Below are 135,403 nucleotides of genomic sequence, written 5' to 3'. Positions count from 1 at the left end.
TCTATATTACTATAATCATTTCTAAAGTTTTAGTTAGATGATAGAATAACATTGAATATTAGATATAAAAAAATAATATCCAAAATATTTAGATTTAAAATAAAATAAAAAATTTGTTTCAATGAACAATGATTTGTTAGTTATTGATGAAGACACAAATATATAGAGAGTTCAAAAGATATGACTATTTAAATAGACACACCTATTAGAACGAAAAGTTGTGATGAAAAAATATGAATAAAATATAGTGAAAAGACACAACTCTACAATGAACAAATACAACTGTTTGAGTTTTTTTTTTAAAACAAATAAAACTAATTTTTTACAAAAAAGTACTACGAAAAGTCGCAACTGTTGTTCTCATTTATTCAGATTGTTATTATTATTTTTAAATATTAAAATATTTTTTTAAACAGAAAGTTAAGATAAATAGACACAAATGTAAATTCAATATTAAGTTGTATAAAATTTCTCTATTGCTATAATCATATCTAAAATTTTAGTTAGATTATAAAATATATTCAATTATCTAGACTCAACATTTTATGGAAAATTTGTTTCAACGAACTTGTTAATTAGTGATGAAGAGACAAATATAAAAAGAGTTCAAAAAGCATGATTATGCAAATAGACACACCTATTAGAACAAAAAGTTGTTATGAAAAAATATAAATAAAATATAGTGAAAAGACACAACTCTACAATGAACAGATACAACCGTTTGAATTAAAAAAACAAATAAAAACATTTTTTATGAAAAGGTACTATAAAAAATCGCAATTGTTGTGTCTGCACTTGATTATACCTACAAATTCATATAAACTGCTTTTAAATAGAAGACATCTTTATTACTATATTCAAAAGTCAAATCCAAAAGCTCATTATATAATCCATCTAACTCTTGGAAAAAGATTCTAGGTATAAAATTAACTAAAAGCTGTAAATTAGATTCATCATTCCAAAAATATTTTGTTAAATCAAGAATTGGAGGAATCTCTTCACTTTTAAAAGAATGAATGCTAGAGAATAATTTAAAGAGCTGTAAAGACCGTTGAAATTGAAATTTTATATTATTTGGTGTCATGGCAAAAAAAATGAAAACATTTCAAACAGACAAATATATATATAGATTTCAAAAGATACGAATATTTGAATAGACACAACTCTACAATGAACAATTGCAACTTTACAAAAAACCGTTACAATGAAGAATCGCAACTTTGTGTAAAACACACAATTTAAATTTTCTACAGATTTTTTTGAAAAAAATATCCAAAAAGTACAATTAAAAAAACACAACTTTTGGTGGCATTTATTCGGATTGCTATTATATATAGGTATTTTCATTAAATTTTTTATATATAAAACTAATTAAAAGTTATAAATTAGATTCATCATTGCAAAAATCTTTTGTTAAATCAAGAATTGGAGGAATTTCTTACTTTTAAAAGAATGAATGCTAGAGAATAATTTAGAGAGCTGTAAAAACCGTTGAGATTGAAATTTTATATTATTTTGTGTCATGGCAAAAAAAAAACAGTTCAAAAAGACAAATATATAGATTTCAAAAGATACAAATATTCGAATAGACACAACTCTACAATGAACAGTTGCAATTTTATAAAAAGACCGTTACAATGAACAATCGCAACTTTTTGTAAAACACACAATTTAAATTTTCTACATAATTTTTTGGAAAATTATCCAAAAAGTACGATTGAAAAAACACAACTTTTGGTGGCATTTATTCGAGATAGATAAATCAATAATTAGAGGAATTTCTTGATTTTTAAAAGAATGAATGCTAGAAAATAATTTAGAAAAATGAAAAACAGTTGAGATTGAAATTTTAGTTGATTTTGTGTCATGACAAAAAAAATGAAAACAGTTCAAACATACACACATATATAGATTTCAAAAGATATGAACGTTCCAATCAACACAACTTTACAGTAAACAGTTTTAACATTTCATAAATAACCGTTTTAATGATCCATAACGACATTTCAAAAAATATCCAAAAGGTACGATTGAAAAAACACAATTGTTGCTCGCATTTATTGGGTTTGTTATTATTATATAGCGAGATAGATTCATCATTCCAAAATTTATTTGTTAAATCAATAATTAGAGGAATTTCTTGATTTTAAAAGAATGAATGCTATAAAATAATTTAGAAAAATGAATAAACCGTCGAGATTGAAATTTTAGTTGATTTTGTGTCATGGCAAAAAATCAAACAGACAAATATATATAGATTTCAAAAGATACAAATGTTCCAATCAACACAACTTTACAGTGAACAGTTGTAACTTTTCATAAATAATTGTTTTAATGATTCATCACGACTTTTCAGAAAATATCCAAAATGTACGATTGAAAAAACACAACTGTTGCTCACATTTATTCGGTTTGTTATTATTATATAGCGAGATAGATTCATCATTCCAAAAATCTTTTGTTAAATCAATAATTAGAGGAATTTCTTGATTTTTGATTTTTAAAAGAAGAATGCTATAAAATAATTTAGAAAAATGAATAAACCGTTGAAATTGAAATTTTAGTTGATTTTGTGTCATGGCAAAAAAAATGAAAACAGTTCAAACAGACAAATATATATAGATTTCAAAAGATACGAATGTTCCAATCAACACAATTTTACAGTGAACAGTTGTAACTTTTCATAAATAATTGTTTTAATGATTCATCACGACTTTTCAGAAAATATCCAAAATGTACGATTGAAAAAACACAACTGTTGCTCACATTTATTCGGTTTGTTATTATTATATAGCGAGATAGATTCATCATTCCAAAAATCTTTTGTTAAATCAATAATTAGAGGAATTTCTTGATTTTTGATTTTTAAAAGAATGAATGCTATAAAATAATTTATAAAAATTAATAAACCGTTGAAATTGAAATTTTAGTTGATTTTGTGTCATGGCAAAAAAAATGAAAACAGTTCAAACAGACAAATATATATAGATTTCAAAAGATATGAATGTTCCAATCAACACAATTTTACAGTGAACAGTTGTAACTTTTCATAAATAACCGTTTTAATAATCCATCACGGCTTTTCAGAAAATATCCAAAATGTACGATTGAAAAAACACAATTGTTGCTCACATTTATTCGGTTTGTTATTATTATATAGATTGTCATTCTAGATAATTTCACACATATGAAAGAAAACAATTTAATTTTCTATTTTATTATATTTATTAATATATTATTTTATTTGTTTTAAGTAATTAATAAGGTAAAAATAAAGAATAAAACTGAAACTTTAATTGATAAAGTTATATCGTAACTATAAAATGAAAAATGAAACAAAAATTTAACTCTAGAATAACAAATAAACAAAACTAGAGGAAGTACGATTTTAAAGCTCAGTCTAATCCAAAAATGTATTCATGCTGGTCGGACAATCGGACTCTAAATTGTAGTAATTTGTTGTTATCCACGGTAAACTTTGAGACATTTGGTACTCGTTTCTTAGTTTTGCTGTCTTTATATCAAATGTCATAAAGAAAACGCATAAATCTTGTTATGTTAGTGGTACACATTGACCATTTTACTCTCTTGATATTTTTCCCAAAACCCAATTATTATGTAACTTTAATGTTAAATTCACGTATATATGGAATGAATAACTATATTAATTGATCATAATCTTAATAGGAACTTTATTATATAAAACCGTATGTCGGTATGATATTATACATCATATATAGTTCAAATCCAAATCTTAATAAACAAAGATAGGTCCAAATTTGAACATGTCATAGCATCATTCACATATAGCATATATATATATATATATATATATGTATGAATGTATCCAAGTTTTCACACTTCACAGTTCACTGTTCACTGTTCACACACACTATTACTTAGCTGTAATCAATTGTTCTATAACTTCTATTATAGAATGCTTCCTTATTGATATATCATGGTTTTTAGGTGTTTTTAGTCATGATATAAATCTTATTTATAGAGTCTTTTTGGTATTTTTAGAGTCTTATGAGTCTTTATAGGTTTAGGTACTCATTGACACGGATAGAACACAAATGAGCTAAAATGATAATTTGGAGCATAATCAAAGCATTAAGGATACTGAACGAAGGTGAAAGACGAGTTCAAGAGTATGCATCGACCGGTGCTACCTATGCATCGATCGATACAGCTGCCACAAGCCAATCGGAAGTTTCCTCCACAAGCTTTAGAAGATTTACAAAATTTGCCTAAGTTTCCCTTATTTTCAATTAAGGTCCAAGACGTGTTTTAGAGTATTTATAGGATTTTTATGGTCATTGTTTCAGACCTAAGCTTTATTTTCCTGCAACTTTTGAGAGAGAAAACCCTGAGAGATTTTAGAGAGTTTTTGGAGAGAAGATTCAGAACTCCTTTTCTTCTTCCTTTAATCTCTTAATGCAATCTATTTTATTCATGATTTGTGTTTTTACAATTATGTCTGAGTAGATCTGCTTGTTAGGTTAAGGGTTTCTCATTAAGGATTTCATTGATTGTTAGATTGATTAATTGTTTGGATTCATTATCTTTCTTGTTCTTCACCATAGGTTGTTCTTAATGCTAGATCTTTGATTAGTCATCTGGATTTAGATCTTAGGATTATTGATTGATATGAGAATATAATTGATTTTCCTGACAAAAACCTTTGGTGAGCAAAATTACTTTTTGCAAAGAGATTTGAATTAGTGATTTTGTGAACTTATCTAAACTTGATTTTATTGCTGGTTTTTAACTTGAATTTTGCAAAGAGATTTGGATTTTTGGGTTTTAAAACTTAGATACTATTTGCAGTGAGAACTGATTTATTTTACAATTGTGTTTAGAGTTCAAGAACGGTGCTTAATTATTGAATCTTGTTTGCTTAATTAATTGATCTGATTTTCCATGATTTCATGAGAATTTTCCTAGGCCTAGCGTTTTCGATTCCTGAATTTACAACACTTTTGAATTCTGTTTTTGCATTGTTTTTAAATTGTTTTTGCATTGCTTTTAAATTAATATTTTGGTTTAGCATAACTAAAAGATTATTAAATCTATTGTGTAATCTAGAGTCTTTGTGGATTTGATCCCTAAGTACTACAATTGATCTCTTAATTTGAGAGAGTAGCTCAGGGTTAAATTTGAGCATATCAAATTTTGGCGCCGTTGCCGGGGACTCTTTTGATTCACCATTAGATTAAAGTCTTCGATTTTGTCTAAATTTTTATTTTTCTATTTTACTCACACGCTTTTGTTTCTTTTCTCTTGTGTGTTTCAGGTACATGCCTAAGCCTAGCACCAAGCATCAAGGCCAATGGAGTCACAGAGGACTATCTCTATTGCAAGCTCTTCCCCTATTCTCTTTCTGGGGAAGCTTCTCATTGGCTACGGCAACTCAAACCAGGGTCTCTGAAGACCTGGAATGACATCAAGGTGGCATTCTTGAACTACTTCTATGACGATGCGATGTCTGATGAGCTGAGGATTAAGCTCTCCACCTTTCGACAAGGACTTGCTGACTCTTACAAAGCTGCTTGGGTAAGGTTTAAAGCATACCAGAGAGACTGTCCGCATCATGGGTTCTCAGAGGTGCAGTTGATCAGTATCTTCTTTAGCGGTATTGACTGGAGGTATCAGATGGCTTTGGATGCTGCTAGCGATGGGAACTTCAAGACAAGGTACCCGGATGAAGCTGAACAGTTGATAGAAAGGCTAACATCAAGCAACAGCACTAAGAATGCAGACCTAGAGCGGAAAATAGCACATGAAGGCAATGGTTCAAATCAGTTTGCTGCGGTGAATGCTAAGCTGGACACAATGCACAATCTTCTTGTGGGAAAGAAGTCTGTTCATTTTGCTGAAGATGTTGAGACTTTTGAGCCAAAGCCAAAGACTATAGAAGAAGATGTCAATTATGTGTATGGAGCTGGATATCAGACACAGAAATTTGGCAACCCGCAGGGCAGCAGACCTTATAGTGGGAACTCTTCAAGCTACACTCCTAAGCCGGATTACCAGAAGCAACAACAGAACACCGGTTTTACAAGGACCTATGGTAATTCTTCTTATCAGTCTCCACCTCCACAGACTTCTGAGAGTCGAATGGAGGCCATGCTTGATCAGATTCTTCAAGCACAAAAGCAGTTGACAGTGACATTCAATGGGAAGATTGATAATGTCTATAATGAACTGACTGGGAAATTCGATGCATTAAACACTCATGTCAAGAAACTGGAGAATCAAGTGATTCAAACTGCTGGGTCTGTTAAAAGACAAGAGGAACTTCTATCTAGAAGAACTGAGAACCCCAACCATGCTTGTAATGCGATTTTGGTGAAGGAAGGAGATGAAGATACATTAGTTGAGTCAGCATCGATCGACACTACACAAGAGCATCGATCGACGCAAACTCAATCAAGCATCGATCGACACAACATCAGCATCGATCAATGCATCCCACGAACAGCTTCGGTTTCTCTTCAAGTTCCACCATCTGATTCAGAGCAAGCTTATAAGCCTAAGGTCCCTTTTCCTAAGCCTAGGAGATCCAAACATGAGCTTGAGGAAGCTAGATGCAAGGCTATGATGGACAAGGTGATGATAGAGATGCCTTTGATTGATGCAGTGAAGTTTTCTCCTGGGATTAAGCGGTATGTGAAGAGGCTGATCACCAACGGTTTGATTCTTGAGGAAGGAGCACTACTTACAAAGGATGTCTGCTCAATTATGTTGAAGCAGCCTCCACAGAAGAAGAAGGATAAGAAGCAGGAGTTGTTTGTCTCAGAGGAAGTAAGTGCAGTGATTTAGAGTAGGATGCAGAGAAGTTACCAGATCCTGGAAGTTTTTGTGTTAGATTGCTCTATCTCCACAGGAAGGTTTCCTCATTCTCTTTGTGATCTCTGTTCTAGTATTAACTTGATGCCACATTTGGTTGTTGTGAGACTTGGGATGACAGATTTCAAACCAACTAAGATTTCTCTTATCTTAACTGATCGATCCAGAAGGATTCACGAAGGTGTCTTAGAGGATATTCCAATCAAGATTGGAGATTGCATGATTCCCACTGAATTTGTGGTGTTGAAGTATGACAAAAAGCCTAGTGATCCTCTCATCTTAGGACGCTCTTTCTTGGCTACAGTTGGTGCCATCATAGATGTGAAGAAGGGACACATAGCTCTGAATGTAGATGATTTGGTTATGAACTTTGAGATTGACAACCTGAGAAAGGCTCCAACTATTGATGGTCAAACCTTTTCAGTGGAGATAACTTCTGATGATGGTCCGCTCATAGAGTTTCATGGAGACATTACTACTGGGTATGTCAAAAAGTTGGAACCTATTGAGGAAGTGAGTAAGCAAGCTGTTAAGCTTGAAGATTGGAGTGGAGATCATATAATCACTACTAGAGACCATGATGAGGTTCTGATCTATGACAAGTCGCTGATAGATGATGTTTTTCTAATGGAAACACGGATTGCAGAGGAAAGTTGCAGAATCGTTAAAGAGACACGAGTTGCAGACACAACATCGATTGATGCAGCTGTTGCATCAATCGACACACCTTCCAGAATCGGCTCGGACTTGTCCAACACCGAAGATTCTCGAGTTGATTCTTTAGCTGCAAGTCCTAAACCAGTTGTAAAGCTGAAATCTCACCATTCCACAGTCCATAACCCACAGGTAAGGCCAAGGTATGCATCTCCTTCTTCCAAACCTTCTCCTATCATCAATAAGAATTTCAAAGGTACAAAAACTGTTTTGCAGTTAACCAAGCCACGAGATTATCGTAGAGCGCTTGTTTCTTATGTTGATGATTTTGCAGGACTTAAAAGAAAGCCACCCATTCCTAAGTCCCGCTCTGGTCCGGTTCCTCACATCCTTGGTAGATCTCATGTACGTATTGCCTACACACCCCCTTGGATAAAGAGGCCATTCTCTCGGAAGCATTCATTGCCATGTTTCGATCCACCGGATGCCTGAGATCCGACACAGGCTAGCAAATGACTGAAAACAAGCGCTTAGTGGGAGGCAACCCACTGGTAGGTTTTTCTTTTTCCTTTTTCTTTTGATTTATTTATTTTTTATTTTATTCACCAATCTCTTACTTGATAACACTGTGGACAGTGTTGTTTAAGTCTAGGGAGGGCAGTTACTAACTACATTTTTGTTTATGAAAAAAAAAATCATTGAGTCAAAAATTTTGTTGGGAACTATGATTTTTCTTTTTAGTGTACTGCCTTGGTTGATTAATGCTGCAGATTGAATCCACAAATCCGACTAATAAAAAATCCAATGGCTGACCAGTAAACCAGAGACATCCAAATTTCCAACAGAATCCATAAAAGCCTGAGGTAATTTCTGCACTTTTCTTTTTACTCATCAAGGAGATTGATGTTCATAGAGCTTGACTCCTTGTTCATACCTGACAAGTAAGATTTCAAAAAAGAAAAAAATTGGTACTCCTCTCTCTTATTTAAAGATTGAAATAATTTTCTTGAGAGCTTTGTTTTAAAAAAAAGAGAATAAAAGATGAGATGATTTTGATCAGTTTAGAGAGGTAGGTAAATTACCTGTGACCTCATTATTCTACTCTTGAGTCAGATGATCACACAAAGATTGGAAGTGAGGGATATGTAAATTATCGATGACCCCATTACTCGCCTACAACTTTGAGAAAAAAGAGAAGATAAAAAATAAAAATAAAAGTAAAACAAAGCAAAACTCAAAGGAAGATAAAATAGAATAAGTCTCGGGGAGAGAAAGAGTACCACATGTGGTAAAAAATATGTCTTGCTTGTTATGGTATAGTACGGGAATGAGTCTAGAAGGTTCTTGACATTTATCAAATTGATGAGACCCACCGATGAAGGCTTAATGGAGGAAGTAGTGGAATTTGATTTGAATATGGGATGCTATGAATGTCAACAGAGAAGTACATGGTGGTTCGATTTGGATTTATCTGCTAAGCATATGGATTATGGTTTGGATGATCATGACATTACTTTAAAAAGAAAATGAGTTCCTACCTTTTCAAACCTCTTTCACAGGGCTAAGTTTATGTTTTGCTTGAAGGCAAGCAAAGGCTAAGTCTGGGGGAGTTGATATATCATAGTTTTTAGGTGTTTTTAGCCATGATATAAGTCTTATTTATATAGTCTTTTTGGTATTTTTAGAGTCTTTTGAGTCTTTATAGGTTTAGGTACTCATTGGCATGAATGGAACACAAAGAAGCTAAAAAGGATGATTTTGAGCATAATCAAAGCACTAAGGCCGATGAATGAAGGTGAGAGACGATTTCAAGAGTATGCATCGACCGATGCTACCTATGCATCGATCGATGCAGCTGCCACAAGCCAATCGGAAGTTTCCTCCACAAGCTTTAGAAGATTTACAAAATTTGTCTAAGTTTCTCTTATTTGCAATTAAGGCCCAAGACGTGTTTTAGAGTATTTATAGGATTTTTATGGTCATTGTTTTAGACCTAAGCTTTATTTTCCTGCAACTTTTGAGCGAGAAAACCCTGAGAGATTTTAGAGAGTTTTTGGAGAGAAGAATCAAGATTCCTTCGGAGAAGATTCAGAACTCCTTTTCTTCTTCCTTTAATCTCTTAATGCAATCTATTTTATTCATGATTTGTGTTTTTACAATTATGTCTGAGTAGATTTGCTTGTTAGGTTTAGGGTTTCTCATTAGAAATTTCATGGATTGTTAGATTGATTAATTGTTTGGATTCATTATCCTTCTTGTTCTTCACCATAGGTTGTTCTTAATGCTAGATCTTTGATTAGTCATCTGGATTTAGATCTTAGGATTATTGATTAATATGAGAATATAATTGATTTTCCTGACAAAAACCTTCGGTGAGCAAAATTACTTTTTGCAAAGAGATTTGAATTAGTGATTTTGTGAACTTATCTAAACTTGATTTTATTGCTAGTTTTTAACTTGAATTTTGCAAAGAGATTTGGATTTTCGGAGTTTTAAAACTTAGATAATATTTGCAGTGAGAACTGATTTATTTTACAATTGTGTTTAGAGTTCAAGAACGGTGCTTAATTATTGAATCCTGCTTGCTTAATTAATTGATCTGATATTCCATGATTTTCTGAGAATTTTCCTAGGCCTAACGTTTTTAATTCCTGAATTTACAACTCTTTTGAATTCTGTTTTTGCATTGCTTTTAAATTGTTTTTGCAATGCTTTTAAATTAATATTTTGGTTTAGCATAATTAAAAAATTATTAAATCTATTATGTAATCTAGAATCTTTGTGAATTCTATCACTAAATACTACAATTGATCTCTTAATTTGAGAGAGTAGCTCAAAGTTAAATTTGAACATATCACTTATTAGTAATCTCGAACCTCCATGACAGAGATGGCACTGTTGCTGTTATATATACGTACATATATAGCTAAGTAATAATGTATATATTAAGAAAAAATATATTAAAATCATAAAAATTTAATTTGAAAATAAAACAATTATTCTTAATGCACGACCGACGAGAATTTTATCATCCACTGACGAAGTAGATGTTTTAATTTATCCGTGACAAATATCAAGAACTTAATAACAGGATTGGGACAAAAGAAAACATTATCGGTATATAACCTTTTTTCTTTCTTTCTGATATCTCACAACATGGAGTATAATTTTCTTTCACTTGCATATATGAAAACTTTCGATTGCTTAAGTATTATGGAAGTATATACGAGACATACTTGCATACAAACTCAGACCTGAGGGTCGATTTCAAAGACTACAAAGTTACAAAAAAGTCATTATGATTTGTCCATCAAAGAATACCTAATTCACCATCCTAGGAAGTGTTTTTTTTTCGTCACTATAATCTTTATGATTTCTCTCCATCAAACAGAATTTAAGGAAATAAACTTATTTATAATTGTCTCTATGACTGTTATATCACTGATGATTATCTCCAAGCTGAAAAATCATCGAAGACATATAAGTAAGGCTAAGTGCTCTCTGCCGACTGAATCGCCAAAGCTACATTCACCAACAGTCCAATAATAACAAACGTTTGTGTTCTCAACACCAAACATATTTTACTTTTCGATGATTTTTTTTTCTTTTTGTAATAATAAAAGGTAATTCTCAAAATTTACCACACTTTCAATTTTGTTTGCCAAAAATATCACCAAAAGTTTTGGATTTTCAAAAGCAACAAAACTAATATTATTATTTTAATCGTCAAAACTAAACCGTAAACTCTAGAACACTACCTCTATAAGCTATACATTAAATTTAAAATAGTTATTCTAAACTAAAAAAATCTTAAATTGTTTTTTTGTGTGTTTATGGTATTTTTGGAAAACCAAATTTTTGATGAGTTTTTGGCAATAAAGCTTAAAATTTTACTTTTCTTAAGAATTTGTTATTAATATTCAAATAAGAGTAATTGTTAATTGACCAATTATTACTTTTCTTAAGAGTAATTGTTAATTGACCAATTATTACTCCTTTGTTTTTTTTTTTCTGACATCAATTGACCAATCAATAACAAACAATATTATATTATATATTTTCGGCGTTATGCTATACAATTAATAACATTATAAAATAAAAATAGTGTCAGGATATATTTATATAAAGAAATAACAAAGTAGATTTACGTCTCTCGTCCTCCCAGTAACTCTGTCGTTTTCCTGAGTCAGAGAGAAAGAGAAAGAGAAAGAAGCAGCTCTCATGGCGAAGCAGCTTCTTCCAATGCCTTTTCCCTCTCCACCGTCACTTACACCTCCGTAACGGCGCCGTTTCGTAGCTTCTCCCCTCGGAAAATGCCATAACCACATTCCCACAATTCAAATCTCTCACCGACGCTTTTCTAGGTTCGAACTCAAGAACTCATCTTTCTGTGTTTTTTGTTTTTACGTGTTCTGTAATGTGTAAATCGAGTTAAACAAATATTAGGGTTCTGTAATTATTGCTATAAAGATTTGAGCTTTCAATACGAAAAAGATAAAGAAAAAAAAAAAACCAAAGTCACGATTTTTAATTTCGGTTTTTTTTTTTTTTGTTTAATTGGGCATGAGTTCTCTCTCAGTTTCGAGCTCAAGAACTCATCTTTTTGTGTTTTTGTGTGTTCTGTAATGTGTAATAGACTTTAGGGTTTTCTCATTTTCGCTAAATTTTCCAATAATTGCTAGAAAGATTTGAGCTTTTAACAAGACAGAAAAAAAAAGACAAGACTTTTATTTTAGTTGGGGCATGTGTTAATAGAAAAGAGTGAGATGTGGATACATTTCTTTTCTTAGCTTTACCTCTAAAAAATTTCATTTTCGTGACAAATTGACTTTATTTAGTCTGGTGGGTCGGCAGGGGATTTTCAATCCAAAAAAAAAAAAAAAACGTTGAAGATTCGTGTAGATTTGTTCACTTTATTAGCTTACTAAATGTTTCACTTTTTTAGCTACTTTTTTTTCAACAAATCTTTATATGTCCGGAAAGGTACCGTGAGTGTTTGCTTACAACAACCATGATTTGATTAATTTTTGATCATTGCTGTGTTTCTGTCTCATTTGAGCTTCAGATTTTCATAGAGGAAGAAGATAATAATTTTTAAGAAGGTTGTTTACAATGGAGCATTACGAGGTTCTTGAGCAAATTGGGAAAGGGTCTTTTGGGTCAGCTCTTCTTGTGAGGCATAAGCATGAGAAGAAACTGTAAGAAGTTGTGATTTCTTAAACTGAAAACTGGAAAGAATGTTTTTTTTTTAGTTCTTCAAATGTGATGTTTTTAAGTGATTCTTTGCTATGTTCTGTTTTCTGTGTTTTTGCTTTGTGAAGTTATGTTTTGAAGAAAATTCGGTTAGCTCGGCAGACTGGTAGAACTAGAAGATCTGCTCATCAAGAGGTTAATTCTAAGCTCTTCCCTTACACAATGTCTTACAGATATATATGATGCAAATTCTGTATGTGGAACTTGAAACGAAAAAAACATGATGACTCTTAATTGTGCAAGCAAGTTTTCTAGTATTGAAGTTATAATTTTAAAGTCTTAGAAGGAGGATCTAGGTGTACATGATATCCCATGATGACTCTTAATTGTATGAGATTCGAACTCTTTTTCCAGAGTCATTATGCATAATATTTGTATGCGGTATCAGGTTGACTGTTAATTGAGCTGATCAATCTTTATCGGCCTCCGAAGAAATGCCACGGATTATAGTTTTGTGAACTAACAGTTTTCCTTGTTATCTGATCTCCCCGTAGATGGAATTGATCTCAAAGATAAGGAATCCATTTATCGTAGAATACAAAGATTCTTGGGTTGAAAAGGTACCTTCTTTAAGCCTCTATTTTACAGCAAGCACTAAAGATTTATTTCCATACATATATAAAAGTATGTAATCGGCTCTCTGGTGTGTGTTTTCAGGGATGTTATGTGTGCATTGTTATTGGCTATTGCAAAGGCGGTGACATGTAAAGTCATTGTTTCCTTCTCAGAATTTGTTTTTCCCATTCTTGAGTCTGAAGGGGTTTCTTATACATTGCTTCCTCTGGCATTACAGGGCAGAAGCAATAAAGAAAGCCAACGGTGTAGAATTCTCTGAAGAGGTTTTGTGTTACACACATCTGATTTGAAGTCTGTGTTCCGAACGATTGCATGTACAAAGTTCTGAATCTCTTTTCTTGCTTTGTTATCAGAAACTCTGCAAATGGCTGGTACAACTTTTAATAGCTCTTGAATACTTGCACGCCAGTCACATTCTCCATCGCGATGTCAAGGTTGATTTATGATATCTGTGACTCTAATCATAGCACAACTGTTTGATGATATATCTTTACTAATTCAAAATCGACTTGTTTGATCCAGTGTTCAAACATATTCTTGACAAAGGATCAAGATATACGCCTTGGTAAGATTATTAGCAAGTATGTCAAATTTTTTTTTTTTTTTTCAAGTCTTAAGTGACAAAAATTGAGTTCAATAACTTCTGCAGGTGATTTTGGACTTGCCAAGATCTTGACATCGGACGACCTTGCTTCTTCAGTAAGTATAGACTTTGGACTTTTCGAGTGATTTGTTTCTTGTCTTAGGCTCTACAATGACTTGTTTTAAATCAGGTGGTCGGAACGCCAAGCTACATGTGCCCTGAGCTTCTTGCTGATATTCCCTATGGGTCAAAGTCTGATATTTGGTCCCTGGGTAAGTTTCTCTTCCATGGCTAAGACACTAACTTTTGCTGTAGATAACAAATTATTCATCTGAGTCTATTCTTCTTTTTAACAATTGCGTTCAGGATGTTGTATATATGAGATGACGGCTCTGAAACCGGCATTCAAAGCTTTTGTAAATTCTTCTTCATTCAAACCTTCCAAGTTCATGTTCCTTTGTCTTATCTTCATGATATTCAGATTTTTTTTTTCCTGCATTTTAGGACATGCAAGGGCTGATCAACAGGATAAACAGATCAATCGTTGCTCCACTTCCTGCGCAATATTCGACTGCCTTGTAAGTAGATATTCTTCTTTGTAATGTGAACCTATTAGAGCTTATTGAATTGTGCTATAACTTCCATATGATTTGTGTTCCTGCTTTCTTCAGTCGAAGTCTGGTTAAAAGCATGCTGAGGAAGAATCCAGAACTCAGACCAACCGTATGCACCTTTTTTTTGGCATTTGTGATCATGTCACTTGAACTGTACACACCTGATGAGTAACACTTCTCTTCTTCTGTGTAGGCTTCTGATCTTCTCAGACAGCCACTGCTTCAGCCCTATGTTCAAAAGGTTCTACTCAAGCTGAGCTTCCGGGAACACGATACATTGCCATCTGAATCCGCAAGGAGAAGCAGCTATCCTGAGCAGAGACGGCGTAATGCTGGCAAAAGCGTGAGCTTTGGTCCAAGCAGGTTCGGGGTTGACCAAGAAGATTCTGTTTCTTCTGTTAAACCCATGCACACGTATTTACACCGGAACAGGCCAGGGGGTTTGTCTGCCAATGACACTGGTAGAGTGGTTGTTCGTAGACCCGCTGTCTCGTCAGGGGTTTCTAACAGTTCAAAATATGTGCCAGTGAGATCAAACCAGCCTAAGAGTGGTGGTCTTGTAAGTGATCCGTCCAAAATGCTCCTTATCTTACGTACTAATTGCTGAGTCAGTCTGTTTATATGTTTTGGTCAGATGTGTCAGAAACCAGCGGCAGCAGCTACTCGTAGGGCCTCCTTGCCTATCTCACATAAACCTTCAAAAGGAACAAACGATTCTCTGTACACCCCGAGTATTGATATACTCCATCAACTAAAATCTCCAGATGTGTCCGTAAACTCGCCAAGAATCGACAGGATTAAGTTCCCGCTAGCTTCATATGAAGAAATGCCTTTCATTCCCGTTGTGCGTAAGAAGAAAGGATCGTCCAGAGGATCATACAGCCCGCCTCCAGAGCCACCACTGGACTGCTCAGTCACAAAAGACAAATTCACACTTGAACCAGAACGAGAAGCCAAGAGTGATTTGTCTGATCAGAATGCAACTGCTGGAGCATCAAGCAGAGCTTCCTCAGGTGCATCAAGGAGACAAAGATTCGACCCTAGCTCATATCGGCAACGAGCTGAGGCACTTGAAGGACTGCTTGAATTCAGTGCAAGATTGCTTATAGACGAGAGGTATGATGAGTTGAACGTGTTACTCAAACCGTTTGGTCCAGGAAAAGTGTCTCCCAGAGAAACAGCAATATGGTTGTCCAAGAGCTTCAAAGAAACTTGTCCTAGTAACCTGGAGGAAGATTGAGAAACAGGGTTTAAAGTCCTTTTTAAAATTTTTTTAGAGCATGATGAATGATTCCACGATTCGGTAGAAAATTGTTTGACACTTAGGTTGTGTTCTATGAAGCTAACCCCTGTATCTGATACAATGATACCAAAATATACAGCTTTCATTCTCTATGTAATCCTTATTCCAGTCAGAAAAGAAAAAACATTTATGAACCAACAACATTGTTCAAATAGTTTAAGTACTCACCTAGTTGATGATGCAGCTCTCGCCATTGTTGCATAACAGAAGATGGCCAATCATATTCAAGTTTCTTTGCAACTTATTTAAGTTGGCCAACATCTCTATAAATAGCTTTTTTTTTTTTTTTTGATCATTTTGTTCAGAGAATGAAGAAACAAAATCTCTAAGCAGCATTATGTCGAACACCATAGCTGCAAGCAGCAGACCACAAAGAAGAATCTGTATCAAAAAAATAAAAAAAAATCGGTTTGGTTTACATGGCTTTTACAGTTGATTTACATTCGATTTACATTGGATTTTATTAAAAAAAAAAAGAAAAAAAAAGTCACATAAGATGGGTTTTAGAAAGAAGCGAGTTTGTTTAAAAAAAAGTGATTATGTAAGTTATTGCACAGAAGGTTTTGCACTAGCGCGCGCAAAGCTTTATCACGTGCTGCTGCTATTAGGGAAGCCAATGCTGTAAAAGGCAAGCCCACTTTGATTAAGGTATCATGCATGGTTAGCCATTGACTCATTAAGCAATGTTTGATTGATCACAATGCCTTTGGTGGTAACTGTTTGGTGGCATGGTTAAGGTCATTTGTTATCTTTTAAATAAACATTCTCAAACAAATCCAGAGACTGCGTGATACCTGTAAAGTTAGTGTTATTTTCTTTATGCCCTGTAATGACAGTAGACCTCATTTCCCACTGATCTTCTTTCAAAGTTCTTATTTGAACATCATCTGTTATCAAACCTACTGTCGCTATAGCCTATAGGTGGTCTCACTCCTGCACCAACCAGAGTTTATTATGTATTGAGAAGCTCTCTTTCAACCAGGGTAGTGATCGATTCCAAACTTCCAATTTTGATTAATTTTTTTTGTCGCCCATTAGAAAATAATCTATACTAATAGAAGGTAGGAGCTATAAGCTCGTAAGGCCGTCACATAAGATTTTAAACAATTAATAGAAATTTGACATATCACTTATTAACATAATTTTCTATATTAAGAATTCTTTTAAACAACATATCATGATTTGACATGTCATTCATTAATATTTTTTAAATTTACAGAATTTTTTAGAAAAAAAAAAGAAAATTTTAAATTTATGGAAATCAAAGAACTAAGCACAATATCCCACATTGGCTCGAAATTTTTTAGACAATGGTTCAGAACCAGTATAAATAAGATTAGTATGCTTCCAACAACGAATGAGCAGGAAAACTTGATTTATCAGGCGTTCAAGTTTAAAAGTTTTATTTGGTTTGATCTGGTTTTCTATTTGATCAAATTAAAACTTTAAACAGTTTCAAAAAAATATTATAATATTTAAAAAATTTAAAAGTTTAAATATTATAAATATCGAAACTTTTAAAAGTTCTTAGCTTTTAAAAAGTTTTTAAATATTATAAGTTTTAAATTTTAAAAGTTTAAAATATTATAAATATTGAAAATTTTTAAAAGGTTCAAATTTTATATTTCGAAACCTTTTAAAAGTTTAAAATATTATAAATATTGATGCAAAACATAAATTATCTTATTTATCTACATTTGTGTTTTTTATTTCTTATGAGCTGTAAAACATATTTTTGTGTATGATTTTATAGATGAGTTGATATTCTTTCATTAATTTTTTATTTTTGGGTCTAAGGAAGAAGGATTGACATCGCAAGACCTTAATTTGATGGTTGAGTCAAATTTTGAGGTTTAAAGAAGAAAGATGGACGACAAACACACATGTTTTATTAGCTATACATAGGCATGACCAGGGTTACGGTTGTCACAGTTAAGGTTTATTAACCATCGGTTATGGTAAGAATTTTTTGTAACCTTAACCAAAACCGTTTAACAGTTTGTTAAACGGTTACGTTTAAATACGGTTACAATTATTTGATAATATGATACCGTTGATATTATTTGATGATATAATATAATTGATATTATTTATTTATAATTAATATGTTCTTATAGTGTGCTCATATTTCTATATATCATATGATTCATATTAAATAAATAATTATTAGTATATTTTATTATGTTTTTAAAATATTATAAACCAAGTAAGGATTTTGGTTTGAGAAGTTTCTAAACGCGTAGATCTAAAACCAAATAAGTATATGGATAAAATTGTCAATAATTGGGTGCATGTGTTGACTATGCTGGTAATCATGAATTTCACAAATTTAATGAGAAAAGAAATGATTTTGTTCTGGGAGTTTGATGGGTTAACAAGTTGTGTGGTAGTCTAAAAAAATGTTTTTCAGTGGAAGAATTTGAAGAAGTTGACGAGGAGGAAGAAGAAAAAGAGTATAACGAATAACCAAACGGTAAAAGTTACGATGACAATTAACACAAAATTTGACAATGAAAATGACAAGAAAAAATATGAAGAATAAGAAAACATTGAATAAAAAAACAAGAAAACATAGGTGGTAGCGATCAATTAAATATGAAAACGAGTTAAATTCATGATTATAAAATTGTTTTGTTTTTCTGGTGGTCAAAGAAAATGGTTTAGGATATGTGAGGTCATCAGTTTGATTTGCCTCGCCTGGACGTCAAGTTAAATTTATGATTTTTTTTATCAGATTTGATTTTATAACACAACTGATTTTTTATATTTTAAAAATTTATGTATCTGAAATTTAATTTTTTTCCTTAGTACTAATTTTAGTTTTTTATGAGATAATATTTTATTACCGTAATCAATCATATATAATTTTTATCAAAATATATCAAATAAACCCACGCGTAGCGTGGGTTCAAAACCTATTATAATAGACAATTCTTGGGTTCAACCCTACAGTTGAACCTCTCTCATTCATCTCTTTTAATTAAGGAAAGAAATTATTAATTAAAGAAACAAAATATGTATATAACTCAATTTTAATTAAAAACATTATATTATAGTTTTTAATTATAACATCTAAATCCAAATTACATTTTTATAAAACCGAACCGACATATAATTTTGTTTAATTATGTAATTTAAACCTTAACCACTATTTTATATACCCAAATTGAAATACAATTTTGTTTAATTGTAAAATCTAAACCCTAACCACTATTTTGTAAACTCAAACCGACATAATTTCGTTTAATTGTAAAATCTAAACTCTAATCACTATTTTGTAAACCCAAACCGACATATAATTTTGTTTAATTGTAAAAACTACACTCTGGTCATTCCTTTATAAATCAAACCAACATAATTTCCTTATTAAAAAATCTACAGAATTTGTTTTGTCTTTTTATTTTACTTTTAATTTATTTTATAAATATGATATGACATCAATTTTTGTTGTATTTTGATTAGTTAATTAATACGGGGTATATAAAAGAGATTCACCCCCAAAAATTTTTCATAATATAATCTATCATCACACCAAACTGAATTGTAAACAATTTATTTATTTAGATGAATAAATATTCTTTATTTAAAATTGATTAAAAGTTTTTAACTTTTAATATTAGGATTTATCCATTGAAACCAAGCTTGCATGGTGTCCAGGTAGATAGATTTGTGAGAACAATTGTTTACCTGTCAAGCTAACTAGGTCCAGTTTTCAAAATTAAAACTTTTTTTTGATTATCATTCATTAGGATCAATCCAAATCGGTACAATTACAAACTGAACCGGTCCGATGTTTTCTTCGTCGTTCCATTAACAGATCCACAAGGTTCGTAGGTAAACTACAGTACAAACCATATATTACAAGAGAAAGACTGAAAGAGAGATGGTGACGAAAACAGAGGAGACGGAATTAAACCAGCTCGAGATTCAGGTCGAAAATGGCGGAGGCGGAGCTTGGGAGTATCTTTGCCTCGTTCGTAAGCTCAAACTTCGCCGGTCGGAGAAAGTGTTAAAACACGGTTCCTCGATTTTGAATGATCCGAGGAAACGATCTGCTCTTGGTCCAGATGGTTAGTTCGAATTTTCAAATCCACTGATTCATATTTGGTTTGATCTTACTATGATTGTGTATTTCGTTTGATCTTTGATTGGCTTTGTTAGTCTCTAGATTGATTTTGTGTTTTTGTCCTGACCAGTGAAATTGAAACATGTGTTCTTTTAGGCAGCTTTGTAAGTAAATCAATGTTTCTGACATACTCTACTCTTGTGTAGTTGTGTAAGTGAAGCTTAGTGTTCAAATGTTTCAGAATTACTTATCTTTGATAGATTCTATAAGTAATTCAAAATTGATAAATTATGCACTAAAGTTTGTATTAGTCCTTTGGGCCAATTTAGTGATTAGCATGGTTTGCGATATAATTCTGGTCTTTTTAATGATCCTTACTGTCTTGTTTTCTCTATGGAATGGGTCTTGCTTTTGCACACTACCAGATGAATATATTAAAATCCTAAGATCTCGGTTACTTTAGCTATAACCAAAACTGGATTGAGGAATGTTGCTGTTGTTTTTTTTTTTTTATAAATGTAACTAAATGAATCTCTTACTCTTTTTTTTTTTTTTTTTTGGGATACAGAATGGACTCGAAATGAGCAGGTGGCAATTGCAGCTATGGATTGTCAATGTCTTGATGTTGCACAGGTGTGTATAGTATAGTGGATCATCTTATGTCAAGATCAAATACTGAAGCTGTAGCATTTATACGTTATATATTTCTATGGATGCATTGTGATAGGAGTTAAACGTGGTATAATTTGTTCCCAAAAGAATGAGGGATTGAGAAGCAAACCCTTCAATTTTCCCCAAGTTATCTCATCAGTTTCGTTCCTTATCTCACACTTCTCTCAGATTTTGAGAAATCGATGTTGATATCTAAAAATGAGTCCACCTTTGGATTTTTTTTTTTTGCAGAAATGCATTAAGGTTTTGCAGAAAAAATTTCCAGGGAGCAAAAGGGTTGGTAAGTAAATTTACCAGCAATGATAAATTGAAGAATATCGTCGGCTTGTGCTCGTCTCTGCTTTATTTGCTTTCTAGAACATTCGATTCATGTATTAGATAACTAGTTCTATGAACAAAGAATGCAAACATTGTCTGGATTAAGCAGAATTGATCAAATCTGAAGTTCTCTAATTAAGTCAGTTGTGTTAAGTGTTCACCTTCTTGTTTAAGCTGACTAGTTTTCAACTACTTGGCCATTGTTGGTTTATTTGTAGCATACAGTATCTAGTTATTTTGAAATGGAGATTCTTTTGAGTGTAGTCTACATTGATCCAAGTCTGAGTCTCATTTTGGAATGATAGGCAGGCTGGAGGCGTTACTGCTTGAAGCAAAGAAATTATGGGGAGAAGCTGAGGAAGCATATTCAAGCCTTTTGGAAGATAATCCACTCGACCAAGTAAGTCTTCGTACCTTTTAACCATTCAAAATTTTCTTCTAAATGTATAGTTTTGTAAGTGGAAATTAAAAGGTCTTATACAGGCTATACACAAACGAAGAGTGGCTATATCCAAGGCACTAGGAAAACCTTCCATAGCCATTGAGCTTCTTAACAAATATCTTGAACTGTGAGTGCTTACTTATCCCAATTACCATAAAAAAAGAGAGCCACCAGATCATGATATCACTTAATCGTTTTTGTTGTGTAGATTTATGGCTGATCACGATGCATGGAGAGAACTTGCAGAGCTTTATCTGTCCTTGCAAATGTAAATATTTTTTTCTATCCTCTTTCGTCCCTCCAGGTTATGTTGCAGAAATGAATTAGTATCTATCTAGTAACATCAGACTGTCTTATGGCGTTGGTTCCCACCCAATTTGTGGTTTGTGTCTCGGTTACAGGTACAAACAAGCAGCTTTCTGCTACGAAGAGCTCATACTATCTCAGCCTATTGTTCCACTGTACCACCTAGCATATGCTGATGTAAGAAGTTTTAACTTCGTCAAACATACCACATTTGATCAAATTTTGAGTTTAGTATTTGTTGTTCATTACATTGTTTCCTTTGTGTTCTATGAAACTCATAATCAGGTTCTCTACACAATTGGTGGAATAGAAAACCTTATCTCAGCAAGAAAATATTATGCAGCCACCATAGATTTAACAGGCGGCAAAAACACCAGAGCTCTTCTAGGAATCTGCTTGGTAAAGTCTCTTTCTCCTCTTCTATGGTACTTTTTACAGATCTTCTCTATTTTCAACTGATATATAATTGACGAATTGACGAAAGCCGCGTTTCCTCCTTCAGTGTGCATCTGCCATTGCGCAGCTCTCAAAAGGCAGGAACAAAGAGGACAAAGACGCCACGGCAGCCCCAGAGCTTCATTCTCTGGCTGCAGCTGCAGTAGAGAAAGAGTACAAGCAAAAAGTTCCGGCCAAACTCCAGCTCATCTCTTCCGTGTTAAGAAGCCTGAAAATTTGATCGCAAGCAAACGATCTTCTGTCCCACAAGACGCAAACACTGTTTCTTCAGTGTTAAAGAATGAGCCATTATAGCACACGTAGTAGATAGCCGAAAAAATCGAACTCGAATTTCAAATAACTTCCTTTAAAGTTTAAACTGAAGAGAACTTTGTTTACTGTTACATAACAAAACCAAATTATTTATTTGTTATTTGACTACTACTGTATTCACAAATTGAAACAGAAATGGTTTCTCCAGCTCTTAACCACTCCTTAGAATTTACGGTTTTCCATGCTTACGGCGTTCAGCAGCTTCTTGTGTATCCCTTAGTATGCCCTCAACATACATTGGAAGACGGATAATCTCGTCGATCTCCTTGAGCAAAACCTTCTCTGTGATGTCATCCTTAATGCACTTTTTCACACTACAAGCAGTTCGCATACTGTTTGGTTCAGATTTATCAACTCTGATCCTCAAACAAACCCATACTTTCTTGTGCTTATCCCATGAACACTCTACAATCTTCCCACAGTAACTGGCCAGGTTATTGTCCCAACCATCACCTCTAAATTCAATTAAATCGTCTTTCATTAGCTTCAACTTCCCATGTTCTTGCAAGAAGAGCATCGGACGACCATAATTGTCCATGTCAAAAAGAAAATCAAGTGTTTCCACAAACTTCCATTTCAGTAGACCCTTGTCCTCTCCGAAAACATAAGGATCGTCCCACCCTTGAAATATTACACCGTCTGATTTATGTGGAAGCAATGGAATCAACTCCTGGAAAACCTTCTTCTTCACAGCAGAGAGTACACAAAAAGCCTTGATCCGTACCCCAAAAGGCTCCATCTCGTATCTATACCAATGATTCGCCATCTTTTTCTCATCGTTACGCGGTTTGATCACCTCTCTATTAAGAATATCCCATCTCTCACTGAAAGGCCGCGCCGCCACTGATTCCCCGTTGGCGCTACCAAATCATACACGAGGTACCTCCTCGCCTGTCACTCCCTTCCTGATCCATCGTCAATTGTATCTACAACCATCTCTCCATCAAGCAGTGTTTCATGATGCACATCACTTGGGTCGTGCCTACGAGGGAATCGCATTTGCACCCGTCTAAATCTGAACATCCTGTCTACTAGATAACATCCACCACTAGTCAAGAGCATCATGTACCGCGTTCCATCCGCCTTCCATGTCGCGTAATAGTACTTCTGCCTCAATAGTTGCAAGGCCTCCCTGCCTAACGACACAGGGTGCGAGCCAGGGAACTTCTTAAAACCTTCCAATTTCAGCATCTCTTTAATTAATTTCTGGTAGGAAACCTCTTGAATATACTGTATGTCATCCCCTAGAATGTCATCATTAGACAACTCCATCACATTCTCCTCCTGATTGTTTCCTTGCACTGCAGGGTAAGGGTAAGACAGAGCATCATCATCGTCGTCTCTAACACCACCTTCAAATCTCTTCCATTCAGGAGTTTCTGGACAAATAACACTCCCAGGCTTAACTTCGTGATAAAATCTGTATAGAGCATCAATGTAATCTGCTTTGTAGATCCCAGGCGGGCGAGCATCGGAAAACGTTTTCAGGGCTTGTGTAACACTCATCATCGGTGTAGACCGCTTAAGGTAATGAACAATCATAAACCCTGTACGATTATACCCGTGTGTACAATGGACAAGAACATATTCCTCTGAGGATTTGGCTTCCTTGAACTGATTAATCTCGTTGACGAATGTGTTGACAGACACATTATCCGGCACAGCATCACGACCGCTGCAACTAATCTTAACATACTCGACATGTCCTAACGATTTGGGATGATAGTAACGAGTTGTATTTGTGAGATCAATCACCAGACCAATCTTCTTCGTTTCACTAGTTAACCACCGCTTTAAAGTGTATCTTTTGTCCCGAGGAACACAGCCGTTGTATGATTCACTGAGAGGAACTTTTGAAGGAATGATGAATCCTATTTCTTGACCAAAACGCGGACAATCTAACCAACCTTGAGGGATGCTACTTACGTTCTGGTCACGGAAACTTGTCTTTCTCAATCTTTTCCTTTCTTCTTCACAGTATTGGATTCGGTCTTCGAGATGTCTCTTGGAGGATCTCCATGATTTTTCTTCTGAATGCATCGTAGAAATCATTATCTAACTAAAGGGAATAAGAACAACACCGAGTCTTCTGTTTTGTCTGATTTATCTAAGCAAGAAAAACCCTAGACGTGTGGAGCCATCGGTGTCTCAAACGAACACGTTTCCCGAATCACTCTTAACACCACGAATAAGGCAACGAATCACGATGAAGGGATTCAAGGAAAGAAAAAAAATCAAACGAGAAGATTCGTCAAGGAGACTGAAACTGCGATCTGAGCGTTCGAAACCCTAAATCGTCGACGAGAAGATATATGGGAAACGAAACTAAGAGGCGACGAAGTCGTATTTATAATGGTAACACATTAATTTTTTTTATTATATTCATGAAAACGGCAACCACTAGCACAAAAATTCAATTAAACAAGCATGTATATATATATATATATATTAACATTTTTGAAGTACATTTTGTGTTATGCCTTTTTAGTTTTGCTTATTTAAAAATTTATTTAATACATTAACCATTAAAAAGTTTCCAAAAACAATATTACTTCAGATTTTGTTTCCTAAATATTTTACATATCATTCCAACTAAAAAAATACAGTAGAATAAATATGGAAACATAAACTATGATATATTTAATCACATTTTCTATTGTGTTTAAAGATATTCTATCTATGAATCCTTTGCAAACAAGAACATCAATTTGATTCCTATTTTGTTTTTCAAAACCTGTGAGCTTTAATTCTTAATGTAAAAAAAATTCGATTCACATTTATTTAAATATTATAATTAATATATAAACTTAATAAAATTTTAAAATATTACAAATATGTAAAATTAGTTTTAAAAAAAAATATTATATAATATGGTTATATAGTAGATTAGTTATAAAAAGAACATGTTGAAATTAATTAAATATCATTAAATTTGTGCTAACACGAGTTAAATCCTCATTTTATTATTTGTCAACACTATTAATATTAGAATATTTGACATATAAAAATTAAGTTGATTTAACTAAAGTGTGTAAAATAATTAAATCATTAGGAAAAACGTGAGTTAATCATAGTTTATAAATGACTTACTATGTATTTAGATCCCTTATTTTCTGTTATAATAATTAACAATCAAAATAGAATCTCAAACACTAAAGAAAACAAACTAAATATAACAAACAAATAGATCTGAAGTATTGCGGGTTAAAAAATTAATATAAACATTTAGTCAGAGCATTCTCTGAAAATATTAAGGGCACAAGCCCATTTTTTTGGTGGGGCCAATTATACATTAATAGTTTTTAAAAAAAACTTGAAAAACACAAAGAATAATTGAAAATATTTGAACCATTGACCTTTGGTACTAATATCCTACATTTTTACCAATAGAAGTAATGAAGTTTTTAGAAAAAAAGGGTCGAATATTCACTATCTTATTTGGAGGCCACAAGTATGTGCTTCATCTGCATGTGTCAAGGGCCGGTTATGCATTTAGCCGCACAAACGGTCGGAAAATTTAGTTATTCCTCTATGGAAAACATCTAATATTTAACAAACAAATATAATATAAATATAAATAGTAATAAAAATTATATGCACGCGGTGTACTGCGGGTTAAAATCTAGTACTGAGTTGCTGTGTAAACTGATTTTTTTTTTTTTTTAAACTTGACAATTCAGATCTTATATGCTTTTTTAGTAATATAAGAACGGGAATGTGAAAGCTATGAAACATCTGACTTACTTATTCACTTCATGTACATATATCACTCCAAATGCATCTATTAAAACAATCTTTTTTTTTTTTCTATAAAAACAATCTTAATACCACTCGATCGACTATAAGTTGATATAAAACTTGCTATCAACTTATAGTCGATCGAGTGGTATTAAGATTGTTTTTATAGAAAAAAAAAATTAATTTAATTTAAATACCATGATGTTGACAATCTTAATACCATGTGATGTTGCCAACAATTTAATTTAAGAATAAAAGCAACAAAGCACCAAAGAATTAAAAAAAAAACATGATTATGTTTAATTAAACCCCATTTAGTAGAGTATACATGAAAACGTATGAGCTCGGAACGGTAAGCACGACATTAGCCGACTCAATGTTACCCCAAACTTCCGCAGTAGGGCCACCGATATCACGTTTCTCAAGCGCAATCACCGCACACCAAATATCTTTTTTTTTAAAACGACCATGATGCACTAACTGGTCCCATAAGATTAAGAGTTTCCCATTATAGTTAGCTACTTCAATCATACCACAGCGAAGATTCTTGTTCAACATATCTAAACCTCTGACAACTCTCCGTTTTTTTTCTTTTTTGTCCCACCACCAGCAGCTTTGTTTATCACAATAATACCATACAAAATCTATGCAACAATTCACGGGTGATTTTTTTGCAACATCCCATTTATCTTCTTTTGGGTCGTAAACAGAGTCTTTCTCCTGGTTGCTTCTAACGTAAAGTTTTCCTTGGATATTTTCTATTTTTCTAATAGAAGAAAAGCGGAGCTCAGAGCCAGGGTCAGGTAAAGGTTCCCAAGTCTGAGTCTTAATGTCGAAAACCTCACCCCAATTCGCGGATTCATCAGCACCCCCGGGCCTTCGTTCGAGCTACAGTCATGTTGGGGGATTTACGCCAAACAAGTTCCAAATCGTTACGGACCAACATGTTGGAGGACGGATAATTGCGTTGACAGAGTCCGTATAATTCTGAACCAACCGTAACGAGGCTCATTGGTACATAATAAAAATATGAAGAAGGTATATGTAAATTCTTGAACCATGCCAATACTGGAACCAAAGAGCTAATCATGATCAACGATATCAAAACTAAAAAAAAGGGGTGCAAAGAAAGAGTACGAAGAAATCAAACAAGGAGATTCATCAAGGAGGCAGAAACTGCGATCAATATGTTAAAAACCCTAAAGTCGCGACGCGAGTAATACGATCTGGATTTAATGTTGTTGTTGGGCCTATATTGGACTTCATCGTTAATTGATCATTTAAGTCCATTTTCACACTTTTTTTAATGAAACTTGTAAGTATCATCAAGGACCGAAAATGTTGAGGCTTTACCTAAAGTTTAGACCTATACTTTATAACTACCTTTCCAAAAACACAAAATAAAAAAACAAGAAGGCATAAACAAATGAGAATAAGTGAAATCCTCCTTATAACCAAAGTTGCATCAACTTGGCCAACATCCTGAGATTTCTTCTTGCTGTGATTGAGTTGCGAATTAGATCATCAACTTCCCTGAACACGGTCGAAGAAAGACTTGCTGGTTATAAAGCAGATTGTTCCTTTGTTTCCATATCCCATAACGATAGCGTGAGCTAAAATTTTTCTGAGGAGAGTTGGGGATCTAACAGAGGAACTTTTTGCCCAAGTTATCAAAGCTGTCCAGGAATGAAAATCCGTAGGCTGCATTTGTACTCATCTATCTCTCTATCTATCTTGAAAAAAAACCATGTGAAACTCTGTTCTTGTATGTCCCACGCTTGTAGACCACAGGTTGTCAGGTGGTTTTAACTTCTTCATTGATCTATTTATACATCCGGAAACAGAACCAACTCTTCACGTACATCACCAAGTAGTACCCAAGGCTTGAATATGAGCATTCAACTTGTTATCGTTAATCCATCTTCAGTTTACACTTGCAGAGATTATTAATGGCCTTTATGAGAGGTTTCTTGGGCGCAAAGAAGATTCTGAGCCGCTCTGTAACAGCTACAACACCAAAAGGGTTTCTTGCAGTTTATGTTGGCGATGACCAGGTCCAGAAGAAGATGTTGGAGTAAGCTTGGAATAGCTTGAGAATCAAGCTAAGTATATTTAGGAGATATCTAAATATACATATCTAAAGATTTAGGAGGAATCTAAATTATGTAATGTTTCCTAAAAAGGATGTTAGGAAGAATATTTGCTTCTTCTCAATATAAACGTCAATGCCGAGTTGTGGCATTGTGTGTGAGATTATAAGGTTGAGAGCTTAAGGTTTTTGAGTTAGTTTTCCTTAAGTTAATAAGAGAGTTATTCATAACAAAGTCTTGTTCTTGTTCTTGTTTCTATATTGTGTGTTCTTGTTCTTCTTGATTCTGGATTTGGTATCAGAGCTTCACGGTTTTGTTAAGATATCATGAGTGACACGAAGAAGGAAGATGTCGAGTCTGAAGTTAAGGAGATCGAACCATCCTCTATTAACAAACCATCCTCTATTAAATGTATGATGCTAAACTCCTCTAATTATACCGTCTGGTCCATGCGAATGAAAATTACACTCAAGGTGAACAAGGTATGGGAAACTATCGAAGATGGAGTCAACAACAAAGATAAGAAAAATTTGGCAATTGCGTTATTGTTCCAATCTATCCCAGAAGCTTTGATTCTCCAAGTTGGAGATCTTGAGACGTCAAAAGCGATTTGGGATGCAATCAAGGCTAGGCATGTTGGAGCCGAAAGAGTGAAGGAAGCTAGACTACAAACCTTGATGGCGGAGTTTGATCGACTTAAGATGAAAGACACGAATACAATTGATGTGTTTGTAGGACATCTCTCAGAAATATCATCCAAATCAGCGTCTCTTGGAGAAGCCATTGACGAATCAAAACTTGTCAAGAAATTCTTGAAAATCTTGCCACGAAGGAAATACATCCACATGGTTGCATCTCTTGAACAAGTCCTTGATCTTAACACAACTAGTTTTGAGGATATTGTGGGAAGACTAAAAGCATATGAAGAAAGAATTCGTGAAGAAGAGGAGGAGCAACATGAGGATCGGGACAAATTAATGTACGCTAACACTGATGCGTATCATCAAGGAAACTACGGTGGTGGTAGAGGTTCTTATCATCAAGGTAACTATGGTGGTGGCAGAGGTCCTAATCACGGCGGTAGACGTGGCCGGGGTGGTCGATCAAACTGGAGAGGAAGAGGACGAGGACGTTATGGGAGTTATCCAAACGTCCCATACCAACAAGATCATGATAAGGTCGATGTGATACGGTGGTGGACGAGGACGTTATGGAACAAATTAATGTACGCTAACACTGATGCGTATCATCAAGGAAACTACGGTGGTGGTAGAGGTTCTTATCATCAAGGTAACTACGGTGGTGGCAGAGGTTCTTAACTCAGTAAATTGAAGATTACCTGTTATTGATGTGATAAGGTCGGACATTATGCATCAGATTGTCCCGACAGATTGCTTAAGCTTCAAGAAACTATTGAGAAGAATGAAGAAGAGACACATGAAGCTGATGAATTGATGATGCATGAAGTGGTGTTTCTCAATGAGAAGAAGGTGAAACCAAAAACGTTTGAAACGAATCTAGACACAACAAACGTATGGTATCTTGATAATGGTGCAAGTAATCATATGAGCGGCAATCGTTTGTTCTTCTATGATCTTGATGAAACAGTTACGGGAAAGGTGAGATTTGGAGATGATTCTCGCATTGATATCAAAGGTAAAGGCTCCATTCGTTTTGTGGTTCTAAACGGTGAAAGAAAGGCTCTTAAGGCTTTACATAATGTATATTACATTCTGGAGTTGAAGAGCAACATTATAAGCCTTGGTCAGGCCACCAAAGCAGGGTGTGAAATAAGAATGAAGGATGATCTACTTATGCTCTATGATCGAACATGCCAACTACTGGTGAAGACAAGCAGGTAAAAAAATCGACTGTACAAGGTTTGTTTGGAAGTGGAAAACATACGGTGTTTGCAGTTAACGACATCAACCGAGTCGACCAAGTGGCATGCACGCTTGGGTCATGTTAATGTGGATACGATGAAGATGATGATCACCAAAGAACTAGTAACTGGTATACCAAGTATCGCGATTGAGAGAGAAAAGTGTGTGTCATGTCTATTGGGAAAACAAACAAGACAGCCCTTCCCACAAGCAACTATGTAACGAGCCACAAAACCTCTTGAGCTGATTCACGGAGATTTGTGTGGACCGATCACACCCTCCACACCAGCTCAAAAACGGTATGTATTTATGCTTATAGACGACCATTCTCGTTATGCGTGGACGATTCTGTTAAAAGAAAAAGTGAGGCACTTGAAAGGTTCAAGATTTTCAAGAACCTTGTGGAACAAGAAACAAAGGCTATCATCAAGACATTTCGAACTGATAGTGGTGGAGAATTTGTCTCTAACGAATTTCAAACGTACTGTGATAAGTTTGGCATCCGACGACACTTGACTGCACCGTATTCACCACAGCAAAACGGAGTCGTCGAAAGACGTAATCGAACGCTTCTAGAAATGACAAGAAGTATTCTAAAGCATATGAACATACCGAATGTTTTATGGGGAGAGGCTGTGATTCATGCTACTTATTTGATCAATAGGATTGCAACCAGATCGTTGATTGAAACGACTCCTTATGAGGTGTTTAAAGGGAAGAAACCAAACATTGGTCATCTTAGAGTGTTCGGATGTGTTTGCTATGCAAGAACAGAAGCTGTTGGAAGGAAAAAACTTGATGATAGATCAAGGTTATTGGTACACCTTGGAACCAAGCCTGGTTCGAAAGCATATCGCCTTCTTGACCCTACGACCAAGAAGATATTTGTGAGTAGAGATGTGATATTTGATGAGAGTAAGAGTTGGAGCTGGAAAAATGCAGGAAAAGAATCTCATCCAAACTCAGGAACATTTATTATTGATATCTCAGAATTTGGCAATAATGGTATAAGAGAACTTGAAACACGGGCTGGAACGGATGAACAGTCTTCGGACGTCACTCGAGCTATGAACAGAGACGTTGCAGTAGCTGAAGAAAACAACACATCGGAAAAGGAGAAAAGCGATATTGAAGTTGTGAGCGATGAAGATGATAATGATGAACTGGAAAAATCACCCCCACAATTAAGAAGATCAACGAGACCAAGACAAACTCCAGCTTATCTGAATGATTATGTTCTTATCGCAGAAACAGAGTGTGAACAGATGTTAATGGTGATGAATGAAGAGCCTTGGGATTTTCAAGAAGCAAAAGACAAGAAGGTATGGATAGAGGCATGCAAAGAGGAACTTGCGTCGATAGAGAAGAACAAAACCTGGAATCTTGTTGATCGACCTATTGGTGTCAAACCAATCGGCTTGAAGTGGGTGTTCAAAATTAAACGAAACTCGGATGGTAGTGTTAGCAAGTACAAAGCACGGTTAGTGGCGAAAGGGTATGTACAAAGATATGGCATTGATTTCGATGAGGTGTTTGCTCCAGTGGCACGCATTGAAACGATATGTTTTATAATTGCTCTAGCGGCTTCAAACGATTGGAAGATACATCATCTTGATGTCAAAGCTGCGTTCCTCCACGACGAATTGAAAGAAGAAGTTTACGTCACCCAACCAGAAGGATTTGTAACCTTAGGGAGTGAAGATAAGGTGTACAAGCTGAATAAAGCTCTCTATGGCTTAAAACAAGCTCCTAGAGCATGGAATGAAAAGCTCAATAAGATTCTCAAGGAATTGAAGTTTCTCAGGTGTTCAAAGGAACCGTCGCTATATCACAAGGAAAAGAAAGGTTTTCTACTTATAGTTGCTGTGTATGTGGATGATTTACTTGTTACAGGTTCATCTTTGGAGTCCATATTTGAGTTTAAAAGGGAGATGGCAACCAAATTCGATATGAGTGATCTTGGGTTACTGACTTATTACCTTGGAATCGAAGTGTACCAACATGAAAGAGGCATCAGTCTAAAACAAGAGAGATATGCAAAGAGAATACTAGTAGAAACAGGAATGGACGACTGCAATTCGGTTCATGCCCCTATGGAAATGAACCTACAATTGTCCAAATCTCAGAAGGAGAAAGGAATCGATGAGAAAAAGTTCAGAAGAAACATTGGTTGTCTTCGATACCTGCTACACACATGCCCAGACCTGTCTTATTTTGTTGGAGTGCTGAGCAGATATATGCATGAGCCAAAAGAATCCCATAGAGTAGCTCTCAAGCAAGTCATTCGGTATCTGCGAGGCACCACCGCACTTGGTCTTATGTTCACTCGTGATAACAAAACTCAGTTGATTGGTTATAGCGACAGTAGCTACAATGTTGACAAAGAAATTGGTAAAAGTACGGCTGGTCATATATTTTATCTCGGCAACAGTCCGATCACTTGGAGTACACACAAACAAGATACGGTGACGATGTCCTCATGCGAGGCCGAGTTCATGACAGCTGCCGAAGCTGCAAAACAAGCAATTTGGCTTCAAGATTTGCTTAGTGAGATTACTGGATCCTTGAGTGAGAGAGTCACACTTCTAATGGATAACAAATCAGCAATTGCTCTTACAAAGAATCCAGTGTTTCATGGTAGAAGCAAGCACATACATAGAAGGTACCACTTCATTAGAGAATGTGTCGAGAATGGTTATATAGAAGTGGAACATGTTCCCGGAACGGAACAAAAGGCGAATATTTTAACAAAGTCACTTGGAAGAATCAAGTTTAAAGAAATGAGAAGTTTCATTGGAGTTCAAGATGTGAGAGAAGACAATTCCAAGCTTAAGGGGGAGAATGTTGGAGTAAGATTGGAATAGCTTGAGAATCAAGCTAAGTACATTTAGGAGATATCTAAATATACATATCTAAAAATTTAGGAGGAATCTAAATTATGTAATGTTTCCTAAAAAGGATGTTAGGAAGAATATTTGCTTCTCTATATAAACGTCAATGCCGAGTTGTGGCATTGTGTGTGAGATTATAAGGTTGAGAGCTTAAGGTTTTTGAGTTAGTTTTCCTTAAGTTAATAAGAGAGTTATTCATAACAAAGTCTTGTTCTTGTTCTTGTTTCGATATTGTGTGTTCTTGTTCTTCTTGATTCTAGAGAAGAGATATATGGTGCCACTCTCATACTTGAACCAGCCTTCATTTCAAGCTCTTCTCAGTAAATCCGAGGAAGTGTTTGGGTTTGATCATCCGATGGGTGGCTTAACGATCCCTTGTCCTGAAGATACCTTCATCTCTGTAACTTATGCACAACAGGGAAGATGATCCAAAAAGAAGATAGATCTAACATTTTTTAGCTTGCGTTGGAGATATAATTTATTCAGTGTAAATAGGTCAACCTTTTTCCTCAAAGAAAGAGTTGTGTAAAAAAGGTTAAAATACTCAAATGTGAATGTCAATTTTTTGTGTGAGAGAGAAACAATGGTGTTAATGCGATTTGCAGAAAGTTTTCTACAAATGCTTTATCTTAGCAGCTGTTTTATATACAATGCACAAATATTCTTATTAGTTGACAGTTCCTCGAGTATTTGCGTTATATCTTCATTAAGTTTCTCTTTTTCTGCTAATTTAACTCAATCTTAAGATTATAATGTCAGTGATCTCACTACACAAAACTCCAAAGCTAGTTTGAGATTGTTATATAAATACCTTCGGACAAAATAATTTATGAGCAGAACAGAGAAATCTCAGGTGCAATTTTAAACACATGCAAGAAGGATCCTTGTGGCGCCACCAAGACGTCCAATAATCTTCTTTGCATATATTAGACTTTCCATCTAAGATAATTTCGAAGATTATTGTTCAAGTTTTCGTGGTTTACTTTTCTTGCTTTGCACTGCATGATCAGTTAAATTAATATCATCTTTTTCTTTGTATGATGAGATATTTCAATTGGGAAAGTGGCTAAAATAAGCCATAGATCCGGATTATATATTTAAATAACCTCACTTATTTTATTTTAAAACAGTTATATTAATACATTTATAATAAAGGAATTGTCTTTCTTTCTCAATAATCGATCCAACATGTATTAACATGAATTGTGTGCAACCACTTAAAAAAAAAAAATAGAACAACTCTTTCAAGAAAAAAGAGAAAAAAAAAAAAAAAAAAATCCTCTATTTACAAGGAACAACTCTAATCCAAGAACACTATGTTGGATCATCATCATTGAAGCCTGGATGTTATGGTGATAAAGGTATCTTCAGGACAAGGAATCGTTAAACCACCCATCGGATGATCGAATCCAAACTCTTCCTCGGATTTACTGAGTAGAGCTTGAAATGAAGGCTGGTTTAGGTATATGAGACTGGCACCAAATATCTCTTCTTCTGGCTTTCTCCAACGTACACCGCAAGAAATCCTTTTGGGCCGCCGAGGCTGCTCTGGTGGAGCCGCTTAAAATCTTCTTTGCACGCAATAGACTTCTCACCAAAGCCATTAATGAAATTATTTCACCACAGCAGCCTCGGTGGTGCCAAAAGGTTTTCTTGCAGTGTACGTTGGAGAGAGCCAGAACAATAGATATTTGGTGCCAATTTCATACTTGAACCAGCCTTCATTCCAAGCCTTGCTCAGTAAATCTGAGGAAGAGTTTGGATTCGATCATCCGATGGGTGGCTTAACGATTCCTTATCCTGAAGATACCTTCATCAATGTGACTTCTCGCCTACAATGATGATGATCCTACATTTAGTTCATCCGAGTTAGAAAACTAGACTAATTCATTGTATATAGATTTTTTACTCCTTCTTCTTGAAAGAGTTGTGTTATAAATGTTAAGAGATTGGATGCCATTTCTTTATGGAGCTGACACTATCATTTCAAGACATATTTGAAACGATCTTTGAAATCTAAAGACCACAACATTTGAAGAACCTTTAGTTATAATTAGAAATCATGGTTAGACAAAATATCAGTTACCGTATTTATCATCCGGTCTTTATTATTAGATAAGTGAAATAATAATACTGTATTTAAAAAAGAAAAAAATGTGATATCGGTGTATTTTTTTTATCTAAATCTAATAGATTTTAATTACACGCTCGACTAACTGTTTTTTCCCTTTTTCGTTTTCCTGATGGCCCTTGATATTAACATACACAGTACTATAAATACGAGTCACGACGAGACCACTTTGTTCTATTTGCCTAGATTCAAGTTTCAGGTAAGAGCTTCACAATCTTTAACGCAATTTTTTATTCTTCCTACATCTCTATAACTTATAGATTTAGAGAAAACATTAGAAGTAAAATAGTTTCTCTCATTTTATTCATTAGCCTTTACGCTTATTTATACAAAAGATATAACTTGTCTACCAGGTTCTTTACATATTCAATAATGGTAAATATACTTATATAGCAATAGGAGAATATTATACAAATGTTAACTTTCTATTTAAGTCGATCTCTTAATCTCCAAACCTAATACCCTCCTGCAAGCTCATACATGGTAACACGTATGAGATTGAACAATCATCATATCATCTTAACGGTCTTCATACTCACTATAGAGTCATCAATGGAGTTTAAACCTCGCCATAAGGTCATCAATTCGGTGGAGAATACTGTAGTAGTTGTGTATCTCCATCACCTTGTCACCATGGGAACTGAACTAACTCATCAGTTGGTTCATGCTCAAGTCACAACGACACCATGTCATTACCCCATCGGATATGTATATATCTATTGGAGTTCATCATCTTTGTGGTTACATCGTATTTATAGTATTAGATATAACCACATAAAAACCTGAAAGAGATAGATTAGATAAGTAAATTGAACGAACCATCAACCGTCCATGCTCATAATCCACATCAATATCATCAATCAATGAACGTCTCCTTTGTAGTATAAGACAATCGTTCCTTTTAAAAAAAAAAATCAAAATTCCAAACAAAACAAAGCAAACAGCAAACTTATAACTATAAAAAATTAAGAATATTCCAACAAAGATAGATCCAAGGAAACAAGGTCAAAGAAAATAAGATGAAATCAGTATTTTTTTTTTTAGAATGCGAAAAAATAAAAGAACATAATCCATGGAAATACGATCAAGGTTTTGATACCATGATAGATTTGGAGGAAACTTTAGAAGTAAAATAGTTTCTCTCATTTTATTCATTAGCCTTTAGACTTATTTACACAAAAGATATAACTTGTCTAACAAGTTCTTTACGTATTCAATAATGGTAAATCTACTTATTTAGCATTAGGAGAATATTATACAAATGTTAACTTTCCATTTAAGTTGATCTCGTAATCTCCGAGCCTAATACCCTCCCGCAAGCTCATACGTGGTAACACGTATGAGATTGAACAATCATCATATCATCTTAATGGTCTTCATACTCATTATAGAGTCATCAATGGCGTTTAAACCTCGCCATAAGGTCATCAATTCGGTGGAGAATACTGTAGTAGTTGTGTATCTCCATCACCTTGTCACCATGTGAACTGAACGAACTCATCAATTAGTTCATGCTCAAGTCACAGCGACACCATGTCATTACCCCATCAGATCGCTTCACTGGGTATTTCTGGTAATACTTGAGCATCTCATTGTGTTTGTGGTGAAGGTAATGTGTAGCGTGGAATCATGGCGATGAAGAGGAGGATGATCTTGAGTCTCAATTGTATTATTGGTTATGTTACTTTTGTTGGAACCTGGTTTAAAAGCATGCTAGGTTGCTGGTATATATTAGTTTTAATTGGTATTGTATTTTAATATATTGGAGTTGGTTTGATATGTCTTTTGTTGTGTATGTTGGGTTATTGTTGGTTTATTGGTTGGTTTGTAATTAAATATTATGGGATATTTATTATATTATTATTATTTTTTTTTTTTTTAAACGGGTTGGGTTATTTTAGTTTTGTATCAGAGCCCTTACGGTTTTAGGGCGGTTAAGTGGATTTGTGTTAGAATGGTTTAAGGGAATTTAATTGGTGGAATTATTTTCCTGTTGCTTGGTGCATGATGTTGTGAATGGTTGTATGATGGAAATTGATTATGAGTAGTTAGTCAATTTAAGTGAGTATGGAGTCCTAGAATCATTCTCTTCGAGCCTTCAATGAGATTCCACAGTAAGTTGTTTTGTGTGTTGTTAGTTGTGTAGTGTTTTTTAGCTGATGTGTGGAAAGTGCAGTTGCCTATTGAAAAGTGGTGGATCACGCTGGTATCGGGAAATATCGTTAATGGTGATTCATGGAAGTGGATGTTTTAGGAATGAAGTTTTGAGAATTTAAAATGAAGATATCTTACGGACTTTTGACTTGTGTGTTATGTGGAAAAGGAAATAGCTCGAGATTTCTAAAAACGGAAAGTTTTATGGGAGTTAGAGTTTTGCTATTTTTGAAAAATGTATGAAAACCCTCTTGAGGGGTGGGGTCGTTACGGTGTGGCCTGGTGGAATTCATGGTGTTATTCAGGAAGGAGTATATGGGGGTTAGTATGGCATTATGATGTTTTACGCAGACCACGAGAGGTAATTCTTGTCGGGAAGTGCTTAGAGACGTCAAGACTTGTTTGCTCTAGGGACGGTGGGTTATGAAAAACTTATAAGAAGATGGTGGTTCTTCTGAGGGGATGGTGGTTCCCTTGCATACAAATAGCTTGAGGGGTGGTGGGCCCTGAGAGTGGCAGAGGAGATGGTGGTTCTTTTAAGGGGATGGTGGTTCCCCTTGTACCGAGATATCGAGGGTAACGACCCAAGCATGAGACGATATGGCTCGAGGACGGTGATCCGAGAGTGAGATCGGTATAACTCAAGGTTTTGACCTGAGAGTGGATGAGTTGGGAGCAAATAATGTCTAGGACATGTAAAAAAGCATAATGACTGAATGTGGATGTCGGGGTTGATGGTGGTTCAATCCCAGGTTTAGTGTTGACCAGTGGGGTCTCGACTTTGTTAACCGGTGGGGTCATGATTGTGTGGACCATTGGAGTCAAGATGGTGTTGACTGGTGGGGTCAAGATGGGTTGACCAGTGGGGTCAAGGTGTTGTGGACCGTTGGGTCACGTTGTGGTGCGAATCATTGCGACGGTAGAAATGTTTTGTCAGTAGGACTGTATTGGTTTCAGATTCGCAGACGAATCTATCGTTAGAGGGGAAGAATTGTAACGCTCGTGTCTCGGAAAATAATGAAATATTAGAATTTATATCAGAAATTGGGTAAAATTGGTTTAGTATCAGTTTAGATAAATTCTAACCCTAGATTTCTGTATAACTCACGCCTCTGTACTCTCTTTTGGTGGTTGTTGTCGTTCCTGTAGAGAGAAAAAAGAGAGCTTGTTTATAGATAACAGGTGTGAGGAAGAGGAGGCTTGATTTTGGTGTGTTAGGCAAAGGAGCAGAATCGTTATGGTTTGGGAGGAAACAGTTTCGACTTATCAAATCATCTTCAAAAGTAACAAAATTTGGTAGAGTTATTCCCAAGCCTTTCATAGTCATTCTCCTTTTTATAGAAGTGGATATGGATTTAAACTCGATGAGTTATTGACTGTTTCGTGAGACATGTTTTCTCAGACGTGAGTTAGGATCATCGGTGATTGTAACTAAGATCGTGGTCATGTATGGTTTCTGATCAGCACGAGTTTTTGTGGAAAGTTGTGTCATGTCTAGGGCTATTGTGAATGTGTTATTGAGTGTTCTATTTAATGGCTGGTTTGTTAAGTTTTATCTGTGGTTGTACTCTTGATTTGCTTGTGTGTATAGCTTGTAGATGGAAGGATCGCCTCACTGGGTATTTCTGATAATACTCACGCATCTCATTGCGTTTGTGATGCAGTTAATGTGTAGCGTGAAATCATGACGATGAGGAGGAGGATGATCTAGGGTCTCAGTTGTATTATTGGTTATGTTACTTATGTTAGAAAATGGTTTAGAAGCATGTTAGGTTGCTGGTTTATATTGGTTATAATCGGTATTGTATTTTAATATATTGAAGTTGGTTTGATATGTTTTCCGCTGTGTATGTTGAGTTATTGTTAATTTATTGGTTAGGTTATAATTAAATATTATGAAGTATTTAATTATATTATTATTATTATTAAAAAAAACGGGTCAGATTTTTTAACTATTTCCTTGATTGTTGCTGCTCATTCCAAAATCAAATTCTCTGTCACCTTAGACCATGATTCTGTGTTTTGGTTAATGTCAGTGAAGAGGATGACTTCTACTTTTATTCTATTTTACTTCAATTCTAAGTTTAGTTTGAAAATTCCCGTGTAGTCTTATTTATTTATGAACAACCATTATATTTTAAGGAGGATACCATATGTTTTCTTGTTTATTTAAAGACATAGAGATGATAGATCATTAAAGTTCTTATGAGCTTTCATTTCTTATAAACGGACGAACAGATGGTCTCATCTAATGTATTATGAATAAAGCTTGTATCTAGAGCAAACTAACAGATGCTTTGTACGTCAAAATTTTATTAAAGAGAGGCAGAGCAAACGGTGGAAGAGAGAAACAGAGCAAATCTCAAGAAACAGAACAAAAAAAAGACAAGACAACATGTCATATTATTTATACAAAGGATGTGAGAGCTTAGACATTATACTAATTTCTTCATGATGACTCTGGTGCTATTCTTTGCTACCAGATTGAACATTACTGTTAAACAGTAATTGAACTGAAAATTAATAACCTAAATGAAGAATATTTCTGGCTGATTAAAAGTAAAACGAAAGGTAGAATAGTAATGCTATCATACACTAAATATGAAGTAGAAACCGTTTACTTTTGAGTTTTGAGTATCTCTTTTTCTTATGCTGTTCAGTTTAGCTAAAAATCATTTATTTCCTTGTTAGATGAAATAGTATTTCAATGGATAAGAAATTGGTTAAATTAAGCTAATGGATAAGATTATTCATACTCTCACTTGGTAATCGATCCAAAATGTAATTAACATGAACCATGATCGTGTCTATTGAATAAAAAATGGCATCCATTTCAAAAACAATTTAGAACAATTCTTTCAAGAAGAAAGATAAAAAAGAAAGAATAAAAATCCTCTATTTACAAGTAACAAGTCTATTTCTAACTCAGAAGAACTTAATGTTGGATTATCATAATTGGAGCCGAGAAGTCACATAGATGAAGGTATCTTCAGGACAAGGAATCGTTAAACCGCCCATTGGATGATCGAATCCAAACTCTTCTTCAGATTTACTGAGAAGAGCTTGAAACGAAGGTTGGTTAAATATGAAACTGGCACCAAATATCTCTTCTTCTGGCTTTCTCCTACGTACACTGCAAGAAACCCTTTTGGTGGCCCCAAGGCTGCTCTTTTACTCATCTAAGCAGCTGCGGTGGAGCGGCTTAGAATCTTCTTTGCACCTAGGGGTGTCAAGTTGGGTAAACCAACCCAAACCAACCCATAACCATAGAGATTTAGTATTAAATGGATAATGAGTCAACTCAACTCATTAAGCAAATGGTTTGGATCAACCCACAAACTCATTTAGCTTAATGGATTAATGGGTTAAATGAGTTGATCCATTTTATATCATAATCAGAAATTTAGTCTTTGTGTAATTTTATAAAATCATCAAAGCTTATGTAATTTTATACATAAAATGTTTATCATAAACATGATATATGTCTCCAATACTGCAATACATGTCAATACAAAAAACTATAAAATTTAAAACAAAGTTTCAAGTAAGCTAAATGAGCTAACACCTTGACTGCTCTGGACACCTTGGACTCCTCTGGACACCTTGGACTACTCTGGACACCTTGACTGCTGCACATGCTCCACACGCACATGAATCCTCTTCCTTATGATCCTCATAAAAACATCATAAAAACTAATTTGCGGTTTTATGTAACTTTCACCTCTGAATGATGGCGGTTTTAAGTCTCTGGTCTTGTAGGGCAGGAAGAATCCACAGAATTTGGATCCGATCGAATAATAACAGTCTCGCCATTGTCATCTACAATTTATAAGAGAAAATTTAAGTAATTCAAACTAATCCAAGTAAAGCAAACTGATAAACTATAGTATTTCTTACCTTCTCCATCCACCTTGTAACCATGTATCCAAGAACGAGTGCATAACAAAGCTTGCACATTACTGGGAAGGAGTCGGCTCCTATACTTGTTAATCAAATGAGCTCCAATACTAAAGGAAGACTCAGCAGCTACAGTGGTTATCGGAATACTAAGAATATCCATGGCCATGTATGTTAAAGCACCAAAACGGTGGCTGTTCTCTCTCCAATAATGCAGAACATTAAGATGAGGATGACTTTTCATCTCTAACTTTGGTTCCTCTAAATACATACGCAAAGCTGACTTGCCTTGTTCAATATAATCTGGGACATCATCCAAATCAAACAAATCCTGTATCATTACAATTTAAACACATTAGAAACTTAAACGGTTAAACCATCAAACAAACTTAAACTTACAAGTACAGAAACTTACATCTTGTACGTCTAAGCTTCCTTTACCTCTTTTAGGAGCATAAGACTCTGATCTTGCACAACTCACAACTGGAGTCAAAGGAAATTTTTTTCGATATTCTTCAAAGAGTTTATAAAGCTCACTCTCAAGGTGATCAATTTTTGCTTGTGAACTAAATGGATCAAGTTCATCATAACATCGCTTCAAAAGTCTAAATTTCATCCTAGGATCTAGAACAGCTCCCAAAGCAAGTATAACACTATACTGCTCCCAATATTTATCATATTTCAGCCTCATCTTATGTATCATCTCTCTAATCATGTTGTCATCATGATTCCTATTCACTTCCAACAAACACTGAATCTTCCATACATGCCCAAAGTACAAGTTAGATGTAGAATAACTTCTTCCAGACATCAAAGTAGTAATACTATAGAAGGGCATCAAAATCTCATGAATCAACTTTGCTCTCTTCCAATCTTGAGTTGAGGGACAATGTTTGTAATTTTTGTCAACCACTTTAAACTTATTTAAAGCACGCTCATACTTTAAAACCTTCTCTAGCATTAAGTAAGTTGAATTCCATCTATGCTGAACATCCAAAGACAAAAGAACTTCACCATCACCTTCTACACATTCCCCAAATGCAATACGTCTAGACTTTGAGCCTTTAAGATACTTTACAGTTTCTCTGATCTTAGTCAATGCACCACTAATAACAAATAAACCATCTTGCACAATAAGATTCAATATGTGTGCACAACATCTCACATGGAAAAATTCTCCTTTACACAGCAAATCATTATCTAAATTAAGCATATCCTTTAATATGTCTTGCAATGTTCCATTAGCTGTAGCATTATCCAGAGTCAAACTAAACACCTTTTTCTCTATCCCCCACTCTTTTAAGCATTCATGAATCTTACCAGCTAATGCATCACCAGTGTGAGGAGGAAGTATATCACAAAATGAAAGAATTTTGCTATTCAAAATCCATTTTGCATCAACATAGTGTGCAGTCACCACTATATATCCATCTCCATAAGCAGTAGTCCAACAATCAGAAGTTAAACATACTCTACTATGAATTTTTTCCAACTCAGACCTTAATCTCAGCTTTTCCTTCTCCCAAGTTTTGACCACATCAGCAGCAGCTGTGTTTCTAGTATAGCATTTATAATCTGGGTTTAAATAACTATGAAAATCCCTAAGCTCCTCATATTCAACCACAAGAAAAGGTAGATTATGTCGTATAATCACCCTACTAAACTTCTCCCTAGCAATTTTATCATCAAACTTCACCCTCTTTCTTTCTACATCCACATTTAGTGAGCATTTTTCATAATGTCTTTTCAAATTAGATGTTCCACTAGTAGGCTGCCACAAATAACTCTTTGGACATTTCTTACAATAAGCCCTTTCTTCACCATCATCAGATTTTTCTATTACAAAGTAATTCCGCATTAATGACCTCTTACTTCTTTTTTCAAGATGAGAAGAACTTACTAGTGTTCTAGATTGTGATGCACTTGATGATGATGATTGTCCAACAAGACCACTAGGGGGTTCTTCTTCATCATTCAATTCATCAATCATTTGTTCTGCAAACCAAAACACAAAAAATCGTATTTCATATCAGCCCAAAACGAGACAATATAGCAAATAACTAGCACATAACTGCTAGAACAACAACACCAAGCTAAAACCCTTAAGCCATTAGAGACACCACATCCACTTAAACCACAGCTAGAACAACAACACCAAGCTAAAACCCTTAAACCATTAGAGACAAACACTTAATCGAATCAAGCTAAACACTTAATCGAATCAAGCTAAACATGGAATCAATCGAATCAAATCAAGCTAAACACGGAATCAATCGAATCGAATCAAGCTAAACACTTAATCGAATCAAGCTAAACACGGAATCAATCGAATCCACAAAAGAAACAAATCAAAAAAATATGAAGCATGAGAACATAATTTAAATGGGTTTAAGTGGGAGACAAGATTTAGATCATACCCATGTATCCGAAGTCTGAGTCGATCGAAGAAGACGAAGTGGGAGAGAGAGCGAAATCGAAATCGAAATTATTGATATCTTCGTAAGAAATGAAATAAGAAATATCTTCGTAAGAAATGAAAGATGGGTTTTGTTCAGAAAGAAAAATTGGTTTAATCTGGTATTCAAAATTAATCAAATGGTTTGGTTTTGGTCAACCCATAAACTCATTTTAATCCAATCCATTTCAACCCAATCCACTAAACTCATAAACCAATTTGACTCATTAACCCATTAATACTCAAATTATCAACTCAATAAGTTTTTGGATTGGTTTGGTTTGAGTCAATCCATTAATTTTGACCCATTTTGACATCCCTATTTGCACCCAATAGACTTCTCACCAAAGCCATTTATGTTATTTTTGTATGAAAGGTTTTCAATTCTTTTGAAGCTTATTAAGATGGATGTAAAAAAACTCAAGTTATTTGATATATTGCTTGTTGGTGGTAGGAACAATGGGTTTAAGTGTGTATATATAGAAAGATCAATGAAGGACTTGAAACCTCTCTGAGAAAATCATTGAAACTTGTGGTACTGAAGCGTGTGGGACAGACTGGACAATAGAACAGAACTCACATGGTTCTGTCTTTACCATCTGGAAAAGAAGAAACTAGCTGGTCATTTTTATTGACAATAGCACGTCTTATCTAAAAAAACATTGAGAAAACAGTCCCTTGTGAATTGCAGATGGACTTTGTTTTTAGTTTCTTGTCCCACACTCAATTAATTATCTCATGCATCAAGGCAAGTTGCATTAATGCATCATTTCCAAATGGTAAATACAGAGCCATATTCTGTTCTAGTGTGTCCGATGCTTCAACTTTAGATGCTGTTACGGACTTGATAACTACGGTATATACAGCATCGATGTTTTCCCAAATCATATGGAGAATCCCATGTCTGTAACTCAGCGCCTTCCTCGCTCAATGTTTTCGTTTGTTTTCCTTTTTATTGACTCTTAATCATATATATTGTTTATTTGATTTGTCTAGTGATATTCATACATATATTTAAAGATGCTAGCGACTGTAAAATCTCTTAGAAATAATGGCATGAATTGTTTGATATGGAGAAGAGAAGAAGATAAAACAAACAAACTAAGAATTGGACGTTAGAGAAGGCCTGATAAGAATCTTAGTGAAGGTATGGTTTGTGTCTACCGGATGCAAAAACATATATACGCTCTCACAACTTAATTGCTCGCCAGATGATATTGATATACACAGACTTTGTTTATACAACAGCAAGATGAAGTTATTGTCAAATTACTATCTGTGATACCTGTTGACACCATTGTTTCGTACACAAAATTGGTATTCACATTTGAGTTTTGTGTACTCTTTTTATTTTCACATTTCACAAATAAAGAGGGAAAAAGCTAACTTATATTATACATTAGTTTATCTCTAACCACTGTTACTTTTTACTTCTTTTAAATATCATCATTGAAGCCTGGATGTTACGGTGATGAAGGTATCTTCAGACAAGGAATCGTTAAGCCACCCATCAGATGATCGAATCCAAACTCTTCCTCGGATTTACTGAGCAGAGCTTGAAATGAAGGCTGGTTTAGGTATGAGATTGGCACCAAATATCTCTTCTTCTGGCTCTCTCCTGCGTACACCGTAAGAGAGCCTTTTGGGGTCGCCGAGGCTGCTCTGGTGGAGCAGCTTAGAATCTTCTTTGCTCCCAGTAGACTTCTCACCAAAGCCATTTCTATTTCTTTGTCAGAAAGTTTGAATTCTTGTGAAGCTTCTGAAGATGTACAAGTTGTTGAATTGCTTGTTGTTGGTTGATGATAGAAAGAATGAGTTAAGTCTGTATATATAGAAAGGAGTTGTAACCTCTCTCAAATATCCTTGAAACTTGTGATCTTGAAGCGTCAGACAGACTAGAGCAGAGAACATGGTTCTGTTTTTTAGGTAAGATAGATGACAAGTTGAAAAGCAACGCACGCTAATGAGCCATTATCTTCATTTCACAAGTGACTGTTTTCTCCATGTCTGATAATAAATGAAGTGAAGATATGAGATATTCAGTCTCTCACTTGTAATTTTCATGTGTGGATATCATAAAAGAACAACTTAACCTGTGACAGAGACTTGTTGCTATGTTGTTGAACAACATCAAGTCCCCACTTTTAACTTTCTATTAAATCCATTAAGATTAGAGTACTAAAGGACAAAGAACCAGCCACCTAATCATCACCGACCTTGCTTCTCCTTGTTCTTAAAATTATAGGCCACGTCTTGTCTCAGAAACATTGAGAAAACAAGCCCTTGTGAATTGCATATGGAGATTATCCAAGTAGACAAATTGCATTAATGTATCTTCTCCAGATGGTAAAGACAGAATCATGTAGTACTCAGTTATATAGGCTGTCCCACATTTGTAAACCACCACAAGTTTCAATGACTTTTCAGAGAAGTTTCCCTTCATTGATCTTTCTATATACTATATATACGCACATGAACCATTCTTTATATCATCAACCAACAGTAAGCAATCCAATAACTTAAATCTTTTCATACATCTTCTGAAGCTTAAAACGGAATTCACATTTTTCAGAAAACAAAAATAGACATGGCTTTGGTGAGAAGTATATTGGGAGCAAAGAAGATTCTATGCCGCTCCACCAGAGCAGCCTTAGCGGCACCAAAAGGGTTTCTTGCGGTGTACGTAGGAGAAAGCCAGAGGAAGAGATATTTGGTGCCAATCTCATATTTAAACCAGTCTTCGTTTCAAGCTCTGCTCAGTAAATCCAAGGAAGAGTTTAGATTCGATCATCCGATGGGCGGCTTAACGATTCCATGTCCTGAAGATACCTTCATCAATGTGACTTCTCGGCTCCAATGATGATGATCTACATTTTTTGCTTCTTACTTTAGAAATAGACTTATTCATTGTAAATAGTTGAGCATTTTTACTCTTTCTCTTGAAAGAGTTGTTCTAAAAGTTTAGAGAGTGAATACCATTTTTGTGCGAAAGACATGATTCATGTCAATACATTTTGGATCGATCACTGAAAAAGAAAGACAAAACACCAAAACCAATTGAAGAACTATTATTAGTACAATGATTATGAATAAATAGAACTAAGTTGAATAATTAGCATCCGGATCCGTGGCGCAATGGTAGCGCGTCTGACTCCAGATCAGAAGGTTGCGTGTTCGATTCACGTCGGGTTCAAATCCCCGAACTAATATCTCCGGAATTTTTTTTTTCAATGCCTTCTGCTGCTGCCTTGCTCCTGGTTAAGGATTCTTATTACTCTTAACCGAGAATCTCAGATTCGGTTTTCTTCTCCTATTTATAACCCATAGAAATAATATTTTCCTAACTTAATACTTTTACAATTTCTTAAATTTATAGAGATCAAGATATCGTATACATATACATCTATTTACCTTAATATAAATAGCGAGTATTCAAAGAATTTAAAATTTTAGTATTAATGATTTGCTCAACTTCTAACAAATGTTGATTTTTATTTGCTCTCCAAGTACATTTACAATATATCCGGAGTCTTCTGAACTAGATCGAGACAATTATTACTTATACATATGACCACAACTTACACAAATGTTTCAGTCATTCAGTGGCTGGTTCTTTCTTACGCATAGTATGTGGTCACATTTAGTTGAAGTCTGCAGTGACATTTGATTATAAGTTTTCAAAATATTGTTCAACCAAAAAAAAAAATCTATCATACAACTTTCAACTTCAGTTTCTATTTTTATTCTATCGAAAACATTACTACCTCCTGCTAAATTATAAAGACACGCATTGCCCTAAATGGAAAACTGTAGAGACGCGCAACGTATCTGTTTCGTTGTACATATTTCTTATGGTATTTTAGAGTACTATATAAGGCTATAGTTTTTATTGTTTAGCTAAGTCACTAATTAGCCTAAGTGAACTTTATATCATCTATAAGTTTGTAAATATGTAACATGTTGAAGTTATTAGGGGTATGCGCTGGAGAAAAGTTTACGGACTAGCTTATTATATTTGGGATTGAGAGGCTTTATAATTAACCAACGACCAAAAAAAAAGAGTGAAAATAAAAGAAAATATGACGCTGTCTTTATTCAGAATTCAGTTACTAAGAATAGGAATTTGCTCTGCTTTTTACGTGTCCACGAAGTCACGAGCTTACCCAGAATTACACCTGTTTCTGTGTATTATTATTAATTACGAGATAAAAAAAGAAAGTATAAACGATACATGGGAATTTTTGAAGTTAATGCAGAAAAATAAAATACTTTGAATTTTGGGAGCTTTACCTTTGGCTGTTTTTACAAATAAAAGTTTTTAACAGAGCTCTCGGAGAGAAACCAAAGATGGTGAGAAACAGAGTATTTGGTCAGGTCATGGAAGAAGGAGACAATCCTGCATTCTTCAAGATTCTTCGAAGGGAAGACTTGTCTTCTGAAATCATGGTAGGTCTCTAAATTTCTCATACTTCTTCTTCTTAGCCTTTTCTCTTTTTTTTTTTTTTTAATGAAGACTGAATCTTTTGGTTCTTTAGTATGTCTCTTGTGCTCTCTCATGAACTTTAGAACTGTCTGTTCTTTGGTGATTTTTTGCTCTTATATAAACTAAATTTACTGCCTTTCCGGGTTTCTTGTTGGGTTTTGTGTGTGAAATGATGGGATTAGACCAAACCTTACTAAACCATTAAAAAAAGGTTGAAACTTTGAATGTGGCTTCATTTTATCATTTCTTGACGTTCCTCCTCTTTTGATATATTTCTTGATTTTGTTGTTGTGGCCCTCTGAAGAGAATGATTCCTCATCACTTGATAAGAAGCATCTCCGACAAGTCTCCGTCGTTAAAGATGGTCTTAAAAGTGCCATGGGGAAGCTCATGGCAAGTCAAAATCTCCAAGAACCCAATTTTTCACTCCATGGAACTTTTCACTCCATGGAAGATCGTTGATGGAACCAGTTTGTGAATGACAACGGTTTGGGTGAAAACGAGTATCTTACCTTCACTCATGAAGCAAATAGGTGCTTTAATGTAAACACCTACGAGGAAAATGGTAAGGAGATGCTTAAACCAAGACAATCTTCAACCATTACTTCTAGTTCCGGTAAGTGTTCATCTCTGTGATTGCTTTTTGAATGTTTACAAAGAAGAAGAAGACAGTCCTTCATTCATTGCGTGGTTGATTATAATGAATTCAGGTCGGAGCAAGAGAGAAGAGAGGAATAGCAACTACATAGATGTGAAGAAGGATGAAGAGACAGTCTTGTTCTGAAATAGAGCTATCCTGGTCTCAAAACAGCTGAATCAACAAGTGGGAGTTCGAAGCGGAAACAGGAGCTTAACTTGAGAAAAAAGGAAGCCAAGGAAACCACAAAAATCCAAGAAGAGTAAGAACAGGAAGGTGGATACTGTTTCTAATGATTCTGAAGCCGGCACCTCATCTCTTGTTCCAGAATTCAAGATCACCATCAAGTAATCACACCTCCTGTTCTTGGTAAGATAAGCAAGGCAAAACCAGTTACATATTGTCAAAATGGTTGTATTTATTTATGTGAACTAATCTAACACAACTCCGTCATTTAGGGGATCCCGAAGAAGTTTGTGGACATGCATATGCCAAATCAGACAAAGATGTTCAAGATTCATCATCCGACGGGAAAGAAGTCATGGGAGGTTACGTATGTGGTCACTGATGTGCAGTCAAGATTTTCTGCTGGATGGAGTCGTTTCGCCAAAGAATTAGGCTTAGAGGTCGGAGATGTTTGCACGTTCAAGCTCATCGAACCAACCGAGATCTGTGTCAAAGTCTCCAAAGAATAGACTCCATGATGATTGATGATGATGATGTGTGAGGTGTAGCTGAAGAATGAGTGAAGAACTTGAGTTTAAACAATGCATAGGCCTCTCTGTTCACTAAGATTTCTGAGCTAAGTTCGAGATGTGTATCCATGAATCAAGCGTCTTGATAGCTTTCCCAGACGATTGTACTTCCCGTGCCAAGGTTACTCCTTCAGCTAGTGTTTGAACTCGGTTGCTAACCAGGAGAGCTGCAGCTGCGTTTAGGATCTGAAACAAGATTTTGAAAATGCAGGAAAGTTTTTTCAGAGAGAAAGAGAATGTTGAATCTGCAAGCAAAACAATATTATACCAATGAATCGGCAATTGCTCCACGTTCCCCTGAAAGAACACGTCTTAACACATCCGCATTATAGTCTGGACCTCCACCTCGCAAATCCTCAAGTGTACAACGAGGAATACCAAAATCCACTGTCAAAAGATATCTTTAACTCTCCCGTTTTACCAAGTTGCCTCTGCACTCTTCATTTTAGATAGGGAATAGAAAAGGTAGACAGTTGAGTGAGAAATCATTACATGGATCGAATGAGAATTCTTCGATCTTTTCCGGGGTTACATCATAAACTAGCCCTCCTCCTGTTGTTACGCCATGATTGGTTAATAATAATCGAAGGATAATAATAATAGTCATCAGTTTTGGGAAGAGATAATCGTACCTAATGGACTCATTTCGTCTAGACCATATGAGTGTACCACCAGTGCTCTTTTCATTCCAAATCGTTGCAGCGCCTTTGCCATCTTAACAACCTATAAAAACCACATAGGCAACAGTAACTTTAAATGTCTCTTTTTTTTCTTGGCGAACCCAGTTAATTTCAGCAGGAAGTGAATGTACCAGATTTTTGTGGTATACACCAACGACAGCATAAGACACTCTAGCAGGGTTAAGCATAGGTCCCAATATGTTGAAGACGGTTTTTATTTTAAGCTTTTTCCGGACAGGACCAACAATCTTCATAGCTGGATGATACATAGGGGACATCATAAAGCCAATCCCCGATTCTTCGACACATCTTTTGATGCCCTCTGGTCCCAAATCCAGCATTACTCCTAGTGCCTCTAGTACATCAGCACTTCCACATGCAGAAGAACTCGAACGGTTCCCTTGCTAGCAAAATAAATACCCATAATTACATGACCAAAGAAGAGATGGGATCAATGAAACCCTATCATAATTTCTCACTCGTTACACCTTTGCTACTTTTGCGCCACAAGCTGCAGCAAGTATTGAAGATCCAGTTGATATATTGACTGTGTTTGCTCCATCACCACCTGTTCCAACTATGTCCACAACATCACCTAATCCTTCCACTTTCCTAGCATGTTTTATCATTGCCCTAGCCAACCCCACAACCTAAATGGTAGATGTCTACTAAGTGAAGTGCTGTAATATAGGATTATGTATTATTATATGCCTTAGATTGACTTAATTGATACTTACTTCTTCGTATGTCTCGCCTTTAGCTCTCAGTAGAACTAGAAAGGCGCTAATCAGGACCTCGTCTGCCTCGTTCAGTAAAAACTCAAGAGATGATTCAGCCTCCGATTCAGATAGATCCACCCAATCAATCAAAGTTTCAATCAGCTGAGAAATATAATCATAGAACAGAGAAAACACATAATCTAAATCTCTGTCTTCAAAGCAGTTGGAAGCTCAATCAAAAAAACTACACTTCTTTTAAACCTGTTAAGTAATAAACTTTTTATATCAAGTCCATCAAGCCATTACAAATGAAATTTGAAGAACACACAGACAGGACCAAACATGGTTTAGTCAGCATGAAGCAAATACCTCAATCCGACTGAGAAACCAGATACAAACATTTATAACTAGTCGGATTTATCAAGACCCTGAATTGACAAGACTCGGAAACATTTTGATAGAAGCACAAACTTAAACTGCAAATCGAAATGAAAAAAATCACCTGGTTGAAGGTATTGATGGAAAGGCTTGAATTTTCACAAGCGGTTGGCAGAGCACTTAAACCACCGACCAAACCGAGATCCGGAGAGCAAGCGAAAGAAGAGCTGTAGCAGCCAATTCAATTTAGAATTTCAAGATTCAAATCAAAATGACTGACAAAAAAAAAAAAAAAAAAAAAAAAAAAAACATTTTCAAAGGAAACCAGAAAAATCGAGACACAGCTCACGAATTGAAGAAATGCCCACGAATTGGGGACACAGCTCCGATCGATGAGAATCGTCGGCGACTCAATGCCGAATAAATTCTAACTCCGGTCAGGTTGGTTCTTCCGCAACTACTGGAGGCATCATCTACGGAATTAAAGATCTCTGAAAGTTTGATGCCGGAAACAATGGAGCTCGTAGCCGCCACCGCAATAACCATCTCTCGATCACTTAACAACTAAAACACGATGACGAGATTTCTACAATAGATAAATATAGAAAAAAGGTTTTCCAGTTAGACCACCCTGGTTGCTTAGCCTTAATTAATGGAGGTGTGTTTCTATCTACGTTGGAAAGGAAGCGCGATTCTTAGATTTTGCGGTTGGAAACGTTGTGGGATTCTGAATTGGAAGCGTGATAGTGTTCGTCAAACGGAATCGAGGTCGGATTGTTACTTCTTCCTCGTTCCCGGCCACATCCAAAACGAAGAAGACGACTACTTTCTTCCTCGTGCGTTTTTGGGTTTTTTTTAGTGTCTTATAACTTCCTTTTTTTAGCCCAATAGAGGCCCAACTACGTTTATTTCTTCCATTGTGTCTTTTTTTTTTTCTTTCTTTTAACAATTTGCTTTTTTATTAAGAAGAAACAATGTGATCCTCATGGAGGATGTTTACAAGGCATGAGGAAACATAGTAATAAGATACAAAAGGAATCAAATCATCAAATGGTTGATTTACTAAATCGTAATTACATTTGACAAATCCTCTTTTGGTGGAGACCATTTCTTCCATTGTGTCATCTATTAATATTATCATTGTTTATTTTTTTTTTCTTTTTTGTCAGTCATTATGTATTCTTTTTTTTTTAACAACATGTATTTATTCTGGGGGTGGGCATTTAAACCGAACCGAACATGAAACGATCTAATCCGTTTTTTAATAATAATAAACTAAGATTGTGGTCTCATATCCACTAGCCACCTAACCACAATTAAACCAAACAGCGGAAAATATTCAATATCATTAGACCAATAAATCCAATAACCAACATTAATTCATAATAATTAAACCAATCATCCAAAAAAACCATGAATCAAAGAACCATCAACCTAAACCACATTCTAATGATTCAACTCTAGCAACCTAGCAAAGCCAGACAACAACCCATCGAGTCCCTAGAACATTTTCCTCTTCATTGCCTTGATTCCACGATAACACTTTGTCTTTACCTGCACCACAAACACAAATTGAGATGCATGAGTATTTGATAAACACTTAGTGAGGCAATTCTCTCATCTACTGGACTATACACACAAGCAACTGAGATACCAATGTCCAAAACAATCAACAAATAAAACATACAAACCAGGAAGCAAGTATTGTCTCGCTAGAAGGGAGGTGTCGACCGACACTGGCACTTGGTGTCGAGCGACACTGGCACTTGGTGTCGAGCGACACTACCCCACAGTGTTGATCGATGCTGCTCACTAGTGTCGATCGACACTGCTCACTAGTGTCGATCGACACTGCCTCTGCAGTTGCGATCCGCTCGAAGCCGAGAGTCGAATCTCGCTTCCCATCATGTCCAATCCGTCCAAAACTCATTCCCAAAACTATATGTGTTCGTAGGAACCTATAGCAACCATACCCATCAAGGAAAACACACAAACAACACCAAACAAGCATGACAAAAAGGAAATCTCAAACTTAGATCAGCCATGGTCATGCACTCACCTCTTTGCAGGAAGATTCTGACCAACAGCAACGAATCCAACACTCCTAGCAAGCTTCTAACACCTTCCTAGCCTCAGATCTCTCAAGAACAGCCAAGAAAACTCATCAATCCTCTCAAAAACTCAAGAACACTCAAACATTTCTTTTCTCCTTCTGTTCTCTCTCTCTTTGCTCTGTTAAGCGGCGTAAAACAACCAAAGACACGACCTAGGTCGTTCTCCCACTTAAATATCACGGTTCAATGGTTTTCTTTAAACCAAATTGACCCAAATCGACAATTTAAAACGATTTCGTCGAACCAGAAATTGTTGGTGTCGACTGACACCCTCGTTGGTGTCGATCGACACCCATTGGTTCACGGATGTTATAGAACCCAACCAAACTTAAACCGACCCAAACCAAACCCAATCCTATAGTCCAACCATTTGGTTATGTTTCTTCTCAATCCAAATGGTTCGGTTCGGTTTTAAACTGAACCAAACCAATAACCCAATGTGTTTTTTTAAATTAATTACTAATATCATTAAAATTATAAATATGTGATCTTACCTATTACCACTTGCATTTGATTTCTATTTTATTTTGTTTTAACTTTTCTAATAAAACTAACTAACTATAAATATAGATTTAGTTATATTTAATATCAGGTATTAATTTTATTTTTCAAGCTTTTCTAATTTATTTGATTAATTAACTATTATAAAACAATAATCAATTTTATTTTGTTACATTATTTGATTTTTAAACCAAATTAAAACTGAACCAAACTAAAACCAAACCGAACCGAACCGAACCAAACATAAACTGACCCGAACACAAGCCAAACCAAACTAACTTCGGTTGACTTTGGTTAGAGTTTTACCAAAACCGAATAAACGGAACCGAATCGAACCCAAACCGAACCCGAACTTAAACCGAAATCCCCACCCATAATTTATTCGTTGGACCAAAAGACTTTTCAAGAATTTGCATATTTTTGTTTAAAATTCTTCTAATATATGATTCTTATATTATTTTTGAAGTTACATAAACTGACATCTATATATATATATATATAAATATATATGCTTCTAACATGTACCCACTTTTAATAAAACTAGGAGCTTATAGCTCCTAAAGTTGTCCACCTAGGATTTAAAACAATCAATCGGGATTCGACATGTCACTAATTAACTTTTTTTACATCTCCTTAATTAACAATTTTAAATTTAAATATTTTCTATATAAAGATATTAATAAAAAGGAAAAAAATATATAGAAAAAGAGAAATGTAAAATTTTGAGAAACAATATATGAAATATATGAAACTTACATTTTTATTCTTATTGTTAATCTTTTTATTTTCAAATAAAAAAGAATATCAACAAAAATATATTTGATTAACCCTACATGTTTTAATATAAATAATAATCGGAGGTATACCATTCGATCATATTTTTTATTTGGGTTTATTTTTATTTTCGAGTTTGAAGAAGACGGATCGACATGGCAAAACCTTGATTTGATGTTGTTTCAATTAATGTTTGGGGTTTAAAAAAGAAGGATTGACGACAATCACAAATGTTTATAGGGGTGAAAGTATCAATAAATAATTAAGTGCATGTGGTTGCTCTGCTGGTCTTCATGATTGCAAAATCTTACTAGAAAAGAGGCAATGATTTTAGTCTTGAAGTTTGCTCGAAATGATTAATTGCATGTTTTGAATGATTATTCAGTGGAAAAAAGTGAGGAAGCTGACGAGGAAGAGAAAAAAAGAAGATTATAACAAAAAAGTGGACCGTAAAAGTAACAATGACAACTATGGTACCATACAAAATTGACAATGAAAATGACGAGAACAAATCTTAAGAGTAACGTTCAATTGAATATGAGAAAACAAGATTGATTCATGATTTTTTTGATTAGATATGATTCTTATACACAATCAATTTTTATAAATTTTGAAATTGTGTATGTGATATATTTTTCTTAATAGTAATTTAAAATTATATAAGATAATATTGCATAAATATCATCAGTCAAATATATCTACCCGTAGCATGGGTCCAAAACCTAGTATTTTTCTAAAAATTGGCTTTTACGTTTCCAAATGCTTCCATTTTCGCGTACCTGCTTTTGTTTTCATGCAGCTTAGGTTTCTATAGCCATTTTATATCTAAAAAAAGAATGTTTTTAAGGACAGTTTTTTAATGACGAACAAATTAAAATTTAAGTTATATTTATTTACTATTTTTTAAATTTTATTTAGTGTTTAAAATTATATAATTGTATATTTTGATTATTAATTATAGGATTTAAATACTACATGATGATAATGTTTTTACAGAATCTTAATTTAATCAACTTATTAGATATATCTAATATTTACATATTGATAATGTTACAAAATAATAAAATGATATATTCACGTTGTAACACCAAATTACTAATATTTTAATTTTTTTACTAATATTGTTTAAAATCCGTCTAAGATCGGTAATTTCTCTTATAAGTGTAATATTTAAGCCCGCATAGTTTGGCTAAGGGGAAAGTGAACTGGGCCGGGGAAAAATATTTGGTGTTTGGATGAAGGCCACGTGGGGTGCTTTTATCATTAATACAAAACCGAAAAAGAAAAAAAAAAACAACATGTGATGATGTCATAAAAGAATGTTTGCAGTAACAGAAAGAAGAGAGACTCTATCTCACTTTGAACTTTGAAGTCTCTTCTCATGTGTACTTTCTCCGACGAAAATAAGACAAAAGTATCAAACGGCAAGTAGTTGAGGAGATTCTCAGTTAAACAGCGTGAGGTTCGTTTTTTTTCATATACTGTACTGTATACTATCTAAAGCTGTCTACTCTCTACAGAAAGTTTCCGTGACTTTACTATTCAAAGTTTTTCGAAAGTTGTTATTAATAGAATCTCTCAGACAAAGACAAGTTTTATGCTTTTTACAGTCATATTGCTACTATTCATATTTTAAAAAGCTTTAAAGAGCGCTATGCTTTAAACAAATCTTATGATCAATCAAATAATTCATGTTTAAAAACTTCACGAGAACATTTGTGTACAAATCCGGCGATCTCTATATGAGCAATCTGTTATCATAAAGAAGATACGCAAAAGTTTGCTAAACATCTAAATGTTCACCAGCTACAAGATCAGAGAGCATATTTGTATTCGCACTATCCACATGAAGAAGGAAACAAGTAACTAGTAACAGATGTATAAGGAGAGATATATATATATATATATATATAGAAGAAACCAATGATGAATCAACTCATTAATCATGCTATAAAGAAAAAAAATTGTCGATAAGGAATCAACGAACTCTTTTAAGGTTTTTTGTTAGCACCCAGAAACTCTCTCTCTTTGTTTTTTTGTTTGTTCTACTCGTTCTTCCAAGCATACAGAATCAACGAAAAACCAAAACTTTGAGACTTGGAGTTTGTTGTTGTCATGTCCAGTGAGAAAGACAAGCTCTTCTCGGTAGATTGAGTAGTCCTGAACATGAACACGGCGTTCCCCGCTGAAGGCAACCCGAAGAGCCAACTATGAACATCCCATAGAACTTCCACAGCCATTCTATTAACAACAATTGTATCGTTACCACGAAACTTCCACTTAAGCCGCTTCACCTGCAACAATATCTTCCCATCCACACGAACAACAAGACAAGGGTCAGTGACACTCGTGTCACACTCAATCACAAGATCATGAATCTTCCCATCCGCACAAAGCTGAGCTTTCGTCGCAAACACTCTCTTGCCGAAAACATGCTCTTTCTTAGCAATGAACACAGCACCTAAAGATGAAGGCGAAGCATTCGTCTTCTTCAAAGCTTCCTTCTTCATATCACCAAGAAGCAAAACCATTTCCTTGTCAACAACAACACAAACATAGAACCCTCCCAAAGCTTCAGGACCTGATCCGAATTTCGCAGACGAGAGATCCCAAAAGACATCGATGTTACACGAATACGCCTCTAAACTCTTGGAACCTTTACGTTTAGTGAACAGAGACTGCTTAATCTCGACTTTACAAAGACTCTGGTTACAAGGATCATCAACACCAACGGTCACACTTTGACCCATCAGATTCTTGGTCCATGTCACAGTGATCAAACAGTTTCTTCCACGGATACGACACTGGTAGATACAAGTAACAAGATTCTGAGCATTTTTACCGGAGTTTGAAGACGATGAATCCGCAACTTGAACACCATTTTCACCAAAGCAAGAAGGAAAATCCTTCATCTTTTTTTTTTGTTTTCTCTCTCTCTCTATCTTTGAGGAATTTTAACATACACTTGGTGGGCGAATCTGAGAAACCGTAAAAGAGAAGAGATTTGACTAAGACAATGACTGGTACTGGAAGGGAAGAAGAAACCCAGAAAGAAAAAAGTAATTTTTTTTTTTTTGTTACCTGAATTTTACTTTAAAGAAGAAGAAAGAGCAATTGGAATCTCCATGGATTTAGTTTGAGAGTGTCTTCGATTTGGATCCGTTGTCTTGTCTCCAAGAAAAAGCAATGAGAGAGAGATTTTTGAGAGAGAAGAGAGAAGCCAATCGGAAAACTCAAAGGGGGAGAATTGTGTGTATTAGTCTGATTAGAATTCTGAAAACGAAGACAGAAAGAGACAAAAAGGAGACTCCTTTCACTCTCGGAAGAATTATTACCAAAATTTAAAACCAGAACAAATAAAAAAAAAAAAAAAAAAAAAAAAACCTAACCACAATTGAGTCGGCATAAATTGACATCCCACAACGTTTTGCCAAAAAAAAAAAAGAGTTTTAGGATTTTTTTTTTTTTTGGTTTATGAAAATGAAAAATGATTTTGTTAAGCATTTTGGGTTCACATATCTTTCTTTTTTTTTTAAAAATCTTCTATGTGTGTTTTGACATTTGACAATAATTTTGTATATATTTAAACTGTAATTTTTTTTTTGGTTGGATTTTATTAGACACTTTATTTTCAGGATCTATTAAATTTGAAGTAATTATTTAGTGAATATATGAGACATTCAATGTTCTAGAATGAAATATTATAAAATAATGTTTAAAATTACAAAAAGTCAAAATTATAAAATTCCAGAAAGAGAGAATGTATGACCAAGTAAAATAAGAAAATAAACAGTTTATATGCTTATAAAGTTGCATATTTAAAGAATAAAAATCAAATTTTGTTTTAGCAAATTAAATTTTAATTCTCCAAATATCAGCATGATCATATGATCGAATCGTATATGCAAACCATATGAGCAAAACATATGTAGTAGTATAACTTTCCATCTACAATGAACAAAATAATATTAAAAAAAACATTTTGATGTATTTATTCAAACACATAAAAAAAAAATTGTTTTGAAGCAAGTTAGTAAGACAGACGTTGTGTTTTTTTCCAATAATTAAGAGATTTTGAGTCAAATTCATATGTCATAATCAGCTTTAATGATGTATACACCAACAAGTCATTCGAAATTATTACATCTTGATGAATTTACTAACTTATTACTTCTTGATGAATTACTCCAAAATATCTTTCTAGTTACCTCTCAGATTATCTTAATTGAGTTTCTAAGTTATCACATATGATTATTTCTGTACAATTTTTTTTGAGTTAACTCAAGACAATCAAGTTTAATAGTGCAAATGGTTGCACGGTTGCACAGTTGCACAGTTGAAGAGATTGAATAAGTTGAATGAATAATTTTCACTATTTGCATTCAAAATGTCAAAGAGGTTAGAAAAACTTATTCAGCCCGTTCAACTTAAAAATTGAAAAAATAAACTAATCCTACAACAAAAATGTTCAACTTGTTCAACCATTATTTTGAAGATGAATAAGTTAAATATTATTCAACTTATTTTTTCAATTTTGAGCAACCATTTACCGTTTAAGTACTTTCTTGATCAGTTATATCCCATGATAATTTCATCATCCTTAATAAGAAACTCAATAACTAATCAACAACTTGAGGAATGGAATGGGTCCATCGAATATTCAAAAATGCAAGCACGTCATATATATATATATATATATATATATAAGAAAGATAAGTATGTTTTGGTATAAAGCATAAATTAAATTAGGTTTTAAAAATTTGGTGACCTCATTTTCCAACTCTTAATGGTAATTTTTTAGACTCTTTTATGCTACATACGTACATAAATGATGTCAATAAGAAAACACTATGGGTATGAATGGTGACTGCGGTCAGGGCAGCCAAATCCGTCAGCGGTTTAGTCCGCCCCAAAAATAGGGCGGACAGCAGACCACTGCGGACCAAGTCTATTTGTATGTAAAAGTGGTCCGCAGTTAGTCCGCAGTGGTCTTATTTCTGCTTTATTTAGATCGCATCACTGTGGACTGCATTTGATGAATGGTAAATAAAAAGCGGTTCAGTCCGTAGACAGATTTGTCCACCCTGACCGCTGCAACCATTCACACCCTATATATAGGAATAACTAAGGATCATGATGAATTCATGATGGTCCAAAATGCTGTGCTTTTGTTCGACCAAATGTTTTACCTCAACTACAAGAATCCATCATAACACGAATAATAAGGAAAATTTTCAGGCAATTATTATATTTTCTCTATTTTTAAAAAAAAAAGAAGAAGAAAATACTCATTAAACTTGCAGAAAATGCCAGCTTCACCATCATCATTACATCCATTATTTCTCTCTCTAAATCTAGCTCCTTTTTCTCTCTCTAATTTATTTTTTGGGTTGATAATTATAATAAAAAAGCTATGTTATTTGGTTGGATCCGGACTTGTGAGATCGTTGTACACTACGTCTGGTGAATATTATTAAAAACTGTAAATATCAAATATTAATATTATTATTTAAAAAGTAAATATCAAATATTAATCATGCATTCTCGTTTGCCTCATTCGTGTATCTCTCTGTCGACAGATCCAAATTAATTAATACGAAAAAATGAAAGTGATATACATAACTTTATGTTATTTATGTACATGAAAATATGTTTTAAAGTGTAGGAAAGTAATAAGCAATTATCAAAAAAAGGAAAGTAATAAGCTAAGAACAATCGTTGAGTATTATAATTTGGGTTTTATACGTATAGCAGGAAATGGCATTCACGTGTACTTGTCCAAGAGTAGTTGTCAATGCGTTACAACGCAAAATTGGGCCCATATTTTTTGGGCTTTCTGGGCCTTTTCTTATTTTTCTTCTCGAGGGTTTGAATCGTAGTTTCTTTTATTCCTTTTATATGTAGAGGAGGAGGTAGGTGCACATGAACAACAATCAAAATAAAATAAGATAAAAGATTTTGTTATTTAAAAAGCTTAGCTAAATCATAGGGAAATATTTGTTGTTGCGTTTGTGTTTATATGTTAGAACAATAATATTTATTAAACAAAAACATGATATGAAAAAACTATCATTATCCCGTTACATCCTCTTTTTAATGTTTATTACCCATTCATAACTTAGAATGAATTTTAACCACAAAATATTTACAGATGAATTTCGATTCAGACCCTATAAGTTTTATGATTTCATGTGATCGGACATACAAAAGTAAAAGTAAATGCAGAAAAAAGAAGAAGAAATAGTCCTTACACTGTTACACCAAATTAAATATCATTAATCTGATTAAAATTAAATATCTCAAATTTTGAAGATAAAATGCTACTTGACAAAAAAAAAGAAGAAGCTAATATAGTAATCTATACATGTGAAAATCTTGGGAGATAGATCTGATTAAGTGATTATTTATGTCATTACTCTGCGATTTTCTTATCTACTACAAGATAAAACACGTTTAATATATATGATTTATTTTTAATAGAAACTACTATTTTATTACGATAGAAAAACAAAATTACATAAGCTATTATTGGAAAGTGGATACGTGCATTAAAAAACAAAACATGCAGAAAAGAACTTATGGTAGTTTACAGGTGGGACGAATATTTGGACGAGACAATGAAAAGTTTTTTGACAAAAAAAAAGAAGCAAAAGATAGACGTAAGTTACTATATATAGTTAATTTCAACAAAAAAAAAAGAAAAAAAAGTTACCATATAGTGTTTAAGTCTTCAATTTAACAATAATAAAAAATGTTTAAACTCGTAACGTAAACTGTATCTTGAATTTGCAAAAGCCAACGAAAAAAATACAATTCCTTTTACGCGAGAAAACTTAGACAACCCAATATTTTTGACATATGTCATGTCTTCTTTGCATGTATATAAATGAATACAAGATAATAATCCGCACTGTAGTGTGAAAAATATTTACGTAAATTTTGATTTATTAGTTATAAAATAATAATAATTTTTTATTTGATTTTATAATTTATAAATTTAATTTACCTAGTTTTATATTCCAGTTTTAACTATTTTCAGTACAATAAACTTAATAATTTACCATTATTAGGTTTTGAGTATAAGTGCTTCAATTTTTTATAATTGATAGAATCCAAAAACTCTTATTTACTCGTGATTCGATTTACTAATTATAGCGGTATTGAGTCCACATTAAAAATGAATTAAGGTACATGAAAATTATATGGATGAGAGGTATAATGGAGTATAACAAAACATCTTTGTTACTAAAACTCATCGAGCTCAGTATAAAATCATAAAATTTGAATATTTATAAATATCAAATAAGTTAACCCGTAAAGTATAAATATTTTTTGAATGGTGTGACAAGACAATATATTATCTCTCTTACGATAAAGAATTTAGTCGATTTCTTAATCATCTTATTATATTAAATTATATATATCAAATCCTCTTCATTATTTAAAAAATGAAAAAATCAGTTTATATCATGATTTAAGCCTCTTCATTATATAAAATTTAAATAATTCTTAATATATTATATAAGTTATGGTTGAAAAATAAAACAAAAGCAATTAAAAAATCAACTACATTAATCTGTAGGACCCGCATGTATAAAAATCTGAGTATATCTTGATTGATGAAATATTTCATTCTAGATAGTTAGCAAATGGAAATGTATAGATAGTTACCCGTGCTATACATATTATAATCTTTACATTTAATTTACATAGTTTCATATTCTGATTTCAACCTGTGTGTTCCAATCCGTGAATCATATAAATTTTATAAAATTCTAAAAATAAAATAAAACTTGTATTGAAGCGGTCATGTTTAAAAATCTCGATTTAACTTTTTGATTTTAATAAAATGTCACTGCGTCGATGTGCAGTGCAAACAAATATTTAATAAATTAGATATAATATTTTCTATTTAAAAAATATAAGCAATGTTGTATCTTAGTTTTAAAATATATATGTTATTATTAAACGATTTAGGGATGCAAATATTTAATCTTAGTTTTATAAATAAAATTAATTTTTATAATGATTATAAATTGTTTATTATTGTTTCCTAAGATTTCTGAAACAATAAATAGAATTTTTTAAAATAATTTCAAAAATAAAATCGTTTTATAAGATTTATTATTATTCTAAAATATTGTTGAAAAAATTATAAAATATTTATGGTCATCAATCCTTGTACTTGTTGAAAAACTAAGATTTTTTCTGATTTTATAAGATTTTTTGAATTTAAAAATAAAAAGAAAACAATTAATAAACACTAGAAAATAACTATAGTAATCTGTAGGGATTGACTATTTAAAACATCTGAGTATATCTTGGTGATATCTTTTTTAGTTGGAAAATTTTTTTGTATAACAATTTATATGATTTTATTTTTTGGTTCTCAAATAATATTTATTCAATCACATTTTTTGTAATATGTCACATGATAGTAGGATTAATGTTTAACAATATTGGTTAAATAAGTATATAGAGAGTAGATAATGACCTGCACGTGAAGTGGTCTTAGTGCAGTGGCAGGAGGTAAGTCCATTTGTAGAAGGCACCATCACACCCGGAATCGAGTCCCGACTCTTACGAATGTAGGAATTTGGCTAATGGGCTGCACTGGTAATGCAGGAATTTTTTTATTTCAATATTTATTTAAATTTGTTAAGATTATAATTAGGTTGTATCATTTATTCACATGTTATATAATATAGTACTATATGATGAGTTTTAAGTCATATTAAACTACTAATAGGTAGGTCTGGGCACTAATACTTGTTATCCGTACATTACTCGGTTCGTACCCGTCCTGAAAAAAGGATATCCGCAACTTTAAGGTCGAGTGAAGGGTATTATAATTATATTACCCATGAATAAAGATCGAGTATCGGATATTAATTTAATTTTTAATACCCGTTTCGTTACCTGTCCTGTTATCCATCCCGTTATCCGTCCCATTACCCGTTTTGTTACACAACCTGTAAATATCCGTTAATATTTTGTAGTATTATCATTTATTAATAATATATATATATATATATACCATTTACATATATATATATATATATATATTCTAGAATAAAAGTTAAAGCCTAAGTTTTATAGAAAATGATTGTTATTTGTATATTTTGTTATTTATATATGAAATTAGTACAAATGATGGAATATGTGGATATTAGAATAAGCATGTGATTAAATTTGTTTTAAGGTGGTTAATTAGTTTATGTTTGCAGTTCAACAAATTTTTAAAACTTTATAACAGATAAAATTTCCAATGAAATAATAAACTAAGGCATTGTTTTATTTTCCAAAAAAATTATAGTTTTACTGTTTCGGTCAGCACCCCCGGCCCAGGCCCACGAAGTAATAGGGAAGTAGTCTTTTTTCTTCCGATTCAGAAACATTTGGAAGGATATTTCTTACTTTTCTTTTCTTTGCGTTTCGAGCATCGACCACAATCATCAGTAAAAATGTTTTTAGTAAACGAAAATCAAAATCTAAGAGACGCCAGAAATCTATCGATTAGACTACATCGAGGTATGTTTGAAAACTTAAATTTGATCCCTGAATTTAGGTTAAGTTTGATTGTAAGTTTTTCATCAATTAGTTGTGTAACATCCGCGAACCAGAATCCCGGTTTGGGATGTGCATCGATCGATGTTGGTGTTGCATCGGTCGATGCAAGATCGGTTTTGTGCGACGTGTCTTAAGTAAAACGCTGCGTTTTGGGTTAGAGAAAAACCCTTAACTCGAGTTTTTGTCTCATTTGACGAGATTGACCGTTTTTGAGAGAAAAGAAAAGGGAGAAAAAGTTCTAAGTGTTCTTGGTGAGATTTTTGGAGTTTGAGGCTGTTCCTGTAGAGATATGTAGCTGGGATCGTTGTAGGAGTTTCCTAGGAGCATTGTTTTGCTTGTTTGAGGTTCAGAATCTTCTTGGCAAAGGTAAGTGCATGACCATGACTTATCTAAGCTGGAGATTTCTCTGATCTGCTTGTTTATGTGTTGTTTGGCTTGTTAGAATGTTATTTGGGACTTTTTGAAGCTTTCTTGAGGCTTGGGATCGAGTTTGATGGTTGTAGGGACGAAGATCCAACGAGAAGCTTCGGGGAAAAACGATGCTCGGCATGTGCATCGGTTGATGCACTTTGTGTGTCGGCCGATGTAAACGCGATGACGGCGCGTTTGACCTAGGAGCATCGGTCGATGCCATGTGGAGACGTCGGTCGATGCAATTAGGGTATTCGTGCTATGTCGAGCATGCGTCAGTCGATGCAATGCGCGTGTCGGTCGATGCAAGTGAACCTTGCGTCGGTCGATGCAAGCATGTGTCGATCGATGCAATCCTCAGTTGGTGTCGGTTGATGCATGGTTGGCTATTGATTGTTGGTTGTCATTGTTGGTTATTGATTGTTGGTTGATGGTTAGAGATGTCTCTATTTCTTGTGTGTATAGCCCTGTAGATGGGAGGATTGCCTTACTAAGTGTTTATTAAATACTCATGCATCTCAATTTGTGTTTGTGGTGCAGGTAAAGGCAAAGTGTGATCGTGGAATCAAGGCAACGAAAAGGAGGATGTTCTGGGGACCTGATTTGTTGTTGTCTGGCATTGCTAGGTTGCTAGAGTTGGGTCATTAGAACATTGCTAGGTTGCTGGTTTTATGTTTCTTGCTGTTTGGTTATTGGATATTTGCTATACTTATATTGGTTAATTAATTATTGGATATTATTGGTTTACTGATATGGTTTATATTATTCGCTGTTGTGTGATTGTGGTTAGGCGGCTAGTGGGTATGGGACAACTAGTTGTAGAGTATTTACTATTATTATTATTACTATTACTTATTATTTATTAAAAAAAAAACGGGTCGGGTCTTTCCAGTTTGGTATCAGATTCTTACAGTTCTAGGTTTGGATTCACTAGGTTTTGTGCTGTAGATGTTTGGAATTTGTATGCTTGAATTGATTATGTGATTTAGTCAATTGTGTGTGGCATGAAGTCCTAGAAAATCCTCTTCGAGCCTACTATGTGATTCCACGGTGAGTTATGTTTTTGTGTTATGTTTAAATTGCTTGCTTAGCCTTCTGTTCATGGTAGTGCAGATGGTTAGAGAAGATGTTGTTGCTGGTAGTGGTCGTGGACGGGGACATGGTCGTGGTAGGGGCAGAGCCCCAATAGTTAGTGATAATATGGACCAGAGTGTGACAGCTTAGGGTATTGGCGAGTCGCAAGGCCTTCAGGAGGGATCCATGAGTGTGGCAGGTGGGGACGGTGTTGGTCCTCGAGTGGCCGGTGGTGCTAGGGTTTCAGGTGTGGGGGTCCCAGCGGATGGAGTCCCTGGAGGGGTTGATCTTCCAGGCTTGTTAGCACAGTTGTTGGAGCGGTTGCCGACAGTTGCACCAGCTCAGGCTCAGGTAGTGCCACCAGTGGTGGCGGAGGAGCGGCAGCCAGTAGCTGCGGATGTGGGAGCACATGGTCGTTATGTGTCTATCCTGAGGGAGATGTGTAGCATTGTTACTGCGTAGTTTTTGGGTGGTACAGATCCTACAGCTGCAGATGCGTGGAGGACGAGTGTGGAACGTAACTTCCAGACGCTCAGTTGTCCTAAGGAGTTTTGGGTGGCATAGGGGTCCACAATCTGATTGGTGATGCTCAGGTGTGATGGAGATCAGTGGCGCTAGGAGAGTGCAGAGGGAGATGAATTGGGCTGAATTCGTGGAGGAGTTCAACCGCAAGTACTTTTTGAGGGAGGCATTAGACCGGTTGGAGGTGTAGTTCTTTCAGTTATCTCAGGGGACACGGACAGTGCGGGAGCTGAACTTGGAGTTCAGTCGACTTCTCTTTTATGGGGGTCAGACTATGGAGTCTGAGGAGGCCCAGATCAGGAGGTTTATGAGGGCTCTTCGTGATGACTTGAGGGTCCATTGCAAGGACAGAGTTATGCTACGCGTGCAGTGCTGGTAGAGACTGCCGCAAAGATTGAGGAGGACATCTGGGCACAGGCAGTGACGGTTATTCCATCGGTGCACCCTAGGAAGGCTCATCATCAAGAAGGTTCTAGCAAGGGCGGCAAGCCTGTACAAGGAACCAAGAGGAAGTGGGAGGCTACGCAGAGACCGAGTGGTGCAGGGTGCTTTGGGTGTGGGAGCATGGATCACAAGGTAGCTAGCTGTCCCCACAGGAGTGCTCCGTCGACAGCGGTTCGTGTATGTTATCATTACAGGGAGCCTGGGCACATCAAACCCAAGTGTCCCAAGTTGCAGCAGATGGCAGTGGCAGCAATGTAGCATGTGGTGCAGCCTGGAGTGCAGCAGGTGGCACAGATTCTGGTACTTAGACTTTGTGAATTTCAGTAGGTTCAGATTTTATATTTTTTTTTTTCTGTGATAAAGTGTTAGGTTCTCAACACATGAGGTTTGTGTAGGGACCTTCTTAGTGGGCGGGTTTAAGTCCCATGTTATGTTTGATTCTGGAGCTACTCATAGCTTCATTACCCCGGAGTATGCGGAGGGTGCATATATCAGAGGAGATCCCAATGAGCGTACATGAGTTGTCAGAATTGTGGGAGGCAAGTTTCTGAGAGTCATTGGACAAGCTATGGGAGTTGATATTCAGATCGCAGGAGAATCGTGGCTAGCGGATTTGCTTATACGTCTAGTGGAGTTGTATGATATTATTCTCGGGATGGATTGGTTGCATCGACATATGGTTCCTCTGCATTGCCATCAGGGTATAGTGGAGTTTGAGCGACCAGGAAGAAAGTTGGTTTTTCAGGGGATTAGACCGACTTCGGGGACTCTCGTGATCTTGGCCATGCAGGCTGGGAAGATCATCAAGAAGGGATGTGAGGCTTATTTGGTTACTATATCGATGCCAGAGTCAGTAGGGCGGTCTACGGTTAGCGGTATTCAGGTTGTTGAAGAGTTTGAGGATGTGTTTCAGTCATTGGAGAGATTACCACCATCTTGGTCTGATCCTTTCACGATTGAATTGGAACCAGGGAAGACACCGTTATCCAAGGCTCCTTACAAGATGGCTCTAGCAGAGATGGTAAAGCTGAAGAAGCAGTTGGAGGATCTGTTGAGCAAGGGATTCATCTGTCCTAGTGTATCACCGTGGGGAGCGCCGATGTTATATGTCAAGAAGAAGGATAGGAGTTTCCGCTTGTGTATTGATTACAGGGGTTTGAACCGGGTCACTGTGAAGAACAAGTACCCTCTTCTCAGGATCGATGAGTTGTTGAATCAGTTGAGAGGTGCTACTTAGTTCTCCAAGATAGATATTGCGTCGCGTTGTCATCAGATTCCGATAGATGAGGTAGATGTGAGGAAGACTGTTTTCAGGACGAGGTATGGGCATTATTAATTCGTGGTGATGCCTTTTGGGTTGACTAACGCGCCAGCAGCGTTTATGAGACTGATGAACAGCGTGTTTCAAGAGTTTCTGGACGTGTCTATCATCATTTTCATCGACGATATCCTGGTTTATTCTAAGAGTCTTGAGGAGCATGCAGGTGATCGATGCTTGTGTTGCAGCGGTCGATGCAAGGTCATTTTGTGCGACGTGTCTTAAGTAAAACGCTGCGTTCTGGGTTAGGGAAAAACCATTAACTCGAATTTTTGTCTCATTCGACGAGATTGGCCGTCTTTGAGAGAAAAGAAAAGGGAGAAAAAGTTCTAAGTGTTCTTGGTGAAATTTTGGGAGTTTGAGACTGTTCCTGTAGATATCTGTAGCTGGGATCGTTGTAGGAGCTTCCTAGGAGCATTGTTTTGCTTGTTTGAGGTTCATAATCTTCTTGGCAAAGGTAAGTGCATGACCATGGCTTATCTAAGCTGGAGATTTCTCTGATCTGCTTGTTTATGTGTTGTTTGACTTGTTAGAATGTTATTTGGGACTTTGTGAAGCTTTTTTTTGGCTTGGGATCGAGTTTGATGGTTGTAGGGACGAAGATCCGGCGAGAAGCTTTGGAGAAAAACGATGCTTGACATGTGCATCGGCCGATGCAAATGCGAGGACGGCGCGTTTGACCTAGGAGCATCGGTCGATGCCATACGGAGGCGTCGGTCTATGCGATTAGGGTTTTCGTGCTATGTCGAGCATGCGTCGGTCGATGCAATGCACGTGTTGGTCGATACAAGTGAACCTTGCATCAGTCGATGCAAGCATGTGTTGGTTGATGCAATCCCCAGTTGGTATCGGTCGATGCATGGTTGGCGTCGGTAGATGCAAATTCCTGGTTTGTCATTGTTGGTTGATGGTTAGAGATGTCTCTATTGCTTGTGTGTATAGCCCAGTAGATGGGAGGATTGTCTTACTGAGTGTTTATTAAATACTCATGCATCTAAATTTGTGTTTGCAGTGCAGGTAAAGGCAAAGTGTGATCGTGGAATCAAGCAACGAAGAGAAGGATGTTCTGGGGACTCGATTGGTTGTTGTCTGGCATTGCAAGGTTCTAGAGTTTGGTCATTAGAACATTGCTAGGTTGCTGGTTTTATGTTTCCTGCTGTTTGGTTATTGGATATTTGCTATACTTATATTGGTTAATTAATTATTGGATATTATTGGTTTAATGTTATGATTTATATTATCCGTTGTTTTGTGATTGTGGTTAAGCGACTAGTAGGTATAGGACAACTACTTGTAGAGTATTTATTATTATTATTACTTATTATTTATTTTAAAAAAAAACGGGTCGGATCGTTTCAAAGTTGTCAATCCTCTTTATCTTGATGATGTAATGGACCTAAATTACTCTTATAAAGTGGAACATAGATGTTCACGAAAACAGAGAAATCATATTCGATTGTATTATATATGTTATTCAAGTTGCCGTTTAGTTAATCTGCTATAATCTCATAGATGTTCGAATTTCCCTAATATCTAGTTAGAAAACAACTTTAAGAGATTTTCCCCAAAAAAGAAAACAACTTTAAGAGATATAATTGTTTTAAGTTTTGGATTATATATGCTGATAACTCAAATCGCTTTCATTTTCCTACGCTCGGATACTAAAAAATACAGAAAATATGTACATCACAATTTCAATATACTGACTATTTCACTGCCATTATTATGACTACAGATTTGTTCATTGGCCGCTTAAAAAATTTTGGGGACATATGCAATCACACACGTTAAATCAGGTTAGTTCTTATTTGAATTCATATGCTATATATCACTTGTGTGGTGTTCATTAGCATTACGAATTGGTTTGTATTTAACTATCAGTTAAAAGATGCAAATGAGTCAACAAAATATAAAATGAAAGACAACTTATTCGAATAAGAGTTTACAAACAAAACTTAAAGAGAAGAAAATATAAAACCACTAATTCATGAAGATACGATCCTAGGACACATAGTTTTGGTTACGTGCATTAAAGAACCTTGCTCTAGTCAGTTCCATCATCATCAGAAGCCTGGTTGTAAGCAAGGCTGGAAATAACATTTACTTAGTGTTAGTAAAAGTTTCATGTCTTTTATCTAATTATTGTGAAATATAGATTCGTATAATCTCATCTTGAAATCTTTCACCTGGATCAACATGTATTCTAGAAACAATTGATGAATTGTTATCACATCATGTATTATCACAGCATGGCTACCCTGTAAAACTTTACCAAAAGACGATTAGCTAATTGTTGAAATCAATTGTATCCATTGGATAACACATTCACAATTTGACAAAGTACATCTACGAAAAACATGTTAAACAATCATTATAGTTGTTCTCCTAACAAAATGCTGAAAAGCTTATATATGAAATGATAGAAATCAGAAAATTACCAATCAAGTAAAAGGGATTAATACCCCCGAACTTGCTCTAACAGTCTTTTCTTAATGGAAGCATGAATATTGCCACCTTGGTAGTGATAGTAAAACAAAAACAAACATAGTCGTTAAAAATTGCTTATTTGATGGTGATTAAGTAATAGAATATTAATTATTTTAAAATGCGTGTTTATAAAAACTTACCCTCTCATCAGCCAACACCATCTCCATTGTTTTTCCATATTGGGCAGTGTATTGCTTCGAAGTGTGAGGACCTTAACCTGAACACGCCAGGTGCTTTTGTAAGGTTCGACATCAGCGAGGTTAGTCATAACCATAAGATCATTCATTTTGTGTAACTTCTTTTCTTAAAATAATAGGATAGTTGATTGCGGGTGTGTGTTGATGGTTTGTAGAATAATACTAATTGTCTGTTTATATAGAGAATGAAGTAGTGTGATAATTAGGTTTAACTTAAAGAGATAAATGTTTAATCTTATCATCAAGAAAGAATCATTCGAGTTAGAAGATCTTACCTGATATATTCTCGGACTTATATGATCAATGTATGAACCCTTGTTTTACAACATGTTCTTAAACTGTTATATACCCTATGTGAGATATGTTAATTTTGTATTTGCGAGATTGTATATTCGCCATTATCGTACGGTTGAGAGGAGAATCTCAGCTGTTTGATATTTAAACTTATTTTGTGATTGTATTGTGATTTTTCTGATCAGGTATCTATTATATATGGTTGAAGAATTCGATTTTGGTGGGATTTTGCGAACAGATGAAGACTTCATATTATGCCGTTTGTATTTTTAAATTGGATTAGAAGTAGCATTTTCATTGGGCTTTCTATGAGCTCATTTTATATTAAATTTGTTGCAAACGTTTTATTATAATAGATTTTGTTTCAATTGCTATTTTTGTGGGTAACAATTTACCATCTAGCATTTTGCATATCTAAATGGCTACAACATATTTCTTTTAATTGGTCATTTTTTAATTGCTATTTTTTTTAGATAACCACTATCTGATTACAATTACGTTATTATATTTTATAATTAATTATAGTAACATTTTGTGTAATATATCATATGGGAGTAGGATTATTTGTTTAGAATATTACTTAAATAATATAGTCGAAATATCATACACTAAGTAACTACTTCTGACCTCTCTCCAAATGGAAGAAGATAAAAGATAAGCTCCGTTCTCTTTCATAGCTGCTCAATCCTATTTCGCTCGCTGCCGTCTTTAATGCCGTCAATTACTCCGCCGTCGCAAACCGGGTTTCACCACCGTCAATCTCATTGCAATCTTTAACTTCTCGCTCAGCTCTAGCTTTGATCCGGAGATATTCCCATCTTCTGTCCGGATTCAGACAAATTCAAATCGGGTTATACTCTTTAATTCTGATTTCATCTTCCGTTGTTACAAACCTACGTTAAAATCTTCATAAGAATTCAATAGGAAAAAACTGTGCTCAATTGGTGGCTCTGTTTCCCCTTCTTCTTTTCGTTACTATAATGGAGAAACACTTGGAGCAGTATCTACAAGATATGTCAATTGAAGATGAAGAGGATAAACCTCTGGTGTTATCTAATCTTCCTCAGTTTTACTCATCTGAAAGAAACTTAAGAAGCTTAATAGGTCGGTTTCTTAACCCTGACTATCAGCGTATGTCTAATTGGATCTTAGAGATGCCAAGAATTTGGAGACTGTATGACAGAGTCAGAGGTGTTGCTTTATCAAGAGATCGTTTCCAGTTCATTTTCAAATATGACGACGATATAAATCAAATTTTGAAGACTGGGGTGTGGACTCAAGATGATTGGGGAGTAGTTATGGAGCGATGGGTCGAAGATCCTCCTGCCAATTATCTGATGTTTCTTCCAGTATGGATTAGGCTTCGTAATTTGCCAGTGAATCACTATACGAAGGAGACTATTACAGAAATTGCTGGTTGTGTTGGTCAGGTTCTAGAGGTTCCTTTTGATGAGAAAGAGGCTCAAAGCAAGGACTATGTTCGGGTTAGGATCTTACTTGATATTTCAAAAGGGCTGAAAAATTTCAAAGAACTTCAACTTCCAAATGGGTCACTTGTCAAGATTGGTATTGATTATGAAAGAGTTCGAAAAAGATGCTTTCAGTGCCAAAAGCTGACTCATGATAAAAGTAGATGTCCTTTTGCTCAGATAGAAATTACAGTTGGAGATTGTTCCTCAACAAATGTTCTAGCTGATACAATCAAAGCTGATCTGCTGAATCCGAAGAACTCGAGACTTAAAACTACAACGCAAAGAGCAGTTCAAGATTCTACAAGAGCCTTCTCTAAAGACAAGGAGATTGATCTTCGTGGCAAAAATATTACAACTGCAGAATGTTCATCACCAAAACTATTAGCTGATGTAACAAAACTTGATGTGATGAATCAGAAGACCTCGAGTTATGAAACTCCTCTTCAAAGCTTGCCTCAAGGTAACTCTTTTTATTGCTCTCCCTCAGCCTTATACTCGAATGGTTTAGAGGCTTCCTCCTCAAAAAAGTTGCAACAGAAGTTACCCACTGCTAAAAGACCAAGATCATGGTTAAAAAATACTAAGGATCGAAAAGGGAAAAATCTGAAAACTCAAGATAAATCTCTAGATAATCAGATGGAGATTAGTGGGAAGAATCTAATTCAGGAACAAGAGAATGGTGTGGCCAAAAGTCTCCAGAGAGACACAAATACGGTGGTTCCAGGTGAACTGCCGCAAGATCAATAGGTATTTTGAGCTGGAATTGTCAAGGGCTAGGGAACTCTTGGACAATTGTTCATCTCAAGGAAATGAGAAAGGCTCATTTTCCTGATATCTTTTTCCTCATAGAGACTAAGAACTCAACTGTTTATTTGAAAAAGGTTCAAGGTTGGTTAGGCTATAGTAACCTTAAAACGGTTGAACCAGTAGGAACTAGTGGTGGACTTGCAGTTTTTTGGAAAGACAGTATAGATATCAAGTTTTTGTTTGTTGATAAAAATATTATAGATATGAAAGTTTCTTGTCGTTCTAAAGTGTGGTTCATTTCTTGTGTGTATGGGAATCCAATTACAGGCCTTAGATCTGCAGTTTGAGATAAAATCACTGATTTTGGTTTATCTAGATCAGAAGCTTGGTGTATGATAGGTGACTTTAACTCCATATTATCCAATAAAGATAAATTGGGAGGGCCATTAAGGGATCTCGTTTCTTTTCACCCTTTTCAAGAGCTTTTGGCAAGCTGTGATATGACTGAATTAGGTAGCTCTGGAAATGGTTTTACTTGGGGTGGAGTTAGAGATAAACAGTGGATACAGTGCAAACTTGATCGTTGCTTCGGAAACCCAGCTTGGTTTTCTTTGTTTCCAAGTAGTCGACAACAGTTTCTTGAGAAGCTAGGATCAGACCATAAACCTGTTTTGGTTAATTTTTCATGTCATAAAGAGCCTCATAAGAGCCAATTTTGGTTTGACAAAAGGTGGGCAAAAGATCCTTCTTTTATGGAAGTAATTCAAAAAGCTTGGAATGATAAGAAGGTTACGGCAACAATAGTTCTGTGATGATAAGATTTGAAAATTGCAGAAAGGCTATTGGAAGTTGGAAGAAAAGAGCATGGTCTAGTTCAGAGATTAGAATCAAAAGACTGCGAAAAGAGCTGGCAACACAAGATTCATCTTTACATCCGTGTTTCACGAGAATAAATGTGATTAAAAGAGAATTGGCCATTGCTTTTCGAGAGGAAGAAGTGTATTGGAGACAAAAAAGCACAGAAAAATGGCTCCTTCTTGGGGACAGAAACACTAAATTCTTTCAGGCATCAGTGAAAGCTGCAAGAATAAAGAACTCATTACCTTTCCTGGTAGATGATAAAGGAATAGAACAATTCTCAGAGCTGGGAAAAGGAGAGGTTGCAGTTAAGTACTTCACTGATTTGTTTAAATCTTCGACTCCTACTCCGGTTAGTGATTTGCTCCTTAACTTCCAACCAAGAGTATCAAACAATATGAACCAAGACCTTTCAAGGAATATCACCATAGCAGAGATAAAGCAGGCTGCATTTTCGATTAGCAATGAGAGTGCTCCAGGCCATGACGGTTTAACTGGTTTCTTTTTTAAAAAGTATTGGCATGTTATAAAGGACCAGGTTAACAGTGAGGTTCTACAATTTTTTGATACTGGTATTATTCCTGAGGGTTGGAACCATACTCACTTGTGTCTCATCCCTAAGATCCAGGCTCCATCAAAGATGACAGATCTTAGACCTATCAGTTTGTGCTCTGTGATCTACAAGATTGTCTCAAAAATCCTGGTACATCGATTGAAAAAGCATTTACCAACTATTGTCTCTCCAACACAAGCTGCTTTTGTATCAGAAAGATTGATCTCCGACAATATTCTGATTGCACACGAAATTACTCATAGTCTCCACAATCATCCTTTGATATCTCAAGAATTCATGATGGTTAAAACAGATATGTCTAAAGCATATGACAGGGTCAAATGGATTTTTCTAAAAGACATGCTACAAGCTCTTGGGTTTCATGATAGGTGGATTTTTTGGACTATGGGATGTGTCTCCTCTGTGAGTTACTCAGTAATAATAAATGGAGAGCCAGTTGGATTAATCAAGCCTGAAAGAGGCATTAGACAGGGAGATCCTCTTTCTCCCTTTCTTTTTGTCTTATGCATTGAAGCCTTGATTCATCTGTTCGATCAAGCTACAATGGCAGGCAATATCACTGGTATTCAGTTTCATCACTCTGGGCCACAAATTAATCACTTGTTATTTGCAGACGATAGTCTGTTCTTCTGTAAAGCCAATAGAGTTCAATGTGCTGAGATGATAAGATGCTTGCAGAAGTATGAATGGATGTCTGGTCATGTGATTAATAAAGAAAAATCAGCTATTACGTTTGGATCTAAATCAAATAATTTAGATTGGAACTGGATAAAAGAGAATCTGGGGATCTATCTCGAAGGTGGTGCAGGAAAATATTTAGGTCTTCCTGAATGTTTAAGTGGATCGAAACAACAATTGTTGGGGTTTATAAAGGATAGGCTCCACTCTCGACTAACCGGTTAGTATGCAAAAAATCTGTCGCAAGGAGGTAAAGAAGTTCTTTTAAAATATATAGCTTTGGCTCTTCCAGTCTATGCAATGTCGTGCTATAAGCTTCCTAAGGGCATCATCAAGAAAATGATTTCTGTAATGATGGATTATTGGTGGAGTAATTTTCAAGATAAAAAGAAAATTCATTGGATAAGCTATGAAAAAATGACTCTGCCAAAGTCTGCTGGAGGTTTTGGATTTAAGGACCTGGAAATCTTCAATCAAGCCTTGCCTCTTCTCAAGATTTTTTAAAAGCAGGTATTATGCGACTGATGAATTTTTGAGTGCCGCAAAAGGAAGAAATCCTTCTTATGGTTGGAGAAGTGTTATATTTGGTCGACAATTACTTTCTAAAGGGCTGAAACGAGTCATTGGTAATGGGGAAAACACTTTGGTCTGGATTGACAATTGGTTGTTTGATAGTAGAGCTATGAGGCCTATGGGTATTCACTCCTTAATGAACATCAATCTTAGAGTTGTTGATCTTTTCAACCATCATACAGGAATATGGAATGATTTTCTTTTAAGATCATTGTTTCATCACTCGGAGATCAATATCATTAAAGCGATAAAACCCAGGATCGGGTTTGATGATTCGTATTGTTGGGGTGAAACTAGAAATGGTATTTATTCAGTAAGCTCAGGATATGATTTGATGTTTAGACTGCAGAAGAAAGATATTTTGGGTGTCGCTGAAGCTCGTCCATCCACGAATCCGGTTCTACAAGCTTGTTGGAATGTGAACACTGCTCCAAAAATTCAAGTTTTTCTTTGGAAAGCTCTTAATGGTGCCCTTGCAGTTGTTGAACGTTTGAGAACTAGAGCAATAAGGAATGTTGATGGGTGTATGTTTTGTGATGCAGAGGTTGAATCGATTAATCACATCCTCTTCCTTTGTCCCTTTGCAAGACAAGTCTGGGCCCTTTCTGACATTCCATCTCCGTATCTGGGCTTTGGTAAATCGATTTTTGAAAATATGTATTATCTTTTTGGTTTGGAAAAGAGAATCGATTATATTGATGAAGTTAAGTCAGCCTTTGCTTGGATCCTATGGCATTTATGGAAGAATAGAAATAGTTTTCTTTTTGATGGTGTAATATTGGCTCCGGATGTCTTAGTGTACAGAGCTTTGGATGTCACTAGAGATTGGTCCTCAGTGTATAAGCAGGATGTATCCCCGTTGAAGTCTATATCAAAGCAGAAAGAGCAATGGCAACCTCCTTTTCAGGGAGAAGTAAAATGTAACATTGGCTTCTCCTGGTCTAAATCGTTCTGCTTATCTGGTGCTTCCTGGGTGGTTAGAGATCATGATGGTAAAGTAGTCCTTCACAGTAGAAGATCATTTGCAGCTGTTAATTCAGTTTTTGAGGCCAAAATCAAAAGCTGGGAATGGGCACTGGAAAGTATGAAAAGTTTACACTTTGAAAATGTGACTTTTGGTGCAACCACTATGGAAATCATCAAAGCTATGCATAATCCTCAACATTGGCCAGCTCTAGTTAGTTCTATCTCTCATCTCCTTATGTTTGGTGAAGATAAACCACATTGGTATCTTCTTTTTGAGCCGACTCACTGCAACAATGGAGCCTTACTGATAGCAAAAAGTGTTACTTCGGACCTGAGGATTTCTTCATATGTTGCCAGTGGAGCTCCTAGGTGGCTAACAGGTTTTTTTGATCACGAACAAAGGTTGGTAAGAACTTACTCTGGTCTGCCATCTCTTCCCTTTAATTAACACCTTTTCTATAGATTTCTATCTATCTATATATATATATATATATATATATATATATCTTTAAGGTTTTCTTTGAGGTTTATTTTAACTTTTCACTAAGCACAAACAGACAAATTCCTCATCCCTAAGCGATTTTTTGATAATCATCTCCTTCCTAGGTTTACCATCCTTTTTGTCTTCTTTGAATTTTTGGGTTATATCTCTTACTCCCTAAGTTAATGTTATATATTTTTACTATTTCCTATCTCCTATATATTTACTTATCTCGTTTCCATATACTTTTACCTCTATCCCTGGTCTTTCCTTCTTTTGCTATTTCTGATGTCGGACGAGTTGTGGATTGACCTGCAATACATGGTTTTGGGCAGAGATGTCCCAGAACTGTTTGTTCCTCATTCGACTTATGCTGTTGTGTTAGCTAGAAACCGGCTTAGCTTGATTGGGAGACCGCTTAATCCCAGAGAACAAGAGCTTAGACGTGTTATCTTCTATCTACCACATCATTGGGGTGTTGCTACGAGGGTTCATGGAAGGGTTTTAGATGACACCTACGTCCAGTTTTTATTCAGCTCAGAGGTTGATCTGTTTACTGTTCTGCGAAGAGGACCTTGGGTGTTTGACAACTGGTTTGTGGCTTTGCAAAGGTGGGAAGACTTTCCGGAGATGGACTTCCTCACTAGTATTGATCTTTGGTTTCAAATAAGAGGTATTCTTTTGCCTTATGTTTCAGAAGCCTCTGTTACGTTTATTGCTAAAACTCTGAGGAAGATTGTTCATCTGGACTTCAATGAAGAGACTACCACGCAAATTGATTTCATAAGAGTTAAGATAGAAATTGGAATCACAGATCGTCTGCGTTTTTTTAGAAAGGTCAGGTTTGAATCAGGGGAAGGAGCCATGATAGGTTTTGAGTATGAAAAACTCAATAAGATTTGCACTAACTATTCTCGCATCAACCATGATTCCGCCCACTGTCCGTATCTTGTCCCACCCGTCTATCAAGATGATATCCTTGATGTTCCAGCTGCTCAGGTTTTTGATGAAGGAGAGGGGTCCAACATTTATAGCTTTCTTGGCGAAAAACGCTCCGCTCAAAGTTCTGTGCTTTCATCTTTCTCTCCCATATCGCAACCACCAAGACCTGCTAATCCTGCTCCTAATCTGGAGGAATTCTTAGCTGCCCACCCTCTCAGAACTAGACTTTCTTCAAACTCAGACTTCCTAGGAGCCTCATCAAAAGCTAAGGACGATAACAGGGGGAAGAAAAAAATTAAATATGAAGATGGAGAGTGTTCTAAACGCAGGAAAGGCAAGCAGGTTCAGTCAGAAACAGAGAGGAACACTCGCCCACGAAGAAAGGTTCCTGGTGTTCGGTTTTACCCGATTGAACATGAATTTCCTTGATAACTGGATAAAGTTTCTAATTCTCAGAGAATCATCAGTATCTTTGTCTCTGAGAGTCATCAGTGTAACTTAGGTTTTTTGGATGGCTTAGATTATAATTCTCATTTTTTAGATGAAGCTAGTAGCTGTTTTTTGTTCACACCTTCTGGTGTTATGATCTGGGTACCAGATAAAGAAGAATGGTCGTAGAAGAAATTCATGAAGACCATTAACAACAATCTTTTTGATGATGATGGAGGGATAATCAAGAAACTTTCAAACCCTAAGCTTATGATGTATGCTTTAAGACCATTTTCAATGATGCTCATTGAATTCTTGGTCTTACTGTGCATGATTTGGAGTTGAGCTTATCTTACCATCATCCAATAGCTTTAAGGACGTCTCTGCACTTTAATATTACTCTGTTTCTCATGTTTTGCTGTAATAACCCTCTTTCACCAGCATGGTTTTTCACCATTGATGGTTGTTATTTCAGTTTGTTATATATAAAACGTACTTTGGAAAAAAAAAAAGTAGTTACTTCTCGTAATGCTTTTGAACCGATCGACCGACATCAACGTGAATTAAAGTTCCAAATTTGTATTACTTTTTTACGCCGATTGATGTACTAGTACGATGGCTCGTGCTATGCACAGACGTAGTATTTGTTACCTAACTAAATAATTTTAATAATTGAATTTTTTCTATAAACGACTAAACATTAAAGAGAATTTGAGAAAAAAACTTAGATTTTCTGGAAAAACGTTTAACAGAGGGAGAAAAAAAAAGACAGCTAATATAATTAGGTGGGATGAGGAGAATAAATACACGTGTAAAAGTAAAAGTGTAAAAATCTCGGCATTATCTAAGCTCTTCCGGTAAAGTTGTTTTGTTTTTCTTCCGGCAAAATTCAGTTTTGGACTTCTCCCATATTAATATTACCCACGAATCTTGGCCAGTATGAAAAGAAACAATTGTGTCTGTGATCGGAAACATGGTCGATGGTCTAGAGATTTCACAATTCGAACCAGATTCAACGGTTTGATACAAAAATGTTTGAGAACCTTGACGCTGTAGATCTTATGCACAATTCTTCTGTTTTGTTGTTTCTTCCCATGTAACTTTCTCCAAGAGTTCTTATGTCTAACTTTGTTGCTGCCCAAAGAAAAAAACAAATATGTAAAAGTAGAGATAGTGAGATATAGAAAAGAGAAAGAGAGGTATCTGTTTGCAACAGAGAATAAAGAGATTTGAAAATTATAAGTGTAGATCGAGTAATCTACAAAAGAGATGTATAAAACAAAGGAAGAAATAAGTTCATATGCTTCATAAAAGAACTTATATGTGATTATAAGTCGTGGGAATGGGAAAGTGGTGTATTCAAGACAAAAGGTATGACATGTGCAATGGATTGAATTCTTCAAAAACTTAAACAATCAAATATGTGATCATGGATAAGTAAACCAAAAGGTTGCTCCAAAAAAAAGGATAAGTAAACCAAAGGAAAATTAAATGACAGTTACCTTGAGTTCGTCATGATTTGCTCCATTGAAATAATTCATATGTTCTTCAACCGAAAATGTTTCCCACCAAACCATGTATAATGATGTATTACAACATGATCAATACTACAATATTGAAATTAAGACCCAGAACAGTATATGCAAAACGAAAAGATAAATAAATCTTGAAATATTACAAATTTGATACCTCAAAAATAGATGTGGCGTGAAGGGTTTGATTTCGAAAACCAGAATCACTCTTGTGCTTGGGTTTCATCATGGCGGTGCGCAATCCACTCTGTTATGTTCTCGTGTTTGACATCGTGTTTTCAGAATTACTCTGTTTTCTATCTCTTCTCACTCGTAATTGATGAGGAATTCTGATTTGAAAAGAGAAAGAGGAAAAAAAAAAAAGAGAAAGAGGATAAAAAAGTGGTAGAATAGTACATAGAGTAAAGTTGGTCGTCGAGAAAGTAACCGGTCGGAGGTGAAGAATTTAAAAAACTAATTAGCAAAGAAGATGAAACCGTAAAAATAAGGTGATGATCAATCGATTGCAAAAAGGAAGCAGTTTCATACTTTTTGCAAACTAATTCGCAACTGTAGTCATGGAGATCGTGGGGAGGAGAAGGGGGGAGAAGCGGCGAGGAATAGGGAAATATTTTTTTAGAGTTGTAAAAGTAATTATTTGTGCTGTTCGTAAATAAATGTTAAAAAACTTGTGAGTACGCCACGTAATATGTTGCTAACGTGTCAATAGGAAAATGTTGCAGTTACTGATAAATTGCATGTTGATTTAGTAGATTGTCAAAATAATTTATTTTTTTTTTGAAAAAAATTGTCAAAATAATTTATATTCATGTTAATTGTATTTCGCTTTCTTTTTTGTTTTTTCTGGACAGATATTTCGATTTTTGTTTAAGATCTTTTTTTGCCTTTTTTCTTTTTTTAGGATCACTTTTTGTTTCATATATTTTTAAAAATAATTTTGGTTTTGCTGATATGTCAAGATTTTATTAGTGCAGTGATTTATGTTTTATAGGATAAAGGATAATTCACCTCTTCCCCCCCCCCACTTTGCGTGTAAAAGCCTTTTCTTGGGGATAAATGCTGAAAAATGCATTGTTTTGTTTTCTTTATTTTTTTTGTTTCCAAATTTAGTCTCTAATCTTCTGCCTATTAGAATTTTTTAATATGAAAGAGTCGTAATAGATTTGAGACGTCAAAGCATCACTCAAAATCTAGGCTATTGGTTAACTATAAGTCTTCGCCACGAGTAAATTCAACGCTCCATGTAATTGCTTATTACCAAACATTTTCTAAACTGATTGACCAAACGACCTTGTTTGATGACCAAAAAAATCTTCTTTATACGGCGAGCATCGATTATAATATACGATTTTCAGATTCAGTGAAAAAGATTAACCTTATTAGACACTATAGAAAATACCTTAACTGTATACTAGGGATTGGACCCACACATATGTGTGGGGTTTTTAAAAAAAAAAAACATTTTTTCAAGGTTTTGGAATTGATACTTCAGAGTTCTGATTTTTGAAAAGTCATTTTTCAAAGATTCTGAAATTTATATCTTGAATGACTTGTATAATTTAAACTGTTAGATTATTTTTAAAAGTTAAGAACCAACTTATATGTGCTGATTGTTTTCAATTGATATAGGTCGTAGTGTTATTGTTTTTGTTTGTATTGGTCCGATGGTAGGAAAAAAAAAACAAAAAACAAAAACCAAAAAAAATGTAACGTAAAAATATCTAGATTTGGATCGGTGGATACATACAGAGTTATATTTAAAAGACAAACTTAAGATTATTTACATAAAAATGTCAAATGATGTTACATGTATATTTTATAAATTAATCCAAATATTTTTAACAGTTTGATCAGGGATGTTAAATCAAATTTAGATTCAGCGTTAGTTTGAGTTATTTTATCTATTTTGGAATGGGACATTTGTCCCATCTCATCCCGTCCCGTATATGTTCTCAACAATTTGTATTAAACCCAATTACAAACGGGTTAGAACAAATAACGGGTATCACAATTTTTTTTCTTTTTCTTTTTGAAGTCTCTAAAATGAAATGATAACGTTTGACGATGAGTTTTTCTTTTTGGTAAAGTAGAAATCTTCGACCTCAACAAAGAGACTCCGCCAAATCCGACGAAGCTCCAGCGAGTCCTGGTTCATGAAAAATTTTGGTCAGCCACTGGCTTAACCTCTCATTCTCCTTAATCGATAAGTTCACTACAGCAATATATATATAGCAGTACGCCTATAGTAGTACTTTAGACTTTAGTATTAACCAATTTAAAGTAAAAACACTTAGAGGGGGTATTGAACTTGATATTCTTAGGATTTGGTAGGATTTTAAATTGTAGAATTCTGAAAGATTTTAAGAGATTTGATAGTGTTTTAGAATTATTCTATCAAAAAAAAAGGAAAATAAAATCTGATTTTATGAGATTCTATTAAATTCTATGAGATTTTAGTAAACTTTGAATGATTTTAAAAATATTTTATAACACCAAAAAAAGAAAACTCTATACCATAACATAACTATTACGTAAAGCAGAATTTGCCCCAAGTACATTATTTATATTGGTGGTTTGTTGGCCACGTGATTGAAAAGGAAGTCTATGTGAAGTGGAGAACTGCTACGATGAAATGGTTGTTTGGTCTGGAGAGCATGAAAAGGAAGACAATGGTCGAATCACTAGGTTGCAAGTCGTTTTCAAAACAGAGAAAAGAAAATAAACTTTTACGTTTCTAGACAAGAACCAAAACAGAGAAAAGAAAAAAGAATTACCCAACAAAGGAAATGAAACAATCTAAAAATAAAGCATAGTCATAGTATTGCATCATGACCCCATATTCATAGCATCAGTCCACATGCTTGCAGCTATATTTGCTCTCCATGTATTAGCGAGCACTCTTTGTTGTTCTTGAGTACAATGAAGTTGTTCTTCTTCTTCATCATTTATTTGATCAACGTTAGTTTCTTCGACATCATCTTCTTCTGGAGGAAACAAATCGGAACGACATTCTTTACGGAGATAATTATGTAAACCAACACAAGCAATTACTAACTCTACTTGCGTCTTATACGGAAAGGGTGGTGCATATTTGAAGATGTGAAATCTTGACTTGAAGATGCCAAAATCCTCTCTATTATATTTCGCAAGCTAGAGTGACGATTGTTGAACAACTCATTTGGATTTACAGGGTCTTTTCCTTGTCCTCTAAAGTCTTGCAGATGATAGCGAGTACTTCGGAATGGAGCTAAAAAACTGCGTCGATTGGCGAATCCACAATCAACTAAGTAAAATTTTCCTAGAGTTTAAAATTATAGGTGAGATAAATTGCAGATAAATAACATAACAATTTAGTTTTATACAAATATAAGTGAGACATACCTTCAGGAACTACTAATTTGTTTGTGTTTCTTGTTAAAGCATCCTGTAATACCTTTGCATCGTGAGCTGAACCTTCCCACCCGCTAAGAACATACGTAAATTCTAAATCAAAATTACATGCAGCTAAGACATTTTGTGATATTTGTCCTTTTCGATTACGATAGCTAGCCGTGTCTTGTCCTGGTATCATTGCAAGGATATGAGTTCCATCAATCGCCCCCACACAATCCTAAAAATAATATAAACAAAATATCAGTCATAATTTTTTGAAATACTTGGAAACGAACAGAAGAAAAAAAATTATCATACCTTAAAATAAGGATAAAATCGAGTGCTGTCTTTTATTTTTGTAGGAATTGCAAGTCCAGGCTTAGCCATAAAACTTGGAGCAAGTGCTTTTAACGCCTTTAGAATTGTGTTAAAGCTCTTACTTATTGAGAATTTTGATCTCTGGAATCTATCTTCAGCTACAACGTACCTCGCATTTTGACCAACGATGAATAAAAATGTGGCAAGCATTTCTTCAACAGAAACATATGTTGTGTCGGTTAAATCCATCTTCAATCTAAGAATAGAGCATAGTTTCAGAAATGCTTCTGGGTACATACGATATAGCTCTCGAAAATGCTCACGCTCTTTAGTTTCAGCCAACGCCTTCAGTATATACTCATGTCCAAGTGTTGTTGCTGATTTTCTAATCTGGCGTGGTATCTGCGGTACGAAATATCGAGTTCTCGCTGACAAAACCAATAACATAATATCAACATCTAACTTGAAATTTCTCATTCTTTTTCTTTTTCTTCTAGATTCTATCTCTTCACTTTCTTGAACAATGCGATCCATTGTTGAAATCCTACACACAAAAAAATAACATAGCTATAAATCATAACAAACAGCTCCTAATCATCAAGAGAGAAAAAAAAATGAACGATAAGCATAATATAGAGATAACTGAACGATAAGCATAATATAGTCACATAATCGTAAACGAAACGATACAAAAGCATAGAACAATGAGAAAATTTGGAACTTACAAGGAGAAACTGACGGCTGGTGTGTGGAAATAAAACAAATGAGGGTGAGCAGCAAATATATATTAACCCTACCTCTAATGTTTTTTGCCCGCCACTATGTCCTAAAAATCTATATTTTACCCGGCAAAAACAAATCTTACAACTAACATGAAAATATGCAACATGTATACACAAAACATGTATAATCTTATTTTGACATATCATAAACGTGTATACATTTTTTAGTACTAGTACGTAGCACAAAACATGATTTATAATCTGATTTATATGTAAAATGAAAGAAATAACCAAGACCAGTGTTAAATAAATAAAAAGAATAAAGAAAAGCTCATCATGTATTACTAAAATGAAAACGAACAAGTATATTATCGAAAAAGAAAACCATTTTCAGTCCATGCATTCAACTTCCTTTTCATGGTTTACGAAGGTTTTGTATGATCCATCCCTTGCGATCTGCTATCGACATATTAACGAACCCATATTTCATCCCTAAGCTGTGAATGAGTGTCATGGCTTCGTAACGCAAATCTTCCTCCAAATCAGGAATTTCTTTGATAGCTTCCCACACATTATTAGCCTTATCCTCAGCTTCTTTTTCTTCGGATTCCTTTTCCCACCTTTTCTGTATCATGTCAAAAATCTGGTGACTAATTTCTGTGTTCACTTCATTAGAAGCATTGGTTGAATTAAGTGCAGCAGTTCTAGCTTTCTTTCTATGAGGTAGCTTTCCCCCTCTTCTTTTCTCTAATGAAGCGAAAACTTCTTGAACAGATGTATCTTCGTAGGCTCTTTCCTCTTCATCATCCTCAACTTGAACAGATGTATCTTCTTGATATGCATCTTCATCAATGGCATCACCTAATCCCATGGCATTTTTGCCAGTTGCAACATTTGTTGAAAATATCAGGTGTAAATCTCCGAAATCTTCAAATGTTTCATCACGCAGATGATTTTTATTTGTATGAGCCTATTCAAAACATAAAAACCATTTTAGTAATTTTGGTACATAAGAAACACTACTATATTCACAAACTGTATACTATAAAGTTTCTTACCTTCAAATAGTCATCCCATACTTCATCTCTAGCTGTGAATTTCTTTGTTTCAGGATCCCATCCAAAACCAGAGCTGAAACGGAAAAGTTCTGCCAAGCCGTTGTACCTACCCCTCAAAACCTTCATCCTATTTGTATACTCCTTATAAGTTTTTTTAATACCAAGATTTTTGTTTAGAGTTGCTAATACTCTTGTCTCCACAGTTAATTTGCTGAACTTGCCACTAGCATCACGATAACCATCGTTGATTGCATCAACTAGCAGCTGCACTAACATCTTGCTTTCAGGTTCTAACCAATGATTATATGGATTTTTATTTTTTTCCACTACCTGTGAATTTTCCATGGTACTATGGCCACACAATACAAAAAAAAACCAAAGACATTTATATTAGTTATGCTACACCCCAGATCTTAACAAGTATTATTATTAAATGGCCGTCAATACGTTTCTAAGCTAAACTAGCTTTCAAATTGCTTTCAATGTTATCTACTAGCTATCACCATGTTCTCTTATATCTTTCATGATACAAAACGTGGAAATACAACAATTAAAGTAATTCAGTAGGAAAAACTCACCTTGACAGAAACGGAGATGAACTTCAAGTATGATGATAGTAATTGTGCAGGACAGAAGAAAACCTACAGATCGAGATATATATATGCACCAATAATTTAACCCTAATAAGAAAACAACATAAAAAGCCCATATACTCAAAAAGAACAGCCCATAAACCATGATCCACCGTCAAATTGCAGTACAAAAACAAAATGATCTCCTTTCTCACGTGTGATCCCCTTTCTCAAACTCATTACGCCTTCCCCTATGCTCTCCACTATACTGCAGACACATCCATAGACACAATACCAGTATTCAAACCAGTTGTCTATTTCTTAACTCAATTCACAAATAACTACACCATAGAAGACACTTGACCAATGAGCAAAGTCTCTAACACTCGACCAATGCCTATACCAAGACCCTAGACAAATTCAAATGTTGCTAAAATCACACTAGTCTTATGCTAATTGCTAAACACCGGAACAATGTTGCTAAAATCACACTAGAACGACAATAGAACACTCAATACCACATCAAATTCAACATATTCGAAACTAAAATGCAGAAGTATAATCTGAAAAAAATGCAGAAGTATAATCTGAAAAAAATGCAGAAGTATAAAAAAAATCAAATAATTCCTAACCACACATTAAAAAAGATGATCAAAATTATACCAGAAGCAGTCTTCCAAATCATTGGAGAAGTGTTGTCAAGAACCGATTTCTTCCGAGATTCCATCTCGTCGCTCCAAATCTATCAAAAGGCATGAATAATGATCCAAATTCCATTATTTGATTTTAAAAAAAAAACTTCTATTGAGTGTATATCTTCTATTGAGTATATATCTTCTATTGAAGGAAGAGAGAGAGAACCTTCTTCTTAATCTCGCTACGGAGGCTGTTCTCAGAGTCGATATCTTCTATTGAGTGTATGATTTGCTATGACAAGCTTGGGCGATCTGCCAATATCTGGTCTTGCTCCAGCTGTTAATCTAGAGAGAGAGGATTCGAAGGATTGTACAGAGGATCGGAGAGGAGAAGTTAAGGTTTTGAGAGAGAGAAAGAGACGATGCTTCACCGGGGACATATGATTTTCTCGGTTGGGTTGGGTTGGGTTGGGTTGTGTTGACTGTTTTTTTTTTTTTTTTATAGAAATCCTCCGAAATTCCACCTCCTAACATATGATTTTGGTATTCATATTTTTCAACTAAAAAATAAACAAAAGTTTTGTAGAATCATTCAAAGTAGCATTTTTTTAAAAAGTTGTGATATTTTGAATAACAGTAGATTTTAAATAAGTTTTATAAATCATTGATTGAATAACAAGAGATTGTATATTATTTTAATTGATTTTATATAGATTCCAAGTTGAATAACATAGAATTTTAGAAGATTATTAAAAATCATTAATTGAATAACAAGTGATTTTAAAAATCCTCTAAAACCTTCTAAAATACAAGTTCAATACCCCCTCTTACTACTTAGATATTGACTTTGTTTTTGCCTTAACTAACGAAACCCAATAATAATTGGGCCTTGACTTGCTTCTGGCCCATCTGGCCTCTTCCTTTCTTCGTTGACAAAGTGTGGTTTGTTCTTCTCTTCGTGTTCCTCCTCTTCGCTTCTTCTTCTTTCAACGATTGATCAAAGATTGATTATTCTTACTAACTGTCTTGCTTGATTCTCTTGCACAAGATTGATTAAAGATGATAATCCAACAGTTCCTACTCCGAGCCTTTACCGGCACCTCTTATGCGGACTGGATCTGGTGCTTCTCAATATAAGTCTCAGGCTCCCACCATTGTCGCCACCATTTTCGTGCTCAAAGAAACTGCTTGTAATCCGAGCACACACAAGCCTTTTTCGATTTTTCTTTGTTAGTGATCCTTCAATTTCAACTCTATTTCCCATTAATTTCTTCAATTCAAAGATTCAAGTTTTGGCCTTTTCGTTTTGTACAAATTTGGGTATTTCTATTTTCGTTTTCTTTGTTATTGATCCTTCAAAGTTTTATCATTGAGTTATTTATCTTCAAAGTTAAGAGTAGCAGCCTTAAAACCAAATTCCTCTTCAGATTTCTCCAAGCTATTGGTTGAACATACAACTTCTTAGAGGTGAATGATTGTTCGGTTGCCTCACCATTAGAGCATATTTATTGGGGTTCATATAAGGGGAGTTTTTAAATTTTTTATGAATTAATTGTGTACTGTTTGGAATATAAGAACCCATGATCTCTTATATAAAATTTTCTTTTTTATTGGTAGGTTCTTATTTTGGGTCTCTTATTTTTTAAATTATTGTTTTTAAAAATTTTAAAATTTTAAATAGAATAGAAGTGGTATAAATGTGTAAACATTTAAGATTTTATAAAATTAGAAAATATTGCATTTAACTAATTTTAGAATATACAAAACATAATAAAAACATTAATACATATTACAATAGAAGTGCAATTCATAAATGGAGAAAATAATTAATTTTAATATTGATTTGCTTCAAATTTTGCTTAAATATTCTCAACCAAATCATCTTGCAAGCTTTAAAGATGGTGTGATTGTTGGACCAAGCTTAACAAATTGTTAGATATAAGTATTTGGCAATCATTTACAAGATTGATATAATGTATATAATGTTAAAATCTTGAGATTTTGCATCAAAAGACAAGAAGTAAACTCAAATAAGTTTTTATTAACACCATAGGTTTTTTTATGTGTACACATATACCAAAGAGAAGACCTTCTGGCTTACACACCGGTTCAATGAGCCGGTGAGGGAAAGCGGTGTGGGTTTCGTGAGATTGGAGGATGCATGCACAGTGAACTGATTGTAAATGGAGACAACCACTCATGACAAGTGAATGCCTGCCTGAACAAGTGTGGAGTGCTGGGAATGTATCGCATACCGCTTGAACCAATGAGTACATCGCTCTGTCTGTAATGTTTCTGCAGTAGTATAACCCCAATGACCTCAAGTGTACACACCGGTTTGCCAAAGCCACAACACTCTCATCTGCAACAACAACAAAAACAACAACAAATGTTTAAGAGCAGAAATCAAAAGCTTTGATTCGGGTTTCGTAAAGTTAAAAGGTTTACCTGTAATTAATACACAACCACAAAGATCAAGAGTTCTGAGATCAGGACAACCATAAGCTAAACTCATCGAATCCATCTCAACAGATGACACTATTTGTGTGAGACTTGTCCTCAACACCAGAATCATCTGCCTGCTTGAAATAAAACGTTTCAAAAGTATCAGACCATGAGGGCTCACATCACTTGCACTGTCTCATAATATTAGTCAACCATCTCTATACAACACAAACGGATTACAAGTAGACTCTAGACATATGAGTTACAATAAGCAAACACCCACTATAGTAAAAGGATAAAAAAATGGAATTTGCATTCAATCAAACCAGACAATGTAGCATAAACAAAATCAACAATATCGAACTGCATTAACATTGTAGCATAACCAACACTTTTTCTGAATCTACCCTATGTTTGAATGCAATTACCTGCCTCAGTAGGCAAGAGCCATAACACAAAAAACACAACCACATCACAACACAATAACTAAAAATTCAAAACGACGAGCGACCTATCAAGATTCTTGATTCAAGAATAGAAGATTTAAAACAGTTGCTCAGCGTCAAAACAGAGAGACACAACAGCTTCTTTCATTTTTCACAACACCAAAAGCCACAATCATCAATTCAAAGTTATATATGCAAATTATATACCTCAAGATCAGCACTTCTCCTCTAAGATATTTCTTAACTTTAGTAACATCGTTTTTCATGCATACAAATTTGAATCAAAGTCTCCAACTTTGCTAAAACCCAGAACTAATGAACTGTTAGAAATTGAAACACAACAAAGGTAGTACCTGCTCAACAGGAGGCAAAACAAGATTGTTATCCTCTGAACTGAGCTCCATTTTGATCCTTATCACCTAAACAAATCAAACAACTCAATTACAATTAAGAAAACCCATTAAATCCTGACTAATTCTGGTCAGCCCCTGCCTCATTTATGGTTCACGATAGAACGGAAACAGCGGAAGATAGAGATAACTCTTAAAACATTTTTTAGGAATGAAACAAAGTTCAAATCGAAGAAGCCTTCACCTGAGATTATAGAGAACACGGCGCGGAGAAAGAATAACAAACGGCGGTGAAGCTATTTAGGTTTTTAGCCGATTCGATTCCAAACCCCTTCCTCTGATAGATCCTTCGATTCCAAATTCCTTCCTTTGTTGTTTCGGGAATTCGATCGCTAGAGAAAGAGAGAGAGAGGAAAAGAAATAAAATCTAGCTTCCCAAATTTTTTTTTCCTTTTGTATTATTCTATCGGCCAACCAAAAACAAACACGTATCGTCTCTTACAACAAAATCCGGTATACTATATAACAGCCTCCCCTAGATTTTTTCTTTTCTTCTGAATTATTTTTTTCCTTCAAAATACTATGAACCCCTCTATGAACCCCCGGTAAACATGGTCTTAGAAGCGTAGACACATTAGTCTCTTGTAAATAAGTCAAGGCGAGTGAAACCTGATATTAGACAAAATTCAATTATACGTAAACCACAGTAGCTTCTACCACAATGACCAGATCACCAGAGAATATAAGATTGTATTAGAACCTGATCACCATGGTATTGGATTCATCATTTCAGCTGAATCATCAATGACTTCTTCTGGTAGAAGGCCATACTTTAATACTACCTTGGAAACCTTGTAGGAGTCCTTACCATCCCACAAAATTTCTCTTTCCACACACACAAGTAAAGATAGGTCTTGCCAATCATATTATTGATTGGTTATGGTAAATTTTCATTGTCAGTAACCTGTTAAGAATATAAGATGTGATTAGGGACTTATTTCGATTATATAAGAAGATAAAGCTTTAAATATAATAGGACCTCATCAAGTGATTCGCACTTGCTCTCTTTGATCATCACATCATCTGAAACATGCTGAGTTGTTGTTTTTAACAGTGCCATGAATCATGGTTCCTGCAAAGTGCATATAAACATACTAATAAACTAATGAAAAACGAATATCATAAATAAAACAAACTATTAATATAAGCTTACCGAAACATCAAAAAAATCATTTCTATGGTTTCTCTGGAGTAAGTGGTGTATTTCTTCCAAGTATGAATGACAGATTTTGTTTACGGTTTGAATTGCAGGAAGTGCAGCCATTTCCGATTGAAGCCGTAAGCAAAGTGAAGAAAGTATGAAGGTACTATAATCTAGCATTCATGAATAGCATGTATTTATAGCATTTCATGATTAAGTAGGTAATCAATTCTTTACCATATATATATATATATATTTATTTGAATCAGTTAAGGATAAAATTTTCTTAGATTTCCTAATTGTTTGCAATGAATTGAGGAACAATACGTTTTGGTATGATATTAAGAATATTTTCAAATGGCTGATATCTTTTCATTTGGGAAATCAATTATTGATATATTAGGTATGATAATTTTTGGTAAATGTTTGCGCAAGATTTAATATTGATCGTTTAGTTTTTATTGTTAAGGTTTTAGACTTGTTATTGTTAACTAGGTAGTAAACTGTAGCACGGGACAAATTATTTTCATATAAATTTTAAATTTGTAAAACGACTAAGAATTATATTAACCCGGTGCTATAGTACATATGCGTTATTTTTATATAAATTTTAAATATTAAACCTAGACGTCTTTCTTTTAGAACGGGAAACACGTCACAGTCCTATCCCATCCTCTCACGTTCTAACCCATCTCCTCTCGTCCTATCTCATCCCGTCTCATCTCATATCCTCTCATCCACCATATCCAACCAAATTTTTTAATCTTATGTTCGTTTCTTTTTAAATAATTAATGGTTAGACAATCTTTACTAAAAGAGATTGGGTAAGAATTTAGATGGGATACCAGAGTTCTACGTTGAATATTTTTTTATTTAGTTAGTTGAGATTATCCTAAAAATAATAAATTTTTAAAAATTATATAATTGTTTTTAATAACACCAAAATTTTCAAAGTGTCTGTTCCAAAGTGGATAATTACATGTCGCATAGTCAATTCTTATCCAAATTAGTAAAAGCTTAATACTTAAATTTATCTACCTATACTTTTTGATTTTGTATTTTAATCAAAAATTTATGTCCCCTTTTTTTTAAAAAAACTATTCAATATATTGTTTTTTTTTTAACCAAACATTAAATTAAAAGAGAACTCCCAGATTGGTTGCCCAAACCGGAGGGAAAGAGTTTACAAAAGAAAATTCAGAAACTAAAGATCTTGAAAAACGAGCAAGACAATCTGCTCTCACATTTGATGCCCGGGGAATCTGGATAAGAGTGAAAGAGGGATAGGATACTCTGAGTGAAGTGAACTCGTCCAACAAATTCGAGAAGGCAGGTCATTCATCAGGAGACTGCACCATCGCAACTAACTCTGCACAATCCGACTCAAAAGTTTGACAGTGAACGCCGACCGCCAGAAGGGACTCCATAGCCCAAATCAAGGCTTGTAACTCCGAGTGAAGTGGTGTAGGGCTGCGTCTAAGACTCCGTGCTCCCATGAGAAGCGTCGTATCTTCACTATTACAATACCACCACCCAATCCATCTACCTGACACCGAGGAGAAGGATCTTGTACTTCCAAAATTGGCGCAGAATCTAAGTATCTTACCGAAAAGGATTTGGCCTCCTCCCACAATACTTTATCATTTGCCGCCTGATTAATAATATCAATTGGCTCTGCCTCTAATCCCTGAAAAACTTTTTTATTCCTATCTTTCCAAATTGACCATAAAATCCAAGGTAGGCGGAATCTGATATCCAGAATCTCGGATTGGGACGATGCTCGCCAAAAAATAAAGTCTAGATTCGAGTACACTGAGCTGTAGGGAAAGCCATCCGGCATCAACAAAACCGGAGACAAATCCAATATCCTCTGCGAACGGGGACACTCAAAGAGAGCATGATTTATAGTCTCCACACCTGAACCACACCGTTTACACATAATATCGCATCGGACACCCCGGTGGGCAAGCCGGTCCATCACGGGTAGTGTACCGGACGCGATCTGCCAGAAAAAATGTTGAACCTTCATAGGGACTTCAAGTTTCCAAGCTTGTGCCCGGAGTGCCGTGCATGATGGACCATATACAACTTCTGTGAGTAGTTCCCGTGCTAACCGATATCCCGATTTGACTGAATACTTCCCGGATTTAGTATAATGCCATATCAATCGATCCGGATGAAATGATTTACTAACTGGTAAACTCCGAATAAGCGAGATATCCGCCGGATCTAGCCCTGGGCATAATAACCGAATCCAAAACCCGAACCCGAACCCGACCCGAAGTGAGCAGTTCAGTTCGGGTTCAGATAGCATAAAATACCCGATCGGATTTGATATTTCATGAGATCGGATACCCGATCGGGTTCGGGTAATACCCGATACCCGAACCAGATCCGAAGATACACGAACATAATGTAAAATCCATTAACTCCCTAATCCCTAATTCCCTTTCCCTTTCTTTGTGTTTGTCGATTTTAGAACTTGTTATAGCCTGTTCGACTACCAAGCTTCAAAATCGAGGTTACTTTTTTGCTTTTACCCAATAAAATCAGATATTAGTCTCATTTGTTCAAGCTGGAAACCCTAAATCGAATAGCATCCTCCCCTCCATCTGCGACTTCACGAAGGAAATCACAGGTTTGTTCTTTGATCTAAAACTCTATACTTGTCTGAAACTGAAACATGACAAACTGCTTTAGTGTTTAGAGTCCGATACTGCTTTGATGTTGTATGTTTCATCTTGTTTACTGTTTAGAGTCTGATACTGCTTTAGTGTGAATTCGATACTGCTTTTGCTTCTCTGTTTATATGATTTGTCTGAAACTGCTTTGATGTTGCTTTGATGATGTATGTTTCATCTTGTTTAATTTTTAGACTTAGTGTGAATCTACAAACTCCATTGACATGATTAGATTGTAGAATCCAAAACTATCTACTCAAGAAATTAGTTTATTTTGATTATACATTTGTACTTGTCTTAGTTTGATTTGTATATGGTTTTAAGTTAAAACCATATGATTACTCTTATGATTCTCTGTTTATATGATTTGCATATGGTTCGTATATGGTTCTCTGTTTATATGATTGTGTAAGAGTAATCATATGTGTAAGAGTAATCAAGTTAAAATTCGTATATGGTTCTCTGTTTATATGATTTACATATGGGCCTTATATGATTACTTTGAGTCTCTGACTTTATTATCTCTGTTAATATGATATGCAGATGGGTTCGTCAAACCCAATGAACGAAGTTTATACCGATGATGATTTAAACGATGAAGAAGAAATGATGACACCGAGACCTTGAGCAAGAGGAAAAAGGTAACAAACTCAGGGAAGTGGATCTGGTGGTGGCACTACTGCTGAGCAAAACAAGACACCAAGGACACTAGCACCAAGGTCTGGTGTATGGACCCATTTTACAAGATTAGCAGGCAGCCGTAACAGGTGTAAGTGTAACTATATTGGAAAGGAATTAGGATGTTCAACAAAATCAGGGACGAAGAACTTGTGGAACCATCTCAAAATATGTAAGGCCTACAAGGCATGGGAAGAAGGTCAAAATGTTACAGGAGGATAGCAAGTGATTAATAAGGAAGGAAATAGCCAATATGCAAAAGTCCCTGAGCATGTTTTCAGAGAAGCACTTAATCAAATGTTGGTGATAGGAGAGTTGCCATTGTCTTTTGTAGAAGGAGTGGCTTTAATTTTTTTTTGCGATAAGGTCAGTCACTTTGTCTTTGATTATGTGAATGATTTAATACATGTTTCTTATACATTTGATGTAATCAATCTTATTAATTTGTTACGGCTTTAATCAGTCTTTTCTCATATGTAATTCATTTAGGTTATCCTCTATAAACCACATTCAAGAAGGACAGCTACAAGAGACATTGTGAAAATGTATGTGGAGAGGAAGGCTACTCTTAGGCAATGGTTTTTGGCTAATAAGCAAAGAGTCTCACTCACCACTGATATTTGGGTTTCTTCGGTAACAGGTACTTTTTTAAAAACTAAAATTCTGATCTTAGCTTTTTATTCTTAATAACCTATACTTACTGCTTTTTTTTTCTTATAGGTTCAAGTTACATGGTTATCACAGCACACTACATTGAAAAACAATGGCGATTAAAGAAGCTAATCATTGGATTTAAGAATGTGATAGATTACAAAGGTACAACGATTGCAAACACACTTCTAGAATGTCTTGCTGAATGGGGGATAAAGAAGGTGTTCAGTGTCACTGTTGACAATGCAACTGCTAATAGCAATGCTCTGAGTCAATTTCAATCAAGCTTCTCTGAGGTATCAAATGATTCTCTGGTTATGGATGGAGATTTCATGCATCTTAGGTGCGCTGGTCATATTATAAACTTGATAGTGAAGGATGGATTGACTGAAATCGATGCTAGTGTGGCTGCAGTCCATAATGGTATGTCATATGTCAGGTCAAGACCAAATAGAAGAAAGGCGTTTCAGAAAAGAGTTGAAAATGGTAGGTTCTTAATCCAACATCGTCGCAACAATTAGATTATCCTGCCATGAAGGCTTCTCGAAAACATGCCTTTCCCTGCTCAAACCTGCTGCAACTCCCCTTCCTGAGACTCCAGCACCACCGGTCTCACAATCCTGGCGCAACAGCCAAACATTCGTAACTGCTCTGGTCATAAAACCCTGACCCATTGGTCAACACATCCAAAACCCGAGATTAAACCACCAGCACTCTCTCGAGGTCTACATTGAGTCGTTATGTTTATACTCACACCCTAGGCATTGCTTGCTCCCAACTCCTCCACCCTTAGGCCGCAACCTTCGAGCCATACCGATCTCACTCTCAGACCAGCGTCTTCGAGTTATACCGTCTCACTCTTGGACCACAATCCTCAAGATCTCGGTATCAGGGGAACTACCCATCCCATCAGGGGAATATCATCCCCTCTGCCACTCTCGGAGCCCCCAGCCCCTCGAGCTATCGGTATTCAGGAGAATCACCATCCCCTCAGGAGCAACAATCCTTAACGACTTTAAAAATCTCACGACCAAAAGTACCTCCTGTGGTCCGAGTATAACATTGCAATGTTACACCTGCCCACTCAACTTCTCATATCAACCTAAATTACCCACCAAACAGAGAAGTATCTGATCCAACTACATATGACCACCTATATGTCCCTCTAGGCTCGATACACTGGAGCCTGCACTGGTACCCCTCTCAGTAACCGCTCCCAGAGCATGCCAACAGATCCGCCAAGCGATCATCTCGACCCTGGGCTCCACCTGCTGCAACCCCACACTTGGGTTCCCAGCACCCCGGCACGCTCATCGGCTAACCCCCTCTCGTCACTCCTAATATGGTTGCGATCCTACGACGTACCTCCTCGTGGAACTCTGGACCACACACTCGCTAGCCTCAGAAACCCATCCGACCACGACCATGACAACGCCCACGTCCACGACCACCAACTCAAACACCTTTAACCACTGCACTTCCAAGAACAGAGGCTAACAAGCAATCTTAACATAACACAAAACCAGAAAAACATAAACTCACCGTGGAATCACATTGTAGGCTCGAATAGGATGTTCTAGGACTCCATGCCACACACAATTGACTAACTCACATAATCAATCAAGACATGCAATTCCAAACATCTACAACACAAAGCCTAGTGAACCCAAACCTAGAACCGTAAAGGCTCTGATACCAAACTGAAACGACCCGACCCATTTTTTTTTTAAATAAATAAATAGTAAATAATAGTAATAGTAATAATAATAATAATAATAATAATAATAATAATAATAATAATAATAATAATAAACAAACTACAACTAGTGGTCTCATATCCACTAGCCACCTAACCACAATCACAACCAAACTGCGGAATAACAAATACCAATATCCAAAACAATATCCAAAAATAAATCAATATTATAACATAAGCAATAACCAAATACCAAACATCAGGAAACAGAAAACCGACAACCTAGCAATGTTTCTAATGACCCAACTCTAGCAATCTAGCAATGTCAGACAACAACCAATCGAGTCCCTAGAACATCCTCCTCTTCATTGCCTTGATTCCACGATCACACTTTGCCTTTACCTGCACCACAAACACAAATTGTAATGCATGAGTATTTTATAAACACTCAGTAAGACAATCCTTCCATCTACTGGGCTATACATACAAGCAATAGAGACATCTCTAAACATCAATAAACAATCAACAATAACAAACCAGGACTCAGCATCGACCGACACCAACATGCATCGACCGACACCAACATGCATCGACCGACACCAGTTGGAGGTTGCGTCGACCGACGCCAGATCTGCATCGACCGATGCAAGTAACCTTGCATCGACCGATGCTTCTATTGCATCGACCGACGCATGCTCGACATAGCACGAAAACCCTAGAGTTTACGCGCTGTCCTCGCGTTTGCATCGACCGACGCATAGAGTGCATCGGCCGATGCAATGCCAAGCATCGTTTTCCCCCGAAAATTCTCGCCGGATCTTCGTTCCTACAACCACAAAACTCGATCCCAAGCCACAAGAAAGCTTCTCAACGTCCCAAATAACAATCTAACAAGTCTAACAACACATAACAAGCATATCAGAGAAATCTCCAGCTTAGATAAGCCATAGTCATGCACTTACCTTAACAAGTGATTCAAGAAAATAACAACAACCAAATGAGAGGCTCTCCAATATCCAAGAACAACCAAACTCGCTCCTACAACCGATCACAACAATACACAAACATTGAAAACAAACTGCCAGAAAAATCAGAAAAGAACAACCTCACAAGTGAAACCCCGAAATCAAAACGAACCGTTAACTTTCTAATTCCTCCAGTGAAAAGAAATGTCTATACGTCCCGAATCGTCCCACAAAATTTTAGTACGATCGGATTTTCAGATGGAACCGCAATCGATCCCGAAACACCCGCTGGTCTCAATCCGCGACTGAAACGAAACGCCCTATGAAACTGCCAATATCTCTTAGAATATTAACTCAAATTCACTTCTGTAAAAAGTAGAGTGTACAAAAATCTCTTAGCTACAACCCTACCAAATATCAATACCTTTCGAAACGATTTGACCAATCGGATCCTCCTTCTCTCAAACCCTAACAGCTCTGTTTCTCTCTTTGCTCTAAGGAAAAAGCTTGATCTCTTTCTCTTTCTCCTTTACACCATAAAACCAAAGGTTCTCACACTTTCTCTCTCTCTCTCTCAATGTTAATGTCGACAAAAGCACAAAAGAAGAGAGGAGGCGTGACATGAGAGAAAATTAGAATTTTTTGGTTTAATTAGATTAAACCAGGATTTACTTAAACCAAAATTAATTAAAATCCATTCCATTGGTTTACTCAACACATCCTAAACTCTAATCCTGAACATGGATGTTACAAATTTTAGATCATGATATTAAAAAAAATACGATCAAATAAGAAAAAACTTCAGCTTAAATATCAACGACGTCTCATGTTTCATAATTATTGGCGCTTCTGTGAGATAAGTGTTTGCATCACTGATCATTGGCGGTTAAAGTAAAGTCTCTTCCTTCTTCCACAATCTTGAGAACGTTCTCTCACAACTGAACTGCCAAACCAAAAAAATAACAAATATTTATATTAGTGATGCAGATTTAAATAAACAACGATTGACAACAACAAAAATTATTCAATAACAAACCAAGAAAATTAAAAAAAAAAAAAAAGAACTATATAGTAAATAAAATAAAAGAAAATAAAATTGTCAGAAGAATATAGATTAAGATGAAAACACACTTGGTGCTCTACTAAAATGAAATGATCTTAGGGATAAGTATGTGTCTATTTAGGGATCTTAGAAAAGAATATCCTGTTTAGTTTATTAAGAAAGTTTAGATATTGTTTAGCAACAAATTTTCATCTTTATTTTTGGAAATTCGTAATAAGATAATAAACACAATATATTTAAGCCAATTTGTAAGCAAAGCCACAAATCTCGTGATTCTTAGGTTTGATAAAAAAATTATGCTAATCATCCAAATTTACATAAATGCTCCAAAACATGTAGAATTAATGTGTATAATTTATGGTAATATCACAGTTAATGTTGATTTCGAATAATTTATGGTAATATCAAAGTTAATGTTGATTTCGAATTAGAATTGTATCAAAGGATATATATTTTGTTAAGATTCACTGCCATAAAATATCAACTTGTAATTACAATAATTACAATTATTATAATCAATCATTAGATTGTAACTTAAGGTTCGGAGGGAATAAAAATTCTGTAAGATTTCAGTCTAAATTAAGAAGATCAGTTTTAATTAGGTGTAGAAATTCTCTCCATTTAAACACTAAATGTTCACGATTTTATTCTATTTGATCATGATACTATATTTTTTACACAATAATGGGAAAAGGTGAGGCTACCATTTTGACTTGTTTTGATATGGATGGTTTGTCAATTTAGGATTAATATATGTATTTATAATGTTTTGGACATTTTATTGAATATTCTCACCGGGAATTATGTTTAAGGAACGATAATATTTATCAAATATTCTAACCGGGGATTCTGTTTGAGATACAATAATGTTTGAAAGGAAGAAAGATCTATAAATTTATGAATGATATAACAACTAACCGCGTGTAAGATATATTCAAAATTTCAGGAAGATCTCTAAATAGTATGAATGATAAAACAACTAATCACGTAATCAGTTATGTTCGGAATTTTGAAATTATATATATTCCTATATTTTTGTAAGAAACTTAGATATCAAGATCAAATTTAAAGGTAACATTATGGGAATATGGTAATTTAAATATTTAAATGTTTTAACAACATGCGGGATTTTAGGTATAAAGATCTTTAAGATATATTTGGAAGCATACATGGCAAGTGCTATATTTGATCTGTATAATCCGCTTATTTGTGGAAATAAGTTTTCCTCACTAAGGAGGATCGAACTTGGCACCTTCCGAAACTTTTGAGCTTCATTGTACCAATATGCTATTAGATTTTTTTCAGCAAAATGTGCAATGTATTGCTTTTATTTATTATTTAGAGGTAAAAAGTCATTTTAAAAGATCCGACCTGTGATCCGCGTGTTTATCCGTTTAGGATATAAACAAAATTTCGTTTTTATCCTTAATGAAGATATATTATTTTGTCTTGTTTTCAATGGCATACCCTTGTAATTGTTTACAAAAAAAGGTTATTTTTTAAACGGTTTTTCTTTTAATAGTAAGGATATTTCATAGATATCAATTTTTTTCTTCGACAACCGTTTTTAATATAATTATGATTGTATTTCAAGACTGGTTAGTTGCTACAAATGGTATATTTTGAATATTAAGTTTTTTAGGATTTTAATGTCAAAGAGTGTTGATATGGTTGGTTCCTAATTCTCCGTAAGCCAGTATTTACCATATTATAATAAATTAGCATAATTATCTCTCTAATTTTTTATTGTGTCCCATCACAGATATAACTATTGTATTTCAAGATTGGTTTGTTGCCATAAACGGCATTTTGCGAATATTCAGATTTATGGAGGTTTTTAATGTGAAAGAGTGTTGTTATGGTTTGTTCCTAATTTTCTGTAACATAATATTTTGTTTTGTGATAAATGGGCATATTTATCTCCCTAATAATTGACACAATTTGTTTACAGGTCTCGGTAGAAGAATCTGTGTGGATACGATTGTATCCTAAACAGGATCCGAATAAGATAATACCTACTACTAAGGATCCACGTCCCATTACTTCTTTTAGATTACGATGTCCTCATGTGTTTTTTTCCTTCTTCTTACTTTTTGTTAATCGTAGGGATAATGTATGGCATATTCTGTTTTTTGATTTTTTTTTAATCTCTAAGTGTACTCCCCAGTTAATAGTACAGATGTTTATTCAAAAACCAAAAAAAATAATAATGAAAAGAAACTAAAACCTTAATTAACATTATACGAGTCAGTAGCGCACTGTTTTCCTAGTTGCAATATTGTTCCTATCTTGTTGTTATTCTTCTATAGTTGAGCAGCAAGACATGGCAATAGTATAAGACATGCCTGCCAATTTAAACAGAACCGAACCGAGATTTGAGCAAATCAGTTCGGTTTCTATTAATTATAAATTGATCAGAAAGATTTAATTTAAATTCGGTTAACCGAGAAAAAAAAAAACCCTAATCTAATTTTCCTAGTAAGCTTGTCGATGCCTCTTTTTCGATTCTTCTTCGACTTTTATGTTTTTTCTTCAGTTCACCATCTTTATCATCTTCGATTCATTATCATCATCTCTCTTTCTTCGATTCATCATTATCATTTTCCTCTTTTAATTTCTTCTTCTTCTTCTTTTGATTCGATATATTATCATCATCTTCATGATCCTCTTCTTCTTTGTTTACCATTCTCTTCTTGATTCATCATCATCATCTTCTTCTCCTTCCTTCCTTCTCCTCTCGACATCCATCAAGGCAGTGAGAGTAGTCCCACCTACGGTCCAGTCATCCACAGGAGCAGCCAAGTTCCCAACCTGCGCCAATAAGTTACTAATCTCATTCTAAGCACAAAGGCTGTTTCAATCAACATATACATGAGAAAAAGGGGGGAAACTGATTTTAGTGGAAATGGTGGAGTATAAACCGAAGAAATCAGTCCGGTTTTCCCACTGTTGAGGAGTGCTCCAGTGCCATAACCAAGTGCATAACAGTATGTAGCATCAAAGTTTGTAGGCAAGCCGCATCTTCCTTCATACCTGTTTCAAAACAATAAATTGAGCTTTTTTTCTTCGCAAAATGCCACATATAGGGACTTGGTTCATTGAAAGAACAAAATGAGAGAAAGTACCCGAAGAAATGAGACTGTCCCATGAATTGTCTCTTGTAGGCACCAACTGGCTTCCTTTTTTCCAATTCAGTTTCAACCATCTGAATAAGCATCTTCTCAGTCTCAATCTTGGCCACCTATCAAGATGTAGGAACAATATATATCAATAACCCATGACAGATGAAGCTAACTGCGTCTTGGTGGAAATTCAATACGAGGCAACATGACAATAATCAATTACCTGGAAATTTCCATGTGGGTCTCACTCGAGCATCAGCTGCTCCTGAATCGCTTCAGGCAGAAGATCAAACAGCTTCAAGGATTGCTCGGTGAGCTTCTTCTTCCAAAGCCCATTTTCATCTACAACCTCATTTGCCAAAATCTCATTCAGTTCTGCGATCAACTCTTGGACATGAGAAGTCATAAATCATAGTAATCATCAGTTGAGAATACCAATCATATTAATTGGCTTGAAAGTGATTGGTATTCTCACGCAATCAGAGGAAAACAAAACTCACACAAAATAAAAACTAGATCTACAACTTTGTTCTCGAGAGAGAAAGTGAACAGTGAGCCCACGGAACAATTGTCCAGCTCTGATAATTTTCTTTCTTTCGCCATGATTTTAGTCGAAGAAGATGAATCAAATTAGAAGGAATCAATCTCATGTTTTTTGCCAACCCAAATTTAAAAGAATCCCAAAAAAAAATCAGGAATCGATCCTTCAAGGTTTTTGTGTTCCCTTTCTCTTAAAAATCAAAGACAACTTTAAATGTAAATGACATTACTGTAATAAAACAAACAACCCTGGTTTATAAGTAATAATCAAAATTTTCTGTATTGTTTTAGTAAGTTAGTTTTCAAACGTATTATTATTGTAATACGACTACTTTTTAGTAATATTGTAGATAATTTCTCTTTATATTATCATATCATATGAACAAAAAGTTCTTAAAATTTATTTTAAAGATTTTATGAAATGTAATTAAAGGATATAATTAATTTAGAAAGAGAATATAAAATTTTAATTTTAGGTGTTAATTGTATTTTTTGATAAATACATGGTATATAAATGTAATTATTATAAAAAACTGATGACAAATAAAGGAAATAGTGTCCAGTGTTCTGTGAATGCGACACGTCAGAATTTTGTGTGAGAATGTTTCTCTTTTAATATATAGTGAATTTTAGGTGACTATTATATTTTTAGAAAAATATAATGGTATATAAATGTAATTATAAAAACTGATGAAAAATAAAGGAAATAGTGTCCAGTGTTCTGTGAATGCGACACGTCAGCATTTTGTGTGAGAATGTTTCTCTTTTAATATATAGTGAATTTTAGGTGAATATCTAAAAATATAATGGTATATAAATGTAATTATAAAAACTGATGACAAATAAATGAAATAGTGTTCAGAGCTCTGTAAATGCAACATGTAAGTATTTTGTGTGAGAATGCTTCTCTTTTAATATATAGAAATATCATTTTTCTGTCATCAGTATAACTTGTGTATTTGTAAAATTACCGTATACAGTACCTCTCTAATCTCTATCAATCATTGAGAAATGAGAACTACTTGTGCCGTTAATTCTCTCATATTTATCTTTCTATATATACAAGTTGATACAGTTTTTGTCTCTTATAGAAACAGAACAAAAAGTCTGTATGCTAAATGAAAATATGTGATTCTGAATTCATATATGTTTACCTATAAAAACAGTAGAATATAGTACTATATTTTAAATAACTATATATAATTTTGAGATAACATTCTCTATATATATATGTGTACTTTTATAAATTAACATACTATCTTATCATATAAACTTTAGAATATATCATGTTTCGATAAGTTATAATGTTATAACTAAATATATATACACAAATTATAAGAAATATTTTTTTATATATTTCCTCAATCGAATAATAGGTTTTCAATTATATATTCATTTCTCGGATAACTTATGTTTGTTTTAAAATTCAAACTATGAATATATAGGTGGACATATATATATATATATATATATTCTTCTAAAAATGATGGCAAAATTGAACGAAAAGATATAAAAAATTATACAAATAGGACGCAAGTGTTTCTCCATGCATAAGAGCAGGTTCGGCATGCCTACAAGGCAGAACATGCTTTAGGCCACATATTAGACTTTTTCCATCGGTAGGTTGTTAGTGGAGTTTTTTGAGTTTTGTAGGAAAAAAATAAATCAGAAGAAAAGAAAAAAATAGAAGAGAGCCTCTTCTATAATAAATTCAATTCGGTTCTAAGAGACGCTACGTGTCCTTATTTCGTTGGGCAAACAGAACAATACAAAAGGAAAAAAGAAATTTAACGCAGAAAATTTATTTCTTTCCTCTCTCTTTTTCTCTCGCGATCAAAGTCTCGATGGAAGGTCTGCTTTAATCGGAGGTTATAGAATCAGTGGAGTGTTGGGTCGGAGGTGATTTGACTCGGCGGAGATCTTATCGGAGGCGACTGTAGCGGAGGCGATTTGAATTGTCTTGGAGATTGTATCGGAGGCGATTTGAAGGAGAAGGCGATTTAATCGGAAGAGATTGGATCAATTCGATTGAGAGGGTAAGTTTCTCAGTACAATAGTATGATTAGGTAAACTGTTAGGTTTATTTGATTTTGGATCGCAAATTAGGGTTGTTTGACGTTTGTTCAAAAAATTGGATTCTTGGTGTGTTTGTGTTCCGATTGATAATTGATGCTTTAAACGGATTAGGGTTCTTGGTGTGCATGTGTTAAAAATTGCTAGTTGTTTGATCCTTTGATTATGAATGCTTGATTATAAATGCGGGGAATTTGGTTTGACAGAGAGTAACAGTATTTTTACTTGTCATTAGTATGATGTTCATCTATTGGAGGGTTTGAAGTGAATGGTTTGCGTATGATTTCTCTTGTGTCTTATTGTGTTTCTTTTAGATTCTCTTGATGTATTCACATTCAGATGATCATTTGATGACTTTGTTTTTAGGTGGTATGCTTAAGTTTGAGCTCCTCTGATGCACATGGCTGGACATGTGGTTTAATTATTCAGGTTAGCGTTCCTCTTTCCCTTTAGTAATCTGATGCTTTCCCCTTTAGTAAAACAATGCACAACGCCATGTCTCTTTCCCCTCTTTTTTTTCTCTGAATTTTTCATGCTCCATATATTTCTAGCGTTTGATCTTATAATTATGTTCATGTAATTTTTGCCTCTTGGATCTGTTATTTTAGATTGTGGAGGATGCTTTGCTCTGTGGGTGATGGTTCTGATGGATCGTTGTCTTCTCTGAGCTACATCTTCATGTAGTCTTCTTCCTCTTAATTGATTTTGTTTTTTTTTTCTGTATAAGTGACATTACATATCTCTGTTTCTTTGATGCAAACCATCGAGATTAATGTGTGTGAGGGTTGGAAGAGAAGAAAGGAACATTGTGAAAGTGAATGGTTTGCGTATGAAGCTAGAACCATACAAGGAGATTGTGTGTGCTGCTTTGTTTGACATTATAGCTCAGGTTATAGTTTCAAACACATGTCTTACCAGTTTAGTTATGTAATTGTAGATTTACTCAGATTTTTGTGTCTTTTTTCTTCAGGATGCAAGCTTTTTGTAATTACAGTTTAATCATTTATACTACTTCTGATCTGTTTAAACTTTTAAAATTTCAAAAAACTATATTTACAAAATAAGAGATCAATAATTATATACTACCATTGGAGGATACAATTTTAATTAAGAAATCAAAAGTTCTTAGAATTTAAACAGTACACAATTGATTCATAAAAAAAAATCAAATAGTACATATGAACCTCAAAATTAAAACCTCCCATTGGCTTTGTGCTCTTATATGCTAACAACTTGGGCTACTTAAAAAGTTCTCTTAAACTGAAATTGTTATGTAATATGAGGATGGGTCATTTGGCGTGGGTTCAAAGCTATGAATGGACATCCTATTTTTTTACAAAAAAATAAATAATGTAATTATAAAAATCATAGTTCTTTTTTAATTAGTGTTTGGTTGACAAAAAAATAAATCATATGATTAGTGATTTGATGATCATATAGTGTAAGTTTTCAATAATTTAATTGTTTTATTACCATTACATGTGTCTCCTTTTTTTTTTTTTTTTCCGTCTTGATATGAATATAAATAAGCTTTCCTTCAGACTCCTCTTCCTTGTAACTTGGTTTGGTTTGTTTCATTAAGCTATGTTGTAATGTGTTGCAATCTTTCGTTGTTAGAAGGTGTATCTCATTTTTTTTTTTTTTTGGCTCAACAACAAGTTAATATTATCCAATACAGACTACCCAATATGGTATATCTAGTTTAGGAGGCACCTTGTTGTAAAAGGTTCCAACCCTCTTGGTTTATAAATGAAAGTATGTGTTTCAGAAAAATAAAAATATAAACAAAATTTGTCCAAAAAGAAAAAGAAAGAAAGAATATGAATAATATGTAGATTATATGTAGAATAAATATGTATTAGATGTAGATTACAAACAGATTATACTTATTTTTTTGTGCAAAACAAACAGATTATACTATTTAATAAAGTTTGGTGTAGATTAGTTCGTATAAAAGGAGTCATATGATTGGCGATTTTAATTGTTTTATTACCATGACCTGTAAAGTGTCCCTCTTTTTTTTCCGTCTGGATGCTTATCTTAATCATATCATCTTTGTCATCTACGAAAAAGTTTAGTATTGAAAAGAATGAAAATAATATTAAAAAAATTATATAAATATCCTGCAGTAGTTGGACAGCATGTTAATTGACGTGATTCCACCATCGCATTTCATTAAAAGGTGATGATCTTAGTTATATTTAAAATCAGTGATGTATCATTTAATTTTTTTGAGGAGATAATGAATATTGTTTGATTTTTGATTGCATTATACCCCTCTATAAATATTCCTGTTTTAAAAATCGCTAGGCGCTAATCGAACGGTTAGAGTGGGCCTAGCGCCTAGCGAGAAAATCGGAAATTAAACGGGATTAATCGGGGACTAGTTTTAGGGTTATTTTATTAAATTAGTAATGAAATTAAAATATATTGTACTAAATATATGTATAATTCTGTTTATGTTAAAAGAAAAATATAAAACTATAGTATTGTTTTTAAAATTATGATTTTTATTAAAAATTTATATATTAGTCATTGTAAAACATCATAAACTCTTAATTTAAATGTCGAAATAACAAAAATATACATGTCTTATTTAAATTTAGTTCCAAAAATAATCGGTATACACAAAATTAAACGGAAAATAATCAGGTTAGATAGACATAATCGGACAATTGATGCTAGGCGGGGATTAGTCATTAATTAAGGCGGAGAGAGTGGGCCTAGCGATTTTATGGGGCGTAATCGGTGCTAGGCGGGAATTTTTAAAACAGGGATAAATATAAATTTAAACAAATACATGTATCATTTATGATATAATTTACTATATATTTTAGATATTCTTGTGTAGGATTTACTATATATAATTTACTGTAATTGTAACATCTATAAACCGGAACTTCGGTTTGGGATGTGTGTTGATTGATGTTAGTGTGGTGTCGATCGATACAAGGTCGGTTTTTGCGAACGAATTTAAGTGAAACGTTGCATTTTGGGGTTAAAAAACCCTGAAATCGTGTTTTAAAAGGAGGAACTCGGGGTTTGGCCGAGTTTGGCCGTTTCTGGAGAAAAAGAAAGAGATAAAGAAGTTTTTGAGTGTCCTTGAGAGTTTTGAGAGATTTGTGACTGTTTTTGGAGAGATCTGTAGTTGGGATCGTTGTAGGAGCTTGCTATGAGTGTAAATATGCGTGTTTGAGGGTCAAAATCTTCTTGGAAAATGTGAGTGCATGACCATGACTTATCTAAGCTTGAGATTTCTCTGATTTGCCTGTTTATGTGTTTATTTGGCTTGTTAGAACGTTGTTGAGTCGCAAGAGGCTTTGGGAAGCTTCTTTGTGGCATTGGTTTTTGTGTTTTGGTGGTTTAGGGACGGAGATTCGGCGAGAAGCTTCGGGAAAGAACGATGCTCGGCATGTGCATCGGTCGATGCACTTTGTGTGTCAGTCGATGAAATGCAAGCCATGTGGAGGCGTCAGTTGTTGCAATTAGGGATTTCGTGCAATGTCGAGCATGTGTCGTTCGATGCAGTTGTCTGGTTTGTTTTTTGGTTATTGATTGTTGTTTGATGGTTAGAGATATCTCAATTGCTTGTGTGTATATCCCAGTAGATGGGAGGATTGCCTCACTGAGTGTTTATAAAATACTCGCACATCTTATATATGTTGTGGTGCAGGTAAAGGCAAAGTGTGATCATGGAATCAAGGCGATGAAGAGGATGATGTTCGAGTGGCTCATTGATGTGTTGTCTGGCTTCTGTTAGGTTGCTAGAGTTGAGTCAGTAAAACATTACTAGGTTGGTGATGTTATGTTTTATGACTTGGTTGAATTATTACTGTTATTGGTTTTTAATTATTGATTTATTGGTATATGCTGATTATTTTCCACTGTTTGGTTGGTTGATTGTGGTTAGGTGGCTAGTGGGTATGAGACCACTAGCTACTTGATTAATTCTCATTAAAAAAAAATGGGTCGGGTTGTTTCAGTTTGATATCAGAACCCTTACGATTCTAGGTTTGGGTTCACTAGGTTTCTGTTGTTGATGTTGTGGATTTGCATGCCTTTATTGATTATGTGAGTTAGTCAATTGTGTGTGGCATAGAGTTTTAGAACATTCTCTTCGAGCCTACAGTGTGATCCCACTGTGACTTTTTTGTTTTGTGTTCTGTTGAGTTTGCTTGCTTAGCCTTCTATTCATGGTAGTGCAGATGGTTAGAGAGGGTGTTGTTTCTGGTCGGGGACGCGAACGTGGTCATGGACGCGGATATGGTCGTGGACGTGGTAGGGGCAGAGGCCCAGCGGTTAGTGATACCGTGGATCAGAGTGTGATAGCTGAGGGTGGTTGCGAGTTGTAGGGCTTCCAGGAGGGTTCTATGAATGTGGCCGGTGGAGGTACTGATAGGACCGTAGGCATCGAGAGAGTCAGTGTGGATTGTGTCAGTGCTAGAGTGGCCGGTGATGCTAGGGTTCCGGGTGCGGGAGTCCCAGCAGGTGGAGCCCTTGGAGGAGGTGTTGACCTGGCGGGCTTGTTAACACAGCTGTTGGAGCGGCTACCGGAAGTGGTACCGGCTCAGGCTCAGGTAATATCGCCAGTGGCGGCAGGGGTGCAGCAGCCTGTGGCAGCGGATGTAGGAGCTCATTCTCGTTATGTAAGTATGTTGAGAGAGATGAGAAACATCGGTACTGAGCAGTTTTCGGGTGGTTCAGAACTACCGCTGCAGATGTGTGGAGGGCGAGAGTGAAACGTAAATTCCAGTCTCTCAGATGTTCTCAGGAGTTTTGGGTGTACATAGGGGTCCACAACCTGATTGGTGATGCTTACTTGTGGTGGAGATCAGTGGCTTCCAAGAGGGAGCTGACTTGGGCTAACTTCGTAGAGGATTTCAACCGTAAGTATTTTCCTAGAGAGGCATTAGACCAGTTGGAGGTGCAGTTCCTACAGTTATCTCAGGGGACTCGGTCAGTGCGAGAGCTGGACGTTGAGCTCAGTCGACTTCTAATGTATGGGGGTCGGGCGATGGAGTCCGCGGAGGCTCAGATCATGAGGTTTATGAGGGCCCTTCGTGAGCTATGCTAGGTGTGCAGAGCTGGTTGAGACTCTGGCAGAGATCGAGGAGGATATCCGGGCACAGTCAGTGACGGTTAGTTCAGCAGTTCAACCCAGGAAGGCTCAACATCATAGAGGTTCTAGCAAGGGCGGCAAGCCTACGCAAGAAACCAAGAAGAAGTGGGAAGCTACGCAGAGACCGAGTGGTGCGGGGTTTTTTGGATGTGGTAATATGGACCACAAGGTAGCTAGCTGTCCCCAGAGGAGTGCCCCGATGGCGGCTCAGTCAGTGGTTCGTGTATGCTATCATTGTAAGGAGCTTGGGCACATTAAGCCCAAGTGTCCTAAATTGCAGATGGAAATGGCAGCGGTGCAGCATGTAATACAACCGGAAATGCAGTATGTAGTGCAGCCAGAAATGCAGCAGGTGGCACAGATTAAGCAGGCGTAACAGGTGTACACGATGGTTGAGACAGATATAACCAATGCGAGGTGATCACATATATAATTTCTGGTATGCAGACTTTATAATTGGAATAGAATAACAATCAAACTTGAGGTAGTGTATGCCAGAAAAAACTTAAGCATGATGTCCGTATATGTAGAATATGTAAAGCATGAGGTTGATGTATATGTATCATCATTAGCTTATTTGATTTTGTAAGAAAAAATTTCTCCTATCTGTAAAGCCACCCTCTATAGTTCCTAGATATCATTTGAATAATATTTTTAAAAACATAAATTGATTAATATGAGCAAATAACTTAATCTTATCTAAAGCAGCTGAGGTTCAGAGTTAGATTGAGAGCTAATTGGGACGTAACAATAAAAAACATCTTTTTTAACGCTAAAAAATCAACTCAAGTCCGTAGAATTTTTATAAATCTATATTCTTCTATTTCTTTTTGCCTTGTTATATTTTTTGGTTTGACGATCAATATGTCTTCTCGCATAAGCAGTGAGGCACTTCTCATGACATCACACACATTATTGACAAGAAATTTAATTGTGCGGGACACCATTGACGATATTTTGATGACTAAATTCATCAGGTTTACATCCTATTGAAATCTTCTTGATATACGAAATAATCTAATTTAGCAAATAGTCTTTTCAAATAGAGTGGTAAAGATGATGAACCGAGCTAAAAATTTGGGTCCAGTTTTCCATCGAGAACTCTAGAGAAATTAAATTTCTATTTCAGATTTGAGACCTTCCACATAGTTGATAAAACATCGTTAACCTTAGTACATGTTCGATCATTTTCTAACCACCATAAACTTTTTAAGTCGTAATGCGAAAAAAAATGTCAATAATAGTTAAGAAGATCTTTACATCATTGATGTAACAAAATTCATGGTCAATAGTGATAAAATGTGCTATGTTGTTTCCGTTTCTCATGTGAGTATGTTATGGTCATAACGACCAGGATTTGCGAAAAGAGTGTTGATATGACACAACTTATGAAATTCTTCACTGGTTATTTTAGATATGCAAACTACTTGATATTACTTATCCTTGTTGATGGTTAGAAACTGTTCATAACATGTGCAAGTAATATCGAACACTTTTGATGCATAGAAAGATCTAGAGTCTAAAACAAGGTGATCATTCCTATTTTAGCATTAAGATCATGTGAATCAAAGAACCTAAGGATTAAGAACTCCAAACAACAATTAAAACATCAATCCATTGAATCTCCTAATTGGAACCCTAAAACCCAATTGAAGAACTACTCACACATAGCAAAAGAGAAAACAAAAATAATAGATGAAGAAAATATGATTAAATTGCAGAAATAATAATGAAGGGTTTAGAAATCTTCTCCAAATTGTCAATAAAGATGAATCTCTAGAATCCCAAAAGAGTGGCTTTAAAAAAGTCTCAGGTTGCAGAAAAGAAAGCATGGAATAAAACTTGGAGTTTTTCTCCAAGCAAATAAAAGGTATTTATAGAGTTCTCCAAATAAGGTAAAAAAAAAATAACAGCCTAGTCAAAACATTTTTCAGTCAAACGGGTTTTTTAAGTAGGCGGGTTTTGACGTGAAACATGCTGGTTCAGACTATGTTTCTTAGCCAAGCGGGTTCCTCGGATAAGCGGGTTTTAACGTGAAAGTTGTTGGGTTAGACTTTGCTTCTCATCTAGGCGGGTTTCTCAGATAGGCGTGTTTTAATGTGAAAGTTGTCAGGTTAGACTTTGTTGCTTAGACAGACGGATTCCTCTGGTAGGCGGGTTTTCACGTGAACCAACATCCATCTCATATGCTTGTTTGCATCCAGAATTGCTCATTTTTCTTCCAATTTCCTCCAAAGTGTTCTAAAACCTATAAAGACTCGATAAATAACTAAAAGACTCCAAAAACACACTTTGACTCAATAAAAAGTATAAAATAAGAGAGAAAACAAAGACTCAAAACCGATAAAAACACCATATATCAACTCCCCCCGACTTAGATCTTTGCTTGCCCTCAAGCAAAACAAAAACCTTTGCCAAGGAAAGAGGTTTGAAAACGCAAAACTCACATATTCTTCTGGGATCTTGCTATCAAAAAATTGCCTGCAAACCACCATCACAAAGCTCATATCAAACTGTACTAAATCATACTTTGCCATGACCGTAGCAACTTCATAAATATTAAGATCACAAAGACTTTTAGACTCGGATAACTTAACTTTTTAACATTCATTAGTAAATGCGTGCACTCTCACAAAGGGGATATCAAACACATTATGTTCTAGGTGTAAGGACAATTTCAAGGTCGCTCAAGTGTTTGAGGTTTCCAGCAATTCGAACGGATGCAAATCATTAAGCAAAATCACAGTGAGACAAAGACCAATTGGGAGGTACACAACTTCCCTCTAACTCGGATCAAACCAACCAACGTAAAACTCCAAACAATTTGATAAATAAATAAGAATATTCTGACTATTCTGGTTCCATTATTACTCCTTTCCCATTTTATTCATTTTTTCTTTTTTTTTCTCTGTTTTTTTATCTTTTTTTTTATGGGGGAGTGGAACCGGTTCTCGTCTGACAAAATTGCATCAAAAGAACTAAATCATGAAAACTCAACACATGCTTATGAACATAACCACACAACCACAAAACCACAAAAACTCAATATCAATCACCCAAACAAACTACAATGACAATCCTAACTAGAGGAAAGCTATGTCGGTCTGTATACTCCGTAGTTTTTGCACATCAATGCACAAGATGATGATGACCAAAGAATATGAGTGGTATGAAGCAAGGATAGGGGTAAAGGTGTGACACTAGACTAAAAATGAGTCTAGCCATTCAGAATTTACAAAGCGTGGTAAAAATGATGTAAACTAAACTCTGAATGTATAATCCATTAAATGATTCTCCACCCCCTAAGTGAGATATAATAAGTCTATATTAAGTCCAAATAAGCAAGGTCAAGCTCAAATCATCCAAATTTTAAAATGACAGGAATTATTGAAGTGATCAAGTCAAAAAAAATTTCTAAACTTCCAAGTCATCCTTAAACAATGCTAAAAGGTCCCAAGGCAATGAATCAAGCATGGTGCAATTCCCTAAGAAAAGCTCATAGTTCTCGTACAAAAACTTTTGACTCAATAAAACACACTTTTGACTCAATGAAACAAACTAACTGACTCAAAAGAAAGCAACAAAAGAAAAACAACCAAAGCAAACAAGATTAGTAGACATATGACACCTTCCCCCAAACTCGCTTCACACCGTCTCGGTGTGAAAACAAATCCAAGAAAAGAGGTCAAACAAACTCAAAAGAAATTTAAAAGAAAAAAACTCAAAGTGTTAATCATAAGAATCAAAAGGTTGAGCCAATGGACCTTTAGTCCTTCTCCTGTTACCGCAAAAAACAATAGGATCCAAGTAACACATAATTATCCATAATAAGGAGACAAAATAACCATAAACCAAATTTACTACAAATGTAGCATATATATTGAAATGTTACTTAATGGTTGGATGATCTTGAGAATCAAATGCATTTAGAGGAAAAATAAAATCAATTTCAGGTTTTAACGAGGTTTTAACAAAATAATCAACTTCATCCCCACTAACCTCATACATCACAATATTCTCATCCAAAAAATCAACCTTAGGATCTTAATTGCTCGAGTAATTACCCGATACACTTAACCGCAAGGCAGTATATACAGGTTCGAATCGACAAGGACCAATGGTAACTAAAGATTTGTGAGAGTCGTAAATAACTTAAGCGAACGAAAGATATTTTGTATGCTTTCAGAAATTGTATATAAAAATGCAAGAAATAAAATGGTTAAACTTATGGGATTAAAACATTGGGTCATAGGGTATTTCAGAGATCAGTGACTAATAAGAAAATGAAATATGGAATCCGATAATTAATGAAACGACCCGACCCATTTTTTTTTAAATAATAATAGTAATAATAATAATATTAATCCAAGCTAGTGGTCTCATACCCACTAACCACCTAACCACAAACAACCAACAGCGGAAATAACCAAATATAATTCATAACAGTTAAATCAATAATCCCAAACAACATGAATTACATGAGTATTTAATAAACACTCAGAAAGGCAATCTTCCCCTATATTGGGCTATACACACAAGCAATAGAGACATCTCTAAACATCAGCCAACAATCAATAACCAAACCAATAACAAACCAGGACTCTGCATCGACCGAGCTACCCTTGCATCGACCGATACCAATTGAAGTTGCATCGACCGATACATGCTTGCATTGACCGATACATGCTTGCATTGACCGATACATGCTTGCATCGACCGATGCAAGGTGCAATTGCATCGACCGACACTCACACTGCATCAACCGACGTATGCTTGAGATTGCACGAAATCCCTTGTTGCATCGACCGACGCCTCCACATGGCATCGACCGATGCTCCTAGGTCAAACCGCGCCATCCTCGCATTGCATGGACCGATGCACTTGTCGAGCATCGTTTTTCCCCGAAGCTTCTCTCCGTATCTCCGTTCCTACACCAACAAAACTTGATCCCAAGCCACAAGAAAGCTTCATAAAGCCCCAAATAACATTCTAACAATCCTAACAACACATAAACTAGCAGATTAGAGAAATCTCCAGCTTAGATAAGCCATGGTCATGCACTTACCTTTGCCACAGACGATTATGAACCTCAAACAAGCAAAACAACGCTCCTAGAAAGCTCCTACAACGATCCCAACTACAGATCTCTACAGGAACAGCCTCCAATCTCCCAAAAACCTCAAGAACACTCAAGAACACTCACAAAACTCTTTCTCTCATTCTTTCTCTGCAGAAACGGCCAAACCTCGGCCAATCCACGAGTTTCTGCTTTTACAAGTGATTCCAGGGTTTTCCTAACCCCAAAACACAAGGTTTAACTTAAACTCGTCCGCACAGAACTGACCAATCTACGAAGGACTCTCGTGGATGTTATAATTATAGATTCGTTCTCGAATCTCGAACAACCATCAGCCAAGGACTTCCGTGCAACCGTCTCCACAGCCCGCACTCCTCCGACCGATCTACAAAGGTCACCTCTAGGAGATAGACTCACGTTCCAAACATTATTTGCTCTCGACTTTTGGACTTTCCTTTACTCATAGGTCTCGACCTTGAGTTTTTATTGGCTCCTCATAAGGCCTAAGCCTGCATGCCATAATATATAAAAAAGTCTAATATTCGTCTCTCGGGTTGCCACCTTACAGCGTCCCCGGATCGTCATCCAAAGTCGATATACCAACCGTACTCACAAGCCACAAAGTCTCACAGTATGGCGGTACCAGGAGAACTAAAGTTCCCCAAAAGTCGCGAGCAAACCATTCTGAACACGTCTGAGCCCTATTCCTATCTAGGTTCCCTTCCTGTGGCTCGCGTAAAACAACACAATGTCCTACCAACCACATATTCCCTCACTGGAATACCTCATGACCACACAAGGATCACCAAAATACCATAAGGGCCGCCACAAAGGCCAAACAAATGTCCTAAACAGGACCATCACGAAGACCATTCGTCTCGGAGGACCATCACGAAGACTTCTTGTCCAGAAGGACCGTCACAAAGTCCTCTCGTCCCAAAGGACCGTAATGCATACTACTTGCCCCGAAGGACCGTCACAAAGACCTCTCGTCCCGAAGAACCGTCACAAAGACCTCTCATCGTGAAAGACCGTCACAAAGATCTCTCGTCCCGAAGGACCATCACGAAGACCACTCATCCCTAAGGATCGCCTAAACAGGCCAAACCTCCCGATGGACCATCACAAAGACCACACAATTGGCTACCAGCCCGCCACGAAGGCCACACATGTCTCGCAAAACTGCCGCACATGGCACACAATGACTCTACAGTCCGCCATGAAGGCCACACAAGCCCCTCCAAGGCTCACAACCACTAAAATGGACAAATTCTAACTCCCATAAAACTTTCAATTTTTAGAACTTTCTACATCTGGAAACTTTCCACTCTTAGAAACTTCTATTTCAGGAAACTTTCCTTCTTTAACCACCGGCTCACGAAAATTCGTACTCCAAACACCACCTCATCTTGTTACTTAGTCGCACAACCAACCACCCCTAAGCGACCAAGTAAACAAGTGAGATGGGCTGGTATAATACTCCATTCCCGATCCAGCCACGGACTACAACTGGGACCAGGCTAGAAAAGTTCAAGTGGCGACCTGCTTCTCAAACCATTTCTTAAACCTTGCCTTCATCCTCGCATCTGGCTCCCAAGTCTGCTCCTCAACACCATCACAATCCCAAAGGACTCTCATCAAAGGAATCTTCTTCGTCCAAAGTTCCTTGATCCTCCTCTCGAGAACCCTCATTGGTCTCGCCTCCAAAGTCATGTTAGGCTGAAGATCCTCATGAATCTTTGCCAACAACTGGTCATCCTCACGGAGACACTTCTGCAACATAGACACATGGAAAACCTTTTGGAACGCACGCATAACCTCATACAACTCCAACATATATGCTACCAGTCCCACCCGCTCAATCACTCTGAACGGACCCATATACCTCGGACTCAATGTAGTCTCAGTCAATGACCTGTTCGGTCCCTGCAACATAGTCGTCTTGAGGTATACTCTGTCTCCCACATGAAATTCAAGATCTATCCTCCTCTTATCAGCATAACTCCTCTGCCAATCCTGAGCTTCCTTCATGTTCAGCTTGAGAACCTGAATCTTCTTTGAGGTCTCCTGAACAAAACTCGCCCCGTACATGCTCCTCTCCCCCACCTAAGTCCAGCATAACGGTGTGCGACATAGCCTCCCATAAAACGCCTCATAAGTAGCCATCCTAATACTCGCATGATAGCTGTTGTTGTAGGCAAACTCTACCAAGCTCATGTGATATGCCCAATGTCCACCCCAATCCAACACACACATCCTCAGCAAATTCTCCAACGTCTGGTCGTCCTCTCTAACTGCCCATCTGTCTGGGGATGATAAGTTGTACTCATCTGCACCTTAGTGCCTATCTCTACCTAAAACGCTCTCCAGAACACCGAAGTGAACTTGGAATCCCTATCAAACACAATACTCATTGGCACCCCATGCAACCTAATTATCTCCTTGACATATTTCTTAGCCAAGACCGTTGCTCCATCTGTCTTCTTAATGGCCAGAAAATGTGCCGACTTAGTCAACCGGTCCACAATGACCCAAATAGCATCAAAAGTCTGAGACACTGGCAAACCCACCAAGAAGTCCATAGTGATCATATCCCACTTCCACTCTGGAATGGGAAGACTCTTCAGTAACCCACCCGGGACCCGATGCTCAGCCTTCACTAGCTAACACACATCATACATCGCGACCCAACTAGTTATATCCTTCTTCAGCTTGACCCAGTGATAGTACCTCTTGAGATCACGGTACATCTTAGTCGCTCCTGGATGAATAGAGAACATGCTCGAATGAGCCTCCCTCAGGATCTCCTGACTCAACTCCTCATCCTTGGGCAAACAAATCCGCTCATGCACAAAAATAGTACCATTAGTCGAAACCTGATACTCTGAATCAACATCCTTTAAGGCATTCCCCAGCCCCCAATCCTTCTCTTGAACCATCTGCACCCTGCTCAGAAGATCTGCTTTATCAGCCACCTCCAAACCCAACGGCTCCTGAGAAACAACACACAAATTCAATGCACTGATTTCTCCTACCAGAGACTCCAAGTCCTGCTCCTGAGCCGAATCTGCCCTCTTCCAACTCAGAGCATCTGCAACCAAGGTAGCCTTACCAGGGTGGTAGGCTATCTCCAAATCATAATCTGTCACAAGCTTCATCCACCGCCTCTGCCTCAAATTCATCTCAGGCTGAGTGAATATATACTTCAGGCTCTTATGATCTGTAAACACCTGCACTTTTGCACCACAAAGATAAGATCTATTGAGTTGCGGAAGCATGTGGACAACTATCCTACTCATGATTTGGAGATGGACTCTGTAGTTTTTGCCCTGAAGATTTGGAAGAAGCGTAGGCAATTACCTTCCCATGCTGCATCAGCACACACCCCAAACCAACTCTGGATGCATCTGTATAAACTACATAGGGTTCTCCCTGTTCTGGCATAGCCAAACTAGCATAGTAGTCAGCATCTTCTTCAGGCTTGCAAAGCCCTCCTTGCACTCCTGTGACCAGACAAAAGGAACATCCTTCCCTGTCAACTTAGTCATCGGTCGTGCTCTGCTCGCAAACCCCAACACAAACCTCTTGTAGTAACCCTCCAACCCAAGAAAACTCCTGATCTCAGTGGCATTCTGCGGTCTAGATCAATCTCTGATAGCCTGAATCTTCTCCGGATCTACAGAAACCCATCTCACGCTGCCAGCAACTACAGTTGCTCAACTTAGCAAACAACTTGTGCTCCTGAAACTTCTCTAGAACTGCCCTCAAATGCACTGCATACTCCTCAGGACTTTTGGAATAAACCAGGATGTCGTCGATGAAAATGATGACAGACACATCCATAAACTCTTGAAACACGTTGTTCATCAATCTCATAAATGCTGATGGCGCATTAGTCAATCCAAACGGCATCACCACAAACTCATAATGCCCATACCTCGTCCTAAAAGCAGTCTTCCTCACATCTGTCTCATCTATGGGGATATGATGGTAACCTGACGCCAGATCTACCTTGGAGAACCAAGTAGCACCTCTCAACTGATCCAACAACTCATCAATCCTGGGAAGAGGGTACTTTTTCTTCACAATCACCCGGTTCAAACCCTTGTAATCAATACACAAGCGGAAAGTCTCATACTTCTTCTTAACAAATAACACCGGTGCTCCCCACAGCGATACACTAGGACGGATGAATACCTTTCTCAACAGATCCTCCAACTGCTTCTTCAGCTGTGCCATCTCTGCTGGAGCCATCTTGTAAGGAGCCTTGGATAACAACGTCGTCCCTGGTTCCAGTTCAATCGTGAAAGGATCAGACCAGGAATTATATATGTGATCGCCCCAACACTATTCCACCAGTCTCGACAGTCGTGTAAACCCATGGCGCCTGCTCAATCTGTGCCACCTACTGCACTCCAGGTTGCACCACTGCCACTGCCATCTACTCTAACTTGGGGAATTTGGGCTTGATATGCCCAGGCTCCCTGCAATGATAGCATACACGAACCGCTGCCTGAGCCGCCGGCTATGCACTCCTATGGGGACAGCTAGCTACCATGTGCTCCAAACTACCACACCTGTAGCATCCTGCACCACTCATCCTCTGCGTAACTTCCCACTTCCTCTTGGTTTCCTGCACATGCTTGCCGCCCTTTCCAGAACCCCCATGGTGATGAACCTTCCTAGGCTGCACCGCTGGACTAACCGTCACTGCCTGTGCCCGGATGTCCTCCTCAATCTCTGCTGCATTCTCAACCAGCTCTGCACGCATAACATAACCCTGTCCTCTACAGTGAATTATCAAGTCAACACGTAGGGCCCTCATAAACCTCTTCATCTGAGCATCCTCAGACTCCATAGCCCGACCCCCATACATCAGAAGTCGACTGAACTTCAAGTCAAGCTCCCGTACTGACCGAGTCCAATGAGATAGCTGAAGGAACTGCACCTCCAACCGATCTAGTGCCTCTCTAGGAAAATACTTGCGGTTAAACTCCATGAAAAATTCAGCCCAAGATATCTCCCTCTGCACTCTCCTAGCAGCCATAGAACTCCACCAAAACTGAGCATCGCCAGTAAGGTTGTGGACTGCTATATCCACCCAAAACTCCTCAGGACATCTGAGAGACTGAAAGTTACGTTCCACTCTCATCCTCCACGCATCAACAACAGTAGGATTAGTACCTCCTGAAAACCGCTCGGTACCAATATAGTTCATCTCCTTCAGCATACTGGCATAATGAGAATGAACCTGTACATCCGCAGCCACGGGCTGCTGCACCCCCGCCGCCACTGGCGGTACTACCTGTCCCTGAGCTGGACCCACTCCCGGTATCTGCTCTAATAGTTGTGTCAACAAGCCCACCAGGTCAACAACTCCTACAGGGACTCCACCCGCTAGCATCATCGGCCGCTCGAGGACCAACACTGCCCCCACTGGCCACACTCATGGATTCCTCCTGAAGGCCCTACGACTCGCCAACACCCTCAGCTGTCACACTCTGGTCCACAGTATCACTAACCATTGGGACTCTGCCCTACCACGACCACGACCGCGTCCACGACAACGACCAGCAACAGCATCCTCTCTAACCATCTGCACTACCATGAACAGAAGGCTAAGCACGCAATTAAACATAACACAAAAACATAAACTCACCGTGGAATCACACTGTAGGCTTGAAGAGGATGTTCTAGGACTTCATGCCACACACAATTGACTAACTCACATAATCAATCAAGACATGCAAATCCCAAAACTCTACAACACAAAGCCTAGTGAACACAAAGCCTAGTGAACCCAAACCTGAATCGTAAGGGTTCTGATACCAAACTGAAACGACCAGATCCGTTTTTGTTTTTAAAATAATAAATGATAAATAATAATAATAATAATAATAATAATAATAATAATAATAATAATAATAATAATAATAATAATAATAATAATAATAATAATAATAATAATAATAATAATAATAATAATAATAATAATAATAATAATAATAATAATAATAATAATAATAATAATAATAATAATAATAATAATAATAATAATAATAATAATAATAATAATAATAATAATAATAATAATAATAATAATAATAATAATAATAATAATAATAATAATAATAATAATAATAATAATAATAATAATAATAATAATAATAACAATAATCCAAGCTAGTGGTCTCATACCCACTAACCACCTAACCACAAACAACCAACAGCGGAAATAACCAATAATAACCAAATATAATTCATAACAGTTAAATCAATAATCCCAAACAACATGAATCACATAACCAGCAATATTAAACCACATTATAAGACTCAACTCTAGCAACCTAACAGAAGCGAGACAACCAATCGAGACACTAGAACATCCTCCTCTTCATCTCCTTGATTCCACGATCACACTTTTTATTTATCGTCACCACAAACACAAATTGAGATGCATGAATATTTAATAAACACTCAGTAAGGCAATCCTTCCATATATTGGGCTATACACACAAGCGATAGAGACGTCTCTAACCATCAACCAACAATTAATAACCCAACCAATAACAAACCCAGGACTCTGCATCGACCAACGCTACCATTGCATCGACCGACACATGCTTGCATTGACCTATGCAAGGTGCACTTGCATTGACCGACACTCACACTGCATCGACCGACGCATGCTCGACATTGCACGAAATCCCTAGTTGCATTGACCGACGCCTCCACATGGCATCGTGATACTGGGATTTTTGTGTCTCCTAGTAGGTCTCAATTAACCTTATGTAGTTGTAGTGCTTAAGGTGTCAATCCATTTGGAAAACTTTACTAACAATTGAGATGCAATCAAGAAATCACAAGTCAAACTAATTTCAAGAGTAGTTTTATGTCTAACGATCCTAGAGTGATCAGAATGCAAAACGAAAATGAACTACAGAACTAGAAACGAAAATGCATGACAAGAAGTGAACATGAATAAGTAAAAGCAAAAACGATTCTAGGCATGAACTAGACAGCAATGAAAATAACAATCAGAAAGATAGAAGTCCTAAGGATCGGAGTAATTGATATCAGCAGAGTCTCCTAGTCTACAAAGTGTTTAACATGCCACAAGCAAACTATCCCTAGACAATGAACATCACAACTTAGCTAATCCAATCTCTTGATAGAAGCTACTCAGGCTCAACCACTTCCAAACCTAGCTCTCGCTAGAGAAACATAATCAAGCAGGCATGACAAACAAGTTCATTCACGTCAACAAACATCCTAGACAAATAATCTCTTAGGCTAAGAATGTAAGTCTCTGGCACTAGTTGGTCAGACATTTCATCAACCACCTTTTGGGTGTGGAAATGTCTAAGACTTAGTTCCAATTGATCAGAGAGAAACTGGTATTTCTAACTCTAATCCAGAAGAGAATCATTCCAATCTAAACTTAAACACCCTACATACTAAGATCCTCTACCTAATCTATCCCATCCTCAAGAACTCTAACACTACTCGGATCTAGAAATCATCATCAACGACACAAACTCAGAAAACATTGAATCAAGCATCATGAGATAGACAAAAATGAGATGAACAACTTTGTATAAGAAATCCAATGCAAAAACTCAATAAAATCAAAGCTATCTGATTACAAAGTCTCAAAATGTTTTAGGTGATAGATAAACCTTAAGGAAAAGAACAAAAACGAGATAAAAGATGTCCTCGGCAAACACTTAACCAAATGTATTTATAGTAAAAACATGTAAAGCCCTAAAACTTAAAACGACAAGGTAAAGAGTCGGTTTGGGAATCTCTTGAAGCGTGTGAGACGGAGCATCTTCTTGACATGTACGATCGTGTCGGTGTGCGTTGGTCGAGTGGAAGCGAGGCAGCTCGAGCTAGGTCGAGTGATGCGCGTGATGAGCGGCTCGAACAAGGTAGCTTGAGTGAGGTCGAGTGGAATACGTGATGAGCGACTCGAACGAGGTGGCTCGAGTGATGCGCGGGGAGGTTGGCTCAAACGAGGTGGCTCGAGTGATGCGCGAGAGGTTGGAGTGATGTCGGCTCGAGCTGGGAGTATATGCATCCACTAAAACAATGATAACTCTTGAACCACACCTTCGATTGGCTTGAAATAAACGACATTGGGTAGATGACTTAATTCTCTACAATGTTGATGAAGAAGTTGAAAGCTCAATCCCAAAGTAAAATCTTCACTCGACTCGATCTAAGAGGTGAAAGAAGTCGGATGTCTGGCATGGTTGGTCGAGTGGGATGACATCCATTCCAGGCATGATGGATCGACTGGGATGTTGGTGCTTCTATCTGGGAGCGCGTCCAAGTCGCATGTCGGTTGAGTCGCATTGCTTCTCTCCCAGGAGCGTCGGTTGAGTTGCATGTCTCAGCCTCCATTTGGTATAAACAGTCTGGACATCTCCTAAACACCTGAAATACTCCAAAATGCACACTGTTTGCAAAGATGATGAAAGAACTACCTAAACATGCAAAATGTATAAAAGAGACTAGAAAATGATGCAAAACAATGAGTTATCCTAGCTAAATGCATGATGAATACATGCTAAGGAGAGACAAAATATAGACATATCAACTCCCCCAAACTTATTCTTTGCTTGCCCTCAAGCAAACAATCAAGAACAAAGTATGGAAGAGAAGTGTGAAGATAGGGTCTCAGAATCTAAAACATGCTGAATAGAGTAGTTAGAATCAAGGTCCTTGTTTTTAGTTCTATGATGCATGGTGAAGGGACTTTATTTAAAAACTTTACTGAAACGATTCTGATCTTTAACATTCATTAACAGAGAACCGTGAATCTAGCTATGCAATGTCATTGTACTCATTTGGCTAGGGTGAAAGGTTAGAGAAAAAGATGATCTCCTTCTCAAGTGGTTTTATCAATACAAAATAAGCATAAGGTTCTCTCATGACAAGGAATTGAGCTTAGAGAAGGCTAAAGGTTGAAACCAACTAATACATACAATAACAGCGCCCTGTCTACCCAAAGGTCCCCAAAAAAACTCAGTCCTAACATTCTAACCCAAAAGTTGGTCCTATCTCTACCCTTCATCAGAAACATCATCTCAAACTCATTCTCTTACTCTTTACACTTAGTCTTAGGAAGAGTTCACTTCTTATCATTCTAGCCGATTGGAAAATCTTTATTATCACTATGGTTCTTTTTCTTTTCTTCTAAGGACTCTAGCCATCTTAAACATTTTCTTTTCTTTTCTTTGTCTAATCTTTTTATTTTATGCCCAGAACCAATAACTCTTTTTACTTTGCTCAACCCAAATCCTTTACTAGACTTGTAAATTTTGAAAACACATCCCCCTCCTAAAGACTTTCTACTCTTTACTTTCTTTTTTAACTCTTCACTTTTCTGCACAAATTCATACCCAATACCCAAAATTGAGTTCTCACCTAGTCCTACTAATCTGGATAACGCAAACTACAACTACACAGGATCCTACTATTCTCGGTTAGAACCTAATACTTTATAACAAGCTCAACTCGGAAAATGCCTGACACTCAAAAATATAATTGGCTTGAAAGAACGGTTGGTTAAGGGTGCAGGAAACTGTTCCAAAGATGGGAATCAGCTACTTGGATTGACAAGGGTGGTAAAAATGTGAAAGACAACCCAAGTATGTATATGGTATCCATGAGTTCGACTTTAATGCATAACAAAATAATTGCAAGTCAAGATTAGGTTCAGATAGATAGGGAATGACGTCAATTCAGAACATGCTTCAGTCAAGACTAGATTACAATTTCAAGAATTCAAAACCTGGTTCAGTCTTACATTTCAAGTTCAATCAACAAGTATTAAAGAACTAATAAAAAGAGCCTTGATCCTATCCTATTGAATCCAACATGCTAACAAGGTTACAGTCATCATCAACCCCTATGCTAAATGCAACAACCCTATATGAAAAACACTAGACTCAATCCTAATATGCAAATTCAAACTACATGAACACTCTGATTTTGTGGAAATTTTCGAAAGTTTTTCAAATTTTTTTGGTTTTTTCTATGCAAATAAATGAATGCAGACTCAAACATGATATGATACAAAAATATGAAATAAGAATCACAAAAAAAACATCAGATACATCATCTCAAACCCTCTCCCAAACTTAAATTACACAGTCTCTTGTGTAAGAAAAATTTGCAGAAGGATTTGAGAATCACAACAAAAACAATGCATGAATGAAATGGTATATACAAAGAGAAGGTAGGAGTACCTCAGTAGTAGAAGAATGAGTCGGTGCTCGCCCAAGGAGGAGCCTAAAACCGACTTTGTCTCTCACCTTGTTCTGGATCCGCAGGAGTGACCTCAGCTGCTTGCGTGTTCTGATAAACGTTATGTGGCTCGTCACACTGCATGTCATTGACTCTGGACTCACCATGGTCCGAGACTAGCACAACAACCTCTGTAGGCTGATAATCACCTTGAAGCTCAATCTGCTGCTCAACCGCGTTCATGTCCTGATAATCACCCTAAGCTTCATTCTGCTGCTCAACCTCTTGCTCACCTTGAGTTGCCGAACGATGTGCCGACCGATGACTTGAGGAAGCTCTATCCTTGAAACTCCTCGAACCTCTCTTCCTTCTCTCCCTAGACTCATGCGATGAACATCTTAAAGGATTGTGATGGATCGAGTCGACGGTGGTTCTCCGGAGATGAGCCGAACAAGGTAACTTCGGTCGAGTCGAGGCACCTGGACTCGATGGTGGTCAAGTCGGATTGGTTCACGGGTGAAGAGCTCGCAAGGTTCCAAAATTTGACGCGAAGACTCGAGCATGGTGGGAGCTCTGATGGTCGAGTGGATGGCTGGTGACTCGAGGAACACTTCACGGTGTCGGTCGAGTGGCACTGCGTCGAGTGGAACAACATAGTGATCGAGTCAAAATGTTGGTCGAGTGGGATGGCAGCGCGTGAATAGAAACAAACTCGAGTGGTACGCGTGATGGGCTTCTCGGTCGAGTAATATGTCTTCTCCGGATCAGGTGAGGACTCGACGGTGGTCGAGTGGAGGATGGTCGAATCAAGTGACAAGTGAAGATGGTGGTCAAGTGCGCAGGTCACAGGTGAGAAGAGTTGACAGTCGAGTCGAGTTCCATGCGTGTTGAGCTTCCTGGTTGAGTGGGTTGGATGTAATCTTTTGACTGCTACTTTCACTTTTCCTTTTCTGTTGCTCATACTCCCTTCTGTAGATTCCTGAACAAAAGAAAACTAAAAACAAAAATCAAAAATAGATCCTAAAGAATATTTACAGTGGTACTTTTGAGATTTCCTCCCAAGTGAGCTTGTTTAAAGTCTCTGAGCTTGACTTTGCATACTCCTAATGCTTTGGGAGGGTCATAGAGAGGCTTCAGAGACCCCTCTAGAATGTCTTGTCTAGCCAGATACTCTTTAACATTCTGCCCAGGTTCAACAACAAATGAACTGCTGTTCTTCATTATCCCAAACCTCTTCCTTAATTTCCTTAGAGGAGAACTTCTCATTGTACCTTGGAGCTTCTTGATTTGCCCACTCATCTCCTTCACCATAGTTGTTAACTCTTTCACTGAATCCCTTAGAATCTTAGTATTTTAGAGTTCATAAAAACTGTCAAGCGCGGGAGGACTTGACTCTTGCGGTTAGTGAGGTTTAGGAAGCAGGTCTTGACGCTTAGGGAGGGTAACGACTGCACTGGAGTTGGAGAATGGTCGAGCGACACTTTTTGAGTTTTCTCTTTGTTACCAAAACCTTAGTTTCTGCCTCATTCACACTCTCTAAGATGTCAAACCCAGCTTTCTGATCTTTCTCTTCAATAACGAAGGTCTGCCCATCAATAGTTGGTTTCTTCTTAGAATCCTTGATATCAAACTTCATCTTGAAGTTTTTACCCAGATTGAGATCAATCATCCCCTTCTTGACATCAATGACTGCTCCAGTTGTAGCTAAGAAAGATCTTCCCAGGATTAGTGGATCTTTAGGCTCTTCATCTATTTCCAGCACCAAAAAGTCAGTAGGAATCTCAGCTTGTCCAATTTTGATGGCCAGGTTCTCTAGTAGACTATGAGGCAGTCTAGTAGTCCTATCAGCCAATATTAAGCGGAGGTTGCATGACTTGTATTTGTTGAATCCTAGCCTCTGAGCTACAGAGAGTGGCATGAGGTTGACTGAAGCACAAAGGTCATATAGGCACTTTTTTGAAGGCCAATGGACCTAGAGAACAAGGCAAGGTGAAAGAACCAGGATCCTCTAGCTTCTTTGGGATAATCATCTTCTGAATCAGCCTTGCATTCATGAATAACTCCACCTATGACATGTACTACTCTCTCATCTTCCAGAGCTTTAGCTTTGTTATCTCCTCTTTCTCTATGATTTTTTTTGTTATCAAATTAGTTAAAAACTTTTGATATTGAGGCACAAGTGAAAATGCATCAAGCAAAGGCATCTTAAGTTCAATCTCCTCGACTTGTTTAGCAAACAGAGCTCTATACTTCTCAGTAAGCTCTTTTTTGAATCTCACTGGAATAGGTAGAGATCGCTTGTATGGTGGAGGAATGAATCTCACAAGTTTATCCTTGGGAGCAGCGGGTTCTTTAGTAGATTGAGGATCAAATTGCTTGACTGACTCAATTGGATCCTTGAGCACCTCGACGGGATCCTTTATCTGAACTTCCTCTTAAAGAAAATCCTCCCCATTTAAACTCTCATTGTCCTCAGTGAGCCGTACATCTACAGCTTGGTGGTGATGGTTTGAATAGTAGCATAGTCCCTGGGTTTTTGAACTGCTTTTCCAGGTAGTTAGCCAGGTCTTCGGGTATAAGTAGAAGGAGTCTTGCCTTCCATATACTTCATCTTGGAGTTAAGAGCTTCAAACTTGACATTCAGATCATTGTATGAACACTCCATTTGCTGACTGAGTTCAGCAAGCTTCTTGGCAGTTTCCAGAGAACCACTAGCTTGACCTTGAAGAATTAGTTGCATCATGTGCTTCATTTCTTGATCAGGAGTGTGAGTAGGCTAAACTTTTTGAGGTGAAAATCCTGGCGGGGGTCCTGAAGGAGCTTGGTAACTTTGATGGAACTGTTGTTTAGGCACAAATCCTTGATGGTGAGGCACAAAAGGTTTTTGTTTACCTTGTTGTTGCTGCTGAGGAGGGTACACTTGATCCTGGGGATTTGCAACGTTGGTGCTCCTGTAAGACAAATTGGGGTTCGTCTTATAGGGGTTGTAACCTTTGTTGTATCCACCTTGATTCTGGACGTAGCTAATCTCTTCAGATTGATCACCCTCCCCATCTTAAACTTGGAAATGGTCATCCTCAAATACAAAGAGGATGGTCTTCTGCTGTCTCAGCAAGAGGCGATCAAGCTTGTCATTGACAGTCTTCAGATCCTTCTTGTACTTCTCCTTCGAACCAGACTCTCCCCTGATTGTGCGGTCATAATTCTCGCTATAGTTGCCATCAGACTGGGCGAGATTTTCAACGAGTTGTAAACCTTCATCTACGTCTTGTTCAGGAAGTTGCCATTTGAAGCAGTGTCAAGCAGCATGCGTATCTTTGGAAATACACCACGGTAGAGAGTGCTCAGCAGTGAATCGTTGCTGAATCCATGGTGTGGGCATTGGCTATGGTAACTCTTGAAACGCTCTCAGGCTTCGCAGAACGATTCTGAGTTCTTCTGAGTGAAGCTGAGATGTCATTCCTAAGACGTATTGTTCTGGAGTTGGAGAAGAACTTGGCCAAGAAGGGTTTTATTGTAGTCATCCCAAGTGGTGATGGTTCCCTTGGGAATGTTTTTCTCCCATTGATGAGCTTTGTCTCCCAGGGAGAATGGGAGCAACTTGTAACCATCCTCACTCACTTCGTTGATCTTGGTGAGATTGCACAGACGGTCGAACTCGTCTAAGTGATCGAGTGGATCCTCCATAGGCAACCCGTGAAACTTGTTCCCTTGGATTATGGAGATCATACCACTTTTGATTTCGAAGTTGTTGTTCTGCACAGCAGGAGGGACGATTCTAGCATGCTGAGTATGAGTGTTCGGTGTATCCCCAACACCAATGTGTCGCGGTCGTGGATTAGGTCCGTTAGGTTGTTCCATAGTGATTGGTGTGGGATGATCAGTGAAAGTACGAGCTTGGCGTGGTCTTTGCAACCAATTAATGTCGTAAATAGCAGGAAGGAGATTCTGATGTCCTCTTGATCTGGTGTGCATGCAAGGTTGCAAAACAAACAAGCAGACAACAAAAGCAAGTCACTACTCAGAATGATAAGTGTAACAATACTTAATCTTGCAAAACTTGAAATCTCAAATGTAGCAAAACGAATCCCAAATGGCAACGGCGCCAAATTGATATTAGGATTTTTGTGTCTCCTAGTAGGTCTCAATTAACCTTATGTAGTTGTAGTACTTAAGGTGTCAATCCAGTTGGGAAACTTTACTAACAAATGAGATGCAATCAAGAAATCACAAGTCAAGCCAATTTCAAGAGTAGTTTTATGTCTAACGATCCTAGTGTGATCAGAATGCAAAACGGAAATGAACTACAGAACTAAAAACAAAAATGCATGACAAGAAGCGAACATGAATAAGTAAAAGCAAAAACGATTCTAGGCATGAACTAGACAGCAATGAAAATAACAATCAGAAAGATAGAAGTCCTAAGGATCGGAGTAATTGATGTCAGCAGAGTCTCCTAGTCTACAAAGTGTTTAACATGCCACAAGCAAACTATCCATAGACAATGAACATCACAACTTAGCTAATCCAATCTCTTGATAGAAGCTACTCAGGCTCAACCACTTCCAAACCTAGCTCTCGCTAGAGAAACATAATCAAGCAGGCATGACAAACAAGTTCATTCACGTCAACAAACATCCTAGACAAATAATCTCTTAGGCTAAAAATGTAAGTTTCTAGCACTAGTTGGTCAGACATTTCATCAACCACCTTTTGGGTGTGGAAATGTCTAAGACTTAGTTCCAATTGATCAGAGAGAAACTGGTATTTCTAACTCTAATCCAGAAGGGAATCATTCCAATCTAAACTTAAACACCCTACATACTAAGATCCTCTACCTAATCTATCCCATCCTCAAGAACTCTAACACTACTCGGATCTAGAAATCATCATCAACGACACAAACTCAGAAAACATTGAATCAAGCATCATGAGATAGACAAAAATGAGATGAACAACTTTGTATAAGAAATCCAATGCAAAAACTCAATAATATCAAGCCTATCTGATTAAAAAGTTTCAAAACGTTTTAGGTGCTAGATAAACCTTAAGGAAAAGAACAAAAACGAGATAAAAGATGTCCTCGGCAAAGACTTAACAAAATGTATTTATAGTAAAAACATGTAAAGCCCTAAAACTTAAAACGACAAGGTAAATAGTCGGTTTGGGAATCTTCTGAAGCGTGTGAGACGGAGCGTCTTCCTAACATGTATGATCGAGTCAGTGTGCGTTGGTCGAGTGGAAGCGAGGCAGCTCGAGCTAGGTCGAGTGATGCGCGTGATGAGTGGCTCGAACGAGGTGGCTCGAGTGAGGTCGAGTGGAACGCGTAATGAGCGGCTCGAACTAGGTGGCTCGAGTGATGCGCGGGGAGGTTGGCTCGAATAAGGTGGCTTAAGTGATGTGTGGGGAGGTTGGAGTGATGTCGGCTTGAGCTGGGTCAAGTGGAGTGATGTCGGCTCGAGCTGGGTCGAGTGGAGTGATGTCGGCTCGAGCTGGGAGTATATGCATCCACTAAAACAATGATAACTCTTGAACCACACCTTCGATTGGCTTGAAATAAACGACATTGGAAAGATGACTCAATTCTCTATAACTTTGATAAAGATGCAAAAGCTGAATCCTAAAGTAAAACCTTCACTAGACTCGATCAAAGAGGTGGAAGAAGTCGGATGTCTGGTGTGGTTGGTCAGGTGGGATGACATCCATTCCAGGCATGATGGATCGAGTGGGATGCTGGTGCTTCTTCCTGGGAGCGCGTCTAAGTCGCATGTCGGTCGAGTCTCATTGCTTCTCTCCCGGGAGCGTCAGTCGAGTCGCATGTCTTAGCCTCCATTTGGTTCCAACAGTCTGGACATCTCCTAAACACCTGAAATACTCCAAAATGCACAATGTATGCAAAGATGATGCAAGAACTACCTAAACATGCAAAGTGTATAAAAGAGACTAGAAAATAATGCAAAACAATGAGTTATCCTAGCTAAATGCATGACGAATACATGCTAAAGAGAGACAAAATATAGACATATCACATCGACCGATGCTCCTAGGTCAAACCGCGTTGTCCTTGCATTGCATCGATCGACGCACAAAGTGCATCGACCGGTGCACATGTCGAGCATCGTTTTCTCCAAAAGCTTCTCGCCGGATCTTCGTTCCTACACCAACAAAACTCGATCCCAAGCCACAAGAAAGCTTCACAAAGCCCCAAATAACATTCTAATAAGCCAAACAACACATAAACAAGAAGTTCAGAGAAATCTCCAGCTTAGATAAGCCATGGTCATTCACTTACCTTTACCACAGACGATTATGAACCTCAAACAAGCAAAACAACGCTCCTAGGAAGCTCCTACAACGATCCTAGCTACAGATCTCTACAGGAACAACCTCCAATCTCCCAAAAACCTCAAGAACACTCAAGAACACTCACAAAAAATCTTTCTCTTTTTCTTTTTCTGCAGAAACGGCTAAACCTCAGCCAACCCACGAGTTTCTGCTTTTATAAGCGATTCCAGGGTTTTTCTAACCCCAAAACGTAATGTTTAACTCGTCCGCACATAACCGACCTTGCATCGACCAATGCACATAGTGCATCGATTGATTCATCCCCTAAACCAGAATTCCGGTTTGCGGATGTTACAATTAAGAGCCGTTCTAGAACATGAACACAAGAATAGACTAACCCTCTTTCAAGGCATTAGAAACTAAACTTGACTATTACTTTGCTAAACTTTCATTTACAACCTCCTAGCCAAATTTGCATTACAATCAAGTTCATTAAGTTCACAATGTGTCCTAACATCAACTTTCACAGGCTAGAAATACATTGCTCAATTCACACTCATTCAGGCATTCTATTGAACACTTTTGATGCATAGAAAGACCTAGAGTCTAAAACAACGTGATCAGTCCTATTTTAGCATTAAGATCATGTGAATCAAAGAACCTAGGGATTAAGAACTCCAAACAACAATTAAAACATCAATTCATTGAATCTCCTAATTGGAACCCTAAAACCCAATTGAAGAACTACTCACACATAGCAAAAGAGAAAACAAAAATAAGAGATGAAGAAAACATGATTAAATTGCAGAAATAATAATGAAGGGTTTAGAAATCTTCTCCAAATTGTCAATGAGGATGAATCTCTATAATCCCAAAAGAGTGGCTTACAGAAAGTCTCAGGTTGCAGAAAAGACAGCGTGGAATAAAACTTAGGGTTTTTCTCCTATCAAATAAAAAGTATTTATAGAGTTTTCCAAATAAGGTAAAAAAGGTAACAACCTAGTCAAAATATTTCTCAGCCAGGCGGGTTTCTTAAGTAGGCGGATTTTGACGTGAAACTTGTTGGTTCAGGCTATGTTTCTTAGTCAGGCGGGTTTCTTAGATAGGCAGGTTTTAACGTGAAAGTTGTCGGGTTAGACTTCGCTTCTCAACTAGGCGGGTTTCTCAGATAGGCGTGTTTTAACGTGAAAGTTGTTGGGTTAGACTTTGTTGCTTAGCTAGGCGGATTCTTCTGGTAGGCGGGTTTTCACCTGAACTAACATCAATCTCATATGCTTGTTTGCATCCAGAATTACTCATTTTTCTTCTATTTTCCTCCAAAATGTTCTGAAACCTATAAAGACTCGATAAAGAATTAAAAGACTCTAAAACACACTTTAACTCAATAAAAAGTATAAAATAAGAAAGAAAACAAAAACTCAAAACTATAAAAACACCATATATTATATATAATTCGTTTGGTTATGATAGCATGCCAATGGGACAAAGTTCCCACATTATGTTGTTTGTAGTTTTCAATTTATTATAATTAATTAAGGAGAGACATTTTTCTTCTTTCTTCTAGCAAAAAATATCTGCAAAAGTATATTTTAATCAAATAGTAGATAAAAATAAATTCAAACATTTGTTAATTGTTTACTCGTTGTGAACCATGTTCATTTCGTCTTGCACCGGCCTTCATGAGATAGTATGAACAACTAAACAAAATTATATAAGTACCAAACACAAAAAGAAAAAAAATAAAGAACAGAGAAAAAACGAAAAAGAAAAAAGTATCAAGTTTAGTTTCTTTGACTCCGATCGATCCTCATTTACACTGAGTTTAATGTGATTTCTTTAAAACTGATTATGTCAGAAGTATAAAGATGATTATGATGAAAAAGGCTTAAAAGTAACCAAAAACATAGAAAATTAAAAAGGAGATACCTTTAATTATTTAAATATATTACCATATCTTACTCTTTTCATATTTTTGGGATTTCTCGGTTTTTCTTTATATTTTCCATCTTTTGTCTTTGCTCTTTTTGATCTTTCTTGGGGTGTATGATGAACAATCTCAGTCATCTTGAATCAGATTACTCTCAGTATGTTGAAGTTGATCCGACTGGAAGATATGGAAGAGTAAATTTCTTCTTTCTAACAACTATTGTTTTTTTTTTGTTTTTAATATCTTTTTGCTTTCTTGAATTTGTGTTGTGTGTGTGTGTTCTTGTTGTTGCAGTACAATGAAGTTCTGGGCAAAGGTTCTTCAAAGACAGTGTAAGAATCCAATTTCTCCCTTGAGGTTTCTTACTTTCTTCCTTTTCTTTCTGTGATCAACTTCTCTGGAACTTTGGTGTTTTATGCTTACCATGTTGTTATTTTTGTTTTCATTTTCTTTTTTCTCAATAAAGCTTGGTTATTTTTCATTTCCTAATCTATGAAAATTCAGAGATTCTTCTTTGCATATTTGGTTTTTTTTTTTTTTACTTTTAATAGTGGTCGATTCATGATTGAGTTATAAAAAGTTTTATCAGTTCAAAGGAACCTTTTCTTTTTTCCCCACTTGGTAGATAATTTATACAATTGGTAATCACGATGATTAATCGAAGATTGAGTTTAGTGATTCTGAATTAGACAAAACTATTGTTTTTGGTTCCTTGATTTGGGTTTGCAGTTACAGAGGATTTGATGAGTATGAAGGTATAGAAGTAGCATGGAACCAAGTAAAGCTCTACGATTTCTTGCAGAGTCCTCAAGAACTGGAGAGGCTTTACTGTGAAATCCATCTCCTCAAAACATTAAAACACAAAAGCATTATGAAGTTCTACGCTTCTTGGGTCGATACCGATAATAGGAACATCAACTTTGTCACTGAAATGTTCACTTCTGGCACCTTGAGACAGTAAGCTTCTCTTTGTCTATCTTGTATCCTAAGTTATATTCACATGATTATAAAATCATATGCATGTCATGTTAACATTAAATATGCTCTGTTAACATTAAATATGCTAATGTAGATATAGGCTAAAACACAAGAGAGTGAACATAAGAGCGGTGAAGAATTGGTGTAGACAAATCTTAAGAGGATTAAACTATCTTCATACACATGACCCTCCTGTGATTCATAGAGATCTCAAGTGTGACAACATTTTCATTAATGGGAACCAAGGAGAAGTCAAGATTGGCGATCTTGGTCTTGCTGCTTGTTTACAACACTCTCACGCTGCTCATTGTGTTGGTATGCAATTTGTTCAGTGCTTTTGTTTTGCTAATTAAGTCCATATATATATTGGATTATGATTGCTGAAAGTATTTTGCGATATTCTTTTCTTTAGGGACACCAGAGTTCATGGCTCCTGAAGTTTATAAAGAAGAATACAACCAATTAGTCGACATTTACTCGTTCGGGATGTGTGTTCTGGAAATGGTAACATTTGACTACCCGTATAGCGAGTGTTCTCACCCTGCTCAGATTTACAAAAGAGTTATATCGGTTAGTATATCTATATCCTATACGATGTTACCGGGATTATAAGCTCTTATATTGAGTCATTATAAGTTTGTTAAATTATCTTTCTCAGGGCAAGAAACCAGCCGGATTAGACAAGGTGAAGGATCCAGAGGTTAAAGGCTTTATAGAGAAGTGTTTGGCCACAGTGTCCCTTAGGCTCTCTGCTCGTGAACTACTCGACGACCAATTTCTCTGTATCGATGAAAGTGAATTGGATATGAGATCCGTAGAGAGCGAAAGGGGTCAGATAGATGAAGTTAGACATTCTTATCATATGGCTGACCATTACTTCAATGAGGGAGCCAATATCAACTCTTTTGATCATCCTCAC

General features: G+C 36.0%; 11 protein-coding genes, 3 long non-coding RNA genes, 2 other non-coding genes and 4 pseudogenes across 33 annotated transcripts in view; 13 read left to right on the top strand and 7 right to left on the bottom strand.

Annotated features, from left to right (window-relative positions):
• Positions 1-11,590: 11,590 nt before the first annotated feature.
• Positions 11,591-15,973, top strand: LOC104707103 (serine/threonine-protein kinase Nek3). 2 transcript variants are annotated; one of them, XM_010423384.3, is made up of 15 exons: positions 11,591-11,870; positions 12,572-12,704; positions 12,828-12,894; positions 13,254-13,319; positions 13,417-13,463; positions 13,553-13,598; positions 13,689-13,769; positions 13,858-13,900; positions 13,985-14,034; positions 14,109-14,190; positions 14,285-14,334; positions 14,423-14,496; positions 14,590-14,641; positions 14,726-15,091; positions 15,176-15,973. In XM_010423384.3, the coding sequence occupies exons 2-15, from the start codon at positions 12,619-12,621 to the stop codon at positions 15,770-15,772; spliced, it is 1,707 nt and encodes a 568-aa protein (XP_010421686.2). In that variant the 5' UTR covers positions 11,591-11,870; positions 12,572-12,618; the 3' UTR covers positions 15,773-15,973. The 2 variants fall into 2 exon arrangements, with proteins under 2 accessions (XP_010421686.2, XP_010421685.2); XM_010423383.3 differs by having other exon boundaries at positions 15,167-15,973.
• Positions 15,974-19,488: 3,515 nt separating this feature from the next.
• Positions 19,489-22,554, top strand: LOC104707102 (uncharacterized). The gene is made up of 9 exons (XM_010423382.3): positions 19,489-19,905; positions 20,470-20,534; positions 20,805-20,853; positions 21,197-21,291; positions 21,375-21,460; positions 21,542-21,601; positions 21,735-21,816; positions 21,925-22,038; positions 22,142-22,554. The coding sequence occupies exons 1-9, from the start codon at positions 19,719-19,721 to the stop codon at positions 22,313-22,315; spliced, it is 912 nt and encodes a 303-aa protein (XP_010421684.1). The 5' UTR covers positions 19,489-19,718; the 3' UTR covers positions 22,316-22,554.
• LOC104709498 (uncharacterized) lies at positions 22,426-24,592 on the bottom strand (annotated as a pseudogene).
• A 1,856-nt stretch (positions 24,593-26,448) lies between these two features.
• LOC109125931 (putative F-box/kelch-repeat protein At5g28160 pseudogene) lies at positions 26,449-28,109 on the bottom strand (annotated as a pseudogene). The gene is made up of 2 exons (XR_015563666.1): positions 26,829-28,109; positions 26,449-26,726 (listed from the first exon to the last, which is right to left on the bottom strand). The product of XR_015563666.1 is annotated as a putative F-box/kelch-repeat protein At5g28160 pseudogene (transcript).
• LOC147939975 (auxin-responsive protein SAUR21-like) lies at positions 27,995-33,436 on the top strand. Its single transcript, XM_087463186.1, has 2 exons — positions 27,995-28,213; positions 33,277-33,436. Exons 1-2 carry the CDS (start codon positions 28,095-28,097, stop codon positions 33,434-33,436), a joined length of 279 nt encoding a protein of 92 aa, XP_087319312.1. The 5' UTR covers positions 27,995-28,094.
• Positions 33,437-34,339: 903 nt separating this feature from the next.
• LOC147939974 (auxin-responsive protein SAUR21 pseudogene) lies at positions 34,340-34,613 on the bottom strand (annotated as a pseudogene).
• An 11,402-nt stretch (positions 34,614-46,015) lies between these two features.
• LOC147939973 (auxin-responsive protein SAUR20 pseudogene) lies at positions 46,016-46,654 on the top strand (annotated as a pseudogene). Its single transcript, XR_015564679.1, has one exon. The product of XR_015564679.1 is annotated as an auxin-responsive protein SAUR20 pseudogene (transcript).
• A 113-nt stretch (positions 46,655-46,767) lies between these two features.
• Positions 46,768-46,839, top strand: TRNAW-CCA (transfer RNA tryptophan (anticodon CCA)). The gene has a single exon. It is a non-coding gene; the product is annotated as a tRNA-Trp (tRNA).
• A 1,139-nt stretch (positions 46,840-47,978) lies between these two features.
• LOC104709496 (B3 domain-containing protein At5g18000) lies at positions 47,979-49,461 on the top strand. Its single transcript, XM_087462538.1, is given in 7 exon segments — positions 47,979-48,092; positions 48,434-48,562; positions 48,565-48,745; positions 48,840-48,908; positions 48,911-49,011; positions 49,013-49,135; positions 49,225-49,461. Coding segments are annotated over 7 exon segments (939 nt in total). The 5' UTR covers positions 47,979-47,993.
• Positions 48,857-52,138, bottom strand: LOC104707101 (anthranilate phosphoribosyltransferase, chloroplastic). Of its 12 annotated transcripts, XR_015564219.1 has the most exons (11): positions 51,973-52,136; positions 51,648-51,884; positions 51,423-51,525; positions 50,939-51,082; positions 50,690-50,851; positions 50,333-50,605; positions 50,154-50,244; positions 50,014-50,073; positions 49,790-49,908; positions 49,152-49,707; positions 48,857-49,049 (listed from the first exon to the last, which is right to left on the bottom strand). XR_015564219.1 is itself a non-coding variant. In XM_087462534.1 (10 exons), the coding sequence occupies exons 2-10, from the start codon at positions 51,842-51,844 to the stop codon at positions 49,555-49,557; spliced, it is 1,257 nt and encodes a 418-aa protein (XP_087318660.1). In that variant the 5' UTR covers positions 51,845-51,884; positions 51,973-52,136; the 3' UTR covers positions 48,960-49,554. The 12 variants fall into 12 exon arrangements, 7 of the variants coding, with proteins under 7 accessions (XP_087318660.1, XP_087318662.1, XP_010421682.1 ...); XR_015564221.1 differs by having other exon boundaries at positions 51,624-52,138; XR_015564218.1 differs by having other exon boundaries at positions 51,648-52,138.
• A 4,473-nt stretch (positions 52,139-56,611) lies between these two features.
• LOC104707100 (uncharacterized) lies at positions 56,612-58,070 on the bottom strand. Its single transcript, XM_010423378.3, has 2 exons — positions 57,769-58,070; positions 56,612-57,665 (listed from the first exon to the last, which is right to left on the bottom strand). The coding sequence occupies exon 2, from the start codon at positions 57,597-57,599 to the stop codon at positions 56,733-56,735; it is 867 nt and encodes a 288-aa protein (XP_010421680.1). The 5' UTR covers positions 57,600-57,665; positions 57,769-58,070; the 3' UTR covers positions 56,612-56,732.
• Positions 58,071-71,620: 13,550 nt separating this feature from the next.
• On the top strand, positions 71,621-75,399 carry LOC109125861 (uncharacterized). Its single transcript, XM_019228454.2, has one exon. It carries the CDS (start codon positions 71,985-71,987, stop codon positions 73,221-73,223), a length of 1,239 nt encoding a protein of 412 aa, XP_019083999.2. The 5' UTR covers positions 71,621-71,984; the 3' UTR covers positions 73,224-75,399.
• Positions 75,400-76,015: 616 nt separating this feature from the next.
• LOC147939972 (uncharacterized) lies at positions 76,016-77,320 on the top strand. Its single transcript, XM_087460383.1, has one exon. It carries the CDS (start codon positions 76,016-76,018, stop codon positions 77,318-77,320), a length of 1,305 nt encoding a protein of 434 aa, XP_087316509.1.
• Positions 77,321-77,641: 321 nt separating this feature from the next.
• On the top strand, positions 77,642-79,309 carry LOC104707099 (uncharacterized protein At4g02000-like). Its single transcript, XM_010423377.3, has one exon. It carries the CDS (start codon positions 77,642-77,644, stop codon positions 78,722-78,724), a length of 1,083 nt encoding a protein of 360 aa, XP_010421679.1. The 3' UTR covers positions 78,725-79,309.
• A 125-nt stretch (positions 79,310-79,434) lies between these two features.
• On the bottom strand, positions 79,435-80,905 carry LOC104707098 (uncharacterized). 4 transcript variants are annotated; one of them, XR_015563635.1, is made up of 3 exons: positions 80,414-80,888; positions 80,227-80,270; positions 79,435-79,858 (listed from the first exon to the last, which is right to left on the bottom strand). It is a non-coding gene; the product is annotated as an uncharacterized LOC104707098 (long non-coding RNA). The 4 variants fall into 4 exon arrangements; XR_015563636.1 differs by having other exon boundaries at positions 80,227-80,585; positions 80,785-80,888; XR_754551.2 differs by having other exon boundaries at positions 80,227-80,331; positions 80,414-80,887.
• A 4,008-nt stretch (positions 80,906-84,913) lies between these two features.
• LOC104709494 (uncharacterized protein At2g29880-like) lies at positions 84,914-87,462 on the bottom strand. The gene is made up of 5 exons (XM_087463406.1): positions 87,160-87,462; positions 86,962-87,040; positions 86,305-86,566; positions 85,727-86,075; positions 84,914-85,638 (listed from the first exon to the last, which is right to left on the bottom strand). Exons 4-5 carry the CDS (start codon positions 86,069-86,071, stop codon positions 85,084-85,086), a joined length of 900 nt encoding a protein of 299 aa, XP_087319532.1. The 5' UTR covers positions 86,072-86,075; positions 86,305-86,566; positions 86,962-87,040; positions 87,160-87,462; the 3' UTR covers positions 84,914-85,083.
• Positions 87,463-87,751: 289 nt separating this feature from the next.
• LOC147939971 (uncharacterized) lies at positions 87,752-91,728 on the top strand. The gene is made up of 2 exons (XR_015563374.1): positions 87,752-88,162; positions 91,486-91,728. It is a non-coding gene; the product is annotated as an uncharacterized LOC147939971 (long non-coding RNA).
• A 12,675-nt stretch (positions 91,729-104,403) lies between these two features.
• On the top strand, positions 104,404-105,905 carry LOC147939970 (uncharacterized). Its single transcript, XR_015563373.1, has 3 exons — positions 104,404-104,807; positions 105,211-105,273; positions 105,453-105,905. It is a non-coding gene; the product is annotated as an uncharacterized LOC147939970 (long non-coding RNA).
• Positions 105,906-128,658: 22,753 nt separating this feature from the next.
• Positions 128,659-128,764, top strand: LOC147939969 (small nucleolar RNA R71). Its single transcript, XR_015564877.1, has one exon. It is a non-coding gene; the product is annotated as a small nucleolar RNA R71 (small nucleolar RNA).
• Positions 128,765-133,320: 4,556 nt separating this feature from the next.
• The window catches only part of LOC104707096 (putative serine/threonine-protein kinase WNK9), a 3,049-nt gene continuing 966 nt past the window's right edge, over positions 133,321-135,403 (top strand). The window contains exons 1-6 of the mRNA XM_010423374.3: positions 133,321-133,700; positions 133,801-133,838; positions 134,236-134,463; positions 134,579-134,799; positions 134,897-135,054; positions 135,143-135,403. The exon at positions 135,143-135,403 is cut by the window's right edge and continues 220 nt beyond it. Of these exons, the coding sequence (XP_010421676.1) occupies positions 133,623-133,700; positions 133,801-133,838; positions 134,236-134,463; positions 134,579-134,799; positions 134,897-135,054; positions 135,143-135,403 (984 nt within the window). The 5' untranslated portion in view covers positions 133,321-133,622. The remainder of the gene's footprint in view (positions 133,701-133,800; positions 133,839-134,235; positions 134,464-134,578; positions 134,800-134,896; positions 135,055-135,142) is intronic.

This window comes from Camelina sativa, chromosome 8 (assembly GCF_030686135.1).
Source record: "Camelina sativa cultivar CO46 ecotype springtype chromosome 8, ASM3068613v1".
NCBI lineage: Eukaryota > Viridiplantae > Streptophyta > Magnoliopsida > Brassicales > Brassicaceae > Camelina > Camelina sativa.
This window is presented reverse-complemented; position numbering and strand designations above follow the sequence as displayed.

Coding starts and splice junctions, on each gene's coding strand:
- LOC147939975 (XM_087463186.1), top strand. CDS start 28,095: ATGGCCTTTATGAGAGGTTTCTTGGGCGCAAAGAAGATTCTGAGCCGC. Junction 28,214..33,276: donor GACCAGGTCCAGAAGAAGAT/GTTGGAGTAAGC, acceptor TCTAGAGAAGAG/ATATATGGTGCCACTCTCAT.
- LOC104707099 (XM_010423377.3), top strand. CDS start 77,642: ATGTCGGACGAGTTGTGGATTGACCTGCAATACATGGTTTTGGGCAGA.
- LOC104709494 (XM_087463406.1), bottom strand. CDS start 86,071: ATGGAAAATTCACAGGTAGTGGAAAAAAATAAAAATCCATATAATCAT. Junction 85,639..85,726: donor TATGGGATGACTATTTGAAG/GTAAGAAACTTT, acceptor TGTTTTGAATAG/GCTCATACAAATAAAAATCA.
- LOC104707100 (XM_010423378.3), bottom strand. CDS start 57,599: ATGAAGGATTTTCCTTCTTGCTTTGGTGAAAATGGTGTTCAAGTTGCG.
- LOC104707101 (XM_010423379.2), bottom strand. CDS start 51,844: ATGGTTATTGCGGTGGCGGCTACGAGCTCCATTGTTTCCGGCATCAAA. Junction 50,852..50,938: donor AAGGCGAGACATACGAAGAA/GTAAGTATCAAT, acceptor TCTACCATTTAG/GTTGTGGGGTTGGCTAGGGC. Junction 49,708..49,789: donor GAGCAATTGCCGATTCATTG/GTATAATATTGT, acceptor ATCTTGTTTCAG/ATCCTAAACGCAGCTGCAGC.
- LOC147939972 (XM_087460383.1), top strand. CDS start 76,016: ATGAGGCCTATGGGTATTCACTCCTTAATGAACATCAATCTTAGAGTT.
- LOC109125861 (XM_019228454.2), top strand. CDS start 71,985: ATGGAGAAACACTTGGAGCAGTATCTACAAGATATGTCAATTGAAGAT.
- LOC104707102 (XM_010423382.3), top strand. CDS start 19,719: ATGGTGACGAAAACAGAGGAGACGGAATTAAACCAGCTCGAGATTCAG. Junction 21,292..21,374: donor AAGATAATCCACTCGACCAA/GTAAGTCTTCGT, acceptor GGTCTTATACAG/GCTATACACAAACGAAGAGT. Junction 21,602..21,734: donor CTTTATCTGTCCTTGCAAAT/GTAAATATTTTT, acceptor TCTCGGTTACAG/GTACAAACAAGCAGCTTTCT.
- LOC104707103 (XM_010423383.3), top strand. CDS start 12,619: ATGGAGCATTACGAGGTTCTTGAGCAAATTGGGAAAGGGTCTTTTGGG. Junction 13,901..13,984: donor GGATCAAGATATACGCCTTG/GTAAGATTATTA, acceptor TAACTTCTGCAG/GTGATTTTGGACTTGCCAAG. Junction 14,335..14,422: donor AACCGGCATTCAAAGCTTTT/GTAAATTCTTCT, acceptor CCTGCATTTTAG/GACATGCAAGGGCTGATCAA.